Source organism: Microcaecilia unicolor, chromosome 1 (assembly GCF_901765095.1).
Source record: "Microcaecilia unicolor chromosome 1, aMicUni1.1, whole genome shotgun sequence".
NCBI lineage: Eukaryota > Metazoa > Chordata > Amphibia > Gymnophiona > Siphonopidae > Microcaecilia > Microcaecilia unicolor.
In genome coordinates, this window is record NC_044031.1 from 530248626 (window position 1) to 530392756 (window position 144131).

Here is a 144131-nt window from a genome sequence, read left to right on the forward strand (position 1 = left end):
GGGAGTGGAGTCAGATGGAAGACCTAGAGAATCCTCAGCAGAGAAAACTCCATGACCTCCATCCTCATCAGATCAGCCATCATCGGATAGGGCTAACAACTCAGAAACAGCAGCCCGAATCCGTGCCCGTCTCGACGTAGAGGTGCGGTGACCTCAATGACGGTGCCGAGAAGTTGACTCCCCAGGCGACTCCGGTGAAGCTTCTTCTACCAACGCCAATGGAGAATCAACTCAGGAGGCCGCCAACACCGATACCTGTGGTACCGGTGAAAGAGACCTCACCCCAGGCAAAAGGCTAGATGCCGCAGTAACCTCCGGCACCGATGGTACCGATACCTCTGGTGCAGCATGGTCTCCATGAAAGCAGGAAACAAAGCCTTGATTCGCTCATCCAGAGAAGCTGTCGAGAAAGGCTGCGGTGCCGGTGTGGGCGTCGGAGGCAGAATCTGCAGAGGCTGGGAAGCCGGTACCAGGCTGCCAGATGACCTGCACGTCGATACCTCCATGACAGAGGGAGAGCGACCCCCTCGGCACCGACGCTTCTCGGGTACCGAATGCCTCGATGACCCGGAGCTCCCGGTACCGTGTCAAGAAGGAGATCGATGACGGTGCTTCTTGGCCTTCGCCCAATGCCCCTCATCGAGACTCCTCGGTACCGGTGAGGAAGACGTAGAATCCACATGCTTCCTCGGGGCCGGGTCCGATAGAGATCGTCCGGGGGGGGGGGGGGAGGCGCCGAGGCGGGTAGAGACCCGCTCGATGCATCACTGCTCCCAGTGTGCATTGGTCTTTTGGCAGCCTGTACCCTGTCTCCTGATGCCGACGCTGCTCTCGGCGTCGATGATACCGACGCCACCGGTACCGACGTCGCCGCCGCCGAGGAACTGGACTCAAAAAGAGTTTTTCTCTGGGCCTCCCTGGAGATTAAAGTACGTCTCTTCATCCCGAGACAGAGCTTACATTTCTCCGTCAGATGGTCGGAAGGCACCAGGAGTGCGGATGGCACCAAGACTCGATGGTGTCAAACAAGAAGGACACAGAAAAAAAAGGGGGAAAACACCCGACCGAGCGACCTAAGAATGGTCGCAACGAAAAAGAAAGGAAACTTGAAAACGAACGGAAAAAATAATAAACCAAATGTATAAGGAATAAATTGTTTTTTAACAAGATGGAGTAAAAACTCCGATGAAGAAACTTAACTACGGACTTGAAGAAGACGCGAAGCGCGTGAAGCCAAAACTCCATGTCTCCTCAGATGTGGAAAGAAAGCAACTGAGGAGCGTGTCCGCGCGGTGAGCGGGAAGATGTGCGCGCGCATGCGCGATGTGACCGCTCGCGCGACAGAAAGTAGCTGGAGAATTTTAGATTTTGCTAGAAAATCCTCCGGGCCGACGTGACGTCACCCACACATGTGAGAATATCAACCTGCTTGTCCTCGGAGAAACAGAAAGTAATGTAATGTGTCCAGTAGTAGTTGCCATCTTGGAAAAGGGGAGTGGCTATGTTGTCACCTCCCATGACATCATCAAATAGGGGGTGGGGTTTGGGGCAGGATTATGCAAGGGGTTAGATTGAGAACAGGAGGTGGCATGTTGTCAAAAAGTTGAAGCCACTTAGGTTAGTCTACATTTCCCCTTCCCTTTGCAGCCATTGTTCTGTGTACACTCAAAAAAAGAAAAACCTATGAGCTGCTACATCCTCGTCGTTCTTTATTGTTGATAGCATTTTCATGTAATCTCACTTATATTTTCAAACATGCCAGCTTGTGCTGCATACGGATGTACACAGAGGAAGTATAACAACGGAATAACTTTTCATAGGTAGAGTAGTAATCCTATATAATAAAACGCACCTCCAACGTTCTGAAGCGAAGAAAGTGAAGCCTTCAAGCCTTGAAGCATTTGTGCGCTCTGTAAGGCTCCATCTCCTGAATTGACGTCACGTAGTTCCGGGTACATCAGCCGCAGCACTGACCCAACCGCAAGACAGCAGCACGAGGCCCCGCCCCTGCCACCCTCGCCGCAACACCATGCCCCCCTCAGGTCACCGCTGCCACCGCTCAACCCTCCACCCCCCCTTAGGTCGCCACCCTTCTCCCCCTCCAACCCCCTGAGGTCGCCCCTCCACCCCCCCAGGGTCGCCAACATTCCCCCCCTCCACCCCCCCCCCCCGAGTTCGCCACCCAGGCCCAAGAACTAATTAAAACAAAAATGCTTTTAAAAAGCAAACGTGGCACCGCCTCTCACATCACTGCCCCTAGAGTAGACCCCGGAAGAGCGCAGCGACGTGAGAGGAGCGGCTGCAGAGCCGACAGCCAATGCCTGATGGCTGCCTGCGGTGAGAGGCTGCTGAAAGAAAGAGGGGACATATTGGGAGGGGGTGCTGAGACCAGAGAGGGGGAGGGGGTCCTGAGAGGGGGAGGGGGTCGTGAGACCAGAGAGGAGGGGGTCCAGAGACCTGGGGGGGGGTCTGAGACCAGAGAGGAAAGGGGGGAGGGGTCCTGAGACCAGAGAGGGAGGGGGGGATGTATCTCTGTCACACACACTCTCTCTCACACACACACTCTCACAATCAGTGTCTTCCTCTCTCTGTCTCACACACTATCTGTCACATACTCAATGACTCACACTATATCACGTTCACTCTCTGTCACACAGTCACTCTCAAACACTCTCAATCTCATACAGTCTCGGTCTCACAGACAGTCTGTGTATCGCACACATACTCCCACACTGTCTCACACACACTCTCTCACAGACACACTCGCACCCACACTCACTCTCTCTGTGTCACACACATTCACTCTCTCTCACACAGTCACTCTCACACACACTCTCAAACATACACACTCCGAGGAAAACCTTGCTAGTGCCCGTTTCATTTGTGTCAGAAACGGGCCTTTTATACTAGTTGGTTATAAATCGTAATCCGTTTGTAATTTGGAGGAACACACTAGCATGTGTTATATTCGTGTAGAGATTTTTGTCTCCTGGTAAAGGGACACTAAAACAGACATCATGTTATGAGAATCAGGTACTCAACAACATTCAGAGTTTCTAACTTTTTTATTTACTTATTTATGGCAGTTATATCCCACATTAAACATAGGAGTGTGGTAGCCGTGTTAGTCCACTGTTGGTCAGCATTTTACAGGACCAGGACACTGTACCAGTGACTTCACAGTGAGAATCCTGAAAGGTAACTTTAAAACCATACAAGAACGTAAGACCTTTGAAGTCAGAATGATTGAATATTTTAACACCCAACAGAAAGGACTTAACAAGGATCTGGGGTTCCTAGCCCATTATAAACCATAAAGCTGTATGTCTCTGTTGATCACCCTCCCCTCACCTATCCACACCCATCCTGTTAGAATATCAATGATATGCTTTGATGTCCCCATGCATACTTCCTTCCCACCCTGTCAGACTGTCATAGTAATGCTTGAATGTTTTCACTTATATACACCGTCAGCTAGCACATTTGCTTATTTCCGATCTGAGGAAGAAGGGCAACCTTCGAAAGCTACTCAAGAAATGTATTAAGTTATGTCCAATAAAAAAGGTATCATCTTATTTTCTTTTCCATGTTTTATTTTGTTTGATTTCTATTGATAACCACCAGTTACAATAATGTTTGAAGCTGTTTTACTGATACTCAGTTTTGATTTCATGATATTTATATTGACATATGGGATGCTTTCAAATAAATTAAAAAAGCTGTCAAATAAGTAAAAATAAAAAAAAATCTTTTGTTCTCCACCTTTAAAGCACTGCCAATCCAACTGGAATAGATTTTGACTTTTTACAGATGGCCCACCATGGGCAGTCTATTATTTCTAATAATTCTTTTACTATTGCTTTCAATAGCGTTTGCTGCTGTTTTGGGTGTACTTGTAACTTCGCCTACTGCCTTCAACCCATATAATGGGCTAGAATAGATAGTCTCATACTGCCTTTTTTTCTCAATCAAACCTCCTTGGGTTAGGCAAAGGGATGGGGTTGGGGCAGGTCTACCTAAAAAAAAAAGCAGGGCAAGGGGTGTGGTTATGTAAAAGACTTGGGTGGGCAGTGCTTTGAGAGATCTCATTTGCTGATATCAAAGGGGGTGGGGTGTGGGCCTGGTTTGAGTCAAGTGGAGTGTGTCCTATACCGTGGCTTAAAATCTTTTTTTTTCTAGTGCTATGTGTGACTTGAGTAAAACGCTGGTGTTTACCAATACCAACAGGTCTACTGTAGACGAGATCTATGTTATCTCTGTTACCTATAGGTGCCCTTCCCTCACTGGCTAATAAAGGTGACTGAAAACAGTGTGTGGGGCCTAAGTAAAAAAAAAAAAAAAACACAACTTTTGTTTATTGGTCTAGTGTAGACAGGAAATCTACAGTATGCAATCTCTGTAAACCATAGCTGCCCATACATTGGCTACATGAACGAGACAGAAGCCAGAGATAATATTTTTGTTTTGATTTTCATACTTCATTGATTAGCAGGCAGTGAAATCCATGTACAATAGTAAAAAGATGATCAAGGTGCTGCGATTCTGCGAATCCCAGCCAATGTTGGGTCGAGTAATATCTACCGGGTCCTGCCCCCTTCTGACGCGACGTTCTCTTCTGTGGTGGGGGTGGCAGCAGCGACTGTAGACAGAGGAGCCAGCACTTGGGTCTTCTTGGCGCGACAAGTAGTACGCGCTGTGGTTACTTAAGCAGTTACAGTCAACTTAAGAACCGGATCCGTTTTTTTTTTTTAACTCGGATCCCGCCGATAGTCTACGCCAAAGCTCCTTGGTCTACTCTCTATAGTTTCTCTTCCCATCGCCAGCCAACGGCGAGCCTCAACGTCACTTCCTGCTATTTAAACCGCCTGCGGCGCCGCCATCGGCCAGCTTTATATGCTTATTGTTGGCGGCTTTTCCGTGGCTTCTCGCGCCGCTGGGATCCCGCCAGTCACAGACCCGCGAGCGGTACTGGAGGGGCCGCTGGCGGAAGCTATGGCGGAGGCGGTGAGCTCCAGCCGCCACGAAAAGAGCTTGGGGTTGCTCACCACCAAGTTTGTGACGCTGCTGCAGGAGGCGAAGAACGGCGTGCTGGACCTGAAGGCGGTGAGCTCTCCTCGGTCATTGCCTTTTGTGCCTCTCGTAACAAAAACAAGTAATATGCCTGCCTGCCTCTTAAGCATGTACAACCCACTGAGGAGAGGGTGCCCAGAGTACAGCGCGGGTGGAGTTAATAGCAGGCAGTGCTGGATGTAGTGAGGAGAAAGCCTTGATTGCGTTGTGGGGTAGGCGGTCGGGTAACTAGTACAGGTGTAATAACTTTGAGACGACATTATTACTACTACTACTACTTAACATTTCTAAAGCGCTACTAGGGTTACCCAGCGCTGTACAGGTTAACAAAAAGGACAGTCCCTGCTCAAAAGAGCTTACAATCTAATGGGCGAAGTGTCAAGTGGGGGCAGTGAGGGTTACCATATGGCTCCAGAAAAAGGAGGACGGATTGAGCCAGCCGGGTTTAAAGCAATGGAAGTAAAACCCGGCTGGCTCAATCCGCCCTCCTTTTTCTGGAGCCATATGGTAACCCACAGTCTAGATTTCCTGAATAGAGGTATGGTGTTTAGGTGCCGAAGGCGACATTGACGAGGTGGGCGTTGAGCTAGGCTTTGAAGATGGGCAGGGAGGGGGCCTGGCGTATAGGCTCATTATAAAGCAAATTATTGACCCTGCTAGAGTCAAATGTCTATTTAAAGGTGGGATCTAAACATTAGGACTTTGGTATAACTAGATTAAAAGAAAAGTTATAAAAAAAATTTTTGTTTATTCTTTTTGTCACTCCTTGTCACTTAACTCTCCATTGCCCCTGGTACAAAATAAGTACCTGAATATATGTAAACCGCTTTGAATGTAGTTGCAAAATCCTCAAAAATGTGATATATTAAGTCCCATTTCCCTTTTTTTAGAATTGAATTTTCTCTGCCCTGATTTGTACTGTTGAGTGATACCAAGTTTTCTCGGACGTGCAGTCGGCAGAAGCCAGGTTTCCTCATTGATTTTCTCTGATCGGTCGTGTTTTATGTTTCTACCTAAACCTGGAACATTTGCGGTCATAACGCTTGGCTTACTAGTTTTCTTTTTATAGAGCCTTGGAACACTAGATGAGAGTGCAGGTATATATTTTCAATAACTACAGGGTTCCTCTCAAGGATATTAGGAAGAATAATACTTTTAGGAGGAGGTCTACAAGCAGATCATGAAATGGTGGCATCTGTGGAGCAAGAAATGTTTGAATAAAGTTTTCTACCAGCTTATACATCCAGTGGGTTTAATGTGTTACCCATTATACAGAAAGGCTCAATAAGATTATCTTGCAATTTTTTTTGTTCAGGGTTTTACTAATTAAAAAAAATAGCTGTAGAAGTATTGCAGTTACAAACTTTGTTAGTATGCAAACCTAGCAAATTTGAAGGTAGGTAGCCTCCCTACGTCTGCTTTTAGTCTTTAGTTCTGCATCTGTTCTCTGAACTACTACTTGACATTTCAAAAGCGCTACTAGGGTTACGCAGCGCTGTACAGTTTAACATAGGACAGTCCCTGCTCAAGGAGCTTACAATCTAAAGGACAAATGTACAGTCAGTCAAATAGGGGCCATCAAATTGGGGCAGTCTAGATTTCCTGAATAGGTTAGGTGCTGAAGGCGACATTGAAGAGGTGGGCTTTGAGCAAGGATTTGAAGATGGGCAGGGAGAGGACTTGGCGTAAGGGCTCAGGAAGTTTATTCCAAGCATAGGGTGAGGTGAGGCAGGAAGGGCGGAGCCTGGAGTTGGCGGTGGTGGAGAAGGGTACTGAGAGGAGGGATTTGACCTGTGAACGGAGGTTACGGGTGGGAACGTAAGGGGAGATGAGGTTAGACTACTGCAGTTCTCTAGATGTACCCCAATCCCTCAACCATCCTGGTGATCATATCTATTTCACTATTTCGTTGCTCACTCCCAGATCTGTATTGGTGACAAACTTAAGCTAATTGTTCATTGTTACATGCTCCGTTTTTTGTATTTCTGCATCAGTTATTTCTCTTGTCTTTATTGTCACTGCTTTCTGAGTATATCCTATTGCCATATTCCCTGGTGCTCATTGGCTGCAGGTGTTGCAGGAATTAATACATGAATTTGTGATACTTCAGGAGTCAGACAGCACACACCAGTATGAGAGAGAAATCTTCTTTATTTGCCAGCAAACAAAGCAGGACATCAGTTCTAGCTCTCTTCTCTTCCTCTCAGCTCTCTGGGTCTTTCTCTCAGCTCTCTGGGTCTTTCTCTCAGCTCTCTGTGTCTTTGTCTCAGCTGCTTCTCTTCTTATGCTGTCTTCTCCTTCTTCTGTCTGTTCCTTCTGTCCTTCTCTTTCTTCTGAGCTCCTTCTGACGTAAACTGCTTCTGCTCCCACTTAAATAGGGTCCTAAGCCCTCCTCCTAGCCTAGCCCCCTTTACTCCCAATTGGTTAAGAAACTGATTGGCTACCTTGCCTCAACCAATCATTACTTTTGAAATATCAGTTACATAGGTTCCAGACATCCTAAACTGACCTGTGACCTGGGGCCCCTCATGCCAGACATTTGGTCTCCAGTCTCTTACATTTCTCATTATGATTGATGTCTCATCTATAGCTTAAACTGGATTCCCTTAGAGACTAAGAGGCCCCATCTAACATTGGTTATTCTCATATTCCTAATCAGCTTCATACTACCTACTAACTAAACTCTGGCATTCATTAAAGAGGTCAAAAGTCAGTCTTACTTAATAGCATACGGCTATGGTCTGTTATTACTTCCAGGACCATTTCTACATTTTACCTATAATTAATCAAGGAGAAGAGAGCTGACTAATTCTGACCTTTTTTCACCTTTCAGCTTCATACACAGAACTAGCTAAGACCATAGTTAATTCAAAACACATGTTGATCTCCTCACTGCAGCCTTAAACAGCAGACAAAGGATCATTTTAAAAGTAACACAGAGTTGAACAAACATCCTACACAGAATTATTAATTTACACAGAATACAACATATTCTAAAGTAAGCATTCTTATAAGACATATTCTAAATATCAGGAATATCTAGAATTATTTAGAATCTAACTATTTCCTTATAACAAAATCTACATATCAAGAACTTCTGAAATAGTATTTCAGCCTTTTAAACTTCAGCATGTCTGGCTCATTCCTTTGTTCATTCATAATAGTTTACAGCTGTGCCAGCATTTAGCAATCCATCCCTCACAAGGGTCTTTCTGACCTTTCTGACCCAGCCCGGCAAGACTTTCAAATAATATGAACCATCTGGCATACCTTCACTTCAGTTGCAAAGTAAAAAGTTAGAATTCTAACTTCAAGCTTTTAACAGAATTAACCCTTCATATGATTTCTTATATATATAATTATGCCATGGCTGCCTCATTCCCCCCTTTGAGACTAAAATCAGCTTATGCAGAGATAAGTCTCACATCTCAAACTCTGGAGACTATAGTGATCCTAATTAGGAATAGACTTGTGAATCACCATTACCCTACTTGTTAAGGTCCGACGGCATACTGCCGAAGCACATGAGGCCAGGAAACAAAACAAAAACCCTGCTAAAACTAAGACTATTAGGGAAATGAACAAGGGGCGTATCCAGGAGGTCAATGACCACCACCAGGAGGTAAGGTCTAATCCTCCTCGGTAATCCTCCACATTAAGGCTGGCCAACTGTAGGACTTTATCCATGGCATGCCTAACTACATGCGTCCTATTTATGACAATAGTACAGCACTCTGAAGAATTTAACACTGTGCAGAGACCACCCTGAGCTGCAAAGAGATAGTCAAGGCCCATACGGTTATATCTAGAAACTATACTTAATTCATTAATTTGATCCTGCAATGCATTGACTACCACGTTCAGCTCATGAATTAAAACATGGAGTAGGGATTGAAGTCTCCGGGTAGCCATACCTAGTTCAGTAATACCCGCTACCGGGCCTCCAATTGGAATCCAGGCCGTGGCAGAAAGGGCTACAAGTCTCTTTTTAGTCAGAGGATAAGTAGAATTAATATACTGGAGGGCTAATTCAATCGCCTCATCCTCTGTGGCAACGGAGGAGGGTAAGGACAAAGCCTCTCGCTTAGAGCGGTGCGGGGATAGTGGCTTAAGAGGAATAACTTTAGGAAAATAATTCAAGGTTACCAATACACAAAAATCATATGTGGAGGGAAGAATCATGTGGAGGACATTATCACAGAGCCAGTAATGACCAAGGAGAGGGCGACGAAAGTTCCCAATAAATGTAGGCACAGGATGGAGATTAGGATGCCCATAATGCGAGCCCCTATCCCAGGGGGAACGAAGAAGAAATGGAGACTTTGTACACCATAGGTGCCAATCCCCAATTGTAACAGACCGCTCATATGATGCAACCCCTTCATCCCCCGGGGACTTATGAAAGTAGAAAATAGGATGGGACACTATAGTCTTCTCAGTAGTATAGTTAGGAGCCAGATAATCACCTTGGTCATAATCTACAGGTATGGTAGTAGGGCACATAGGAGTACCTGGAGAAACTACCCACACAGGTTCCTCCTTCTCTGGGAGAACATTAGTATAGTTACAGGGAATGGGAAGAACAGTTGAGATGCTTCTTGTTAAACAAAACACTCCAGAAGCTGGATAGGGAGACGTAAAAACTGGCCTTAGAGAAGAGTCAGAGGGGGAAGTAGCATTATAAAAGGACCACCAAGTATAATCCTGGCTCCAAGGACCTGAACTCGAAAAGTAGGGAGGTATAAGAGCTGGGAGTTGCACAGGGACAGGAACAGCTGGGACATCTGTAGTATAAGGAGAAAATCGGGAACACACAATACAAGGGGAAGTAATCTTTGCCTGGCTAATTAGTTCCTGGACTGAGTGTAACCAAAGGTTGGAGCGAGTTGGGGTATTAGGAACAAGGAGGCAAGGAGTAGAAAACAACAAAAGCATCCAAACTACTAACATTTTCTTTCTTCCTAATCTAAAACAAATACAGCAAACTAATTAAGCAATAATATTTCAACAGTCTGTGCTAATCACAGATTACTCTAATATAGTGTTCTCAGTCTTTGAGTTCTTATACCAGTTGGGATAGACCCTCAACTGACAAGGATCAAGCTCTCAAATTCCAAGAAAGCCAGAATCCGGCAAGAAAGAGTCTCAGTATGAAGCCGAAGTTCAGCCGCTCCTGCAGTATGCAGTTGACCCTTCTTTTCAGCTAGTAGATTCTTTGGTTCGGGTCAGGCGCAACTTCAATGGCTCCGCTGGATCTCTTTCTGCTCTCCACTGTCTAGGCTCCGTCTGATCCGTGCTGGGCTCAGTCTGGTCAGCAGACTTAATTCGAGACCAATGGACCCATGGAGTTATCCCTGCGACCTTCACAGCTGCAGGGGTAGAAAGCAAAACAGTAAAAGGTCCTTTCCATCGGGGCCCCAAAGGCTGGAGCTTCCAGTCTTTCACCCAAACTCTATCCCCTGGCAGGAAGGAATGTACCTGAGCCTGGAAGGGGACAGGGTTTATTTCTCTCACATAAGACTGAAGCTCAGAAATTATCTTCCCCAAGAGGGCTACCTGCTCCTGCACCTGGGCAGACCCTAAAATCCCTATGTCTCCCTTAATTCCCTGTAAAATGGCTGGGGGCTTCCCATACACAATTTCAAAGGGAGAGAGGGCTGTTCCTTTAGTTGGGGTGCATCGGAGGCGGAAGAGGGCTAGTGGCAATGCCTGTGGCCATTTCAATTGGGTTTCCTGACAAATCTTTGCTAGGCTATTTTTCAAGGTTCTATTTGCTCGCTCAACCTGCCCTGAACTCTGGGGACGATAGGCACAATGCAATTTCCAGGTAATGCGCAATGCGCGGGACAGGGCCTGAAGTGTAGCTTCAACAAAGGCGGGACCATTATCTGAACCTATGGCAAGGGGCAGTCCATACCTGGGGATGACATCCCTAAGGAGAGCTCGAGCTACTTCTGTGGCTTTCTCAGTGACTGTAGGATATGCTTCCACCCACCCAGAAAAGGTACAGACCATGACTAAGAGGTATCGGAACCTACCACTCCTGGGCATTTCTGTGAAGTCTATAACTAGGGACTCAAAGGGTGTTAGTCCTCTAGACTGAACTCCTGGTGGAATACGGGGTCCCTGACGAGCATTATTCTGGGCACAGAGAGTACATCGGGCAGAGGCAGTGGCAACCAGACTATCCAATCCTTCCAGCACCACTACTCGACTGAGTAGGCGGGCTAGTGCTGTTTTCCCTAAGTGTGATAGGTCATGAGCTTGAGACACTACAGGCCAAGCTAGGTGGCGTGGCACCAGAACTCTGGTATCAGGGAGATGTAACCAGCCATCAGGTCTCCTTACTGCACCTTCTTCTTGAGCCCATTTCTCTTCCATTTGGGTATACATAGGTGTCCATTCTTGCAGTCGAATTTGGAACAGGGGGGTCACAGTACTTGCTGGGGGTCCTCGAGCAGCTTCCTTGGCCACCCGATCAGCATGGCGGTTCCCTCGGGCCACTGGAGTATCTATTCTTTGGTGTCCCCTGCAATGAATGACAGCTACCTTCTTAGGGGCCCACACAGCCTCTAGCAGCTGAAGTATTTCAGGTCCATACTTAACAGGTTGGCCTGCAGCATTTATGAGTCCCTTTTCCTTATACAAAGCTCCATGAGCATGTAGGGTTGTGAAAGCATACTTAGAATCAGTATAAATGTTGGTCACCAGTCCTGCTGCTAGCTCCAGAGCTCGTATGAGGGCCACAAGTTCTGCTTTCTGGGCTGAAGTTCCTTGGGGCAGGGCTCTTGCTTCTATCACCTTGTCCTCTGTCACCACAGCATAGCCTGCCAATCGCTTGGAGTTCTCCACATAACTGCTTCCATCTGTGAAATAAATTACATCTGGGTCCCTCCACGGAACATCTTTAAGATCTGGTCGACTGGAGTACACTTCATCCATAGTTTGGATACAGTCATGATCTGGTGGTCCCTCAGATGCTGGCAAAAGAGTGGCGGGATTAAATGTAGCCACTGTTTCCAGGTGTATCCGTGGATTCTCACACAAACTAGCTTGGTACTTAACCATACGGTTATTTGTAAACCAGTGGTTGCCCTTATACTCCATGAGGGTGAGAACTGCGTGGGGGACTTTAACAACCAGTTCTTGCCCCAAGGTCAACTTATCAGCTTCCTGGACCAGTAAGGCTGTTGCTGCAATGGCCCTCATGCAGGCTGGCCATCCTTTAGCCACTCCATCCAGCTGTTTAGACAGGTATGCAACAGGCCTCTGCCAGGATCCCATCATCTGGGTCAGCACACCCAGAGCAACCCCCTGTCTCTCATGGACATACAATGAGAAAGGTTTCTCCACATCAGGAAGGCCTAACGCAGGGGCTTGGAGTAGGGCTTTCTTTATGGCAATGAAGGATTGTTGAGCAGTAGGTCCCCATTCAAATGGTTCCTTTTCACCCCCCTTTGTGGCTTGGTAAAGGGGTTTCGCCATCAATGCAAAATTTGGAATCCAAATTCTGCAGAATCCGGCTGCTCCCAGAAATTCCCTAACTTCTCTTCTGGACTTGGGTTGGGGAATTGCAGCTACCGCTTGCTTCCTACTAGCATCCAGTCTCCGACTTCCCTGGGAAATGCAAAAACCCAGATACTTCACTTCTGACTGACAGAGTTGGGCCTTTGAGCGTGAGACCTTATAGCCTACATCCAAGAGTAGCTCCAGCAATTCCCTAGTAGCCTCAAAACACTCTTCCTGAGTCACTGCTGCAATCAGGAGGTCATCTACATACTGGAGTAAAACTCGCCTGGAAGGCTCAGATTTAAAAGTCTTAAGGTCTTGCCCTAGGGCTGTCCCAAAAATGGTGGGGGAATTCTTGAACCCCTGTGGCAGGCGGGTCCATGTATACTGAAGCTTCCTTCCTGTTACTGGGTTTTCCCATTGAAAGGCAAAAAGCAATTGACTGGCGGGGGCCACCCGAATACAAAAGAAGGCATCTTTTAGGTCTAGTGTCGTGAAATGGGTAGCTCCAGAAGGTATCAATCCTAGCAGGACATATGGATTAGGCACTACAGGGTGTAATGAGATAGTGGATTTGTTGACCACTCGTAAGTCTTGGACTGGCCGGTAGTCCTCAGTCCCTGGCTTCTGAACTGGCAATAGTGGCGTATTCCATGGAGACTGGCAAGGTCGAATAATTCCATGGGATAACAGACGATTCAAATGTGCTTGAATCCCTTCCAGAGCCTTTCTGGGAATTGGGTATTGGCGAAGATGGATTGGCCGGGCACTTGGAAGTAAGTCTACATGTACAGGAGGAATATTTCGGGCCAACCCTGGGGGATTATCTTCTGCCCATACCCCACTGACCTGAAAGCTGTCTGCCAGGGGTAGGTCAACTTGGCCATGCGACTGATGCAGCCGCCATTCTTCTTCAAGAGGGCAGCAGAAACTCAATATACCCTTAGGGCTGGATGTCGGGGGCCGAAAGGAGACTGAAGTCTGGCCATCAGAGTCAAAAGAAATTTGGGCCCTAAGCTTGGACAGCAGGTCTCGACCTAACAAAGGGATTGGACAGTCTGGCATATACAGGAATTCATGAGTGACTATGTGTGAGCCTAATTGGCATCTACGGGTTGTCAGGAAGGGCCTCCGGTTCTGCACCCCCGTGGCTCCCACCACTCGGACAGTTTTTCCAGACACAGGCGCTAATCGCTCCGTCACAACAGAATGTTCAGCTCCTGTATCAATCATGAATGGAATTGAGCGGCTCCCTATAGTTAGCTTGACCATAGGTTCCTGGGAGCCCAGTTTATAGGAACCCGGTCTGTCCTATTCGTCCCATTCTGCCATCTCGGCTATCCCGATGATGTCAGATTCAGGAGGCTCATATCTTCCCTCTCGAACTCGGCCTCGGCTTCCTCGATCTCCTGGTCCCCTTCTCAGTCCCTGGCGCCTCTGGGGGCATTCATCTTTCCAGTGCCCTCTTTCCTTACAATAGGCACACTGATCCCTCTCCAATCTTGGTCTGGGATTCTCCCCCCTTGGCCGGGATTGATTGAAGGAATCTCGGGCCCTGGCTGGTGGTCCGGGGTCCCACTTTGGCTTCCCATTAGCTAGAAGTCGACCTCGGTTAAGGGTGGAATTAGTAATGGCTGCCGCTAAAAGGTCGGCCTTCTTCTGCATCTTCCGGTCAGCCTCTCGGCGCACCTCCTGATCTCTATTAATGAAAACCTTGGTTGCGATCTCAATTAGCTGGGTGGTATTCATCCCTGCGAATCCCTCCTGACGCTGCAACTTCTTCCGGATATCTGGCATACTCTGGGCTACCAATGCGCTATTCACCATTCTCTGGTTTTCTTGGGCTTCAGGGTCAAATGGGGTGTATGTTCTGTAGGCTTCAATTAGTCGCTCTAGAAAGGCCCCAGGGGATTCAGTTGCCCCTTGGAGAATTTCAGAGACCTTTGCCAGATTAATGGGCCTCTTTATGCCTTTCCTCATACCTTCCAGTAAGTCCCGGCAATAGCCAGACAACAGTTCATAGTGCTGCCCATCATTTGGATCCCAATCTGGAGCTGCGCGAGGAAACCGAGCTCTAACCCATCCCTCTGGGTCCTGTGTCCTCTCGGGAACACGCTCTCGCGTGATGGCCTCAGCATTTTGCAAAATCTTCCGCCTCTCCTCAGTTGTGAAGAGGGTCAGGAGAAGTTGTTGACAATCAGTCCAGGTTGGGTTATGGGTGGCCATAATGCTAGTCACTAGGTCCACCACTGCCTGAGGCTTTTCAGTATAAGAGGGGTAATGCGTCTTCCAATTCAGGAGATCGGTGGTTGTGAAGGGTACATACTGGTAGGCCTGTGCCTGTATAACCTGACCCTGATTATTAGGATCCGGTCGAGTGGTAGTTACCTGACGAAGTGGCAGAACTCTCGAGGAAGTGGGAATGGAACCTGAGGTAGAGCTAGGAGCTACCCTCCTATCATGCTCAAAGGTGATTGCAGCAGGTCTAACCCATTCAGTGGAGGTGTGTTGAACCCCTGAGGGATGGGGAGGGGTACTCATAGACTGAGAGGTGGTCACAGGTGAGTCAGTCCATTGAAAGGGATGCCGGGCCCCTAATGAGTGGGTAGGGGTACTAGAGGGAGAGGCTGGGCTGTCAGGAGTTGAGGAGTCAGGGAGTGGAGCCCAAAGTGGGTCTTCGGAGGTTAACAGGGGAGGATTTGGCACAGAAGGGTAGAGGCCAGGTGAAAAGTCCAACCTAGGGTGTGGCAGGTTTGGCACAGGAGGGGAAGAACTATCCGGAGAAGCCTGTGCTGGAGAGGCTTGGGCTGGGCGGCGTGGATCTCTAGGGGTGGCACGGAACCCCAACAATGGGCCATAAGGTGGTGGCTCAAGATCTGAGGGATCATCAGAGAGTATGGGTTTCTCAGACAGGGTAGGGGCGGAAGCCACCGATTGGGTGGTAAGCTTCCTGGGGCTCTTTCCCTCTTCTAGTTTAGATTTTCTAATCTTTCTTTGAACACGGCCTAACATGAATTTTACTGGGGATCCCATATAAGTTTTCAACCAGGAGGGAGGGTCAGTCACAAGGCTGTCCCAGGAATCTATATAAGGGAGTTGTTCAGAATATTCTGATTCTCCTACTACTATGCTATAGACCTTCCGGATTACTTCAATATCTAAGCTGCCACTAGGGGGCCACCCCACTCCCATAGATGGCCACTCAACTTCACACAAGGTTCTTAAAATACTTGAGCTTAAAGTCTGTCCATAGTCATTAATTAAAAAGCCTTTTTTGAAATTTCTAAGCATACAATCTAGGGGGGTAACAATTTGTCTAGATGATGTCCCACCCATAATGCTTACAGTTACAACACACAAAAAGGGAGGGAATTTTTGAGAGTGCAGTAAGGGGTCCGCACTCTCGAGACACTAGGTAGACAGACAACAATCGCTTCCTTCCGTTGCTGACCAATTGAACTCGCGTTAATTGGAAATGCAGCTATAAGAAGTCCGCACTCAGTTAGCATTCACGCATCACACATTCCATACAGAAAATCCCACCCAACAATTTCAGATTTCTCAAATACAGATAAGCTCAAGCGTTTTCGCTTCTAGTCCCCGCGACTAGAAGGTACTAGGGCCTTGCTGAGAATTGATCAGATTCTCCTTCCTCAATTTTCTTGAGGGGCTGGTTTACAATTTCCTAGCTAGGATTACAATACAAAATACAGAATACATACCCGGCGAATGTTCTCCAGTCAGTTGGGTGCTGGGATTAATGCAGGATTCATCCCACCGCTGCCACCAAGAATTGTTGCAGGAATTAATACATGAATTTGTGATACTTCAGGAGTCAGACAGCACACACCAGTATGAGAGAGAAATCTTCTTTATTTGCCAGCAAACAAAGCAGGACATCAGTTCTAGCTCTCTTCTCTTCCTCTCAGCTCTCTGGGTCTTTCTCTCAGCTCTCTGTGTCTTTGTCTCAGCTGCTTCTCTTCTTATGCTGTCTTCTCCTTCTTCTGTCTGTTCCTTCTGTCCTTCTCTTTCTTCTGAGCTCCTTCTGACGTAAACTGCTTCTGCTCCCACTTAAATAGGGTCCTAAGCCCTCCTCCTAGCCTAGCCCCCTTTACTCCCAATTGGTTAAGAAACTGATTGGCTACCTTGCCTCAACCAATCATTACTTTTGAAATATCAGTTACATAGGTTCCAGACATCCTAAACTGACCTGTGACCTGGGGCCCCTCATGCCAGACATTTGGTCTCCAGTCTCTTACATTTCTCATTATGATTGATGTCTCATCTATAGCTTAAACTGGATTCCCTTAGAGACTAAGAGGCCCCATCTAACATTGGTTATTCTCATATTCCTAATCAGCTTCATACTACCTACTAACTAAACTCTGGCATTCATTAAAGAGGTCAAAAGTCAGTCTTACTTAATAGCATACGGCTATGGTCTGTTATTACTTCCAGGACCATTTCTACATTTTACCTATAATTAATCAAGGAGAAGAGAGCTGACTAATTCTGACCTTTTTTCACCTTTCAGCTTCATACACAGAACTAGCTAAGACCATAGTTAATTCAAAACACATGTTGATCTCCTCACTGCAGCCTTAAACAGCAGACAAAGGATCATTTTAAAAGTAACACAGAGTTGAACAAACATCCTACACAGAATTATTAATTTACACAGAATACAACATATTCTAAAGTAAGCATTCTTATAAGACATATTCTAAATATCAGGAATATCTAGAATTATTTAGAATCTAACTATTTCCTTATAACAAAATCTACATATTTCAGCCTTTTAAACTTCAGCATGTCTGGCTCATTCCTTTGTTCATTCATAATAGTTTACAGCTGTGCCAGCATTTAGCAATCCATCCCTCACAAGGGTCTTTCTGACCTTTCTGACCCAGCCCGGCAAGACTTTCAAATAATATGAACCATCTGGCATACCTTCACTTCAGTTGCAAAGTAAAAAGTTAGAATTCTAACTTCAAGCTTTTAACAGAATTAACCCTTCATATGATTTCTTATATATATAATTATGCCATGGCTGCCTCACAGGTACATGTCAGGTGCCACAAACTGCTTTAGCTTTCATGTTTTTTAGTCTGACCATGTGGTCCCCCTTCATCCTCAGAGAGGTGTGTTATCTTCTATAAATAAATCTTTTATGCACTACTATCTTAATGCCATCATGTGCTTTACTCACCATTCATGATCTCTTGTGCTGTTTCTGGCACATGAATGCATGGACTATGAGAGTAAAACACACTGAGGAGCAAAATGTAATTGGACAGCCAAGCTGTGGATTAAGAATGTTGTTTTTGTTTTTGAGTGAATAAATAGCTTAGTGATCAGAAGGTGGAACACAAGAAAAACCAGGGTTCAAATCTTGGTACTCCCACTTTACCTTCCACTGATTTATATAAACATAGGATTGGTGTGGAGGTGTAGCCTAACAGTTAAAGCAGTTGGCTAAGAAACAGGGAAGTTCTCCCACTGCTGCTCCTTGTGACCTGGGGTAAGTTATTTAATCTTCCATTGCCTCATGTACAGACTTACAGACTGATGATCCAAATTCCCTGCACTGTTCTGAAACGGAGCCCTAAAAATAGCACCAGAACAGCGCAGGGAATTCCCCAATGATCAGTGCTAATAACATTCTAATTTAGGTGTACTATTAGCGTTGATCATTGGGGGGAAAAGTGGGGGAGGAGCTCAGTCCTTTTGCACTTATTTGACAGCTCTGGGTGGACCTGTCAAACACAGGAGGTCCGTTGGACCCCGGACCCCCCAATTGTTGAGGCCCAGGTGGCCTAGTGCCCCTCCAAGCCCCCATACCCCCCCAAACAGCCCCACTGACACAAAAAAAAATTCTTGGTGGCCCAGTGGGTCACAAACCCAGCCACTTGCCCACCCTGGTGGTCTAGCTGCCCCCTGTACCTCCGTGTGATGGAGTAGTACTCCCTCCTCTTCCAGTGTTGCCTCCAAAATGGCGGTGCCCTGCCTGTTGCATCCTGAAAGAGGAGGGAGTGCTACTCAATACTGAAGGTGAGATCGCACCATGGAGCAATAGAAGAATCATAGTATTCTTGATCTTATTTACCTTTAACTCCTGGAAGCAATCTCAAAGAACCTATAAATATGCCATTAAATGTGCCAAAAAAGACTATTATACACACAAAATTACTACATTTGGCACTGATATTAAAAAACAATTCCAACTTATAAAAAATCTTTTAAACACAGATCAAGTGACAACCTCACCATCAAACCGTCCATCGGCTGACCAATTAGCAAAATACTTTAGTGACAAAATCACTAGTCTTCGCAATTCTCCGAGGACAAGCAGGCTGCTTGTTCTCACGACTGGGTGACGTCCGCGGCAGCCCCCACCAACCGGAAAAAAGCTTCGCGGGACGGTCGGCACGCAGGGCACGCCCACCGCGCATGCGCGGCCGTCTTCCCGCCCGTGCGCGACCGCTCCCGCCAGTTCCTTTTTTTCCTCGCCTGGAGAGAGTCGTGTGCCGCTCTCTCTGTTTCAGCCCCGGAAAAACCGTCGCGTTTACGCAAACCTCTTTATTTTCTTTTATATTTAATTTATCGCCACGCGCTCCACTTTTCTTTTCTTTAAAAAAAAAAAAAAAAAAAAAAAAAAGGAGCACGCGCTCCCATTTTCCCTCGCTTCCAGCGGGGACGTTGCGTTGCGGCCTGGTGGCCGCACGGTCGTTTTTCATTTTCGAGGTGTGATTTCCGCCACCATCGACGGCTTTAATTTCGCCGACGCGATTTTTCCGTCTATGTCCTCGAAGGTCCCGAGTGGATTTAAAAAGTGTGGTCGGTGCGGCCGGCCCATCTCGCAGACCGACACCCACGCTTGGTGCCTCCAGTGCCTCGGGCCGGAGCACAATTTCAAGTCGTGTCCCCTGTGTCTCGGTCTCCGGAAACGGACTCAGGTTGCGAGGCAAGTTCAACGGGACCGTATTTTTGGAACTTGCGCCGGCCCCTCGACGTCGACCTCGACGGCATCGGTATCGACGCCCGGTCCTTAGGTACCGGTATCGATGCCCGAGACATCGGCACCGATGGCATCGACCCCAGGAGAACAGGTCCCGTCGGCCCGCCGGTCCTCCGGTGAGGGTAGAGGTGAGAGGCCGCGTGGGCAGTCGGCCCCGGTCACTCCCTCAGCCCGTGGCCCACGGGACCGAACCCTGTCTGACCCGGTTCCTCGAGACCGAGGGGGATCGTCATCCTCCTTCTCCATGCCTCCCGGCGCCGGTGACGGGCATCGGAAGAAGGATAAGAAACGCCGTCACCGGTCGCCCTCGATGCACATCGGAGAGGAGTCGACGCCGAAGCGTCTCCATCGAGAGGAGAGATCCCCGTCGGTGATAGAGGTGCCGACGCAACAGGGTCCCGGCACCTCGGTGCAGTCTCCTGGCTCCCACCAGATCCGGGCACCGACACCCCTACCGGCCCCACCGCCTTTCTCGGCAGCGGGCCTGGACGAGTGCCTCAGAGCCATCCTTCCGGGGATCCTGGAAGGGCTGATGCGCCAGGCTGTGCCGGCGCCGGGGGTGCTTGCGCCCTCGGCGCCGATGACTGTGGCGCCGGCGAGCTCTAGCCCGGCGCCGGGGCCGTCGACACCGCCGCCACTTGCGGCGCCGGTCTCGACCGCCACGCAGGTGGTGTCCCCGTCGACGTCGATGGAGGGAGCTTCGTCCCCGCCGGCGCGGGAGTCCACCGCTCGACGACACCGAGGCCTCGGTGCCTCGACGTCGAGCCGGGCCCGGTTCAGGACTCAGCTACATGAGCTTATGTCCGATACCGAGGATGAGGCCTCGTGGGGGGAAGAGGAGGACCCTAGATATTTCTCCTCAGAGGAGTCTACGGGCCTTCCCTCGGACCCCACGCCTTCACCGGAGAGGAAGCTCTCACCTCCTGAGAGTCTCTCCTTTGCCTCCTTTGTGCGGGATATGTCTATCAGCATTCCCTTCCCCGTGGTCTCTGTGGAAGAGCCGAGGGCCGAGATGCTCGAGGTCCTCGACTATCCATCACCACCTAGAGAGTCCTCCACGGTGCCGCTGCACAATGTCCTTAAGGAGACGCTGCTTCGGAACTGGGTGCGACCATTAACTAACCCCACTATTCCCAAGAAAGCAGAGTCCCAGTACAGGATCCACTCTGACCCAGAGCTAATGCGGCCACAATTGCCCCATGACTCAGCGGTCGTGGATTCTGCTCTCAAGAGGGCACGGAGTTCGAGGGATACCGCCTCGGCGCCCCCGGGGCGGGAGTCTCGCACTCTGGACTCGTTTGGGAGGAAGGCCTACCAATCCTCCATGCTCGTGACCCGCATCCAATCATACCTGCTCTATATGAGCATCCACATGCGGACCTATGTGCATCAACTGGCGGACCTGGTCGAGAAGCTCCCGCCGGAGCAGTCCAGGCCTTATCAGGAGGTGGTCAGGCAGCTGAAGGCGTGCAGAAAGTTCCTGTCCAGGGGTATCTATGACACCTGTGACGTGGCATCTCGTGCTGCGGCCCAAGGTATAGTGATGCGCAGGCTCTCATGGCTGCGTGCCTCTGACCTGGTCAACCGCACCCAGCAGAGACTGGCCGACGTCCCTTGCCGGGGGGATAACATTTTTGGCGAGAAGGTCGAGCAGATGGTGGACCAACTGCATCAGCGGGAAACCGCTCTCGACAAGCTCTCCCACCGGGCGCCTTCAGCATCCACCTCCACAGGTGGACGTTTTTCCCGGGCCCGGCAGGCTGCACCCTATTCTTTTGCGAAGCGTAGGTACAACCAGCCGGCCCGAAGGCCTCGTCAGGCACAGGGACAGCCCCAGCGCGCTCGTTCTCGTCAACAGCGTGCGCCTAAGCAGCCCCCTGCGCCTCCACAGCAAAAGCCGGGGACGGGCTTTTGACTGGATCCACGGGAACATAGCCGCCCTACAAGTGTCCGTACCGGACGATCTGCCGGTCGGAGGGAGGTTAAAATTTTTTCACCAAAGGTGGCCTCTCATAACCTCCGACCAGTGGGTTCTCCAAATAGTGCGGTGCGGATACGCCCTGAATTTGGCCTCCCTGCCTCCAAATTGTCCTCCGGGAGCTCAGTCTTTCAGCTCCCATCACAAGCAGGTACTTGCAGAGGAACTCTCCGCCCTTCTCAGCGCCAATGCAGTCGAGCCCGTACCACCCGGGCAGGAAGGGCAGGGATTCTATTCCAGGTACTTCCTTGTGGAAAAGAAAACAGGGGGGATGCGTCCCATCCTAGACCTGAGAGGCCTGAACAAATTCCTGGTCAAAGAAAAGTTCAGGATGCTTTCCTTGGGCACCCTTCTGCCAATGATTCAGAAAAACGATTGGCTATGTTCCCTGGATTTAAAGGACGCATACACTCACATCCCGATACTGCCAGCTCACAGACAGTATCTCAGATTCCGCCTGGGCGCACGGCACTTTCAGTATTGTGTGCTGCCCTTTGGGCTCGCCTCTGCCCCACGAGTGTTTACAAAGTGCCTCGTGGTGGTGGCGGCATATCTACGCAAGCTGGGAGTGCACGTGTTCCCATATCTCGACGATTGGCTGGTCAAGAGCACCTCGGAGGCAGGAGCCCTCCGGTCCATGCAGTGCACTATTCAACTTCTGGAGCTGCTGGGGTTTGTGATAAATTACCCAAAGTCCCATCTCCAGCCTACTCAGTCTCTGGAATTCATAGGAGCGCTGCTGAATACCCAGACGGCTCAGGCCTACCTTCCCGAAGCGAGGGCTACCAATCTCTTGGCCCTGGCTTCGCAGACCAGAGCGTCTCAGCAGATCACAGCTCGGCAGATGTTGAGACTTCTGGGTCATATGGCCTCCACAATTCATGTGACTCCCATGGCTCGTCTTCACATGAGATCTGCTCAATGGACCCTAGCTTCCCAGTGGTTTCAAGCCACCGGGAATCTAGAAGATGTCATCCGCCTCTCCACCAGTTGCCGCACTTCACTGCTCTGGTGGACCATCCGGACCAATTTGACCCTGGGACGTCCATTCCAAATTCCGCAGCCCACGAAAGTGCTGACGACAGATGCATCTCGCCTGGGGTGGGGAGCCCATGTCGATGGGCTTCACACCCAGGGTCTGTGGTCCCTCCAGGAAAAGGATCTGCAGATCAACCTCCTGGAGCTCCGAGCGATCTGGAACGCACTGAAGGCTTTCAGAGATCGGCTGTCCTGCCAAATTATCCAAATTCGGACAGACAATCAGGTCGCAATGTATTACGTCAACAAGCAGGGGGGCACCGGATCTCGCCCCCTGTGTCAGGAGGCCGTCGGGATGTGGCGTTGGGCGTGTCGGTTCGGCATGCTCCTCCAAGCCACGTACCTGGCAGGCGTAAACAACAGTTTGGCCGACAGACTGAGCAGAGTATTGCAACCGCACGAGTGGTCGCTCCATGCCAGAGTGGTACGCAAGATCTTCCGAGCGTGGGGCACCCCCTCGGTGGACCTTTTCGCCTCTCAGACCAACCACAAGCTGCCTCTGTTCTGTTCCAGACTTCAGGCACACGGCAGGCTAGCGTCGGACGCCTTTCTCCTTCATTGGGGGACCGGCCTCCTGTATGCTTATCCTCCCATACCTTTGGTGCGGAAGACCTTACTGAAGCTCAAGCAAGACCGCGGCACCATGATTCTGATAGCGCCCTTTTGGCCCCGTCAGATCTGGTTCCCTCTTCTTCTGGAGTTGTCCTCAGAAGAACCGTGGAGATTGGAGTGTTTTCCGACTCTCATTTCGCAGAACGACGGAGCGTTGCTGCACCCCAACCTTCAATCCCTGGCTCTCACGGCCTGGATGTTGAGGGCGTAGACTTCGCTGCGTTGGGTCTGTCTGAGGGTGTCTCCCGGGTCTTGCTTGCCTCTAGGAAGGATTCCACTAAAAAGAGTTACTTTTTCAAGTGGAGGAGGTTTGTCGTTTGGTGTGAGAGCAAGGCCCTAGAACCTCGTTCTTGCCCTGCACAGAACCTGCTTGAATACCTTCTGCACTTATCAGAGTCTGGCCTCAAGACCAACTCAGTAAGGAATCACCTTAGTGCTATTAGTGCTTACCATTATCGTGTGGAAGGTAAAGCCATCTCTGGAGAGCCTTTAGTCGTTCGATTCATGAGAGGTTTGCTTTTGTCAAAGCCCCCTATCAAGCCTCCTACAGTGTCATGGGATCTCAACGTCGTCCTCACCCAGCTGATGAAACCTCCTTTTGAGCCACTGAATTCCTGCCATCTGAAGTACTTGACCTGGAAGGTCATTTTCTTGGTGGCAGTTACTTCAGCTCGTAGGGTCAGTGAGCTTCAAGCCCTGGTAGCTCATGCTCCGTATACCAAATTTCATCACAACAGAGTAGTGCTCCGCACCCACCCAAAGTTCCTGCCGAAGGTGGTGTCGGAGTTCCATCTTAACCAGTCAATTGTCTTGCCAACTTTCTTCCCCAGGCCGCATACCCGCCCTGCTGAACGTCAGTTGCACACATTGGACTGCAAGAGAGCATTGGCCTTCTACTTGGAGCGGACACAGCCCCACAGATAGTCCGCCCAATTGTTTGTTTCTTTCGACCCTAACAGGCTAGGGGTCGCTGTCGGGAAACGCACCATCTCCAATTGGCTAGCAGATTGCATTTCCTTCACTTACGCCCAGGCTGGGCTGGCTCTTGAGGGTCATGTCACGGCTCATAGTGTCAGAGCCATGGCAGCGTCAGTGGCCCACTTGAAGTCAGCCACTATTGAAGAGATTTGCAAGGCTGCGACGTGGTCATCTGTCCACACATTCACATCACATTACTGCCTCCAGCAGGATACCCGACGCGACAGTCGGTTCGGGCAGTCGGTGCTGCAGAATCTGTTTGGGGTGTAAATCCAACTCCACCCTCCAAGACCCGAATTTATTCTGGTCAGGCTGCACTCTCAGTTAGTTGTTCTTCGTAGGTCAATTTCTGTTGTACACTCGCCGTTGCGAGGTTCAATTGACCTGGGTTCTTGTTTTGAGTGAGCCTGAAAGCTAGGGATACCCCAGTCGTGAGAACAAGCAGCCTGCTTGTCCTCGGAGAAAGTGAATGATACATACCTGTAGCAGGTGTTTTCCGAGGACAGCAGGCTGATTGTTCTCACCTACCCTCCCTCCTCCCCTTTGGAGTTGTGTGTTTCATCTTTTGCTAGTCATTCAACTGGCGGGAGCGGTCGCGCACGGGCGGGAAGACGGCCGCGCATGCGCGGTGGGCGTGCCCTGCGTGCCGACCGTCCCGCGAAGCTTTTTTCCGGTTGGTGGGGGCCGCCGCGGACGTCACCCAGTCGTGAGAACAATCAGCCTGCTGTCCTTGGAGAACACCTGCTACAGGTATGTATCATTCACTATCAATTTCTCAAGGCAACATCACTGCAGACTCATTTCTTGACGAACTTCATCCCAGTATAGATGAAATACCAGCTGACCGATTTTGGTCTAACTTCACCCCCCTGAACACTGAAGAAGTAACCAAAACCATCTCCATACTCTCCAAGTCACAATGCCATCTAGACCCATGTCCAAATTACCTTTTAAGAGATTCCCCAACATGCTTCATCTTGGATCTCACCACTCACATAAACTTCCTGCTTCAACGAGGTTCCTTCCCTACCAATCATGGTAATATTTTATTAACACCTATACCAAACAAATCCAAAGAAATCTTCAAACGACGTTACCAACTACCGTCCAATTGCCGCCATTCCTCTAATCACTAAACTAATGGAGAATAGAGTGACCTCACAACTAAATGAATATATTCAGAAATTTTCTATCATTCATGAGTCACAATCAGGATTCCGATCTGCCCACAGCACAGAAACGGTCCTCCTTACTCTAATAACTAAAGTCAAACAGGAAATCGCAACTGGACACAAAATCCTCCTTTTGCAATTTGATTTGTCAAGCGCTTTTGACATGGTAGATCATAACATTCTTGCTAAACTTTTGGACAAACTTGGAATTGGAGGTAATATTATCAATTGGTTAAGAGACTTCATCACAACCAGGTCTTATCAAGTTAAGGGAACCACAAGTATATCATCCCCATGGTCGTCTGAATGTGGAGTACCACAGGGATCTCCTCTCCCCAGTACTCTTCAATATCATGAGGATCCCCTTGGCCAGATTATTAGCCAAACATGGCCTTAATCCCTTTATATATGCTGATGACGTCACCATTTTTATTCCCTTTAAATCAAATTTATCCGAAATCTCTGATAAAATCACTACTGGTATGTCCAACTTGATCTCGTGGGTCAATGCCTTTAAGATGAAATTAAATAAAGAAAATACTCAATGCCTAGTCCTCTCGTCTCAATACTCATCTCGCCCGGCCACCCTCAATACCCCAGATGTAATCATCCCCATCTCCAGTAGTTTAAAGATCCTTGGAGTTACAATAGATAGTCATCTATCCTTCGATAACCACGCTAAGCTGATCACAAAGAAAATGTTTAATATGATGTGGATCCTGAAGCGAGTGAAATCTTATCTTCCATTGAGCACTTTCCGGAACCTGGTTCAATCCACAGTTATCACTCAGGTTGATTATTACAACAGTGTTTTTCTTGGATGTAAATCCCAAGTCCTGAAAAGTCTCCAGACTGCCCAGAACACGGCAGCCAGACTTATATTTGGAAAGTCAAGATTTGAAAGCGCCTCACCCCTTCGAGAGAGGCTTCACTGGCTCCCCATCAAAGAGATAATATACTTCAAGGTCCATACAATTATCCATAAGATCATATCAGGAGAATCCCCCAGTTATATGAACAACCTGATTGACCTCCCAATTAGAAATAGAACAATGTCATCGCGAACATACCTCAATCTACACCTCCCAAACTGCAAAGGTGTCAAGTACAAAACATACTGTGCATCCAGTTTCTCCTTTCTGGGTAGTCAACTTTGGAATGCTCTCCCAAGACCCATCTGAGCTATTAATAACTATTTACCTTTCAGGAAAATGTTTTAAAGTCCCATTTTTTCAAGCAAGTTTACCCTAATGGACCAGCTTAATTCCACCAGATCACCTAAGATGTCGACGCTTACTCTGACCCCAATGTAATACTCAATCCCTCATCTTCTTCCCTCCATCCTTTACCATTTCCCTCCCATTCTCCTTCCCTTTCACCTATCATATCCTTGTCTACCTTCCCTATTCTAGTTCATTACGTTCTTTTCACATGTACTTTGTAATGCCTTTCATAATGTAAGTAGTTATGATCATCACAATTTATAATACTGTTCTTCCCTACATTTCCTTTACTGTATTCTTTACCATGTAAGATGCTTTCTTTTACTATGTAAGCCGCAGTGGACCTGCTGTATGTGGGAAAGAGCGGGATACAAATGTAATAAATAAATATCTTTACTATTAATTCCTAGCATCTTGTTTGCTTTTTTTGGCCGCTGCCACACATGGCACAAGATTTCAGGGAATGGTCTACAATGACCTCCAAGGTGGACCCTAGCATCAGGTAACTATGATTTGGGTTATTCTTCCCAATGTGTTATCACTTTGTATTTGGCCACATTAAATGCCATCTGTCCACATAAAATTTCATCTTCCATTTGGATGCTCAGTCTTCCAATTTCCTAAGCTCTTCCTGCAGTTTTTCCCAGTCCATATGTGTTTTAACAACCTTGAATAGTTTTGTGTCATCTGCAAATTTTAATCACCTCACTTGTTCCAATTTCCAGATCATTTATAAATGTTAAATAGCACCGGTCCCAGTACAGATCCCCGTGGCACTTCTCTAGTCACCCTCCTCCATTGTCCCATTAAACCATGTTTATTTATATGTTCCATAATTTTATTCTTTATAATAGTTTCCACTGTTTTACCCGGCACCAACGTCGGGTTTACAGGTCTGTAATTTCCCGGATTGCCCCTGGAACCCTTTAAAAAAAAAAAAAAAATCGTTATATTGGCCACCTTCCAATCTTCAGGTACTATGGATGATTTTATTTTAATTGTTTGTTTATTTTATAATACAACTCAGAGATGATATAGCAATTTGTAATATTATCTTCCACCGAAATCCCTAATAACATATGTTGAAATTTACTTAACACCTTCGACCTTAATAAGTAGGAAATTCAAGAATTACAGATCCAAGAAAAAGGAAATAAAATATTAATAATACATTTTTAAGATAATTAACACAGGAGTTTCTACTGACCCCGTTCATTCCCCCTAGCTATCACTCAGTGTGCATCTGTTGATTAACTTTCACATTCATTACTTCCTTAAAAACTAAAAATTCTTCTAATTGCTTAGGATCAAAAAATTGGAAAATTTTTTGACTGGAATAATATTTGGCATAAACAAGGAAACTTGAGAACGAAGTTGGCCCCAAGAGCCAAAGTTCTCTGACGCATAGCCAAAAAGGCCTTGCGCCTCTTCTGTGTCTCTCTAGACAAATCTGGGTAAATTCTTATTTTAGATCCTAAGAACAAAGAATCCAAGTGTCTGAAGAAAAGTTTCAAAATGGCATCTCGATCCATTTCAAAAGCAAACGACACCACCGCAGTAGTTCTTTGGGTAATAACTTCTAATGACGATTCCAAAAAGGATGTTAAGTTCATACCGTCTCCCATGTGTGATTGAGAAATACTATTTCCAACTTTATTCTGAATATAGTGCACGCGGACTATGGGAGGTAGTGATTCCCTTGGCATCCTCAGAACCTCATCCAAATATTTTTAAACCATTTCTACTGGTGATATCAATGAAGACCTTGATTGATTTTGGTTAGCCTCAAATTGTTTCTTGGATTGATTTTCCAAATATTCTATTCTACGTAAGGTAAAATTCCTTTCCTTAATTGAGACTTGACTCAATTTCTCCAGCTTATACAAATTTCTTTCAAGTTGTTTCACTCCATAAAACTGTTGGGTATTTATTTGCTCTTGATTTAAGACTGCCTCGGACAAAACCTTGATATCTGTAGTATTTTTTAAAGTCAAAGCTTGGAGGGAAGAATGAAAATTGAAACTCAAGTCCCAGAGTGACTGTAGTGTCACTACGTCTGGTTTACTTACAGACCCCAATGAAAGAACAGGAGGGGGGGGGGGGTTAAGGGTCTGGTTTAAATTAGAAGTTATCTTTGAGGAAAATTTTAAAGTTTGTTTTCCTACCAGATCACTCTCCACCACTTCATCTGGCATGGGCAGGTTCCCTCCCTGTATATTTGGCTCCTGTTTTGGAAGCTGAACTGCAGGCACTGCTTCCTTGCTTTCTCCTCCCGGCTGTGGGGGAGCCACACGCTCAACAGGGCTCAAAGAAACCCCATCTACACTGCCGGCCAATTCAGGACGGCACCGGTAGCGGGGGAACAGACTTGTCTGGGTCCTGCCTTTACCCCGAAGCGCTCCAAGGTCGATTGCTGGGCAAGGTGAGTACCAGCAGGGTTGAGGGACACTACCTTACTTTTCTTCTCCATTTCCCCATCTCGCAAGGGGTCCAGGAATCTTTCACAGCTCAAACTCAGAGTGCAAATCTGGGCATCCGGTGCAGGAACTCGCTACAGCACCATCTTGGATCCCACTATGGATGATTTTAATGAGAGGTTGCAGATCACTATCAGCAGATTAGCAATTCATGTTTGAGTTCTTTCAGTACACTTGGATGCATCCATCCAATCCAGGAGGTTTACTACTCTTTGATTTGGCTCAGTACTTCAGGTTCACTGAGATTTTTCATTTCCTCCATATCACCCTTGAAAATCATTTCTGGTACAGGCAGATTTCTTAAATATTCTTCCATAAAATCCTAAGCAAAGTATTAATTCAGTCTCTGTGCAATGGCAATGTCCTCCCTGAATGCCCCTTTTGCTCTTTCATGATCAAACAGTTCCATGGATTCTCTCACAGGTTTTCTGCTTCTGTTATACCTGAAAAAGGTGTTACTGTGCGTTTTTGCCTCTGTGGCAAGCTTCTCTTCATATTCTGTTTTACTCTATTTTATCAGTGCTTTGCATCTAACTTGCCAGTGTTTATGTTGCTTCTTATATTTTTTCATTTGGGTCCTTTTTTTTCCCTTTTTCCATTCTTTGAAGGATGCTCTTTTATCTCTAACAGCCTCTTTCACTTCACCTTTTAACCATGCTGGCTGTCGTTTTCTCTTATTTCCACCTTTGTAAATATATGGAATGCATCTGGTCTGGGCTTCCAAGATGGTATTTTTAAACAATATCCATGCGTGCAGCTGATCCTTTTAACTTCTTTTTAACCATTTTCCTCATTTTCTCGTAGTCGCTCTTATGAAAATTAAATGCTGCTACAGTAGATTTCCTTTGTAGCTTCACTGCAGATATTATCTCAAACTTGATTGCGTTATAGTTTCCTAACAGGCCCAACACTGTTATCTCTCATACTGTGCCCTGCATTCCACTAAGGACTAGATCTAAAATGGCTCCCCCTCTAGTCAGTTCCTGGACCAGTTACTTCAAGAAAGTCATTTTATTATGTCTAGGAATGTTACCTCCCTAGTGTTGTTTATTTATGCACATTTATATTCCACTTTTTTCCACATGTATGCAGACTCAAAGTGGCTTACAATGTACTGATAAGGCTATAGCCAGACCAGTTGTTATAAAATTACAATTACATGAAATAGGATAGAAGGAACAGTGTAAGAAGAAATAGGGAAAGGGTAAGGGAGTCTTAAAAAAAAAAAAAAAAAAAGGTCTATGGACATTTTATTAGGAAGGACTGTAGGTAATATGTGGAATTTCTGAAGTTGTCATTCAGAGATAGGCTGGTCTTAGGTAGATTCCAGATGCTGAGATGGTTCAGAGTGGCTTGAGCAACTATCGGCAAGGCAATCCGTGATGGGGAGCAGGTGTAATACCCATCCAGACCAGGAGAAATAAGCATGCCACGATTAGAACCGTTTAAGACAGGAAGAGATGTGAAGTGGCCGGACTGGCCATGTCGAAATAGCATGTTGCAATTGGTGTTGAAATCTGCTTCTTAACTGTCCACACCAGCTCCCTAAACGATTGATGCAGCAACCAGGAAACGTGGTTCAAAAGGCCCAACGGCGCTGCTTTGATGATCAATGGTTGGTGAACGGGCAGGAGCTAACAAGTGGCAGGCTGAGTACCAAGAGACAGAGACAAAGTGCAGAAGAAGCAGGGAGCAGGATATAACATTTATCCAGTCAATATTGGGTTAACTGAAATCATAAAGCTACTATCCAAAAAAAATCCCATCCCGCAGAAGTGATGAATGAGGCACTGGACCACTAAGGAAAACTTAAATCTAGACTTAAAATTGTGGAGAAAAAAGACCTCAATATAAGAGCCAGGTTCACAAGCCAACAATGCCACGTGACCCACTTGCAATCATCATTGGTCAAGAAAAAAAAAACTCCACGGATAAGAAAACTTTGTAATACAGTCTAGTGATCCTCAATCCAACACTTTAGTTATAGAACATGTCAATAGAGTGAGAAAAGTCTTATAATAGTGTCACCAGCCAAAATAAAAAATTGTGTGTTTCAGGAAAAAATATCAGCATTATCTGTCTAACTTCAGTTGTCCATTAACTGTACTTCCAAAGTTGCACCAACTTCTAGAATCCCAACAGGCATTCTGTGTAGCTGCTGCTGCTTCAGGGGTTGACTGGAGCACTCTGTCAACACTGCTATACTGTTATAGCTGTGTGAAGCTTAGAAGTTCACAAGGACAATGTGCATCCTTTTTACCCTGCTCTCTCCTTAAACACGCCTGGCTTTCACCATTGTTGAAACCTCTCTGGGGTTCCCTGAATGTCCTGTTTCAATAATATTCTTCAAGGATACTTCACACTGAACCATGTGCTCCTGGGCAACTGTCGCCTTCCATCCATTTTATTTTAAAATCTGCTCTATCTCCTTTTTGAAAGTTTTTATTGCCAGCAACCTGGTTCCATCCTGGTTAAGGTGGAGTCCATTCTTTCGGAACAGGCTGCCTTTTCCTAGAATGTTGTCCAGTGCCTAACAAATCTAAATTCCTCATCCCTTCGCCATCATCTCAACCACGCATTGAGACTTCAGAGCTCTGCTTCTTCTTGGGGCCTTCTTGTGGATCGGGGAGCTTTTCTGAAAATGCTATCCTGGAGGATCTGGATTTCAAACTTTCTATGTAAGAGCTTAAATTTGGCTTCCAAACACTCCCTTATTATTATTACATTTGTACCTCGCGCTTTCCCACATAATGCAGGCTCAATGCGGCTTACATAGTAATTTGAAATACAAAGTTAATAGAATTTTAATAAAACAGTAGTAAAACAATGTAAAGTTGGGCTTAGTAATGCATGATAAGTTGAGCTAGATAATATATGACTAGGATAAAAGAGGGTAGATAGGATAGTGTAATTTGGGAGAAAGGGTAAGGAGAGATGGAAAGAGAAGGATGGGAGGTTGGTATTTAAGTCAGAACGGAATTGGGGGTGGAAGTTGGCGAGATTAGGTTGGGGCATTTGGGTGGGCTTGCTTAAAGAGATGAGCTTTCAGCATTTTTCTAAAGGGCAAGAAGTCGTTTATTAATCGGATTGGTCTTGGTATAGCGTTCCAAAGCTGGCTGCCCAAAAAGGAGAAACTGGATGTGTAGTAGGTCTTGTACTTAATTCCTCTACAATTGGGAAGGTGTAGGTTAAGATAAGTTTGTGAAGAATTAGATCTGTTTCTAGCAGGGAGGTCGATCAATTCATTCACGTAGCCAGGGGATTCGCCGTGGATGATCTTGTGGGTCATTGTATTGATCTTAAAATTTATTCTTTCTTTGATGGGGAGCCAGTGAAGCTTTGCTCGAAGAGGTGATGGACTTTCGAATTTTAATTTGCCAAAAATAAGTCTGGCAGCCGTATTTTGGGCAGTTTGGAGTCTTTTCAGTATTTGGGTTTTGCATCCTAAAAAGACACTGTTGCAGTAGTCTGCGTGGGTAATAACAGTAGAGTGTATCAGGTTCCTGAAAGTGTTGAGTGGGAGATAAGGCTTCACTCGTTTCAATATCCACATCATATTAAACATTTTCTTCGTGGTGAGCTTAGCGTGGTTATCAAAAGATAAATGGCTGTCTATCGTTACGCCCAGTATTTTTAAGTTGTCAGATATGGGGAGTTTGACATCAGGGGTGTTGAGAGTAGTCGGGAGATAAGGGGAATATTGGGAAGAGAGAACCAGGCGCTGCGTTTTTTTCTATATTTAATTTCATTTTAAAAGCATTAGCCCAGGAGGTTAGAGTGGTAATGGCAGTATTGATTTTGTCGTGGATTTCAGATAGATTGAATTTAAAGGGGATATATATGGTGACGTCATCGGCATAAATGAAAGGATTTAGACCATGTTTGGTTAGTATTCTGGCCAAGGGGATCATCATAAGGTTGAAAAGTATTGGGGAGTGTGGAGATCCCTGTGGTACTCCACATTCTGATGACCATGGGGATGATAGATTTGTAGCTCCTTTGACTTGATAGGATCTGGTAGTAATGAAGTTATTAATCCAGTTGATAATGTTTCCACCGATCCCAAGTTTGTCCAAGAGTTTGGTAAGGATTGAATGGTCAACCATGTCAAAAACACTGGATAAGTCAAATTGTAAGAGGATGATGTTGTATCCGTTTGCTATTTCAAGTTTGAATTTAGATATTAAGGTTAGAAGAACCGTTTCAGTGCTGTGGGCAGGTCGGAAGCCCGACTGGGACTTGTGGAGGATGGAGAATTTCTGAATATATTCATTAAGTTGTGAGGTCACTCTGTTTTCCAATAATTTGGTGATTAGAGGTATGGATGCAATTGGACGGTAGTTGGTAACATCATTCACATTTTTCTATGTCGTGGGTACCCATATGTACCAAGACAGCTGACTATTCCTCAGCACTATCTAAAATTCTATCTAGGTGATGCATGAGGTTAGCCACTTTTGCACCAGGCGATCCACATGTCCACCAACCTTCCTGCTGTCTACATTCCTAATAATAGAATCACTAACTACAACAGCTGTCCTAACTCTTCCATCCTGGCAGAAGCTCCTAGGGACACATCCTCTATGTGAGAAGATATTACATCCTGGGGTGGGGAGTTCCTGACTACAGGATTACTTCATACTTCACCAAGGTGATGTTCTTCTTTAGGAGACCATCCACCTCCAAGGCAGCACAGGGGTTTGCTAGATTGGAGATGGGACTTTTCTACAACTTCTCTGTAGGCACCTTAGTAAAGAGGGACCTAGGGTAGTATGTGGACTAGTAATTCCTGGTTGTTTTGAAAGGCTAATTGATACGATTTTAGGAAAATGTGGATTTATTCCTATGTTCTTTTGTTTGCCTTAAATTATTTCTCTCCTCCCATTTGATGTTTGGTGGAAAGTACCTTATGTTTTGTCATTATTTCTTTGTTTGGAGTTTTCCTATTGTGTAATGACTTTTTATTAGTCTCATGTTTGTATGATCTTGTTTGAAATAGCAGCTATTTTTAGAGGCGTTTTTACTGTAACAGTCTCTTGCGGCAGAATTTGGAAGAGATCCCTATTCCTTTTTTTTTTTTTTTTTCTTAGTTTTACATTATAACATTCACAAAAGAACACAATAACAGAAATTATTAGAAATTAAATCATTTCAGAAATTAGCATACAGGAAAATATTCTCATTTTCATAGACCACTATCAGTGGGATCCAAGAATCAGAAATTAACTTACACAATATCATCTTAAATTTTAGAACAGAGGCTAAACCAACTATACAATCAAACAGCAGCATTATTCTAGTTAATTGCCCCAGAGGGATTTCTCAAACTTTCTTTAGCAATTACAAATTCTTGAAGTTTCATGGGGTCGGTAAAAAGAAAATTATTAGTCTCATAAGAAATTAAACATTTACATGGGAACTTAATAAAGAAAGATCCCCCTAGGGCTAAAACTCTTGCCCTAAAGGCCAGGAGTTTTTTCCTCCTTAACTGAGTTTCCCATGATAAATCAGGAAAAGTTTTAATCTGTCCCCCCATGAAATCTTCTTTCATATATTGAAAATATATATGTTGAACATTAATTTTATCCAGTTCAAAAGCGAAGGATACCAATAAAGTAGCTCTCTCTGTTATAACAGAGGATTCTAAGAGTTCTGTTACGTTTAAAGATTCTTCACCTACATTTGGTAATTGTTAGATCACCTTTTTTCCTTTTACATAATAAGCTTTTGTCACTGGTGGGTAATCATCATTTGTGAAAGTCAAAATTTGTGAGAAATATTTCTTAAACAGCTCCTTTGGGGAAATAAATGTTGAAACAGGAAAGTTCAAAAGTCGCAAATTATTCTTCCTGAGTTGATTCTCAAGGAACTCATATTTTCTAGTAACTACATTTCTTTCCTTAATTAGTGCTGCTGTTGTTTCTTTTGAAGATACCGTTTCAATTTCCAGTTTTTTAATAGCATCAGTGTTTCCCTCTACTTTGCTGGATAATTGTTGAAGATTATTTCTTAGTTCCTGAGTCTCTCCTTGAAGAGATTCAGAAATTTTTATTAAAGATGAGTCAAGCCTCTGAATGACATTCCAGAGCATGTCAATTGTAACTGAGGCCGGTTTTACCAAACCACAAATTCCCCCGGAAATACCTTCTCTGGGCTGCAACGGCGTCGAGGTAGATCTCAAACCCTCGATTGATGTTTCTCCAAAGAGAGATTCAGCGAGTAAGCCTCCTCCGAGCGCTTTAGGAAACAAGCCCACTTCGGACGTCCTCGAGCGATCGCTGCTTAAAGCAACACTGCATCCGGGTTGCAGCGGGGTTAGGCCTTGCGAAGGAGGACTGAGCGTCACTCCCTTGCTACTGCTGTGTGCGGATGTCTGCGCTATTGAGGTAAGAATTGGAGTCTCCGGCGCCCGGATCCCGTATGCCTCCAAAGTAGATTGGCGCGAGGTGGGGTTCCCAACCGCTCCCGAGGAGGCAGGGGTAGCGGTTTTTCCCTTTCTCTTGCCCATTTCACTGGGGACGCACCGCACTGCCAAACACACAGCGGAGGTACGGGAGCTCTCACGACGCACGTCTGTTCACCTGCGCCATCTTGGATCGAGAGATCCCTATTCCTATCAGTTTTTGTTGGGAATGGTGGCCATTTTTTCTGTGGAAACTGATTCTTTCATTGGGTACAGGAAGAATCGTGTTTTTGCGCCTTTCTGGATCAGGGACTGACATCCTTCCCTCCCTTCCCACCCCTCCCCCTTCCACTGTGCTGTAGGGAGGGTTCCACAATTATTTCAGGCACTCTTGGAGTTCCTTAGGCTGTCTCTGGAATCCAGGCCCCCTGCCATCAGTGGAGCATGTGAGTTGCCTCAGAGTCTGGCTGGAGCACAGAAGCCTCTTGAGGGGCCTTCTGGTTGTAGTCATTGTTGGGTATGATTTTCAAATCAAGTGGCTTGAAATCGTGATTTTAAAATCATTTTGTATGATGTTTGAACTTTATTTAGAGGAGTGTGGTAGTTGTGTTAGTCCACTCTTAAGGTTATCAATAGAAATCAAACAAAATAAAACATGGAAAAGAAAATAAGATGATACCTTTTTTTATTGGACATAATACATTTCTTGATTAGCTTTCGAAGTTTGCCCTTCTTCGTCAGATCGGAAATAAGCAAATGTGCTAGCTGACAGTGTATATAAGTGAAAACATTCAAGCATTACTATGACAGTCTGACAGTGTGGGAGGATGGAGGTGGGTAGGAGGTATGCATGGGGACATCAAAGCATATCATTGATATTCTAACAGAATGGGTGTGGAGATCCACAGAGACATACAGCTTTATGGTTTATAATGGGCTAGGAACCCCAGATCCTTGTTAAGTCCTTTCTGTTGGGTGTTAAAATATTCAATCATTCTGACTTCATAGGTCTTACATTCTTGTATGGTTTTAAAGTTACCTTTCAGTATTCTCACTGTGAAATCACTGGTACAGTGTCCTGGTTCTGTGAAGTGCTGTCCCACCGGGGTGGGGGCCCTACTGGCTGTATTGTTCGTGTGAAGTCTATGTAAATTGAATCTTGTCTTAAGCATCTGGCCAGTTTCTCCAATATAGCATCCTTCGTTACATTTTTTTTTACACTGAATGATATATACCACATTGGCAGATGAGCAAGTGAAAGATCCCTTTATGTTGAATATCTTTCCTTTGTGGATAACTGTAGGGTCCTGTGAAATATTTTGGCATAGTTTGCAACTGGATAAATTACAGGGACGTGTGCCCTTCTGTTCCTTTTCAGTCTGTGATGGAAGTTTACTTCTGATTAGCTTGTGTTTTAAGTTGGGTGGCTGTCGGAAGGCCAGTACTGGTGGGGATGGGAATATCTTTCAGTAATTCATCCTCCTAGAGTATAGGTTGTAGATCTCTTATGATTTTCCTCAGTTTTTCCAGCTCTGGATTGTATGTCACTACAAGGGGGATTCTGTCTGTGGATTTTTTTCTCCTTGTACTGTAGCAGATTCTCCCTGGGTGTTTTGAGGGAGGAGGCAATATTCTTGGAGATTATTTTGGGGTTGTAGCCTTTCTGTTTGAAGATGCGGTCAGGCTTTTAAGGTGTCTGTCTCTGTCCCCTGGGCCAGAGCAGATACGGTGGTATCTTGTGGCTTGGCTGTAAATGATGGATCTTTTTGTATGTGAAGGATGGACGCTGGAGTTGTGGAGGTAGCTGCATCTGTCTGTGGGTTTCTTGTATATAGATGTTTGTATACAGCCATCACTGATTGAGACCGTGGTGTCCAAAAAATTGACTTTTTCTGGGGAGTAGTCAATTTTGAATCTGATTGTAGGATGGTATGTATTGAAGGCAGAATAAGAACTCTAGATTGGCCTTGTTCTTGTTTATACAGATTTTTTTTGTGTTTGTGTGTCTCAATTAGTGGGGCAAAACTGTGAATTCGCTATTGCTGCCCAACCAGATATAATTTTTTTTTTTGCGAATGGTTAAGCACATTTTTCTTCTCATGTGAATGGTTGTGCCCTGATAGGATCTTAATTTAGTGCTGTCCTTGCTGGCTAGGTATTCTTTTGAGCCTCACTACTTATCTGTCCTTTTTGGTGAACTTTTTATCATTTGAACAGTTTCCTCTTTTTTTTTTTTTTTTTTTTAGTGGCACAAGTATTCTCCTTTTCATATGAATTGAGTGTGTGTGTGTGGGGGGGGGGGGGGGGGGGGGGGTTCTTCCTTTTTTCCAGAAGCCTTCCAGTGGGAGGATAAGGTATCACTCTGCCTAAACTTAATTTTGACAGGGCAGTCATCCATTACCTGGAGGTCACTAAATCCTTTTTGTAATTCAGATCATGTTTCTACCTTCTATGGAGGACAAAAAAAGGTATAAGCCTCACAGGTGTGCAACACCGAAAAAGCAAGCAGTGAAGCACAAAGAATCCAGTTGTTTAAAAATCAAACAAGTTTTTATTGGTAAGTTTGGTTCCGCTGGTTGTGAGGACTCAGCACAGCTGTGTTTCGGTAACAATGACTGTGTCAGTCTTTCAGCCTTTCCAGTAGAGCAGGGGTAGTAAGTAAGTTAATCTGATGAATAGCACTATTAAGTTTGCTTATTTGGTCTATAAGTTAAGGGTGGGTTCGGATATTGTTCCTTTGTTATTATTGAGGAAAGATTCTCATGGGCTTCTGCCTTTAATGTATTCCATAACTGGTGGGAGTTTAGAGGAGGGTGTTGTGCCTTCAGGTTGGAAGTGGTCGGCTGTCTGTCCAGTCCTGAAGGACACTACCAAGGATTCAAGGGAGGTAGTTAATTACAGGCCTATTTTGAATTTTTGCTGTTTAGCAAAACATGCGGAGAAGCTGGTACTGCCCCAACTAGTAGATTATGTAGAGGCAGCAAAGGCCCTTAGCCCATACCAATCAGGGTTTAGATTAGGTCTGATCCTTTTGCTCTTGAACAGCAGGGCACAGGGGATGAGGCAAAGTTGCTTCCATAGCGTCCCACAGATCAATCTAGAGACTTGTGGGTTATGTCCCTCTACCAGCAGGTGGAGATAGAGAACTTCAGATGTTTACTATATGTGGTCATGTGCAGTCACCTTAACTTCAGTATGCTCTCTATCTATTGGGCAATGGGAAGTTGTTTCCTTTGCTTTGGAGCTCCAACCAGGGAGATTCCTTCCAGCTGAGTTTGGGCGTCATAAGAGTCTAGGGTGTTTACGATTCAACTTTTCACAATGGTAACCTTGCAGTGTGTAATAGTTCTGTCTGGTGGGGAGAGTTTCTAGCCTCCCTGGACCTCAAGGAAACGTACTTTCATATTCCCAGTGCTCCTTGCTGCAGAGGGATCTTAGCGATTTATGACCATGTTACCAAAGACATTTTTGCAAGGTCATGGTGGTAGTGGCAGCTTTCCTTCATGAGGATGGATTGCAGGTTCATCCATACCTTGTGACTGGCTGATTTGCGACTCTATCAAGAGACTCTGCAAATTTCATACAAGATAACTACTCGTTTTCAGTCCTTAGGATTGGTAATCAGTGTCACCAAGAGTCAGTTGTTTCCAGCACAAATCTTGGCTTATCGGGGAGTGCTGTTCCATATAGGCTTGGGAAGTCCTTTCTTCCTTTTGCTCCTTAGCAATGTGCCAACACAAGTCAGGTTTTACTTTCCCTACCAGGTCCAGGATATGGGAATATATTCAAGTTATGGGCACAAGGTTCTCTTTCTTGGACATTCCCCTATGGGCCTGATTCCGTAGCAGACCACTTCGGGGGTTCCTTCTCTGCTTTGGTCCCCATCTCTATGGTTCCCTTCAAGCCAACTTAGTCTCAATGGGTGATTTCAACACATCTTTCCGCTGATATTTCAGAAGTTCTCTCTCCCTGGAGGTGGCAATCTGCAGCTTGTAGGCTGCTAGGGTGTGCCATAGCTGGTGGCAACAGATTTCAGATCTCTTCCAGAAGGCAGACAGTCGACCGCCTCCTCACTTGCCAGGTCGACTTAAGTCGAGGCCGACTTAGTTGCCAATTTTCTTCTATGATTTTTTTCGGGCATCAAATAAGCAGATGTTTTTGGCAGTCACATCCTGTCGTTTGATGTGGTTGCGCTGCTGGGCGGTGAATTCATCTTCTAACAGCAGCAGGTTCAGCTCCCTTATCAGGGCAAGCTATTATTTGAGGACTCCATGAAGTTGGTGGAGGATCTGGGTGACTAATAGACTCAGTGTCTTCCTGAGGACATGTCTACAAGTTCTTTTCGGTCGGGTCAGGCTCCCCCTTATCTTTACGACACCAGGACTATCGTCCGGGGCAGTCTAGTTTTCTTTAACAATCCAGTCCAGGCAGGTTCTCAGAACACCCAACTTCATCCATTTGAGATCCTCTGGATTTCTACTTGTGACGGGGGCGCACAGTCCTGTCTTTTTTGCATATAGTGGTTTCTGCCTTCCATCCCATCCCTGTCTCGACAACTGGTTAATCTGAGCGGTGTCTGAGCAGGAGAATCAGTTGGCCACCGATAGGGTCCTTGTGCTTTTGCAATCTCTGGGTTGGGTGATCCATTTTACCAAGAGTCACCTGGTGCCAACTCAGTCCTTGGAATATCTGGGAGTGTTCCTGTCAGAAGGCTTAAGCTGTTCTCGCAAGTGTGCAGCCTGTTGCAGTTGTTCAGCTCTCGAGTCTGGGATTATTTTCAAATTTTGGGCTCGATGGTGGCCATGCTCGAGGTGGTATGGTGGGCAAGTGTGCATATTCGTCCCTTACAGCACTCCCTCCTGAGTTGGTGGCTGCCAATGTTCGAGGAGTATCTGTGCCACTTTCCATGGTTGGCCTGAGCAAGGCACAGCATGGCTTGGTGGCTTTGTGACTCCAACTTGCACAGTGGGTTGTAGTAGTGACAGATGCCAGTCTCTCGGGTTGGGGAACCCATTGTCTCCTCTGGTACGTAGAGGGGTGCTGGACTGCATTGGAAGCGGTGTGGTCCATCAATTGACTGGAGCTGAGAGCAGTAGTGAATGCTTTGCAGTGCCTATTGGAGGGCAAAGCTGTCTGTGTTCTTTCAGAAAACACAACAGTGGTTGCCTATATCAATTGGCAGGGAGGCACACAGGTTTTGCCTCTGGCAGCTGAAGAACTCCGTCTTCTGGTGTGTGTGCTGTGTCTGTTGGCGCACATTCTGGGGCAGCGCAGCATCCAGGCAGATTTTCTCAGTTGGACTCCGCGGAATGGGAGTTGTCCGCAGAGGCGTTCTTCTGATTTGTCTGCATTCGGAGATACTGGAGATCGATCTGATGGCTACCCAAGAGAACGCCAAAGTGCTCAAATTCTTCAGCAGAAGAAAAAAAATTGGGGTCTGCAGGCGTAGACGCTCTGCTTTAGCTGTGGCCGGAGTCGGAGCTCCTGTATGTCTTTCCTCTGTGGCCCTTAATAAGGGTGAGTCTTGCACAGGAGTGCGCATCACAGGGGTCCAGTCGTGCTGGTGGCTCTGGATTGGCCCTGTGGGCCATAGTATTCAGATCTGGTTCGTCTTCTGGAGGATCCACCTTTGCATCTTCCGATGACCCCGGATTTTCTGCATCAGGGTCCGGTCCAGATGGAAGATTCCTCCACTTTGGTCTTATGACTTGGCTCTTGAGTGGTCCAGATTGAGAAAAAAGGGATATTTGGACGCTGTGAGAGCTACGTTACTTCAGGCTAGAAAGCATTCCACCATGACGGCTTATGCTCGGGTGTGGCGGATCTTTGCAGAGCTGTGTGCTATGCACTAGGGGTCTCGCTTTACAGCATTGGTTTCTCAGATGTTGGCCTTCTTGCAAGGTGGGCTGCAGAAGGCCTATAATTCTCTCCGGGTTCAGGTGGCTGCCCTCGTGTGTTACAGAGGACGCATGGCTAGTGCTCCACTGGTGGCGCATCCAGATGTGATTTGGTTTCTGCGGGGGGGAGACTCGTCATCTTCGTCTTCCACTTCGTCGCCCATGTCCTGCTTGGTGTCTGAACCTGGTGCTTCAGGTTATAAAGCGGGCATAGTTCGAGCCATTACACAGGCCATCTGAGAGAGATCTAATGCTGAAAACAGTGTTTCTGGTGGCCATTGCTTCACTCATCGGGTCTCCCAGATTCAGGCTTTGTCATGTCAGGACCTATTTCTTCAGTTTTCGGAAGTGGGCATCACACTTCATACTGTCCCATCCTTTTTGCCAAAGGTTATTTCTGCCTTTCAATCAGCCACTTTTTCTGCCTTCATGTCGACAGGAGGATTATCCAGCGACCCTTTGCTTATTGGATGTTTGGAGAGCTGTTCTCTGCTATTTGCAGATGTCGAATGACTTGGTGTTCAGATTATCTTTTTGTGCTGCTCTCGGGGGCTTGAAGGGGCGATGCTGCTTCTAAGGCGACTATTGCTCGCTGGCTTAAGGAAGCCATTGTTTCGGCATAGATTTTGCACGGTCGGGCTCTGCCGGCTGCTCTGCGTTCTCCACGAGGGCTCAGGAGACCTCTTGGGCAGAAACATCGGTTCTCCTGTTGCAGATTTGTTGGGCAGCTACCTTGGTGTCCCGACATACTTTTTCAAAAGCATTACCGAGTAGATGTGCTTGCGTGGGCAGATTCGCGTTTTGGATTAGCGGTTTTGTCCTGGTGGCGGCGGCGGCTTCCCACCCTAAGTAGAGTTGCAGGCACTAAGGAAGGTAAAATTATGTCTTACCTGATGATGATTTTCTTTCGTTTAGTCGCAGCAGATGAATCCAGGATCCCTCCCTATGGGCCACCGCACATTCCGACTCCCTAGAGATTCCTTTTCCATTTGGGGACCTTTGGTTGCCTTTTGCTCTTTTTCAGGTGCAGATGATAAAGAAATTAAGGAAACAACAATACAAAGACAGAAAACTCCAAGAAAAGGAGTTCTGGAACGATTTAGTTCTTCCTGACTATGTTCTTACGGTTAGCGACTTTGGTTCTGTTTGCAGTTGCTGAGTTGCACCTTTCGGTTGTGAGAGGTTTACATTTCTTGTTTTCCCTTTCTACTGCTTTCGGATGAGGCATATACTAACTGATGGGAGGGGCTTGACTGTCTGGTATTGCTGCCTTCAGTTTGATTATCTCTATCTGCACCTGCTGGTAGACAGATACAACCCACCAGTTGCTGGATTCATCTGCTGCCACTAAAGGAAAGAAAATGATCAGGTAAGATATAATTTTACTTTGAGGCCCTGATGACTGCTTGTGTATAAAATAGTCCAGATTAAACCGTTAAGTTGTATTCCTGTGCTCCCACTCTACAATGAGATGGAAGTAATAATAGTATCTGAATATTCCATTTTTGGATCATCAAAGGCTTTTAACAATGATTTTTAAGAATTTTATATTTGAATTACCATATATTTTTATATTTTTCAGGCTGCTGATACTCTTGCAGTGAGACAAAAAAGGAGGATTTATGACATCACCAATGTTTTGGAAGGAATTGAATTAATTGAAAAAAAGTCAAAAAACAGTGTCCAGTGGAAGTAAGCTTATTAAATTTCATAAGAACATGTTTAGCTTCCTTCCATTCCCCCCTCCCCCCTTACCATTTTAGGATAGGCTGGCAATAATAAAGATGTGGTTGTCTGGGCACTTATTATAATGGTTTTGATTTTTTTCTTTTTTAATCTTAAATATGTGTGTGTGTGTATTTATCAACCTAATGGCCTAGTTGCATCACATTGCAGACAACCAGATGAAGGAATCTGTCAAATTCACTACTTTAAGAAGAGGAAATTCTTGTTACTGCTTTTAACACCTAGTGTCTGGCTTAAAATGAATATTTTCAACAGACGTTACTTGTCTTATGTAAGTTGTGATCGCGTCTCTGTTTATGATATTTACATTTCTTTCCAGTGTATTAACACCCAGTACTAATGCTTTCATGGCCTCATTTTTTTTTAATACCTTGTCTAGTGTTTTCAAAGCCATTTGATTCTTACATTTTTAATCCTGCAGGCATACAGATTAGAAGATGGACCTACTACTACATCCTACTTACGTCGTATTTATTGTCACTTGTTTGTCATGGTTTAAACGTCTTGTCAGGAGTAATCTGCAGTGAAAACAAAACCGTACTGCTTTTTAACATTTATAAATGATCTAGAGATGGGAGTAACTAGTGAGGTAATTAAATTTGCTGATGATACAAAGTTATTCAAAGTTGTTAAATTGCAAGAGGATTGTGAAAAATTACGAGAGGATCTTATAAGATTTGGAGACTGCGCATCCAAATGGCAGCTAACATTTAATGTGAGCAAGTGGAAAGTGATGCATGTGGGAAAGAGGAACCTGAACTATAGCTACGTGATGCAAGGTTCCATTTTAGAAGTCACCGATCAGGAAAGGGATCTAGGTGAGTAAGGTCCCTCCATATCGTTTGTCAAATTTGACAGGTGCCATGCCCACATTTGGGTCCCAGCCGATCAGAAATGAGGACATGCCCAAGCCACACCCACTCCCCCACCCTGCCCCTTGGATGATGTCACCTAATATGACTTGACCTAGCCGAAGCCCCATCTTTTGCATAGCCTGCCCCTAAAACCTTCCCCCTTTTTGCATAGACTCGACCTAAACCCCATCCTTTTTGGTGATGTCTCAAGGAAATGATGTCATAGCCATGCCCCTTTTTGAAGATGGCAGCCACCACTGTATGCATCACTTCACTTCCTGTTTCCACTACTAGCCGCCATCTTAAGTGGGTTATGTGACAGGAAGTGAAGTCAAAAACCCCCAACACTGCCCCCTACAGCCTCTATGGAATTTAGTCACGCATGTGCACCTTGACATTTTTTTTTTCTCACAGAAAGAAAAGACATTTTTGTCTTCTTTTTCTTATCAATGTTTTCTTTCAAAAGGATACTTGTTTACTTTTTGAAGCTGTTTCTTCACTTTTTTCTCACTGGAAAGAAAACGGGCATTTTGTTTTCTTTCAAAAGGATGGAAGAACTGGCCCCTCTCCTGTTTTCAAGAGAGATCGTGCCCTAAATGGCTGAAATGAGACAGAAAAATGCCAGAGGGGGGGGGATTGCTTTTGTAAGAGCTGAGCTGGTTTTCTTTAGCCACTTTGTAAGGCAGAGCGCCACTGCTTTCTGTTTGTGCCTCCCCCCTCCTAGCTAGCAGCAAAACTTACAGAGAGAATCACAGCTCTGTCGTAAAACAGAGGAACTTAAAAGTTACAGACAAGCCAACTTTTTTTCTTTTCAACGCTTTTATTGTAAATGAAAAAAGTGGAATGGCAGATTAAATGCTTTTCTATGGAGTTGTTTTGCCCCCTTGGCAGCTCGAAAGGAAAAAAAAAGTTTTTGCGTTTTTTCACAATGATTCTGTGAGATCAATTGCTGCCACCCCTCCCCTTCCCCCCCCAGCTAGCAGCAAAAATTACATCGTAATCTCAGCTCTGTTTCAAAAAGGACAGGCCCTCCTTCTCTCTAGCCACCCACTTCAACAGGCCCCCCTCCTTCTCTTGAGCCATCCACCCGTAGCTCCCTCTTCCTTCTCTCTAGCCACCCCCTCCTTTTTTCGTCATCCACCCACAGCTCCCTCCTCCTCTCTAGCTATCCCCCAACAGGCCCTCCTTTTTCTCTCTAGCCATCCCCCAACAGGCCTTCCTCCTTCTTCTCTCTAGCTGTCCACCCACAGAAAGAAAATAGGCATTTGTTTTCTTTCAAAAAGGATACAACCAGCAGGAGGAGGCAAAGAACACTGATTTTCAGTGAGATTACTAATATAAGGATCGGTGTTACTCTGAGAGGTCCAGTTCCTTGGGCTGGGGTCCCAGGTTGGCCAACTCTGCAGTTTTCACTCTTGGGGTCAGACCATGGACCTTCACCTGATGAGTTTGTGTAGGACGTTGCTCTGTGCCAGGGTTGGCCTATAGGTCTCCCTTGCTGGGCTCGGAATGAAGAAGTGAGGGTCCCATAGGATCCCTGTCAAGGGGAGGGGGGCGGTAAGTTAAGGGAACTTGCCTTTTTCTCCCTGTCTGTGTGGTCTCTGTTGCTTCTCCTTTGTTGTCCGCAGTCAGGCTCTGTTGGTCTGTGCGCCTTCCCCATAGTGGGGCTCCATGGGTGTGAAAAAAAATGAACAGGTCTGCCAGCAGGAGCTTGAGCCTGTGGGTTCAAGATCTCTTTAATAACTGGCTGGTCAGCAGTGGCTCAAGGAGGTGTGCATGGATAGACTCAGGCAGGCCAGGTGAAGTGCAGTAAGGCTTATCACAGCTTGCAGGCATGAGGCCTGACCATGATGGAGCATGGCAGGTGCTGTAGCATCTGTGGGGAGCATCAGATATGTTCTATGGCCAACTAATTCTGCGTAACATGTGATGGGGAATTGGTGAGGCAGGTAGCAGTGGTGAAAATTGTGGTAGATGGCCCAGGCTTGTGAAATAGCTCCCTATGTGGCTCATTTTCAAAAGAGAAAAAGTCCAAAAAGTGGCATAAATCTGCATTTGGATACAAAAATAAGCCTCAAAAAATTGCCCTAAATGACCAGATGACCACTGGAGGGAATCGGGGATTACTTCCCCCCCCCCCCCCCCCCCCCCCTTCCAAAACAAAAAAAAAAAAATGAGATTAAAAACATTACTTACCAGCCTGTGTGCCAGCCTCAGATGTTATACTTTGGCCATTAGAGCAGCATGCAGGTCCCTGGAGTAGTCTAGTGGTGAGTACAGTGCCTTCAGATAGGTGGACCCAGGCCCATACCTCCTCCTGCCTATTACATGTGATAGAAACTGTGAGCCCTCCAAAACTCACCAGAAACCTACTGTAACCACATATAGGTGCTCCTTCACCCATAAGGGCTATTGTAGTGGGTTTTGGGTGGGTTTCAGGAGGCTGAGCAGGCAAGGGAGCAACGGTGAGATGTGTGCCCTGGTGCCATTTTTTTTTTAAGTCCACTGCAGTACCCCATTGCTCTCCTGGGATGTCTGTGTGGCCAGTCTACTAAGAATGCTGACTCCTATATCCCAATGGCTTGATTTTGTGCGTTTTTCACTTGGACTTTTTCTTTTTTTTTTCGATGGACCAAATAAATAAATGCACAGAGCACAAAAACATCTACCAAATAGCCATTTTTGAAAAAAAAGAAAAAGATAGTTTTTCTGTTTTGAAAATGGGTATATTCCTCACTTGAATTTTGGACGTTTTTAGCAAAATGTCCAAAGTTGGACTTAAGACTTCATATTGAGAATGCCCCGCCACACCTCTTAAGTTGCAGAATCTTTTTGCTGTGGTACTTGATAAAAATTAATTATTTGACATAGTAACATAGTAGATGACGGCAGAAAAAGACCTGCGCGGTCCATCCAGTCTGCCCAACAAGATAAACTCACATGTGCTACTTTTTGTGTATACCTTACCTTGATTTGTACCTGTCCTTTTCCGGGCACAGACCGTATAAGTCTACCCAGCACTATCCCCACCTCCCAACCACCAGCCCCACCTCCCACCACCGGTTCTGGCACAGACCGTATAAGTCTGCCCAGCACTATCCCCGCCTCCAAACCACCAGTCCCGCCTCCCACCATCGGCTCTGGCACAGACCGTATAAGTCTGCCCAGCACCATCTCCGTCTCCCGCCACCGGCTTTGCTACCCAATCTCGTCTAAGCTCCTTAGGATCCATTCCTTCTGAGCAGAATACAGTGCACACAATCCTGGTAAAATCAATTTAGGCCCCTGTTTACTAAGCTGTGCTGTAGGCATGCAAACATTTTAGTGCACTCTAAAAATGAGCATGCTCTGTTAGCAACACCCATTATATTCCTGTGGGTGTGTCTATCAGCGCACACTAATGTTTAGCGTGCCGACAGCTCAGCTTAGTAAACAGAGCCCGTAGTAAACAAAAATGCAAAACTTCAACATCCTCAAAGCAGTTACTTGTAGGAAACGTACTACACACATTAAGGATTTGTTCATTACTACCTTCAGCATTCTTTTGGAGATGAAATCTGTGGGCTTCCCCTTGGTACTACTGTAATCCAGAAAATCCCCAAATTATCTATTACAAAAACCCTATGAAATCTGAATTTAATGTTTTGTTTTGTTTTTTTCCCAATCAAAAACAGAAAAATAAAGTGAAGAAAAAGACCTTGGTCAAAAAGGAGCTCTTAATATACCTAGCAAAACTGACCTTAAATATCTCATAATAATCATTAGCCAAAAAACTCCACCACATATAACTGAAAAATCAGTCAAAATCCAGATCAACCATAATGTTCTTACAAAATTCAAAAAGTTATTATATGATGCACATTTCTGATCCCAGACTCTGCCATCCCTCTGTTCAATTTTCCTAGGCTTAAATACTTTATATGCTCATATGTAAATACACTTATCTTTGTGGAAGCCATCAACACTTTTGAGGGGCTTTTGAGTTGCGCTTATGTGTTCAGCGTCATTCCCTGAAGCAACTCTTTCTTTTTTTAAATTTACATTTCAATGTGACATCCAAAATAAATTGAATTAAGGATATCAATACAGGAAAAAAACAAATATCTAAGGAAAATTTAAAGCTATAAAGTTCGCTATTGGAGGAGGCAAAATTGCCAAAGTCCAGAGGAAAGTGGATTAAAGAGTTTAAAAAAAAAACCCAGCCATATTTAAATGTCAAAATTAATAACGGCACAGAATTATGGAGGTGGCTCTCATTAACAGCAGAACCCTTTTCTTCCATGAAAAACTGCAATTGGGAAGCATCCTAAAATATGTATTTATGATTTTATTTACTTATATCCCACATTTATCTAAAAATTAATTTTGGTTCAATGTAGCTTACATTTAATAATACTCAAGTTAAATGACACATTTGCAAGGATATCTTAGTTGACACTGTGCCCTTATATTGATAACTTGTTGACGAAGGGAAAGGAATTGCCTATGTCTAGATTGAGTAGACCTTGCTACATTAGGAAAAATCAAAACTTTTTTACCAAGAAAGTTCAAATCTTTAGTATTTAAAATAAAGTCGCAATAAGGCTTCCTTATCCTGGTTGAAAACAAAAGTCACTAACAAGGTTAGTTTCACCACAACCTCCTCTTGTGATTTCTCCAATATGCACCTATCTCATGGTACATCCACCATAGATGATTCTCTAACCGGGATTGACTGCTTTTTAGAAATAGGTATATAATTCTGTGCAGTGGAGGTAAACCCTCTGGAGAATATTTAAACACCTCCTACAGATATTTATTTAAAAAAAACCAAAAACTTCCTTAGGTGTTGGTCAAAAGCTGAGGAAAATTCAACAGGCGCAAAGTTAATTGTTATTTTTAAAGTTCTCCAATTTCCACTGGTATAAAATACAATCTTGTACTAAAGTACCTTGAGATTGTTTAATCTGTTGAACTTGGCCTGTAATCTCCTTGATCTTCTCATCCTGGTCTTTCACAGTATTCTCAGTTTGGATCCTGACTGCATTGACACCTACAGTTGGTAACACAGTGGCACATACCTTATGAATAGAGTCTGATGCAGTCCAAATGGTCTAAAGACTGCCGATGGTTTAACCAGGGAAGGAATAGCCAGTCCTTTCCCAAAATCATCCACCAGTCCTCTTGGTGTAGCCAGGGCCCTCTGCTTGGTTACCTGATGGTAAAATCCCTGAAGTAGAGGGCAACCTCTGTCATCTTAAGTGAAGCTACATGCAGTGGTACCAATCCCACTGCTTGCAGCATCTCAGATATTGCCATTAATCGAGGAGCAGGAGGAACAGCTGGGCTGACCGTAGTGTCGTTCTTCAATGCAAGGCTCTTCCATCACACCCTGCATAGCGGATTGGCCCAAAGTGACATTCTGGCATAAAAACTGAGAAATCTCTGTCTGATGAAGGGGGAAATGAGTGAGTTGGAAGGCGCTTTGGCACAGGAAATTGAAGGTAAAAGCCCCAGAGAGCTAAGAAAAAAGAAACCAGATGGTGCTCAGTTGGCAACATCCTTACTGGTAGCCATCTTGCCTCCTGAAGCAGTTGCTTTAGTGAAACAGAGAACCCTTGTCGGAGCTTGAGGACCATCGTTCTGCCTCTTCAAAAGTATTGGCTTCTACAAAGAGAGGTGTATTTACATATGAGCATATAAAGTATTTAAACCTATGAAAATTGAACAGAGTTTGGGATCAGTGATGTGTTTCAGAATATAGCTTTTTGAATTTTGTAAGAACACAATGGTTAATCTGGATTTTGACTGATTTTTATGAGTTGTATGTAGAAACATAGAAAAATCTAGGCAAATAAAGACCATATGGCCTATCCAGTCTGTTCGTCCATGCCATCTCTTCTCCCTATCATTCCCTTAGAGATCTTATGTACTTGTCCCAAGCTTTCTTGAAATCGTGTACTGTTGGTCTCCACCCACTTCCACTGGAGACTGTTCCACGAATTCTCCACCCTTTCCATGAAGTAGTACTTCCTCAGGTTACTTCTGAGTCTGTCCCCTTTCACCTTCATCTTATGTCCCCTCATTCCAGAGCTTCCTTTCAATTGAAAGAGACTGACCTCCTGTGTATTTATGCCACATAGGTATTTAAATGTATCGCACCTCCTCTCTTTCAAAGTATACATTTTGAGATCTTTAAGTCTGTTCTCATATGCTTTGACAAAGATCACTGACCATTTTTGTAGCCATCCTTTGGACCTACTCTATCCAATTATCTTTTTGAAGGTGTGGTCTCCAGAATTGTACACAGTTCTTCTAAATGAGGTCTCCCCAGAGTTTTTTTTAATTTTTTTTTTTATACAGGGGCATCACCACCTTTTTCCTACTTGCCTTTCCCATCCCTATGCACTGAAGCATCCTAGCTTTTGCAGTCAATTTTCAGTCACCTTTTCTACATGTTTGGCCACCTTAAGATAATCACATACGATTACATCCAAGTTCCACTCCTCTTTTGTGCACAAAAGTTGTTCACCCGCTAAACTGTACCATTCCCTTTTAAGTATTAAATCTAAGTTGCCAAATTCCAGACCATTTCTCTAGCCTCGCTAAGTCCTTCCTCATGTTATCCACACCATCAGGGGTGTCTACCCTATTTCAGATGTTGGTATTATCCGCAGAACAGCAAACCTTACCAGACAGACCTTCAGCAATATTATTAAAAAGAATCGGTCCAAGAACTGAACCTTGTGGCACATCACTGGTAACATTTTTTCCTCAGAATGAGCTTTATTTACCACTACCCTCAGACGCCTTTCACTCAACCAGTTCTAAACCCAGTCAGTCATTTTACAGCCTGTACCAAAGGCACTCAGTTTATTAGTCGCCTATGCAGAACCGTGTCAGAGCTTTGCTAGATGTGATGTATTTAGAGGTTAGCACTCTCCCGCAATCTCTCGTGGAGATTTTTGGTCGATGATTATTGTGAATTATTTAAAGTCTGTTTTGGCTGTGTATGTGAAAAGCTCCGTTTGAACTGTGATCTTTTTCCACTGTTTTCTAATTTTGTCTTTTTTTTTCTGTTTTTGATTTAAATTTTCAGATCAGATTTCATAAGGTCTTTATAGTATATATTTTTGCGATTTTTTTTTTTTTTTTCCTGGATGTTGTGTGTCCAATTTTTTTTTTTTTAGATACTGCTGTACAGACTTCTCAAACACACTCCTAGCAGCTAGAGTCCCATCATTGACTCCAGGAAGGAAGGCACTTTTTTTTTTGGTCTTTCTGGTTCTCAGCAGTTCTAAACAAGAACCCCAAGAAATCTCCCAAATACTACTGAATGCATCTAACACAAGGGAAAACAAGGATTACTGAAAGCAAGGAGCTCAGCAGGAGGCTGGGAAACCTGAGGCATTGGCAAGTAAGGCTAAAGCCTGAACCAAACGCAGGTCTGGACAAGAAAACAAAACTGAAACGGCAGGGAGCAAGCCCGTGTGTGGGGCAGAATTACCCAAACCTGCCTTGGGCTGGTGATTGCTGGGCCATTCAGGAAACAACAAACTAAGATTACCAGAAGTACAGGATATAGCTAGGAATGGGTTGAGTAGAGCCAGAGTCTCAAGAGATATAATAGTTCTTGGAAGGCAGGCATGTGCTGTCCAATCCAAGGGTCACTGGTTCAAGGCTGGCTCATATCTGACCTATTTTAATAATACTATGGGGGGAAAAAGTACACATGAATAAAAACCTAACATTTCTGGCGGTTTGGGGTTGCAAATTATTATATGAAATGAGATGGAAAATGTTTCCATTTCCTATGTTTCAAATGAATGTATGAACATAAGCTAGGACATCTTTAAACCTTCAGAACACAGCATCATAAAGCTATTTTATGAATGTTTATTGCTTGAATAATTTAAATAACTAAAATTACAGTGTAATTTATTATGACTTCAGTTGTTTTACTAATTAACAAATGTATTTGCTTTTGTTGGTTTTTTTTTTTCTCTGGTTTGGTTTTATACTATTTGTGTTAATTACCAAGAAGAGGAACTATGGGGTCCAGCATCTGTGAACTTGGAGTTCTTGAAATAGCAAAATGATTTTTTTTATTTTTTTTATTTTAGAGGTGTAGGTGCTGGCTGTAATACTAAGGAGGTCATAGAAAAACTGAGACATCTTAAAGCAGAAATTGAAGAGCTGGAATTAAAGGAAAAAGAACTTGATCAGCAAAAATTATGGCTTCAGCAAAGCATCAAAAATGTTATGGATGACTCTGTCAACAATAGATATCCTTTTTTCCTGAAACATACATGCAGGATTGCAGTGTTATATTTTAGAAACTGTTAATGCGTTCACTGGAAGTTTTCAGATATATGAATATGCAGTAGTTAAACTAATTGAAGTGCCATAATTGTTTTTAGTTCAAATATATAAAGTTGTACATAGACCTTTTTTAATTTTAAGTATTTTCAAATTTTTACAGACTTAGCAAGAAGGAGAATTAAGTCCACATAAATGAGGAGAAAGGAGAATAACTCTAAAACATAAATAAAAATAAGCAAGAAATCAGCAACAAACATTGCACTTCTGACACCAATTCTAACTAACCCCCATCTGACAAAAAGAAAGGAAACACTAACTTATTCATTTCGGTTCCTTATCTAACAAAGATTCTAATTTAGTAGGGTCAAGGAAAATAAAATTTTTTATCAGAAAGTTTTACTAGGCACTCGGAAACTTTAAAAAAAAAAATTGTCCCTATGGCAAGCACCGTTGACTTCATCTGAATTTCCTACGAGCAGCTGGACCCAATATATTGGTAGTGCCCTCATTCTGGTTGACCTGAGTATCTATCTTAGGCAAATAATATGAAGAAATAATAATTTAATCAAATTCAGTTAACATCAATAATTCCTTAAGATATTGCCGAAACGTATCTTTGGTTCTAAGTAGGGGCATACAAGGAAATTTTCGCAAGCTTTTACTTTTCATTTGGTTCTGCATGGCCAGGGCCGGTCTTACCAATTGTGGGGCCCTGTGCAGACCAGTCCGGCGGGCCCCTCCATCCCACCTAGCCCCACCCTTTGTTGACAAGATGTGTTTTAAACATTTTTTTTTTTAATTTCAGATAAAGACAAATCAAGCAAAACTTGTACAGAAAAACTAATTCAAATATGCACAATGCTATCATAGGAAACCTTTGGGTTTAGAAAGCAAAATCATGTGCATGTAAGGACTGGATAAATTACTTAAAACAAATCCCCTTAATATGTAATACTTGGTTACAATAATGAAACTGTGATTGAATATTCATATAGCAAGCAGCCTGAGCCAACAGATTTATTTTCCACTGAACATAATTAACTTTGTATGAACTTGGCTTTTAATAGTGTGCTGAACTGGACAATGTTGGCACATTTAGACAGAATCTGGACAGTTCTGCACAAAGGAAACCCTTCCCTCATTAATCAATATCTTCTCTGTGAAATAGTAATTAAAAAAAAAAAAAAAGGCTAGTGCAATTTTATAATATACCACTGCATTCCACAAAGCAAAAGGAGCAAGTTCCCACATGCCATCTTTTTTTCTTTTGATGTAGGCATAGGAAAATAAAATTTTAAATGCTCCCCGGTTTCAATCTAATTTGTGTTTAATGTGGGATAAAATGCCATAAGTAAGTAGGTAGAAACTCTGAATGTTGAGCACCTAATTCTCGAAACATGTCTGTTTAGTGGCCCTTTACTAGGAGAAAAAAATTCTCTGCATGAATATAATACTAGGGTATCCCTTTAACCAGCCCCTCCAAATGAGACAATACCTTGATGATTTTTTTTTTTTTTTAACAGTATCTTCCCCTCCCTGCCCCTTTAACCAGGCCTTCCAAATGACACAGATATTACCTTGATTTTTTTTTTGTTTAATTTTTTTTTAAAAACAGTATCCTGCCCTCCCTGTCCGTGTGGATCTTTCCTGCTCCGAAGGCTTCGCTAGACTACCAGGGTGGCTTCAGGTATGTGCCAGGAGGGGAGGCAAGGAGTCAGATCGCGGTAATGGCGGGGAGCGGGAGGGAGTGCTGCAGGGCCCCTGGAGGCGTGGGGCCCTGTTCGACTGCCCCTGCCTAAGACCAGCCCTGTGCATGGCCTCCAATTGCTTATGGAGAGCCAAACTATATTTAATCCCTGAAGTCCTTACAGGTTGCAAAGGCCTGCATTTTTAGTCTCCACCAAGTGCAATTGTTCTTCCATCTTGTCTAATTTAGTTTCAATTTCACCAACATGTTGCACTACCTGGGAAGAAAATTCACAGAATTGAGTCACTGGTTTCTTTAAGAGAACTTCATGCACTATCTTTCTCATAGAGGGGCATAATCGAAAGGGGCGCCCACGTTTTCCTGAGGATGTCCTCGCAGGATGTCCCGGTGAAGGGGCAGGGAAACTCGTATTATCGAAACAAGATAAGCGTCCATCTTTCGTTTTGATAATACGGTCGGGGACGCCCAAATCGCAAAATTTAGGTTGACCTTAGAAATGGTCGTCCTTAGAGATGGTCGTCCCCGATTTTTGGCCATAATGGAAACCAAGGACGCCCATCTCAAAAACGACCAAATCCAAGCCATTGGTCATGGGGGGAGCCAGCATTCGTAGTGCACTGGTCCCCCTGACATGCCAGGACACCAACCGGGCACCCTAGGGGGCACTGTAGTGGACTTCACAAATTGCTCCCAGGTGCATAGCTCCCTTACCTTGTGTGCTGAGCCCCCTAGTTTTCTAACTTCTGAAGATGAATCTGTCTAACCATGATCAGAGCACAAACAGTAGAAGTCTGCACAGTTCTGGCTTTGCTTCCTGATCTCCACTAAGCTACTTTGGATCCATTCCTTCTAAGCAGGATTCCTTTGTTTATCCCACGCTTTTTTGAATTTACCGTTTTCATCACCACCACTTCCCATGGGAGGGCATTCCAGGTATCTACCACCCTCCATGAAAAATTACTTCCTGACATTATTGCTGAGTCTGCCCCCATTCAACCACAATTCATGTCATCTCGTTAGTGTCTTCCCGTCTCTGGAAAAGATTTGTTTGAGGATTAATGCCTTTCAAATATTTGAACGTCTGTATCATATCACTCCTGCTTCTCCTTTCCTCCAGGGTATACGTGTTCAGGTCAGTAAGTCTCAACTCGTACGTCCTGCAATGCAAATTCGATATTTTGGAGGGGGGGGGGGGGACTTGTTAATCAAAACAAAGTTTCTAAAAATTTTGAAGTGTTTTGGCATTATATGTAGAAGGTTAAAAATGAATGTTATTGGTAGGCATTAAGCACCGAGTGTTGTATGGCCTATGTAGCTTGATGCTTTCCTTCTTCTTTTTGTTGAATGTTTATCCTGTTAATAAAGACTTCATGCAAATAAAAAATTCCATCATTTGTCGCTTTTCTCTGAACCGCTTCGTCTTTTTACATCCTTAGCAAGATACCTCCTCCAAAACTGAACACAATACTCTTAAGTGGGGCATCAGCACCTTTCTTCTACTGGTTATACCCCTCTCTACACAACCTAGCATCCTTCTGGTGACGGCCACTGCCTTGTCACATTGCGTATTCACCTTCAGATCCTCGGACACCATCACCCCAGGGTCCCTCTCCTAAGATGAGTTTACCATTCTCTCCCTTCCTATCTGGTATATCTCTTTTGAATTTGTGCACCTCAAGTGCATCACTCTGCACTTGGCATTAAATTTTATAACTACCAATCTTTACAGAAACCAAAAAATCATAAACTTTTTTTTTTTTTTTATAAATGTTTTGTAATACTATCATCTATTGTTAATATTATAATAGTGCTCAGATAAATGCATTATACCAAACGTGGTTCAGGATCATTCTCCTCCATAACACTCCTCCACCATCATCATACTGTGTCCATCCTACCTGCCTAAAATCACTGAATCTTAAAAGGTGACAATCATACAAGTGTGAGCATTACTTATCTGCAAAGATGACACTCCTCGGATGGAATATGCTTTTAAACAGTGCTAATGTAGAGAAGGATCCTGCTCTCTTGTATATCCGCTATGTCGATAAAACCTAATCAGTATATAAGTGCTTCAAATTTAACTTCACCACACAGTTGATAATCTTAGTCTTGTACTCCGTTGTCACTCCAGTCTCATTTTTTGTTGCCTGTTTTCTCTCATTCTGTCTTCGCTCTGCGCTGTTGTTTGTTCTCAAGTATTCAGGCGATTGGCCTGTTTTGAACACTCTAATTTTTTCAAAATTTTGCTTTGTCCACTTTCAGTTCCTCAAGTTATTTATAAACACTTTCTTCAGTGAGCAGTGCAATATCCTCTCCATTCTCAGAAACTCCTTTAGCAGACAACCGTGATCCTTCTCCAGGATTTTCTTCCACATATCCATTCTCAGCATCTTTGTCTACCAATTCCATTCCTATCTTTTCTCCTTTCCCCAATATATCTGAAAAAGTTCTTATCAACTCTTAACATCAAGGCCTCCATCTGTTATGAGATTTTATCTCCAAAATAAAAAGATGTATATAAAAAAGTAAAAATACATAAATATATATTAAAAAAAAAAAAAAATATATATATATATATATATATATATATATATATAATATAAGTGCAAATAAACATAGAAAAACGGCATGTCCTGACTTACCACTGAAATTGCAGAACTCTTAAACGATAATAAGTCTTCTGTATATTCAACTGAATGACAGTGTTCAAAAAGTGAACTTAAAGGGAGTTGGTTGAACAAACAAGCGTGCGTGCGTCGGAAGTAGACAGAAGGCAAAAAAACAGGTGTCATCTCACAATTATCAGTGAGCCTCTCAATAGCATAAAGCCAGTACTAAAAAACAGAGCACAGATCTTAAAATAAAACAAGATCAAAATAAATGATAGCACTTATTATACAAATTGCTAAGTGACTTATGTAGCACTGCCAAATCCTTGTGCAATGCAAAGATCGCTGATAGAGTAGTGATAGTATCAGGTTGAACGGTGCGTAAAGAATTGGCATCGAAAACCAAAAGTGTTTTGAATGTGTATGTGTTAGTGATACATACATTGTAAATCATATCTTACCAAATCTATGGTTAGGCGTTTATAGAGGAAAAGAAGTTGCAGTTATTCAAATTGGAGAGAGTAAAAAGGCTTGACTGTTTGATTCCGAGTATAGCCCAGATTATCCTGCCTTTCAGCCTTGTTTTGCTATTGGTATCTAAATTAAAAGCTGTTTAAAATTTGAAGCTTTTCAATTTCATTTTAAATAAAGAACAGGGTTCAAATTATAAATAGTGAGGTAAGTGATTCTGCAATGTTGGGCCAGTTACACTGAAGATGGTCATGAATGGATTGTAATGAATACAGTATGTTGAAAGAGGATGACCATTACATTTTGATGTGATGAATATAACAGTCTGGATGATGTGTATGGTATGAGATCTAAAGAGAGGTAGAAATTACAGAGAAAAGAATTTTATAGAATAGTATTTTAAAATTGATTCTGTATAATAGAGCAATGTTTTTCAATGAGTTAGATGATCCACTTCTTTGTGCTTTTTATAAGTTTTATTGCAGTACTTTGTAGAAATTGTAATCGCTGCAGCTATGTACATCAAATCACGTCCCAAGCATACTCGAGTTTAAATGTGGCTTACAATAAATAAAACGACAGGCAAGTTTAATCATTGATGGCCAATTACAATCTAACACACTCCATCAATGGGTGGAAACCTCTGAGTGTTCACAGTCTTTTGCAAAATACCGAGTAGTCAGGCTGACCCTTGATTGCCATTGGCAGTGAGTTCCACCACTTAGCACCTTGGTATGTAAAGTCTTTGGAGTGAACTGACTTATGCACACTCATGTAAATCTGGAAGATGAAGTCTAAAGTAGTCCTTAGAACCAGAGGTTATATTGCATAGGGGAATAGTTAAGGGCTGCCTGTAATCTGGTGTCATGCTATATAATATTTGAAAGACAACAACACAAAATTTAAAGATAATCCTGGCTTTAATGGTCAGCCAGTGCAGCTTGCATAATAGAGTGACTCTATGAAAACACAATACGTTGAGGACAAGCCTAGCTGCTGTATTTTGGGCTGTTCGCAGCTGTTTTAGGACACCCTCCTTACATGCAGCATAGATAGAATTGCAGGAATTGAATTGAGATAAAACCAATGACTGAACTAGCAGCAAACGATGTCAGACAAGCAATATGATCTGATTCACCTCAGCTTCCAAAGAGATCTGAAGGAATTTTTCACTACCAAGGAAACCTGAGGCTTGAATGTGAGTTGACTATCAATTAATACACCCAGTATCGTAAGCGTATTATCAGTAGTAAAATTATTATATACAGTATAGTTGAAGGAGTCACAAGAAATTTAGTCATCTCTATTTAACTTAAATTTAAATTTGGAAGCCCAGGATTCCAGCAGATGAAGACCGAGCCTAATCTAAGGTACAATTTCTGGAAGACCAGTCTTGAAAGGGATTATAGATTGTGACATTGTCTGCATAAATGAAAGTGCAGAACCCCGCTGCCTACAGTCTTTAACCTAATGTAGCCATCATAACATTGAACAAGATTGGAGATAGCGGCGAGCTCTGTAGCACTCTGCTGTCAGGAGACCAGGATAGTGAGAGAACCTGACAACTTCACCTGGTACAATCTCTAGATTTTAGGAAACCGTGGAACCATTGGTGAACCTTCCCACACAGTCTAAATTGGTCCAACAAGCCTAAAAGCAACTCGTGATCAACGAGGTCAAAGGCACTTGACATATTAAATTGCATCTCTAAAAATGTAAAGCCTAGACTGATTGCTTTCCTAAAATCAGATAAGGTGGTCAAGACTCTCGGTACTATAACAAGATCTAAAGCCTGACTGGGATTTATGCAAGAGGGAGAAAGAGGAAAGGTGATTCATAAGCTGAGTATCAACCATTCTCTCCATTACCTTAGCCAGCACTGGGATAGAAGCTACAGGCTTGTAGTTGATAATGTCTCCTAATGAAGCCGAGGTGCTCTTAGGGATTGGGGTAAGTATTATGTAATCTTTCCCCTGAGGAAAAGCGCCCTGAGTTGGTATAAATGAGATGTGAGCTTGATGAAGGTCAATGAATCCTGTCGGTGTGGTTTTTAATAAATAACTCTAACAAGCATCCAGAATGGAATGTGAGGAAGAATACTTCTTGAGAGAGGATCTGACAGTCTCATGAGTGGGTAGCAGAAAGGAGGATCACAGCTGCCATACCAGCATCCAGACTAGGGCTGCTTGATGCAAGGTTAAGTTTTACAGCCCCCCCCCCCCCCCCCCCCAATTTTAGTTACTTTTGTTGGAAGCACGTGGCTAATTGATTAGCAGAGGGAGTGGCTTCAGTTAATAAATTTTTGGTCGACAGAAGCCTATTAAGAAGGTTAAAGAGATGGATATTTAAATGGTTGTAACCAAGTTGCTCTTTATAGTAGAGGGTTTTAGCTTCTACATTCTTCCTTACAATCCCTGATAGCCTTCCTCCAAAGCATTTTGTTCTTGTCAGATTTATGTTTGAACCACTTTCTCTCTCATTTTTTACACTGCCTCTTCAGGAGTAGAATATCTTGGTTGTTCCAGGGTGACACCCTGTGAGTGAGTTTGGGCAAAACTCTGATGGGAGCCATACTGTCCAGGGTAGAACTACATAACTCATCCCACTTACACAAGAAATCCTTGCTGTCTGTGTCTAGAAGCTGAACTATCAAAGATTCCAGACCAGAATTTTACAGGATCAATTCTGCCTCTGGATGTAAAAGGCGAGGTGACATAGACTGAAAAGATCTAGTAGCTTCTTTCCAGTAAAGAGTGAATTAAAGAGTCTTATGGGCTGACCAAGGGACATGACACTGGGATGGGTCACCCAGGTAGAAATTCTCCATATATACAGTTTTATAAAGTAGCAGATCTAGCAGATGACCTTTAATATGGGAGGATTGGAAATATGGCAGAAAGAATTGCCAGGAGGTGAGAAAATCAAGTAAACTGTCTTTAACATCTCTAGGGTTATCAAGATGCAAATGAATATCACCTACTAATAAAACATTAGCAAGACTGATCACGTGATGCTGTGAAGTCAAGCAATACATTCGCCTGACTAGCTCCAAGGTCCTCCCCACAATTTTCTTAGTATTTTGTTACTTATGAGTTCATTAGATCTTTCCCTGAACTGGTAGCAAATACATGGACAAGTTTGTAGAATGACCGACTAAAATTATGTCCTCAAAACTGGTTTGTACCGATCACACTAGAGGCAAACAGAATGAAGACAAAATAGCGGTGCCAGTTGCGGTTTCTCAATTTACCCCAGCAGCCTTCTCGGATCTGCAACAAGTGGTCGAACAGGCACTGGGACCACGTTTGGAGAATCTTTTGGTACAGAGTACTAAGCGTACTACCGAATTGCAGATGTGTGTGTCTGATCTGGAGGATGGTGCGACGGGATGGCTGTAGAGGTAAAAGCACTTCAAGAGTTGGTGCGAGCTCAAGCAGCGAAACGTGAAGACTTGGGAAACTGGTCCTGCCACGACAGTGTTCGGTTTTGGAGCATCCCAGACTGGGATACCATCTTTTAATGGAATTGGAAAGCTGACTGGAAAATATGCTTTCCCTGCAAGAAGGCACCTGGAAAGGGTGCGTCGCATTGGCAGATGTCAGAAAGGAGATGTTCACCCACGCATTTTTATTGCTAAATTTCACAACTATTTGCACAAAAATGAAACTTTTAAACAATATAAAGCAAAGCAGAACTCTGTGACCTATGATGGAGTGCTGGTCAGATTATTCCACATCGCTACAAGAAAAAGTAAGAAGTTTTATCCCTGTATTCCTTTTTATCCAAACGGGGCATCTACTTTGTTTCTTTATCTGGCTATATTAATTCTTTACCATAATGGCACCTGGACTGTGTATGAGAATTTGGTGGAAGCATGTGACTTTGTGGACATGCTTAAGGATTCTTGCAGTGAGGGGACCTGAACTATTTGGATCTTTACAGCTGTGTACCTTTTTGCGTTTGTGGAGGATCTGCAAAGTGGATTTCACGGGGTCCTCCACCATCTGTTGGTTCTGCACTTGGGTTTTATTTTTAATGTGCTGAAGAATGCTGGACTTACACTAACTTTGATTTTTATTGCAGCGTCCAAAGAGGTAGACTGTTTCTACAGTTTGATCCTTCCTGGGGGATCTAGTTGACTTTGGCCATAATGCATTCACAGTATAGTTTTCTAACTTGTTGATGTGGAAAGGGGGAGGCCAATTTGATATTTTATTGGCATAATTTACATGTGTTGCAGGGAAACCTTGGTTAGCATCGGCTTTGTGATCAGTTGCGCCTAGTGCGTTAGGGGATATGGTGTTAGCATGGATGTTTCTCTGGTTTTGGAGTTTTGGGGGAGGGGTGGTTGGGGGGGTGGGAAGGGGTAAGAGGTTAAGGGTTTTATATTACTGTGTTGAATGCATATTCTGTTCATTTTATGTTTGAATTCTTTGGTTATGGTTGATATGAAGATTTTCATTGTTTATTTATTTATTATCCTGTACGGCATACCTTATGCCCACTCTTAAGGTACTTGAGATACAGATGTACACATTGGGGTGAAGGCTGGGCACCCTGTGTGCTTCAGAGCTGTTGCTGGGTTACCTTTACATCTTTAGTTTTCCTGCAACGTGGGTAGTGCATCACCTAATAAGGTAAAAGTGATGTCCTAGATTGTTTCTGGGGTCACTTCACCTGTTCAGCACAGTAACAACCACAGTGTGGCTATTGCATGCCTGCTGGAGACCAAGTTGACAGACTGAGCATCAGAAGTTGGGTGGGTGGGGGATATATACTTCTTATAGGCGAGTGGGAGTAGCAATATTGATAGGAAAATCTTTACTATGCAGGGTGGAACAGATTCTTAAGGATGAGTATGGCCAATACCTTATGCTTAAAATTACTCTTATTTATTTATTTATTACATTTTTCCACCACGACCAATGTCTTTTACTTACTTGTGGTATGCACTCCTAATCAATATGAAAATTGTTTTTTTGCCTTTGCTCTTGGTGGGAGATTACAGCCAGGTCATGGACCCACTGGTGGACTGGTCTTTGGGGTCTGGAGGTGATCTAACCCGGTTAGACTGGGGTGTACCCTATTTGTGTGCATTATTAGGCCTTGTTGATGCCTGGAGGCTCCTACACCCCATGGAGCAGGACTACGTGCTGGAGCATAGAAAGCATCTGGCCGGGGGGCATGCGACTCTTTTGACATAGTGTCCAGACTCTTCGCCATGGGTGTGGGGATGTACAGATGCTCATGGCTGCATATCTCTATACTATATATTTTTATTTTATTTATTTAATTTTATTTTTGTTACATTTGTACCCCGCGCTTTCCCACTCATAGCAGGTTCAATGTGGCTTACAATTATATACAGGTACTTATTTGTACCTGGGGCAATGGAGAGTTAAGTGACTTGCCCAGAGTCACAAGGAGCTGCCTGTGCCTGCAGTGGGAATCGAACCCAGTTCCCCAGCACCAAAGTCTACCATGCTAACCCCTAGGCCACTCCATTTCATATATACTGTACTATATTACACTACTACTACTACTACTTAGCATTTCTATAGCGCTGCCAGGGTTACGCAGCGCTGTACAAGTTTAGACAAGGGGAAGGACAGTCCCTGCTCAAGCGAGCTTACAATCTAAAGGTAATAAGCTATGTAGTCAGTGTAGGTATCTGGAATGGGGAAGGTGGTTAGGCGCCAAAAGCAAGGGAGAAGAGATGGGCCTTGAGTAAGGACTTGAAAATGGGCAGGGAGGGCGCACGGCGTATGGTCTCAGGAAGTCTGTTCCAGGCATAAGGTGAGGCGAGGCAGAAGGGGCGAAGTCTGGAGTTAGCGGTGGTGGAGAAGGGTACAGATAGGAGTGATTTGTCCTGAGAGCGGAGGTTACGGGTGGGAACATAGGGGGAGAGGAGGGTAGAGAGGTAATTGGGGGCTGCAGATTGAGTGCACTTGAAGGTCAATAGGAGAAGCTTGAATTGTATACGGTAGTGGATCGGGAGCCAGTGAAGCGACTTGAGGAGAGGGGTGATATGAGAGTATCGGTTCATACTGTAGATAAGACGTGCGGTGGAGTTTTGGACAGATTGAAGGGGGGATAGGTGGCTAAGCGGGAGGCCAGTGAGGAGAAGGTTGCAATAGTCAAGACGAGAGGTAACGAGTGAGTGGACGAGAGTTCGGGTGGTCTGTTCAGAAAGAAATGGGCGAATTTTGCTAATATTATAGAGGAAGAAGCGACAGGTCTTAGCTGTCTGCTGGATATGGGCAGAGAAGGAGAGGGAGGAGTCGAAAATGACTCCAAGATTGCGGGCTGAAGAGACGGGGAGGATGAGGGCATTGTCAACAGAGACGGAAAGTGGGGGAAGAGGAGAAGAGGGTTTGGGTGGGAAGACAAGGAGCTCAGTCTTAGCCATGTTCAGTTTCAGATGCCGGTTGGACATCCAGGCAGCGATGTCGGAGAGGCAGGCCGAAACTTTGGCCTGGGTTTCGACTGTGATGTCGGGAGTGGAGAGGTAAAGCTGGGTGTCATCAGCATAGAGATGGTACTGGAATCCATGTGATGAGATCAAGGATCCCAGGGAAGAGGTGTATATCGAGAAAAGAAGCGGTCCAAGGACAGATCCTTGAGGGACCCCAACAGAGAGCGGGACGGGGTGGAAGAAGAGCCATTAGAAAATACTCTGAAGGTGCGATGGGAAAGATACGAGGAGAACCAGGAAAGGACGGAGCCTTGGAATCCAAATGAGGACAGTGTGTCAAGAAGTAACTTATGATTGACGGTGTCAAAGGCGGCAGATAGGTCGAGGAGGATGAGTATGGAATAGTGACCTTTGGATTTGGCAAGGAACAGGTCATTGCAGACTTTAGAGAGTGCTGTTTCTGTTGAGTGTAGTGGGCGAAAGCCGGATTGAAGCGGGTCGAGGACGGCCTGAGAGGAGAAGAATTCAAGGCAGCGGCTGTGGACAGCACGTTCAAGTAATTTGGAGAGGAAGGGTAGAAGAGAGCTGGGATGGTAGTTGGAGGGACAGGTGGGGTCAAGCGATGCTTTTTTGAGAAGTGGTATGATTACAGCGTGCTTGAAGGTGTCAGGGAACGTAGCAGTGGAGAGAGAGAGGTTGAGGATGTGACAGATTGAGGGGTTAATTGTAGGAGAGATGTTGGTAGGAATGGGATCAGAGGAACAGGTGGTGCACTTAGAGGAAGAAAGAAGGCGAGCAGTTTCCTCTTCGGTGATCTGAGGGAAGGAGGAGAAGGAGGCCAGGTTAGGTTGGTTGAGGGAGTGGGTTAAGAAGCCACAGGGAGGAGAAGGCTTGGAAGTGAATTCAAGGTTTATCTTCTGTACTTTATCGCGGAAGTAGTCAGCTAGTGTTTGAGGAGAGAGTGAGGGGGGGGGTGGGAGCGGAGGGTACTTTAAGTAGGGAGTTGAGGGTGGCGAAGAGGCGACGAGGGTTGGAGCCAAGAGAATTGGTTAATTGAGAATAATATACAGAGCTTATATCCCGCAATAACCCAGAAGAGCTTGATATGGTTTATGAAATCAGTAAAACTGAACAATTTTTCCAGGAATATTCAAATTAAAAATAAAACACTTCAAAACTCAGATTTCATAGGACAGCTTGAAAAAAACAAAACAGATTTCTTAAAACCTTATAATTATCCAATCTACGTATATTTGCTGTCAGGGCATTCTAACATTTTGTGGCTTGATAAGAAAAGAGTCTGTTAAAGATAGTTTTATAACAAGACATTTTTTGGACTAGCATAAAACAGCAATAGCGGAAGTCTCTCAGGCCACTATGTCTTTGTGTAAAAGTAACAAGTTTAGATAAATACTACAAGGACACACCATGTATGATAAAGACCATGGTGCAAAGTATGAAGGTGATTCAGGCTTTGATTGGAAGCCAGTGTAGTTCTTTTACCAGAGGTGAAGCTGACTCAAACCACAAATGGCCTTAAATCAAATGAGCATCCATATTCTGCAATGTCTGAAGCTTTTTCAGTAGGCCCTCGATTAACCCCAACAAAGTAGCATTACCTAGACCTAGAACCAACAGTTTAGGAGAGATTGGCAGATGTTCTTTCTTGCGGTGGAATTCTGTTTGGAAATAAGGTAGAAGAGGCTTATGTTGCCTTTATAAATAGGTTTAACATAAGGTGCATTTTTAGAGTTCTTGCATAGGCGAACTGTTATAAAATAAGGTCCTAAGTAGCTAGTTAGGGATCTGATAGCTTTGCTAAGCTAGTAAATATTATATGGCATGACACCGGATTATATGCAACCCTAACTATCCCCTTATGCAATATAACCTCTGATTCTAGGGACTACCTTAGACATCTTTCACATTGCAGGAGAGTGTGTGTTATAAGTCTGTTCACTCTGCTGGCTTTAGATACCATGGTGCTAAGTGGTGGAATTCGCCAATGGCAATCAAGGGTCATCCTGATTACTTGGTATTTTGCAAAAGAATGAACTCTCTCCTCTTTGAGAGGTTTCTATCCATTGATGGAATATCTTAGATTACAACTGGCCATCAATGGTCTGTATTTGATATTTTGTTTATGGCCTTTTCTATTTATTTGCTGTTAGCCACGTTGAACTTGAGTATGTTTGGGATAATGTGGGGTATAAATGTCAAATATTCAGATGCAAGCATGTGTGTTCATGTTAATACATGCTTTCTCCTTTTAAAACATGTTAACCTAGTAAAAGTATTCCCTTTGGTCAACTATTTGGGGTTTTTTTTTAAATTTTATTTTTCTGGAGGCTGATGAAACATTGTTGTATGCATACATTTGTTCTGAATACCTTCAACATTTAAGATTACAACTTTGGGAAATGGTTCCCAGAATAAGTATACTAAAGTTAATGTACAATCATTTTATGTTAGTTTTGTATTTAATTTTGTCTTATGACTATCTCAGTTTTTGTCCTTAATATGCCTACATTTTCATATGTTAGTCATGAAGACATATGCAGTTGCTTTAAGGGTAAGTTTAATTTTTCTTTTGTATAATATGGTAGTTGAATAGATATCATATACCATTCAATATACTGTAGATAAGTCAACATTCTAGAATTAGAATTCATTCTGGAATTTTTTTACATTTTGGACCTCAAAGTAGTAAGGTCACGTGGAGGGACATTTTGGAAAGGGACGTCCTTGCAAAACGGCGGGCGGGGAAACCTGTATTTTCGAAACAAGATGGACATCCATCTTTCATTTCGAAAATAGTCACAGATGTCCAAGTCCTTAAATTTGGACAGCTCTAGACATGGACAATTTGATTTTCAGCAGCTTTCAAAACCAAAGACGTCCATGTCAAAAACATCCTAATGCAAGCCATTTGGGCATGGGAGGAGCCAGCATTTGTAGTGCACTGGTCCCCCTGACATGCCAGGACACCAACCAGGTACCCTAGGGGGCACTGCAGTGGACTTCATAAATTGCTTCCAAGTACGTAGCTCCCTTACCTTGTGTGCTGAGCCCTCCTTCCCCCCCCCCCAAAAAAAAAAAAAAAACCTACTACCCACAACTGTACAGCACTACCATAGCCCTTATGGGTGAAGGGGGGCACCTAGATGTGGGTACAGTGGGTTTGTGGTTGGTTTTGGAGGGCTCACTGTTTCCTCCACAAATAATTTTTGTAAAGGTGGAAGAGATTGTTTTGGATATTTAAAGATCTCTTTTAGAAATTTAATAAACATATCTCTGGGGGAAATATATTTAGTCTGAGGAAAATTCAATATACACAGATTTAAAATCTTCATTAAATTCTCCAAGTTTTCAATTTTTCGATGTATTACTAAGCGGTCTCCTGCTATTTGAGATTGTTGTTCTTGTACTTTAACCAAATTTGATTCCAATGAAGTTTGTTTAGTAGAAATAATTTCAATCTTTTCTTTAATGTCTTTTACTTGCGTAGAATTATTCAATGAAACTGTAATAAAAGAAGCACAAACCTTATGCAGGGCCTCAAGAGCTGACCAGATAGATTCCAATGATATTTCCTGGGGTCTCACCAGGGGCTGAATCGCCGAGGCACACAGAGAAATTTCCTCTTGCAAACCAACGGTTTGAATCCTTTTCGCTGCTGCCTCTCCCGATGCCATTCCTGGTGAAAACTGATTCCCTTCCACCGAACTCAAGATGGTCTCCTCTGCCACTTCCTCCGGTGAGGTCTGCCGCCCCTTTGAGTTGCAGCTTGCATTGGCGCTTGGCACTACAGCCCTGTCTGGCTATGGCGGTGGGGAGGTAGCTGGTCCTAATGGGCTGAGCAAGATTTCGCTCTCCTGACCGGGGCTCTTCCTTGCCCTGGTAGCGGAAACACCCGTTGGGGTCGACACCAAAAATGAGGAGATGGACGTTTGTCCCGAAGAGGGGGCCACTAGCTTCAGGAGGGGAGGTCTCTTGGGCTTACCCTTCCTCTTCGGCATGCTCATTATTGAGGAAAAGGTATTCTGGCATCCATCTAACGGTTGTTAGAATACGCTTCTGAAAGAAAGTTCTTTTGGTTTGTTTGATTGCGTATTTGTACTTGCGGTGAGACTGTTTCCAAGCTGTGAATGTGAAGATACTTTTTGACTTTAACCAAGCTCTTTCCACTTTCCTAGTTTGGAGTTTTAGGGCTTTCAGGTCTTGAGTGAACCAAGCTTTAGATTTGTGACTGCAGGCAGATTTGAGTTGCAAAGGAGCCAGGTCATCTAAGATGCATTGACATCTGCTAACCCAACGCGCAAGGTAATCAAAGGAGTCTGCGTTCGGTTGCCAGTCACACCCATAATTTTGTTTCCAAAAAGATGCCGGGTTGACTTCCCCTCGTGAAAGAATAGAGGAAGGCTCATCAGGAAGTGGCTGGCTAGACTTCCACCAGTTGATCGTAAAACTCAACTTGTAGTGGTCTGTCCATGGGGCAGCAGACCATTTTATATTAGACAAAGGACAGTATCGTTGAGGAACTTATAAGTAAGGAGATCAAGAGTGTGACCTTTTATGTGTGTCGGATGCATATCGGGATATTGAAGATCCAGCAGTTGGAGGAAACTTAGGCACTGACAAGCATGGCTTAATTAACAAATTTACAATTTTAAACAATTGCTTATGAGATGTTGCAGAGTCAATTAGCGAGTTGTAATAATCACGTTTAGCCTGTAAAATTCTAGCATTATAACTTCCTACAGTTCTCCTTCCTTTCTTAATAACCAAATCCTGGACTTTAGACCACTGATGTTCCAAAGACAATGTTGCTGTTTCAGAGCTAAAAGATTAGAATTATACCAGGGGGCATTAGATATGGGAAAACAAGCTTTGGCTTTAACAGGAGCTATTTGATCAAGCACAGTGATTGCAGTATCTTTCCAATTTCAAATTTAAATTGACTACTCACCCCCTTCCTCAAGGCTAGGAATTAAGAAGCTCCAAAATATGCCAGGATCAATCTTTCCCCTGGAAACACACTATTTCCTGCCCATAAAAGTTGATCTAGCATGGGTGCAGTTCTTCCAATTTAAAGAAAATTCTTAAAAGAAATGGTCTAACCATATAATTGGAGTGCACGCTGAATTAGTTATCTTATCTAAACCACCACCCCTAAAAGCCAATAAATCTATCCGAGGGCCCATCAAATGCGACTGAACAGCGTTATAAAGTTTCAAACCACCCAGTCTAAGAATTCTCCGACTGAGATTACAAAGGAGAGTTAATATCGCCCAATAAAATACATGATCAAACTGGATGATATGAACTGGTGGTTGCCCAGTTCCCAGCATGTCTGTGGGACTAAAATATTTGATTTTGTGACTACAAATACTTTCAGTCCTAGGAAACTTTCCTCCAGGTACTAGACATATGCCAGTATTTTTACAGTAGGTAGTACCACTAAGGTACCTTTTCACTTACTGCCTTTGGCTCCTAGCCACTACCCATTTGTCCTCCTCCCTGTTCCTCTTTACCCTATAATTCCCTTGCCCGTAACGTCTTGTCTGTCTGTTTTACCTAGATTGTAAGCTTTTTGAGCAGGGACTGTCTCTCTGTCAATTGTTCAGCGCTGCGTGCGTCTGGTAGCGCTGTATAAATGCTGATAGTAGTAGTAGTACAGGGACTTTTTTCTATGGCCCAAGTTTTTCCTTATGTTATGTGTTCAATATGATTCGCACCTTTTATACAATGTGTGGTGATACTTTGTTTTATTATTTTATATCCTAAAGGGCATAAATCTAACACTAAAGGATCATTCTCCACTCTTAGTCACGTTTCTACAAAAAATGCAAGTCCTGGTTGAGTTTCAGCCATCCAGTCTTTGATCACCTCTACCTTATTACAAACAGATCTTGCGTGAAAGAATTTGGAAGGGCCTGTTACACGTGTGTGCAGCTTCTGCTTTGTGATGTTGCACAAGACCACCTCAGTCTGTTTTTTTCTGAAGCTGGTAAGATATACAGGCTCTCTAAATTGTTGAGAAAATCCTTGTTCTCTACTGTTGCATGTGAACCTATTTGTCCTTCTAGTTAGGTTTTTCAGGCCTTTTTTTTGTTTGTTTGTTTTTCAAACACTAGAGCTTTCTGCCTTTCTCCTTTTGTGAGCTTGGTGACCTACCAGGGCTTACGTTTTCAAAATCAAGTTTGATTTCATAGTTGCTGGTTTTTTGTGGTCTCACCCTCCCCCCTCCTAAAAATAAAAAAAGCCCCAAGCAGCTTAAAAATGCTAACAGTACAATATGTATCTGCACCAGATATGGTTTTACAATTGATTGGTACTTCTAGTACTTTGGGCCCCCAATGCCATTTCTCCACCAGTGTCATGGTATCTCAACGTCGTCCTCACCCAGCTGATGAAAGCTCCTTTTGAGCCACTGAATTCCTGCCATCTGAAGTATTTAGCCTGGAAGGTTGTTTTCTTGGTGGCTATTACTTCAGCTCATAGGGTCAGTGAGCTTAAGGCCTTAGTAGTGGGTATACCTTATACTAAGTTTCATCACAACAGAGTATTCCTCTGCACACACTCTTAAGTTCTTAACCAAAGGTGGTGTCGGAGTTCCATCTGAATCAGTCAATTATCTTGCCAGCATTCTTTTTCTGACCTCATACCCACCCTGGTGAAAGCAGTTTGCACACCTCAGATTTCAAGAGAGTATTGGCCTACTACATGGAGCGGACAAGGCTCCACAGACAATCCACCCAGCTTTTTGTTTCTTTTGATTCCAACAGGATGGGGGGTCGCCATCGGGAAACATACCATTTCAATTTAGCTGGCAGATTGCTTTTCCTTCACTTATGCCCATGCTGGTCTGCCCTTGGAAGGCCATGTCATGGCTCATAATGTCAGAGCCGTGGCTGCATCGATAGCTCATGAGGTCAGCCTCCTTTGAAGAAATTTGCAAGGCTACGATGTGGTCTTCAGTCCACACATTCACATCACACTACTGCCTCGAGTAGGATACCCAACGCAGTCAATTTTTTAGAATCTGTTTGGGGTCTAGAATCCAACTCTACCCTCCTAGGCGCATTTTATTCTGCTCTGGGCTACACCCTCATTCAGATTGTATATAGTTATAGGTTAACCTATATTATGTCCTCGCCATTGTGAGGCTCAATTAATCAATATTTGTTGTTTTGGGTGAGCCTGGATGCTAGGGATTTCCCACTTGTGAGAAGATAGAAGCTTGCTTATCCTCACAATCCCATCCACCTCCCCTTGGAGTTGTCGTCTTGGTTATTTTTACTTTACTGTTAAACTTGAGGGGTGTTGGAGCACGGCTTGTGGTACATAAAACTCTATTTTTAGCTTTGGCAAAATGCCGAACTGGGCAATACAGATCGGCATCACCCACTTGTGAGAATATGAAGCCTGCTGTCCTTGGAGAATACCTGCTACAGGTAAGTATCTTCACTTTTTCTTAATTTCTGATTGTTTTCAGAAAAAGAAATGAAGACCCATTGCGACTAAAACAAGTTTTGATACTGGCAAGTTGATTGAGCTTTTCATATATATTTATCTCCCTGTTTTTTTTCTGTTGAATACAATCTGTGACTAAGGAATCCAATCTGCAGGGCCTTGTATCTTTCTTGTCCTTGTAGAAAACAGGTTACCTGTAGCAGGTGTTCTTTGGGAACAACAAGATATAAGTTTTCACATATTTGCCCCTTTGCGCTGTCTCCTGATCAAGCTTTTATAAAGGTTGTGGAGGTCTCGTGTGACAAATGCATATGTCAGAAGCTCTTTCAAACATTTCCAGAACTTTTCTACCAGCAAAGGCTTTTCGCCATGTGGGCTCCATTGAGTGATGACATAAATCTGTATGCTGCTGTTCAAAGAGAACACTTCTCTTTGAATAGCAGCATACAGATTTATGTAGTCACTTGTTTTTGTGTTTAAGTAATTTTAAATTAACTTTTTCTTTTGCACTGATGGTTAATGTGGTGTGGTGGATTCAAGACTGAACCTATAAATTGTAGAACAAAGCTTTGTAATAGCTTAGATGTAATTGTTCTATACAATAACTACCAGTGACATAGACTAGAATACTCCAGAAACAATTTAAGTATGGCTCTGATAAAAGTTGTACTTATTAATCCAAGGAAAATGGCAAAAGAAACCTGTGTGTGAATGTAAGTCACCAATATACTCTGCATCTACTACTACTTTCAGGAACAATGAGCCACATAAGGAAAGACTGATCACTGTTTGAGAGAATGGTGTTCTTTCGTGCTGTTTATTTCCATTAAAATCAAGTAGAGGAGGTAGCTAAATTCTGCCTCTGAAATATGTTGGCTGAGTTGTGTGTAGAAGCTTTCTATATGGATATAATATCCAATTTGGATATAATACAGGGCTAATGGCTGTCTTAGTAATGTGTGAACTCTCTTCTAACAGAAGTAAACAAAAATAATTTAATTCTTCACTAGGAGATACACTTCTAGCAATCCAGGCACCTTCTGGTACACAACTAGAGGTACCAATTCCTGAACTGGTATGTAAGAATCATTGTTTACCTTCCTCTTGGGAAACGTCAGCTGATTGGGATAGGTTTTCCATTTTAGGAAATAGAAGATAATGAGTAGAACTGGTGTATTTATGAAACTGGCTAGACTGAGAAAATTTGAATTAGTACATTATATTCTCCAAGGCAAGCAGGATTACGAGTCCTAACAGCATGGATAATGTCACCAACAGAGCCCATGGGGAAAAGCTTCTCCAGCTTAGTAAGTACAGCATGCTGTTGCTGTTGCTTCACCTTGCATGCATGCTTGTTGCAAGAGACCACCTTGGTCTTAGTCTTGCTATGTAGCCAGTCAGATGAGAGGGGGTGGGGAGGTCTATGGGCCTCTCAGTGCAAAAATGCTAGTTAGTGTGCATGAGGAGTTACTTCTGGTGGAATTCTGCACAACTGTGCAATGCAGAATTTGCACAGAATTCCCCATCTCCACAGACTGTGCATAATTCTACATTTCCCATTCAGAATTCTGTGTGATGCAGCACCTGACTGGTTGACTCAGCTTCCCTCGTTTCTTCTCTCCTTTTTGTGCCGAAGAAGGGAGGTGCTTGGCTGCACATCGAGACACTTCCCCCCCCCCCCCCTGCTGTCTTGGTCCCCAGCTGTTCCTTTAAGTTGCAGGGCCTGCACGGCTCAAAGGAACAGTTGGGCCCAGAACGGCAGAGGAGGAGGAAACAGCTCGATGTGTGGCTATGCAATTCCTCCTCTGGCCACATCATTGGGAGGGGGACAGTGGTCTTGGTCAGCATCAGGAAGGTGTCTTCCCTTGTAAGTGCAAATGAAGTGGAACTGTTCTACTAGGGGAAAGAGGGCAGAAATTTTACAAGTATTTCTTGATCACCAAAAAGATGGGGGTTGGGGGGATTCTGTCCATCTTAGATCTAAGGGCACCAAAAAGGTTTCTAGTAAGAGAAAAGTTCAGGATGGTTTTCTTGGGGCACCCTAATTCCTTTTCTTCAAAAGGGAGACTGGTTGTGCTCTTTAGAATAAAGGACACCTACATCAACCTAGAGAGCGCCCAGTCACAGGAAGTATTTCACATTTGTTAAAGGAAAACAGTACTACCAGCATCGCATACTGCCTTTTGACCTTGTGTTAATTCCTTAGGTATTCATAAAATGTCTTGCAGCTGTTGCAGCATATCAACACAGATGGAAGGGGTGGAGGTGGGAAGAATGCACGTTTTTTCTGTTTGGATGATTAGCTGGTAAAGAGCACATCTTAAGAAGTGGAAGGATCAATATGCGTAGCCATCTGGGTTTTGGAGTTACTAGGGTTTGTTGCAAACTACCACAAATGGCGGTGAACGTTCAAGTATCCTGGATAGGAGAAGGAGGAGGGAGATGGACATACTGATAATTTTTGTTCTACTGTAAGGAATTTTCATTGAGGCATTAATACTTTTAGTTCTTATTCTATTCAGGTCTGTACATTTTTTATTCTTATCCAATTTTTGTTCTTAAAAAAAAAATGTTCTAGTTCTCCAGAATCAATGACCTAAAATTCTCGTTCTTATTCTTAATGCTTGGAATCAGGTTCAGAAATTTAACTTTTATCTTTAATTGTGTGGGTATCTTTGATAATATTGGTAATATCGTGGAAAGGTTCATGTGTATGTAACCAAGGTTTAGGAAAGCCATAATTGTTTTGTATTTTTCATGCCTGTCTACAGGGCCAAAATGGACAAAAGAAATACCAGATTACTCTAAGGAGCCGTTCAGGACCCATCCATGTGCTCCTGATTAATAAAGACTCAAATTCCTCCTTGCCAGTGGTGTTTCCAGTTCCTCCACCTGATGACTTAACTCAGTCTCCGTCTCAACCAGCAACTCCACAGAAGTTGACAACAGGTCAGCAGCATGCATCTTTTGAAGATACCCCTGCTGCTGATACATCCTCTGGTGAGTTCTGTATTCTTAACTGCTTACAAGTAAACTGTTTTACAATTATTTGCAACCTAAAACAAGCTGTGTTTTGGTTGAAAGGACATAGGTGATCGTCTCTTGGGAAAGGTGACTAAAGTGTCAGATCCAAAATGTAGAATGGCCAATTTTTCATGTCATAGGTCCATAATATGAAAAAGTTACATGTTTGAACTACTGTCACTTTTTTTGTTTCACATAAGAGTGGGGTTTGGACTATTGTATTCCAAATTGTTTGCTCTAACAGAATTCATTAAAACATCATTTCTGTTTCTGGAGGCTTTAGTCACCTTTGCCTAGGTATGGTTACATATATTTCATTACAATTTTGCTCAAGTTGAAATCTAATGAGCTGGTGCTTTATTCCACCTGATTACAAATTACTATAATCCAAAGTTCCTGTTATAGTGGCCTGTAGCACTGAGCCCAAATGCTCTTTAGAAGTTTGTGCATAGATATCAAATAATGTGCATTTAATCAGAAAACTGTTTCCAACAAGCCCCTGCTTATTAAATTCAGTGGGTACTTGGACCCCCAGGATTTTTATTTGTAATTAAGCATTCTTGTTCCCTAAAACACTGTTTAATCACTCTGGACCTACAATACTTCATTTTTATGAGGGCTTTTAACAGCAGTCTGACCTGTCCACTGATACAGATAAATTCCCTAGTTTTTCTTCCTGATCGTTAAAATCATCCTTAGTACCTAAAGATTGGAGGGTGGCCAATGTGATGCCCAATTTTAAAAAGGGTTCTAGGGGTGAGCTGGGAAATTAGACTGGTAAGCCTGACATCAGTGCTGGGCAAAATAGTGGAAGCTATTATAAAGGATAAAATTACGGAACACACAGACAAACATGGTTTAATGGGACCGAGTCAGCATGGGTTCAGCCAAGGGAAGTTTTGCCTCACCAATTTGCTTCATTTCTTTCAAGGCATGAATAAACATGTGGATAAAGGTGAGCCAGTTGATGTAGTGTATCTAGAGTTTCAGAAAGCTTTTGATTTAAGTTCTTCATGAGAGACTCCTGAGAAAATTAAAGTCATGGGATAGGAGGCAATGTTCTGGTGTGGATTAGGAATTTGTTGTTGGACAGAAAACAGAGGGTAGGGTTAAATGGTCATTTCTCTGAGCTAGATGGACCATTGGTCTGACCCAGTATGTCTACTTAAAAAGAAAAAAAAAATATATATATATATCTGCTACTTTGCATAAAGCTGCAAATGATCTGCATATGCTTGGTACTAATGGCAGGTAAAATATTGAGCAATAGGGACAGTGGAGGGTCTTGTGGAATAGGCATTTGATCACTTAGTTTCACCTGCTGCACTGTCTGACAAATAAGATACAAACCCTTTAAAATACTTCATCCCGTCCCACAAACACATAACCAATTAGACAAACACTGATATTTTTCCCTTATCTAGAGTTAAATACAGCTGTCTGGTCCAAAGAAATAAATGCATTGAGTATAAATAGGTATGGGTACATAGGAATAGAAAGAGAGAGAGACCTATTTCCAACATTTTTTAGCTGTGTTGACCCCTTATGAACTATTGAGGCTACCTGTTAAAGTGAAATCCTTGGTTGTCATCCCACTTTTATCTCATTTTGTTGTTGTCCGTGGGGTGTCTAGAGTTCTCCGCCTTTTGGCGGATTTCTTTCCTAAAGTGAAACTGTTTCCATATACTTTGGTTTTATAATATAGCTCAGTGATTGACACTACCGCATCCCCCCTTGCCCTTCGTATTGTGTTCAAGGTTCACAAAAGAGGAAACGGGCTTTGAGTGACAGTTGGAATTGTTCTAATCTATGGATCTCTTTTTATGGCTGAAGCTCCAGCAGAATCTATAACACCACATCTGAAAACTGCCTCATTTCAAAATCAAGGACCAAATCCTACACAACCAACTGAGCTGTATCCTATTCTACATACCCCCTGGTAATTGGAAATCGACTCAGACTTCATGGACTTCATCTCAAACACATGCATAGCTAACCCCAATACTTCTAATAGGAGATATTAACCTACATTTAGATGAGCAGAGAACTAACTGCTCCAAAGAATGTGACAGATTCCTCCAAATATGGGTCTTCCAACGACCACCTCTGTCTTCAACCCACAACAAAGTACACACCATGGACCTACTAGCCTACAGGTTCTCACAGGAGAATGGCTTTAGACTATAGAACCCAAGATGGACAAAGTTCCTTGGTCTGATCACTTCAAGCTAAACATGACTCTCTACTGGAAAGAACACAAAAATCACCTAATATAATCACGAAAACCATACAAATCATGTGGAAAGATAGACCCAACAAAATTTTGGACCACCATATACGAAGTTCAATGGTCGCCAACAACTAGCACAGAAGGATTCCTACTAGAATGGGACAAAATATGCACGCACATACTGGACACAATAGCCTCTCTGAAAACAAAAACAGGACAGAGGCACAAATCAATACCATGGTACAATGAAGAACTAAAAATGGTTAAAACCCACTGCAGAAGACTAGAACGGAAAATAAAAATGATACAGAAATGCATGGCGAGAAGCACGAAATAGGTACAAGACCAAAATTAGACAGGCCAAAATAAAATATTACAAAGAACACATAGGTGCAGATTACAAAGAAACTATACAAAACTTATAATTTAATAAACACCAAACCAACGAAGAGCCCCTATCAGTGGCCTAGTGGTTAGGGTGGTGGACTTTGGTCCTGGGGAACTGAGGAACTGAGTTCGATTCCCGGCACAGGCAGCTCCTTGTGACTCTGGGCAAGTCACTTAACCCTCCATTGCCCCATGTAAGCCGCATTGAGCCTGCCATGAGTGGGAAAGCGCGGGGTACAAATGTAACAATCAATCAGCAAATGAACTCGCCAAGTTCTTTGAAGAAAGATCCTCAACCTCAAAAAGAGCCTAACACATAATGCCACAAATCTCGAAGCACTCATAGATGAACTTGATCACCCCCCAGAAGAAGCACCTGTGGGCAGGACATGGACCACCTTCACACAACCCACATCCGAGATGGTAGCACAAGCGTTAAAAGAAATTCTCTTCCGCCCATTGTCTGATAGACATATGCCCAAATCATCTGCGAAAAACAGCACCCGATCGATTAATAGACCAACTCACCTCCCATCTGAATTAACATGTTTTAGGAAGGACGTTTCCCACATGAGAAAGGCAACCTAATGCTCACACCTATCCTGAAGGACACCAAAAAAATGTAAAGATGCCTCAAACTACAGACCAATTGCATCCACCCCATTAAATAGAAAAATAATGGAAGGTATAGTGGCCAACCGACTACATTGACAAACACTCCATACTACATGATTTGCAGTTAGGCTTCAGACTACAACACAGCACTGAAATAGTACTAATTACACTTTTGGCCAACGTCAAAAGGGAACTTACAACTGGAAAAATCATTCTTCTACTACAGTTTGACATGTCGAGCGCATTTGACATGGTTTACCACCAAGTCCTCAAAAGAGTACTCGATAAAATTGGTATCATGGGGAAAGTCCTCGACTGGTTCCTAGGCTTCCTTACAACTAGATCCTATCAAGTGAAGACAAATTCCTCCCTCTTCTTTCCCTGGCAAGCGGATTGCAGAGTCCCCTAGGGCTTGCCACTCTCACCAACGCTATTCAACCTGATGATGGCCCCTCTTGCTCAGACACCATCCAAAAAAGGCTTCAACCCTCTTATATACGCAGATACTGTATCAATGTACATCCCATTCAAAAAGAATTTTCAAGAAATCGCAACCAGGATAATGGATGGCATAAACATTATGGAATCATGGGCAGAGACAATCAAGCTCAAACTGAACAGAGAAAAAACTCACTGCCTGATACTCGCATCACCACACACTACGCAAAACTGTTCACTTCCCAAACATTACCGTCATGGGCATATACCTTCCAATAACTGACAATCTAAAATTCTAGGAGTTGCCATCGAACGCAATCTATCCTTCAGTAAACAAATCTCAAACACCACACAAAATGTTCCAAACCTTGTGGAAACTAAAATGCATAAAAAAACTACTTCCCAAGAAATGTATTCCGCTCACTAGTCCAATCCATTGTCTTCTCACATTCCGATTACTGCAATGGAATTTATGCTGGCTGCAAGGATCAGCTATTAAAGAAAATGCAGATGGCACAAAACACAGCCACAAGACTAATATTCGGATAAATTGATTTGAAATAGCAAAACTGATACTCCAAAACCTACACTGGCTACCCATCAAATCCCGTTTATCATTCAAGATATGCTCATTGGCCTACAGAATAATTTTCAGCTTAGCAACAAAATATATGTCAAACCTAATAGAACTACCTGTATGAAATGCAGTTGAGGGCACAAGAACCTACCCTCACCCTATACTTCCCTAAATGCCAAGGAATAAAACATAAATCTTCATACTCGACCAATTTCAAGTACATATGCCCCAAGACTTGGAACACATTACCAAAAGACCTAAACGATTATATAACCTTTTGGAAACACCTGAAAGCCAACCTCTTCAGAAACGTTTTCTTTAATGAACCCACACATTTTGCCTGAACAACAACCAACACACCCAGATGCATGACCACTAATAGACTATGAACAAAGCTCCCGACTATTGCAAACAGCGCTGTAACTGATCTACTTGAAGTACTCTGTAACTACCGATCCAACTTAAAGGCCTAATCTTTGCAACACAACCAAACTAAAGCACGTAATGGACATAATACAACTCTTCCATTCTTCGATTCCCTAATGTGGCTGTACCACATGAACTTGATTTTACCACATCATCACCCTGTATTTGTTCACTCCGGAACCTGCAAAGGCCTCTCCGGTACTATGTAAGCCACATTGAACCAACAACTAGATTGGAAAATGTGGGGTACAAATGCAGAAATAAATAAATGCTTGACTGCAGTGGTGTAGGCAGAAGGCAGTTTTTGCGTGGACCAATGGGTAGGTTGGGTATGCGGAGTCTTTCCTGCAGAGGAGCAGTCTTGAACCATGCATATAAGCGAATCTTGCAGTTATCAGTGTGCGCTAAACCGAAGTTTGTCCCCATAGAAATTGATGGTGCCAAAAACGGGACCGAAGTACGGCATGCAATTAAACAGAGCATGCGCTTATCCGACGTGCACTTAAATGGCGTGCACTGTATGTATGTGTGTATATATATAAATATGTGTATGTATGTGTGTATGTATGTATATATATATATATATATATATATATATATATAAATATATATATATACACACATTCATACATACAAGTGGAACCAAGCCCGTTTTGTCAACAATGAAACAGGCCCTAGGGAAGGCTCTCGTGTAAACGTTTTTTTCTCTCTCCTCCTGCCCTCCCCTCCATGTCCAGCGATTCTTCCTTCCCATCCTATGTCCATCAATTCTCCTCTGACCTGCCCTGCCCTGCCCTCCCCTCCATGTCCAGCGATTTGTACCTGAACATTCGCTGTCTGGCTTCTGTTCCATTCATAACATCTCCTGACGTCAGCTCGCCTCCAGCGTTCCTTTCTCTCTCACTGTTCCGCCCTCCTCTGATGTCATTACGTGTTTATGCAAGGGCGGGACAGTGAGAGGGAAGGGAACGCTGGAGGCTTGCTGACATCAGGAGATGTTACGAAGCCAGCCAGCCAGAGAACGTTGGAGGTACAAATTATATATATATATATATATATATATATATATATATATATATATATATATATATATATATATCTAAACCACCCAAGTGCTTCAAAAACACCTCTCTCACGACCTTACCTATCACCTTTCCATTTAAATCCTCATCTACCTTCAGCTTATTACAGACTGTATTTAAGATCATGTAATGACTATATCATAATAACACTCTGTAAGCCACATTGAGCCTGCAAAAAGGTGGGATAATGTGGGGTACAAATGCAATATATATATATATATATATATATATATATATATATATAATATAATTTATTTTTATCTTTTACTATTTTTCTGTTACTTTGATGGCCAAATTTCTGGAACTTGGGGGGGGTCACATGATGATCACAGCTCTTCCCATAAGTCGAGGGCTCACTGTATAAGAGCACCTACAGCTTCCAGAGGGTGGCCAAGAACAGTCATTGCAAAGATTCTAAAGTTTGCTGATAATGCTCCAAGATAATAGCGCATTCTCCGAGGACAAGCAGGTCTATTATTCTTGCATGTGGGTAACGCCGCATTGTCCAGTCTGGAGCTTATATCAAGTTGAAAAGAGCTTTGTGGAGTGAGAGACTTACTCTACTGCGAATGCGTGAGTGCCTTCTCACCTGCCAAGAGATCGTGGGACTGCCAGTTCTCTTTTTACCATGGTGGGGCGTGGACACCCTTTTACCTCTGCTCCTCATAGCCCAGTTTGGATAGAGCTTTTTTTGAGTGCTTTTTGGTGTGTTTTTGCAGTGGTTTTTTCTTGTTCCTTTGTTTAGGTTCTCCTTTTTCCCTTCCTTTATTTTTTTTAGTTATTTTTTTGCTGCTTTTAAGTTTCTTTTCTTTTTCTTTGTCTCTAGGCTGCATTTAGGCCTTGACTTTGGTTGGGTTCTCCCTTTATTTTTTTTCTCTGGTGCTTTGCCTCTTTTTCGGCACCATCGAGTTGTTTGATTTGGCCTTGGAAGTTTTTCCTTCCATGTCCATGAAGGTTCCCGGTGGCTTTAAGCACTGTTCCCGGTGCAGTAGGGGTAAGGACACCCATTCTTGGTGTCTTCAGTGTTTGGGGCCTGATCCTAGCCCTTACAACTGTGTCCTATGTTTTCACATGAAGAAAAGGACTTAGTTGGCAAGAGAGGCTCAACGAGAGAAGATTTTTGGAGCCCTGTCCGAACCTTCGATGTCAGTGTCAGGTGTTGCATCTGCATTGGAAGCATCGGTCCTTATGGCTGCTAGACCTTGTAGACACTGGGAGCAATTGTGCATCGAGTGGATCTCCATCTGGCTCAGTGCCGACTGCTGTGCAGGGCCCCCAGGACCAATCTGCATTGGACCCGAGGTGACGGGAGGATTGAACACTTCCTCGGCACTGAGGAGCCTCAATGATAGCTTTGGGCTAAGGCCAAGAAGTATTGGCATCGATCCCTCTTGATACACGGTGCAGGAAGCTCCGGGGGTGCCAAGGGATTCAGCACCTGAGGAGCATTGGTACTGGGAGGACCGCTCCCCCTCCATACAAAAGGTGCTGGTGCAGTGATCTCCATGCAGCCAGGAACAGCCTCCCATCTTGACCCCGACAAGATGTTCTCATGCAGAATTGGGCGTACCCTCTGTTCCCGGTACTCCACCCAAAAATTGACGACCATGTACCGGATGCACCTGGCTTTGATAAGCTTCAGCCCCTCATTGTTCCTTGGTGGTTAAATCTGATCTCAAAAGGGCCAAGAGTTCTAGAGACTATGCTTCAGCGCCCCTGCACCTTTTCAACAACAGTATAAACGAGGGCCGAATTTACGAGATAAACTAGTACATACAGTTCACACTATCAATGATTCCCCTTCACAACTTGTGATTGGTCATAAGTCTTGCGGCCACTGTCAGTTTTGTGCACAAACTATTCAGGGCACTCAGTGGACTTCTCCGAGATCACCTCAAAAAGTGTATCAATACAGAACTAATACGACCTGTGAATCTATGTATGTTGTCTATGGGATAATATGCCCCTGCCATAAATGGTATGTTGCACGCACAAAGAGACAGATTAAACTCCGTCTTACAGAACATAAAAGTAGATTACACAGGCAAGTACTATCTGCCCCGTTAGTAACGCATTGCGTTGAAAAAGATCATCAATTTACTCAACTGAAGTGGCTAATTATTGACTAAGTGATTTGTTCTATCAGAGGAAGTGATATGGATCAAATTTTAAACAGAAAAGAGCAGTATTGGATTTTTGAATTGGGAACGATGGCTCCTAACAGATTGAATGATTTGATTGAATGGAATACACTCATTTAATCCAGCGGGTAGTTATTTTATTTGTTACGATTTGCACCTGTTTTGATGATGACATTTCCTGCCGGGGAGCATTTAAATATCCTCAGTTTTAGAAGCATGAGAAGAATTACGGAGGAGAGGCGCTCTTTCATATTTTTGGAAGAGAGTACAAATTATTATACACAAGAGTTCCTGAAGAAGCATTTCGAAACCCTGCAGAGTTGGACTCGTTATGATTTTATTCTAAAGCAAATGAAAGGATAGGTCGAAAAGACAGATTGGGGTTCCACGGAACCAGCCTTGTAGGATTTTGAGGTGGTGAAGCTTCTAAAGTGCTGGTAAAAGATACAAAATAAAAATTCTTTCCAGTTGGACTATGACATACAGATAATTGTGGCCACTGCCAGCAATGGAGATATATTTGCTGATAAGCACGGCTAGCTTTGATAGATGGCTGTCAAGGACTGTGTCCACTGAGGATCCTCTGGACCATGTGAACGTTAAGTGCCTGTTTCTTTGATTAAACATACTTATGATAGTATAGATTTGAGAGTATTTAGATTATAGAGCCTAGAATAGAAAGATTAGAGCACATTTTTTATTTTTGGATGTGCAGGAGGTTTTATTGGAGAAAGTGATAGGATTAATTTATTCAGTTCTGAGATTTGTGAGGTGTAAACTCACACATGTAATAGCATCTTATTGGAACACGGGTTTTTTTTTTTTTTTTTTGAAAAATTAAAAAAAAATACACCTAAGAGAAGTTCTATGATCGAGAAATTCGTCCACCCTTAGAGGCGTCATATCGTGATGCCTCGTTTTGGGTGAATTTACAACTCTGAGAACCTCTCTAACCTAAAAAAATTATTTTACTTTGTTGTATCACCCAGAACTGTACTAGGCTTTTTCCAAGGACAAGCAGGCTGCTTGTTCTCACGACAGGGTTGACGTCCACGGCAGCCCCCACTAACTGGGAAAAAAACTTCGCTGGCGGTCCTGCACGCAGGGCACGCCCACCGCGCATGCGCGGCCGTCTTCCCGCCCGTGCGCGACCATTCCTCTCAGTTTTTTTTTCTGTTCCGTGCTAGAGAGAGACGTGTTCCGTCTCTCTCTTTGTCAGCCCCGGAAACCGGATTGCGGCCTAGCTGCGGTTTTTCTTTGATACCCTCGCTTGGTAGACTGGCCTCCTGTATGCTTATCCTCCCATACCTTTGGTGGGGAAGACCTTGCTGAAGCTCAAGCAAGACCACGGCACCATGATTCTGATAGCGCCTTTTTGGCCCTGTCAGATCTGGTTCCCTCTACTTCTGGAGTTGTCCTCCGAAGAACCGTGGAGATTGGAGTGTTTTCCGACTCTCATTTCGCAGAACGACGGTGCACTTCTGAATCCCAACTTCAGTCTCTGGCTCTCACGGCCTGGATGTTGAGGGCGTAGATTTTGCTTCGTTGGGTTTGTCTGAGGGTGTCTCCCGTGTCTTGCTGGCCTCTAGAAAGGATTCCACTAAAAAGAGTTACTTTTTCAAGTGGAGGAGGTTTGTCGTCTGGTGTGAGAGCAAGGCCCTAGAACCTCGTTCTTGCCCTGCACAGAACCTGCTTGAATATCTTCTGCACTTATCAGAGTCTGGTCTCAAGACCAACTCAGTAAGGAATCACCTTAGTGCGATTAGTGCTTACCATTATCATGTAGAGGGTAAAGCCATCTCTGGAGAGCCTTTAGTCGTTCGATTCATGAGAGGCTTGCTTTTGTCAAGGCTCCCTGTCAAGCCTCCTGCAGTGTCATGGGATCTCAACGTCGTCCTCACTCAGCTGATGAAACCTCCTTTTGAGCCACTGAATTCTTGCCATCTGAAGTACTTGACCTGGAAGGTCATTTTCTTGGTGGCAGTTACTTCAGCTTGTAGAGTCAGTGAGCTTCAAGCCCTGGTAGCTCATGCTCCTTATACCAAATTTCATCATAACAGAGTAGTACTCCGCACTCACCCTAAGTTCCTGCCAAAGGTGGTGTCGGAGTTCCATCTTAACCAGTCAATTGTCTTGCCAACATTCTTCTCAAAACCGCATACCCGCCCTGCTGAATGTCAGTTGCACACATTGGACTGCAAGCGAGAGTTGGCCTTCTATCTGGAGCGGACACAGCTCCACAGACAGTCCGCCCAGTTGTTTATTTCTTTCGACCCCAATAGGAAGGGGGTCGCTGTTGGGAAACGCACCATCTCCAATTGGCTAGCAGATTGCATTTCCTTCACTTACGCCCAGGCTGGGCTGGCTCGTGAGGGTCATGTCACGGCTCATAGTGTTAGAGCCATGGCTGCGTTGGTGGCCCACTTGAAGTCAGCCACTATTGAAGAGATTTGCATGGCTGTGACGTGGTCATCTGTCCACACATTCACATCACATTACTGCCTCCAGCAGGATACCCGATGCGACAGTTGGTTCGGGCAGTCGTTGCTGCAGAATCTGTTTGGGGTTTGAATCCAACTCCACCCTCCAGGACCCGTTTTTATTCTGTTCAGGCTGCACACTCAGTTAGTTGTTCTTCGTAGTCAATTTCTGTTATGCCCTCGCCGTTGCGAGGTTCAATTGACCTGGGTTCTTGTTTTGAGTGAGCCTGAGAGCTAGGGATACCCCAGTCGTGAGAACAAGCAGCCTGCTTGTCCTCGGAGAAAGCAAATGATACATACAGTGGTGGAAATAAGTATTTGATCCCTTGCTGATTTTGTAAGTTTGCCCACTGACAAAGACATGAGCAGCCCATAATTGAAGGGTAGGTTATTGGTAACAGTGAGAGATAGCACATCACAAATTAAATCCGGAAAATCACATTGTGGAAAGTATATGAATTTATTTGCATTCTGCAGAGGGAAATAAGTATTTAATCCCTCTGGCAAACAAGACCTAATACTTGGTGGCAAAACCCTTGTTGGCAAGCACAGCGGTCAGACGTCTTCTGTAGTTGATGATGAGGTTTGCACACATGTCAGGAGGAATTTTGGTCCACTCCTCTTTGCAGATCATCTCTAAATCATTAAGAGTTCTGGGCTGTCGCTTGGCAACTCGCAGCTTCAGCTCCCTCCATAAGTTTTCAATGGGATTAAGGTCTGGTGACTGGCTAGGCCACTCCATGACCCTAATGTGCTTCTTCCTGAGCCACTCCTTTGTTGCCTTGGCTGTATGTTTTGGGTCATTGTCGTGCTGGAAGACCCAGCCACGACCCATTTTTAAGGCCCTGGCGGAGGGAAGGAGGTTGTCACTCAGAATTGTACGGTACATGGCCCCATCCATTCTCCCATTGATGCGGTGAAGTAGTCCTGTGCCCTTAGCAGAGAAACACCCCCAAAACATAACATTTCCACCTCCATGCTTGACAGTGGGGACGGTGTTCTTTGGGTCATAGGCAGCATTTCTCTTCCTCCAAACACGGCGAGTTGAGTTCATGCCAAAGAGCTCAATTTTTGTCTCATCTGACCACAACACCTTCTCCCAATCACTCTCGGCATCATCCAGGTGTTCACTGGCAAACTTCAGACGGGCCGTCACATGTGCCTTCCGGAGCAGGGGGACCTTGCGGGCACTGCAGGATTGCAATCCGTTATGTCGTAATGTGTTACCAATGGTTTTCGTGGTGACAGTGGTCCCAGCTGCCTTGAGATCATTGACAAGTTCCCCCCTTGTAGTTGTAGGCTGATTTCTAACCTTCCTCATGATCAAGGATACCCCACGAGGTGAGATTTTGCGTGGAGCCCCAGATCTTTGTCGATTGACAGTCATTTTGTACTTCTTCCATTTTCTTACTATGGCACCAACAGTTGTCTCCTTCTCGCCCAGCGTCTTACTGATGGTTTTGTAGCCCATTCCAGCCTTGTGCAGGTGTATGATCTTGTCCCTGACATCCTTAGACAGCTCCTTGCTCTTGGCCATTTTGTAGAGGTTAGAGTCTGACTGATTCACTGAGTCTGTAGACAGGTGTCTTTCATACAGGTGACCATTGCCGACAGCTGTCTGTCATGCAGGTAACGAGTTGATTTGGAGCATCTACCTGGTCTGTAGGGGCCAGATCTCTTACTGGTTGGTGGGGGATCAAATACTTATTTCCCTCTGCAGAATGCAAATAAATTCATATACTTTCCACAATGTGATTTTCCGGATTTAATTTGTGATGTGCTATCTCTCACTGTTACCAATAACCTACCCTTCAATTATGGGCTGCTCATGTCTTTGTCAGTGGGCAAACTTACAAAATCAGCAAGGGATCAAATACTTATTTCCACCACTGTACCTGTAGCAGGTGTTCTCCGAGGACAGCAGGCTGATTGTTCTCTACCCTCCCTCCTCCCCTTTGGAGTTGCGTTTTACTCATTCCTTTGCTTGTCATTCAACTGAGCGGGAACGGTCGCGCACGGGCAGGAAGACGGCCGCACGTGCGCGGTGGGTGTGCCCTGCGTGCGGGACCGCCCGCGAAGTTTTTTTACGGTTGGTGGGGGCTGCCATGGACGTCAACCTAGTCGTGAGAACAATCAGCCTGCTGTCCTCGGAGAACACCTGCTACAGGTATGTATCATTCGCTAATCCTTTTACTTATTCATCTCCTAGTTAGTTTTCTCTGGTATTATACCATCAGTTTTATTTTTTCCAGAGATTTAATTGGGAATAATTTTGACCATTTGGTATACTCGCAGATTAGGCAAGTGATAAATGGACAATTGTCAGGTACTTTACTTTACTTCAGCAATGTTTTCTTTAGATTTCTTTTTCCCTTTTCCAATTACCAAATACAACTAAAAGACCGAATTACATTCAAAATCTCCACCCTGGTTCATAAAATTATTCATGGCGAGACCCCGATATATATGTCAGACCTCCATAGATCTACCAGCAAGGAATTCAAAAAGTTCATCACACACATTCTTGAGCCTCCATTACCCCAATTGTAAAGGACTTAAATATAAATCAATATATGCGTCTAGCTTCTCCTACATCTGCACGCAACTTTGGAACGTACTACCGAATGCCATAAAAACAACGCACGATATAGTAGCCTTCTAGAAATTACTAAAGACTAACCTGTTCAAATAAACTTATCAAAAGGATCCTACATAAAGGCCTGATATCAAATCAATACCAGAATAAGTTAACACTAAACTATTTTTATTTGGTTACTTTAAACATTTTGTCATTATTGAATGTTGTTCATTACCCTTGATCTCAAATACCTGAAATGAATTATATACCTTCTAATTTATTTTATATTTTCTGTACTTTAGTTGCAATAATATTCTGTACTTCTCATTCCGGAAATGGTGGTCGCCATTACGGTATATTGTAAGCCACATTGAGCCTGCAAAGAGGTGGGACAATGTGGGGATACAAATACAGAAATAAATAAATAAAAACATACACAAGTTGTAGATGGGAATGATGAGGGTTGGTTTACTGTATGATCATTTTATAGTGCTGCTGGCTGTACATAGCGCTTCAGTGAAAAGTTTACAGTCAAGTGGGTAAGGCAGTGGGAGATATTGACATGTCCAAAGCTATATAGTGTCAGTAGCAGAAGTGTGAATTAAACCTGCTTTCTCTGGTTCTGAACCCATTGCTGTAACCACTGAGTTACTTCTTCCTCTCCCTCTCTCTCTGTTTCTCTTACGTTTTTAGTTTCTTACCTTCATTAGAGATTACCAGTAGTGTTTCTAAACCTAACCCTATTATCTCATCAAGAAAAGCATAAAATCATTCCCATTAGTTTTTGTACTGTAAAATTAAGCCAACAGAAAGATACTTAAATCCTGAAAAAACAATTTAGATGTTTTAAAATTCTGTGAATTACTCCAGTGAGCGGAGTATTTAAGTTAGATATTTGGAAATTCCTCAAATGTGATGGCGGCAGCTATGATTTCAGTTTGGTTTGATTCTACTTGATTTGGCCCTTCTGGAAGCAAAAGAATCATGTTATTTGTTTTGTTTGGACTAAAGTCCAGAACTCTAATTTGTTTCTTTTCCCTGTGCCAACTGGGCAGGAGGTGGCTGTTGGGGCATTTTGTATATTTTCACATTGGTTAATATTACAAAACTGATTTTTTAATTTTTTAGAATGTTTCCTAAAATGTAGCTTATTTCCTTGCCATCCATTGTAAATTTGTTGATCATAACGTAGAAGCTTTTTACTATATAGTTAGTCTTTATATTGCTCCTAGTTTGCAGAGAGTATTTCTGTAACCTGGAGTTATTTTCTTTTGTAGACTCTGTTTTGCAACAGAATACATCTCCAGCAACCTGTTACTCAAGCCCAACAGATCCAGTGGTATGTGATGCTCTTGCTACAGATATAAAGCAGACTGGCTTGAGAGATCATTCATCGGTTCTTCCACTAGATGCCAATACTACTAAAACAAGCTCATTGGATGTAGGAAATATGGAAGAACCAGGGGGTAAGAAATAATCTTAGTTTGTATTTTAGTTCTTTGAGTGTGGTTCACGGTAATGGTTGCATGTGCTTCAAGTTGACAATCAATGGAACACTGTGTTACCAGGGTATAAATTATATCACAATGATAGAATGGATTAAATTGGAGGGGAGGTTGCTCTGTATGTTATGAGTCAAACAAAATAAGGACTCTATGAAACAGCAATGTGGAATCCTTATGGATAGAAATTTCATGTGTGAAGGGAAAGCATGTAGGGCTATACTACCAACAGGCAGGCCAGAATGATCAGAAAGATGAAGATATTTTTACAGAAAATAGAAAAGCTCGCAAATTTGGCAACAGTATAATAATGGGTGATGTCAGTTACCCCAATATTGACTGGTTAAATGCCACATTAGGGAGGTAAAATTTTGTAATACAAATTTGTAGTTTAATATGCAAATGTACCACATAATTGCTACAGAATTCTGAAAACTACCACAGAAACTTGAAATGTCCACCACAGGAAACTGGGAGCTGTGGCAATAGTTAACTTTTTTTCTTTAATTTAAAAAAGGAAATAGACCAGCCAAGAGTACTGGTAATGTATTTCATTTAATAATCAGCCAAGTATGAGAGAACTGCAACTCTTTTTGCTCATTTTACTCTGAGAATTATCAATCATGTCTGGCATGGCTGAAGAAACATAACCTAGATACACCAGCAGCTGTACAAGACTTAAAAATTGGAAAAAAAAAAAAAGTTAAGTTTTACTTACAAGTATGTACTTTGTTCTTTTCATAGGACTTATTAGTGATGACCTCATTGATGAACTAATGTCTTCTGATGGTATGTTATCAACCCTTCTCTCCTGTTAGAGGGCAAATACTGACTTTGTAGTTTTTCATAACTTTGCGAATAAAAATGTAAGTAATACTGATAATGGGAGTGAGTGTTCTACTTTTTTTTTTTTTTTTTTTTGCTATTCCATTAATGGTATAGTAGAGCTGTTAATTGTGATGTGCTTAAAACAGTACCACATGTGGGAATCATAAAGAAATCAATTCGTGTAATTACTAGTATTCTAGAACAAAAGAATAGCCATTCTGGGTCCATCTAGCCCAATAGTTTGCTTCCAACAGTGGCCAATTCAGGTCACAAGTACCTGACAGAAACCCAGTGAGTAGCAGCATTCCATGTGCGTAACTCCTAAGCATGCTCATGACCTACCCATGCCTCTTCCAGGTCCACAGCCCCATTGCAGTTGCACACTATGGAAATTGCACAACCAGTTTATAGAATACTAAGGTCAGTTACATGCGTAATTGCCACAGAGCCAATTTAGCACTAACACAATAATTGGCAATTGTTGATAAAGCCAGTTAGCATCTAATAAGTTAGGTGTGTAACTGACCTTATTCTATACATTGTGTGCACAACTCAAGTGACATGATAGATGAGCTCCCAAAACCAGTTTAGACACATGTAGATGGATTTCACACCCATGGTATGAGATCCGCTTGGGAACAGCTTTATCAGATAAATGTCATGAAGCTCAGGGTGGTGTGGAATGCTCTAAAGTCTTTCAGAGATCAGCTATCCAAAAAAGTTGTCCTAGTTCAGACAGACCAGGTAGCCATGTACTATATGAACAAACAGAGAGGAACAGGATCATACCTTCTGGGTTGGAGACTACCAGAATGTGGGAATAGGCCATCTCTCAAGGGATATCCATCAGGGCCACATATCTGGAAAGCAAGAACAACATTCTGGTAGAAAAACAGAGATGTCCTACTTCACCATGAGTAGTCCTTGGATGACATTGTTACCCACAAGATGCTTTGAGAATGGGGCACACCCTCAGTTGCCACTCTGTTCAACAAGAAAATTCCTCAATTCTATTCCAAAAAAGGGACACACATCAAACTAACCTCTGATACCTTTCTCCTTCATTGGGGAGAGGATGTTCTATATGCATATTCTCTGATTCCTGTATTAGCAAAAACTCTTCTGAAGCTCAAACAAGACCAGGGAACCATGATTCTCATCATCCCATAGTGTGCGAGGTAGGTCTGATTCCCTCTTGTGTTGGAACTCTCCTTCAGAAGCTCTATGAGACTGGAATGTTTTTTGATACTGATCACGCAGTATTAGGGAATGTTGTACATCCCAACATTGAATCCCTGGCCTTGACAGAAGTTAGCAGAGCTTCTGTGAACTTGCCTGACAGTGCTTTTCAGATCTTGTTGGCTTCCAAAGAGGTTTCTGCTTTAAGATTTAACTGTTTTACTTAGAAATTGTCACGGTACAGACGAGCACCAAAATATCTCTGAAACACAATTTAAAATAAAAACCATCTATAGTAGAAAACAGGCTACAAGAGCATGAGACACTACAAGCTTTGAAACACGGAAAAATCAACTGTAGCCCTTCATTGTAAGAAAAATACGATTAGACTTGAGGACAGAAAAATCTTGGATAAAGTACCAAGAAATGCAGTCCAAGACTAAGAAAACGTGGCAGAAAGATGCAGAAATATTTCCCATTATTTTTGGTGCCATGGGCTTGATTAAAAAGAACTTCCAAGCACACCTGGATAAGACGTCTATACATGTACATCTTATGAACTTGAGAAAGAAGCTGTCTGCGCAATGCTTTGGAATGCTCTACCAAGATCCATCCGAACAATCAATGGCCTTTTGCCCTTCAGGAAAGCACTGAAGACCCATCTCTTCAAGATAGCCTACCCTAGCGATTCAACCTAATCTAAAGCCTGCCCACATGATTCTTATTGACAATTGTTATACATTGACCATGTTTCCCATTATCCTTATTGCTATCCCATATCCATTCCTCTCCTTCTTCCTACACCTACATTCTAACGCTCATTTCCTTCTGCACACAATTCCTCCTATGTTCAGTTTACTTATCCATTAACCCCATTAATATTGCGTTTATTCTTTTTTACGACTTTGTAATTCTTCATATTGTTACTATGTAAGCCGCATTGAGCCTGCCATGTGTGGGAAAGCGCAGGGTAAAAATGTAATAAATAAAATAAATTAGTGGCAAAGAAGAATCAAAGGCAATAAAGATAGCAAGACACCCTAATAACTTCAGTGGAGACAAGGGGCTCATCTTAAATCATGGCCATCGTTCATCCAAAACAAATTTAGCACAAAAAGAACTGGTGTCAAGAAAAAACATTGTCTTCTTCCTCCCAAAGTTTTAAAATACGACCTACAGAAATTCCTCCCCCCTCCAGAGTCAGAACTGTCCCAGTGAATTTCCAGCTTCATTCCCACCAGAATTTAAAATTGTGACCAACAGACTTACCTACCAAAATCTCCTTCCTTCCCGAGGAAACCACTCACCTCAAATCCCAGCCAGTCAGGTTTAATAACCCATTATATATATAAAGACAAACTGCAGAAGTGACAGCATACCCTATAGAAAGCCATAGCACAATGGCTGAAACATCGGTTCTACTTACTCAGATGCGGCAAGACCCAGACAACTGCAACAATCAGATAAGTTTTTAGTGTTTTCCTAAATTTTTAATTTAACATCCACTGATAATGAATTCCAGACTAAGGTCACGATATGGAAATGAAAAGTGTGGATGTTTATAATGGACTTACTGATGGGAAAAGAAAGCTTTAATCAGTTTTTCAAACGCAAAAACTTATGATCCGATGGAAATGAAACCATGGACCAACAAAGTGGAGAGGCCCCACCATATACTATGCCAAAAATCATTGTGCAGAGCTTAAAATTTACACAAGCTTCAATGAGCAACCATTGAAGATTTTTCAAACTTCTTTGTTTGAAATGCAGTGGTGTTTTGCAGTAGCTGTTGATCTTATGGAACATCCTGCTTTACAATATTCTGACTAATTACAAGAGAATATACTACTAATGAGAAATGATTGAAAGTTAGATGGTGTCTGATCTTTTGAAGTTGTCTTATTTATTATTATTTATTGCATTTGTATCCCACATTTTCCCACCTATTTGCAGGCTCAATGTGGCTTACATAGATCTGTTATTGCATTGCCATAACAGGGAAGAAATACAATTGGTGTTGCAAAGAGATAAAAGAAAACAAGAGGATCTGGTTATACAGCTGTGCAGTGAGACATTCTGAATAAAGGAGTGTAAGGGTTGTGTTCAGTAATTATGGGTTCTCGTGGTAGGCTTTGTTAAAGAGAGAGGTTTTCAGAGCTTTGCGGAAGCTATTTAATTCGTTGATCGTTTTCAAGTGAGTTGGTAGTGCATTCCACATCTTCGTACTCATGTAGGAAAAGCAGGACGCATGTGTTAGTTTGTATTTGACCCCTTTACAGCTGGAAAGTGTAGGTTGAGAGAGGTGCGGGAAGATCATTTAGCATTTCTGGGTGGAAGGTATACGAGGTCTAGCATGTAGGTCGGGGCATCTTCATGAATGATTTTATGAACCATCGTGCATATTTATTTATTTATATCATTTATACCCCGCCTTTTGCCGCAGTTTTGCAGCCTCAAAGCGGCTTACAATGAACCATTAAAATAAATGCAATGAGAACTGAGAGGGAAGAAGGAACAGAGAGATAAAGGAAGGGAATATAAATACAATCTTAAACCAAATAAATAGGTAGGCAGGGTGATAGAGGGCAAGCTGTTAGGGAAGGGAATATGTCCAAATGTCTTCAGATTGGTTGGCTTCCTGCAGTGGAGTCACTGGGAGAGCCAGCAGGGTAGGCTTTTCGGAATAACATGGTCTTCAGTGATTTCCCGAATGTCGGATGATCTGCAATGGTTTTGATGGACCTTGGTAAAGAGTTCCAAAACTGAGTCCCAAGGAAAGAGAAGGAGGTGGCGTATGCCGTTTTGTACTTGACTCCAGTGCAGTTTGGATAGTGGAGGGTAAGATACAAGTGGGCGAGACGGGACGCATTCCGGAGCGGTAGGGAGATGAGAGCCATCATATAGGCAGGTACTTTGCCGTAAAGGATTTGGTGTACTAGAGAGCAAACGTTGAAGGTGATATGTTCTGTGACAGGGAGCCAATGTAAGTTTTGTCGAAGGGGCGTGGTAGGCTCGAACTTGGAAGTACCACAAACCAATCTTGCCGCTGTGTTTTGGGCAGTCTGCAGCGTCTTAAGCAGTTGCTGTTTATATCCGGCATACACTCCGTTACAGTAGTTCAGGTGGCATAGTACGATGGATTGTATGAGGCTCCTGAAGACCTCTTGAGGGAAAAATGGTTTTATTCTTGTTAGTTTCCACAGCGAGAAGAACATCTTCTTTGTGGTGGTGTGAACGTGTTGCTCGCGAGACAGTGAGCGGTCAAGGGTGACTCCCAAAATTTTGAGGCTATCTAATATGGGGAGGCTTAAGGTGGAGGTAACTAGTGTGGGAGGCCTATACTTGTTGTGCTGAGAAGTTAATAGTAGGCAGTGGGTTTTGTCAGTATTCAGTTTGAGCTTGAAAGAAGATGCCCAAAAGTACATTGTAGTTAAACAACGGTCCACTTCTCTTGAGATCTTTGACAAGTCGGTTTTGAAGGGAATGTAGATAGTAATGTCATCAGCATAAATATGCGGGTTAAATCCTAGGTTACTTAAGGTCTTGGCCAGTGGAATCATCATAATATTGAAGAGAGTAGGCGACAGTGGAGAGCCTTGAGGGACACCACAGGTAACTATCCACGATTTCGAGAGAACTGAGTTGGCGATTACCTGGTAGGTTCTGGCAGAAAGGAAGCCCTTGATCCAGTTATGAACATGACCATAAATTCCTAAGCTATCGAGGAGGTTCAGCAGTATGTCTTGATCAACCATGTCAAAAGCACTCGACATATCGAACTGTAATAACAGAAGACTTTTCCCGCGGGCTATCTCTTGCCGAAAGCTGTTGAGTAAGGTAATGAGCACGGTTTCAGTGCTGTGGTGCGAACGAAACCCAGACTGAGATTCATGGAATATGGAAAACTGGTCAAGGAAGTCTGTAAGTTGTTTCGTCACCATGCTTTCCATTATTTTTACAAAAGAGGTATTGAGGCAATAGGGTGATAATTAGTAAGATCACTAATATCTTGAACATGGTACACTCTTTCAGTGGGAGCCAGTGTAGGTTCTTTCTTAGGGGTTTTGCACTTTCATATTTTGTTTTTCCAAATATGAGTCTGGCTGCGGTATTCTGGGCCGTCTGGAGTTTTTTGATGGTCTGTTCTTTGCAGCCAGCGTGGAGTGAGTTGCAATAGTCCAGGTGACTTAGTACCAGGGATTGTACCAGGTTTCGAAAGATGGCCCTTGGGAAGAAAGGTTTTACTCTCTTGAGTATCCACATGGAGTGGAGCATTTTCTTCGTTGTATTCTTCACGTGGTTTTCAAGTGTGAGATTTCGGTCAATGGTGACTCCCAAAATTTTCAGACTGTTTGAGATGGGGAGGGAAAAGTTAGGGGTGGTTATGGTGGTGAATTTATTTGTGTTATGTTGTGAGGTTAGTAAAAGACATTGTGTTTTTTCTGCATTGAGTTTTAGCTGGAATGCATCCGCCCAGGAGTGCATGATTTGGAAGCTTTGGTTGATTTCTTTGGTAATTTCCTTTAGGTCTTGTTTGAATGGGCTATAGATTGTGACATCGTCTGCATATATGTATGGATTAAGGTTTTGATTGTCTAATAGCTTGGCTAGTGGTATCATCATTAGGTTAAAGAGGGTTGGTGAGAGGGGGGATCCTTGGGGGACTCCGCATTCAGGTGTCCATGGGTCTGATATCGCCGTGTTAGTTGTTACTTGGTATGATCTAGTTGTTAGGAATTCTCTAAACCAATTAAGAACATTACCTCCAACTCCATAGTATTCCAGGATATGTAGTAATATTCCGTGGTTGACCATGTCGAAGGCGCTGGACATGTCAAATTGTAGAAGTATGTTATTGCCAGTTGCAATTGTTTGTTTAAATTTGTTCATTAGGGTTACTAGTACTGTTTCTGTGCTATAGTTCGATCGAAATCCTGATTGATATTCGTGCAAGATTGAGTATTTATTTTTACTAAGTAAGTTAATATGTTGTTCAAAAGTTAGTGTTGTATCCAGAACTACTCCTAATACTTTCAATGTTGATTCAATTGGTAAGATAGTATTTGTAAGCTTCAGCTTTCCATTGGGTAAGAATGAAGTGGGAGTACCCAGTCATGACATTTTTCTTATCAATATTTAATTTTAAGCAATAATAAGTGGCCCAAGCATTAACTTGTATCATTACGTTTGTACTGTATTTAGCGGATTAAAATCTTTATGTAACACTGGAATAAGCAGAATGATGTCAAACACACGTTTAAAGGCTGACATGCAGATGTGATACGGAAGACACTAACACACTGTGACAAAACAGTGGGTATTAAGTCTGTAAATTGTATCCAATCCAGCTTTCGCCCCCTACACTCGACAGAAACGGCACTATCTAAAGTCTGCAATGACCTGTTCCTTGCCAAATCCAAAGGTCACTACTCCATCCTCATCCTCCTCGACCTATCCGCTGCTTTTGACACGGTCAATCATGATTTACTTCTTGCCACACTGTCCTCATTTGGGTTCCAGGGCTCTGTCCTCTCCTGGTTCTCCTCTTATTTCTCCCACCGTACCTTCAGAGTACACTCTCATGGTTCTTCCTCCACCCCCATCCCGCTGTCTGTTGGAGTTCCTCAGGGATCTGTCCTTGGACCCCTTCTTTTTTCAATCTACACCTCTTCCCTGGGCTCCCTGATCTCATCTCATGGTTTCCAATATCATCTTTATGCTGACGACACCCAGCTTTCTCTCCACGCCAGACATCACTGCCGAAACCCAGGCCAAAGTATCGGCCTGCTTATCAGACATTGCTGCCTGGATGTCCAACCGCCACCTGAAACTGAACATGTCCAAGACCGAGCTTATTGTCTTCCTACCCAAACCCACTTCCCCTCTCCCTCCACTCTCTATATCAGTTGATAACACCCTCATCGTCCCCGTCTCATTTGCCCGCAACCTCGGAGTCATCTTCGACTCCTCCCTCTCCTTCTTTGCGCATATCCAGCAGATAGCCAAGACCTATCGCTTCTTCCTCTATAACATTAGCAAAATTCGCCCTTTCCTCTCTGAGCACACCACCCAAACTCTCGTCCACTCTCTCATTACCTCTCGCCTTGACTACTGCAACCTACTCCTCGCTGGCCTCCCACTTAGCCATCTATCCCCCCTTCAGTCCGTTCAGAACTCTGCTACACGTCTTATCTTCCGCCTTGACCGATATACTCATATCACCCTTCTCCTCAAGTCACTTCACTGGCTTCCGATCAGGTACCGCATACAGTTCAAGCTTCTCCTACTAACCTACAAATGCACTCGATCTGCAGCCCCTCCTTACCTCTCTACCCTCATCTCCCCTTACGCTCCTACCCGTAACCTCCGCTCTCAAGACAAGTCCCTCCTGTCAGTACCCTTCTCCACCAGAAACTCCAGGCTCCGCCCTTTCTGCCTCGCCTCACCCCATGCTTGGAATAAACTCCCTGAGCCCATATGCCAGGCCCCCTCCCTGCCCATCTTCAAATCCTTGCTCAAAGCCCACCTCTTCAATGTCGCCTTCGTCACCTAACCACTACACCTCTATTCAGGAAATCTTGACTGCCCCAACTTGACATTTCATCCTTTAGATTGTAAGCTCCTTTGAGCAGGGACTGTCCTTTGTTAAACTGTACAGCGCTGCGTAACCCTAGTAGCGCTCTAGAAATGTTTAGTAGTAGTAGTAGTAGTAATAATATTTCTTTGTGTATTTCTCTAGGTTGGCCAGCAGGTGGTGCATGTTTAGGTTTAAAACTGTTACAGAGAAATGACCGTTCCTTCTTTTTAGTTGGCACACAGATAGATAGAAGAAATGCCTGTAGGGATGTAACCAGCTGTTTTTGAAACTTGTTCTGGGTTCTGATTGGCTCAGGAGCATATTTCATTTGGATTGTACTGGCTTTTGCCCCAGTCTTAGCCAGGGAGAAGAGAGAGAGAGATCTCTTTGCTGAGGCTCGGTGAACAGTTATATGTCCTGATCTTCCCAGGTACATTTTAGAAAGTAAACAAATGCTTAGTGTTACAATTGATCCATATTTCAGTTTCCTGTTGTTGTTTGCTGATTGCACATTTTAAGACAATAAACAATTTAGTTTGTTGCCTCTGCCTTTCTGGACTGATGCAGAATCCTGGTGGTTTGCATGTTGGGTCTATGAGTGCTTTTTGGGAACTGTGGATCCATAGGGAATGTGGCTCCAGTAACCTAGAAATCACTGGGGATAATTTGAGAGCGCGAGACTCACCCAGAGGCTGCTGGGACCCAGTCGGTGGGAGAAGGGTGCTAGTGTAGAGCACAAGCAGCAGGTTTAGGTGGACCTGAGCTGTGCTGGGGATAGATCCTCTAAGTAGCCACGGGGTAACCCCAGGCAAGTGGCTAGGCATTTCATGACACATACCCATTGGCACGTTGAATAATATCAGGGACAGAGGTGAACCCTCTGGAATCCCACAGATCAATCTTCAGGGTTCATTAAGAGTTCTGCCAGTGACAGAAACCCTGAAACCATCTGAGAACTTGCCCAGTGATCCCTATCTCACTTAGTAATCCTAAAAGCAACAGATTGTCCACTATATCAAAAGCAACTGAGAGATCAAACTACAAAATTATAGCCTGGCAACCTTTATTTAATACATTTCTAGCATCTTGTAAGAGATCTAGCAAAGTCAGTGCTTGAGCCTTTTCTTAAACTGAGTTGGAAATAATTATCATGATGCTCTAAATATGCTGTAAGTTGGTTTGCAACCAAAGCTTCTCTTAACAAAAATAACTATCTTTGCAATTGGTCTATAGTTCCCCTTTTATCCCTAATGGGTTTTAAGAAATGGAGTTGCATAAAAATTCTAAAGCAGGTGATTTTAATAAATATATAGGACACAAATCCAATTTTGAGAGCAGCTGGAGGCAGCAGAAATGCCAGGGCAGTGCAAGGCATTATCAGAGTCTTTTGGTGACTGTGCAGAGTTGGTGGACTTGCCTTTGGGGTGCCCCTTCCTCTATTGTAGCTTCTTGCTTTGAAAAAAAATAGTAAAGAAACAAAGGAGAAGGTGATAGGGCTAACCTGCGGCTTATCTGGTGGGGTCTTGTACCGTCTATGCAGGCAGAGGAGAGCTCTACCAGTATCCTGTGGTATAGTTTAGTAGCATCTCAGGCAGCATAGCTGGATTTAAACAGGGCTTAGAAGTTCCTGGAGGAAAAGTCTATAAACAATTATTAGCAGTATTGGGAAAGTTACAATTTACCTCTACATATAAGCACTAAAGAATTGATCTACTCTTTGGTATTCTGTTAGATATTTGTGACTAGGACTGGCCACCGTTGAAGCCAGGATTCAGGGATTGATGAATCTTTGGTTTCATTCTTTGCCTTTTATTCTAAATGTTAGAGTTGAAACAGTTGTGTGTGGAAGAATGGGCTAGAATTCTTTAAGGGCATTTTGAGAGATTGATGCAACACACAATTTTAAGTAAAGGTTTCTTTTATTGCTGCTCAAGGAGCTTATTGATTGAAAGGGTTCATATACTTTTTCACAGAGGGATACTGTTGAATTTTTGTTGCATAATTTAAACAATTTCAGTTTTAAAAAATTCTGCTAAAATAGACCAAAACTTAGCATTGTATAGAGTCCGAAAAATCTTTTAATATTTATTGAGTTGTGATTGATAAATGAACAGAAACTGCTTTGAACAGAGATTTATACACATGATAATGTGTTTTCTTCCCTTGCAGTTTTTCCTCTTCTGAGGTTATCCCCTACACCGGGAGATGAGTACAACTTTAATCTGGATGACAGTGAAGGAATTTGTGATCTTTTTGATGTGCAGATACTAAACTATTAGATTCTGGACATGCATTTGGACAGTCTTATCTACCTCTAATACACTGGACTTCGACTTCTTTGTAACCTAAGTATTTAAATATAGTGATTGTGTGATTTCTAGTTCACTGATAGTAGGATTTTTTGTACATTTTGTTTCCTTATGATTGCCCTTCCTAAAATGTTCTGGCCTCCCACAAGAAAGAACTTTGATCTCTGATGGGACATAGAGAGAGAGAATGTAGCTTTTCTGGCATTGCCAGAGGAATATGGTGCCTTGGACTGAATGCAAGATAGCATCCATTGATAAGGACTGGGGGCTGTCAACCATGAAGAAATTCTTATGAATGGATTGTGTATTTCAGCTCTACAGTGTTATATACACATTTTATGTGTATTACCTTTGTTTTATAACATTACTCTACTTCCCCAGACACACGTTTTATTTTTTTAAGGACCATTTTTGATTTAAAATCTACAAGACAAAATAGCATACAATGGACAATCATGATGGGCGTGAGCCTAATTCAGTTGTCTGTTTAGTCTAGACTCTTTTCTACAGTTGTGAACAGTGTTGTTAATTATTGGACAGTTGTGATAGTCAAGTAATCTTACCAAAACATCAATGAGGAAAACAACAAACTATGTCAAGCACAGGGCTTGATATGTGTCAAAAAAGGAGTCCCTATCAGGTTTATTTTCGAAAGAGAAGGATGCCCATCTTTTGACACAAATCAGAAGATAGGCATCCTTCTCACAAGGTCGTCCAAATCGGTATAATCGAAAGCCGATTTTGGACGTCCCCAACTGCTTTCCGTCGTGGGGATGGCCAAAGTTCACGGGGGGGCTTAGCGAAGGCGGGACTTGGGTGTGCCTAACACATGGACGTCCTGGTCTTGTTTTTCTTACGACTAAGGCACAAAAATGGCCGAACTGACCAGATGACCACCAGAGAGAATCTGGAATGACCTCCCCTAGTGGTCACTAACCACCTTCCAAAAAAATATTTTGTGCCAGCCTCAAATGTCATACTCATGTCCATCACAGCAGTATGTAGGTCCCTGGAGCAGTTTTAGTGGGTGCAGTGCACTTCAGGCAAGTGGACCCAGATCCATCCCCCCCTACCTGCTACACTTGTGCTGGTAAATGTGAGCCTTCCAAAACCCAATGTACCCACATCTAGGTGCCCCCTTTCACCTGTAAGGGTTATGGTAGTGGTGTACAGTAGTGGGTTTTGGGGGAGTTTTAGGGGGCTCAGCACACAAGGTAAGGGAGCTATCTACCTGGGAGCAATTTATGAAGTCCACTTCAGTGCCCCCTAGGGTGCCTGGTTGGTGTCCTGGCATGTCAGGGGGACCAGTGCACTACGAATGCTGGCTCGTCCCATGACCAAAGGGCTTGCATTTGGTCGTTTCTGAGATGGGTGTCCTTGGTTTCCATTATCTCCGAAAATCAGAAACGACCATCTCTTAAGTACGACCTAAATTTCAAGATTTGGGCTTCCCCGACTGTATTATCGAAACGAAAGATGGACGTCCATCTTGTTTTGATAATACGGGTTTTCCTGCCCCTCCATCAGGACGTTTTGCAAGGGTGTCCTCAGCAAAACTTGGGCGTCCCTTTCGATTATGCCCCTCTATGTCAACCTACAGTTAGCTATATTATTAACATAAAAATATGTACACAGTTTGCATAAGGAAAAAAGATATGGTTGTAGGTGAGGTAGCAAGATTGTACACAACCAATTCCCTTCCTATAAAACTATATCCAACCCATACCATCCATAATGTAAACTGCACTGAACCCTGAACAAGGGGATGTTAGCAGTATATAAGATCTGAAGTGAACTGAACAGCTGCAAAATGTCTCTGGTTCAATTGCCACCTACAACAAACAAAACCTTTAATTTTTATATACAACTTTTTTTTTACATTTAATAATTTTCTATATAAAGATATATTTTACTTTTTTTTTTTTTTTTTTTTTTAACAAATAGGTTGTTAACTTTGACCCGGTATTATAACTACGTTCAGCAGCATATAATTTGCCTTGCTAATGTAATCTCCACTTCTGTGCTAACATTCCTCCACTTATATCACTTATGTGCTTAGGGACATGAGAATTAGAGCCTCACCAAATTCATGACTGCAACTTGTGGATTCAGGAGAAAATGAAACCTGCCTGGCCCCACTGCACACAGCCTCCCTACCGCCGCATTCACCTGTCAGCCACCTCCCTCCCCAAGCGCCCTGGAGCTCTAGTGGCTGGACCAAGGCAAGAGACTAATTCATAGTCGCTCTTGCCCTGGCCATCTCCGTTGCTAAAATGGCCATGACCTTCAATGGTAGAGGTTGTCTCAGTGGCCATTGTGGCAGTGAAAGCAATTGAATCACTCTTGCCCCTATTTAGCCACTAGACCAGCAAGGTGCCTAAAGTAGGCTGGGGGGGGGGGGGGGGGGGGGGGGGTGGAGTTTCAACTGATAATGTCCTGGTATTTTCTAATGGAACCTGGATTTTGGATTGGTTTTTGTGCTGAAACTGAAATTCCGTCGCTCTCAACTGAGAGTGAATGCATATTACCTCTAAAACTAGCATGTGTCCATGGTCCATCTTTATATGGAGTGGAGCCTAGTGGTTAGGGTGGTGGACTTTGGTCCTGGGGAACTGAGTTCGGTTCCCACTTCAGGCACAGGCAGCTCCTTGTGACTCTGGGCAAGTCACTTAACCCTCCATTTCCCCAGGCACAAATAAGTACCTGTATACAATATGTAAGCTGCATTGAGCCTGCCATGAGTGGGAAAGCGCGGGGTACAAATGTAACAAAAAATAAAATAATGATGAACATAGGTCCTCAGCTCCTTGTGACTCTGGGCAAGTTCACTTAACCCTCCGTTGCCCCAGGTACAAATAAGTACCTGTATATAATATGTACAATGCTTTGAATGTAGTTGCAAAAACCACAGGCAGTATATCAAGTCCCATTCTCTTCCCCCCCCCCCCCCCCCTTATTTCACAGGGTGCACATTTTTAAAAGTTTTTATAACTGCCACTCAGTCCCTAAGCAAACAGGTGTTCTACATCTGTTTTTAATATTAAACATGGTACTGTGATAGAGGAAAGTGACTCCTAATCTTACTCCATGAATGAAGTTCCCATTATCATAGCAGCATGGAGACAAAGGCTAACTTACACTGTAATTCTGGATTGTTAAAAGTAATACCCAACAAAAACTATGCAATCAAATTTCTATTTCTTGGATTATTTAATACATAAAAAAAAAGCCTCCACCGCTTGCCCCCTTTAAGGAAAGCAGTGGCATAAATAGAAACTTATTCTCATTCAGAATGTTGACACCACCTTAGGTCTGTAAAATAAAGTAGTAGTTCCCAACTGTAGCATTGAGCAACACCTGACTGGTGGTGGTTCTTTTTTTTGAGGATGTCCTCAGTGAGTATGCACTAGAGGTTTGTATATACTGCACTGACAATCTCAAGTTCAATCGCAGTGGCAATCCAGAAAACCAAGTGTGCCTTCAAGACTGAGGGGCCATAGTTACTAATGGTGCATTACTAATTAGTGTGCGGTATTTTACCCAAGTCTCATTTTATGCAGTGAGGCCTAGTTACTAATAATGACTTTTACTAAGCTTATCACAACTTAAGATGGCTTACTGCAGAACGCATTCAGGCATCATGTGGTAAGTTCAAAATCAGAATGCCAATAATAATCTGTAATTTTTTTGTTGTTGTTGGAAGGGGTGTCTCATCAGTTAACACAGCCATATTACCGCACAGTACCTGTGTGAGCCCTCACCGCCTACAAAATATGTGCCTGTAAGTGCTCAAGTGGTAATTTTTTTTTAATGGCCATGCGCTAAAGGCAACATTAATGCATAGCCATCAATAGAAACTGTCATTTTCTGGCTGCAGGAAAACCTGCACAAGGGTGCATTAAGGCCACTTTTTACTGCAGCTTAGTAAAAGGAACCCCGTGAGCATTAACCATATTAATGCATGCAACGCCAGTACTGTACTCTATAGGCATGAGTTGCGAGACGCTTTGCAGTTGAAATGCATTAAGGGATATTTGTGATAACTTCTTTGTGGGGGAAGAGAGGATAGTGAAAAAAAAAAAAAAGTCGAGTACTAATTCACAGTAGTAGTAACCCAATCTGGCCAATGGATTTACTGTTCTGTCCATTAGGAATTAGTGTCTGAGAGAAGCCTCAAGCATTTTTGATGTATTCTAACATATTCTGTTAACAGAGAAGTAACAAAGTTTTTTTTTCGTATTTTAGATGGCGGCGCCTACTGCTGCAACAGCATCTAAAATGGATTACTATTTTATTTTCTGGAATGTCTTCCTTGTTTTTTCTGTATTTTGTTTACTTAGCACTAAAGGTTAAAAAAAAAGGTACAAGTTCATACATTTCTTGACTAGTGCTGAGGATCTAATTCTGGTCAATTGAGGAAGCTCCTGAAGAAATGTATGAAGTTCCATTTAAAAGGATAGCATCTTGTGTTTTTAATATTTATTTCTGTGCATTCGTGTGGATTAACAAGACAACCCCACTACTACTTCATTGCCTACTAAGATGCTTTCCTCCAGTTCAGAAAAAAACTAATATTATTCAGAGGACTATTGCTGAAACTAGCTCAATTTTTATATGCATCTCCATTGGTAGCACAATTAGACACGTGCAGAATGTCCGGCTGCTTCTCAACAAATAGTACTCTTTTGTTTTTATGTTATGGAAATTGGCCGTGGCACATTTTTCCTCTGTGCTTTATATTCATATTTCTCTTGGTACCTTGCCCTTACCTGAAAGTGTTCTGGGAAACTGAAATGTCCACTTTCCTTGTACCTGTTCTTTTTTCATTAGTATGCTTTATTATACCTGTGAGCTCTTTTTTTTTTTTTTTTTTTTTGAAAGGATAAGTTTGAGGGTATCCTTTTAGCATTAAGGCTTTAAATTATAATGAGAGAGAGTGATTCTCTTTTTAAAACATTTTAAAGATCTTATTACCACTGGATGCACATATGTACATGGACTATGATGCTACTAGCTGTGGCTAGAAAGAATCAGAAGTATAGACCTACCAAAGATGGTATTTCAAGTCCCATTTCTCTTTCATGCATATGTGTGTGTTTACACATTTTTACATGTGACTTGCAAAATTAGTGCATTTGGTTTTAAGGCTTTTTTGGTTTAGGTTTTGTGCAGTAATGCCTGCAAGAACCTAAAAAGTGAAAGCCCTTAACAAATTGTTTGGAAATTAGCAATCTTAGAAAAATTTAAAAAATGGTATAGCATGCATGTTATAACCATTTTATTTTTACATAGACTCACAATTGGCACACGTTCTATCCAAGTTGGTGTGACAACAGTCTCTGTAAGCTAAAGTCCCATTTGCCTTGTGGGGTTAAAGCAAATAGATGGGAAAATGCTTCATAGCACTTTGTATGATTTTAATATGATCCAGGCTGCATTCTGTCACTTGACAATCCCTACTGTAACTGATTTCAATTTTAATTTGCTGAACCTTCACTGCCACAAAGGTGAAATTAGGCCTTACCTGCTAATTTTCTTTCCTCTAGACCCTCCAGACCGGTCAAGACGCTTGGGTTATGCTCGCCTACCAGCAGAGGGAGACTGAGAACACAAACTTGAAACTATGTACTTATAACCTGTGCCTAGCCATCTATAGCCAGTATACACTTAGCAAAGCAGAGAATAAAAACACAACTCTGAAACTAGAAACCCCTGTACCTGGAAAACCCAAGGACAAGTACCAACAGTGTGCTGAAAACAGACGAGACGTCACAGCGTCCCGCTCTGTAATGTCTTAGAGTCAAAGAATTCTCTCTGACCACACAAACCTTAAGGAATAGTCCTAGCAGAACACGGCTCAAAATACTGCTATCCATATATACTGCTCAAAATACTGCTATGCAAAGACCCGGCTGAGGAATACTTCTGCGAAAAGAACGGACGGCTGAATACTTCTGCGAAAAGAACGGGCGGGCTCTTGACCGGTCTGGAGGGTCTAGAGGAAAGAAAATTAGCAGGTAAGGCCTAATTTCACCTTCCTCATCAACCCTCCAGACCGGTCAAGACGCTTGGGACGTACCAAAGCAGTATCCCAACTAAGGGCGGGACCCTCGTAAAGCAGAAGACAACACCGCCGCTCCAAACCGAGCATCTTCTTTCGCCTGAACATCAAGTCTGTAATGCTTCACGAAGGAATGGATAGAGGACCACGCCGCAGCCCTGCAAATCTCTTGCGGCGGAATAAAACTACTCTCCGCCCATGAAGCAGCTACTCCCCGCGTAGAATGTGCCTTGAGTAAAGAGGGCACCGGCCGACGCTTCAACAAATAAGCCGAAGCAATAGTCTCCTTCAACCATCTAGCCAGAGTGGCCTTGGAAGCAGCTTCTCCTCTCTTGGGACCTCCAAACAAAACAAACAACCTGTCCGAGGATCGAAAATCTTGTGTTCTGCTCAAATAGGACCGCAACACGCGCCGCACATCCAACTTAGCTAAACGACGCTGCGTGGAATCCCCGGTACGATCACCCAACACTGGCAACGAAATCCCCTGATTGACATGAAAGGAAGACACCACCTTAGGAACAAAGGAAGGAACCGTGCGTAAAGTCACTTTCTCTTTGGCAAAGGACAGAAAAGGCTCTCTGCAAGATAAAGCCTGAAGTTCCGAAATCCTACGTGCCGAAGAAACAGCCACCAAAAAGACTGTCTTTAAAGTAAGATCCTTACACGTAATGGAAGGCAAAGGTTCAAACGGAGGCGCCACCAGAGCCTCCAAGACCAGATTTAAATCCCAAGGCGGAACCACCGGACGGCAAGGCGGCCGAAGCAACTTCACTGCCTTCAAGAACCGCCCCACGTCCGGAGAAGCCGCCAAGGATACTCCCCGAACCTTACCTCTAAAACAAGACAATGCTGCAACCTGCACCTTCAGAGAGGAAAGCGAAAGCCCTCTGTCCAAACCATCCTGAAGAAAATCCAACACCTCAACCGCTGACACGCGCAATGGGGCATAGCCCCGCTCTTGACACCAATTCTCGAAAATGCGCCACACCCGCACATATGCCAAGGAAGTAGACCTCTTACGGGACTGCAACATCGTAGCAATCACCCTGGCCGAGAAACCCTTATGTCTTAAACGGTGCCTTTCAAGAGCCAGGCCGTAAGCAAGAATGGAGAGGGGTCGGCCATCTCGATCGGCCCCTGCACCAATCTCACCCGAGGCCCCAGGGGAATCGGATCCTGCACCAGCAACCGCATCATATCTCCGTACCACGGACGCCGGGGCCAATTGGGCGCTATCAGGACTACTAATCCCGCGTGACGACCGATCCGCTGAACCACACGGCCTACCAGCGGCCACGGCGGGAACACGTAGAGCAACTGCTGAGTCGGCCACGGAAGGACCAACGCGTCGATGCCCTCGGCTCGAGAATCTCTTCGACGACTGAAAAAGCGAGGGACCTGCGCATTGGCGGACGACGCCATGAGATCCAACACCGGCCGACCCCACTGCACCACTATCCGCTCGAACACGGAGGGGTGGAGAGCCCACTCTCCGGGATCCAACGTGTGCCTGCTTAGATAATCCGCGCTCACGTTGTCCACCCCTGCCACGTGTCCCGCCGAGAGACTCTGCAGATGTGCCTCTGCCCACACCAGCAACTCTGCCGCCTCTAGTGCTAACCCGGGACTCTTCGTTCCTCCCTGTCGATTCACATATGCCACGGCTGTGGCATTGTCGGACAGAACCCTGACAGCCTTGCCGACTAACAGACAGTGAAAGGACCGAAGAGCCATCCGAATTGCACGTGTCTCCAGACGATTGATGGACCAACACGCCCCCTCCACTGTCCAACGTCCCTGGGCCACCTGTCCCAGACAATGCGCTCCCCAGCCTGACAGACTCGCATCCGTGGTCATCACCACCCACTGAGGAGCGGCCAACGGCATGCCCTTCACTAGGTTCGGAGAATGGAGCCACCAGCTGAGACTGCGACGCACAACCTCCGACAGAGCGAGCCTCTCCTCCAGATCCTGAAGCTGAGGGGACCAACGAGACAACAAAGCACCCTGCAGCTGCCTCATATGCGCTCTGGCCCAAGGAACTACCTCTATCGATGCGGCCATCAGACCCAACACTTGAAGATACTCCCGCGCCGACGGCGCCCTCTGGACTCGGAAAAGACGGATCTGAGCCTGCAGCTTGGACATGCGAGAGGGAGTCAAGAACACCCGGCCTCTCTTCGTGTCGAACCGGACTCCCAGATACTCGAGAGACTGCGACGGCACTAGGTGACTCTTGGCCAGATTGACAACCCAGCCCAGAGATTGCAAAAAGGACACCACCCGACCGGTGACCTCCTCGCTCTCCGCCTTTGATTTGGCCCGAATCAACCAGTCGTCTAGGTACGGGTGCACCAAAATGCCCTGCAAGCGAAGAGCTGCTGCCACCACGACCATCACCTTGGAGAAGGTGCGAGGAGCGGTGGCCAGTCCAAAGGGAAGCGCGCAAAACTGAAAATGTCTCCCCAGCACCACAAAGCGAAGAAAACGCTGATGCGCCTCCAGGATGGGAATGTGCAAGTAAGCTTCCGTCAGATCTAGAGAAGTCAGAAATTCCCCTTCCTGAACCGCTACAATGACTGAGCGTAACGTCTCCATCCGAAAGGAAGGAACCTTTAGGGCTGCATTGACCTTCTTGAGATCCAAAATGGGACGAAAAGCGTCCTCTTTTTTGGGTACCACGAAGTATATGGAATAACATCCCCTTCCTCTCTCTGCTGGAGGAACAGGGACTACAGCCCCTAAAGCTATCAGACGTGACAGAGTATCGCGGACCGCTCTCGCCTTGCGCCTTGAATGACAGGGAGATACTAGGAAGAAGTCGGACAGAGGCCTGTCGAATTCCAGCGCGTACCCGTCTCGGATTATCTGCAGCACCCACTGGTCTGACGTGATCTGGACCCACCTCTGGTAAAACAAGCGTAAGCGAGCCCCCACGCGAACCAGAGACTGGGCCCCCAAACCATCATTGAGAAGGACGGGACGCACCGGACGCTCCCAAAGAGGAACCTCGCCCTCCACGACGGCCACCGCGAAAGGACTGAGTTCTCTGAAAGAAACGACCCCTAGTCCCACCAGAATACCTACCCGGCCGATACCGCCTTGCTTCCTGAAAACGACCGCGACCCGCGGAACCTCTAGAAGCCTTAGGGCGAAGTTCCGGAAGCCGAGGAACCTTGGCATCAGTAAGACCTCTTACCAACTTATCCAACTCTTCACCAAACAGCAAAGAGCCTTTAAACGGGAGCGAACACAGCTTGGCCTTGGACGCAGCATCCGCCATCCAGCCTCGCAACCACAGGGCCCGACGAGCTGCCACCGCTAGAGACATGTTCTTCGCCGAGGCCCGCAACAAATCATACAGTGCATCCGCCAAAAAGGAGGAACCCAACTCCAACTTAGCCAGATCTTGAGTCAAAGAGCCTCTGTCCCCTGGCGGGCTATCTAAGAGCCGTTCCGCCCAGCGGAAACAAGCCCGCGCCACCAGCCCTCCACAGACCGACGCCTGTAACGCCAGGGCCGACAAATCAAAACTGCGCTTCAGGAAAGTTTCCAATTTCCTGTCCTGAGGGTCTCGCAACGCAGCCCCTCCGTCCACCGGAATCGCCGTGGCCTTAGTCACTGCCGTAACCACGGCATCCACGGTCGGGGGCTTGAGCGAATCTCTATCTTCCTGCGGCAGGGGATAAAGCTTAGCCATGGCCCGAGCCACTTTACACGGCGCCTCCGGCGCCTGCCACTCCTGAGTAATCATTTCCCTCAGATCCGCATTCATAGGGAAAGAACAAGACACCCGTCTGATCCCCTTAACCAATGGATCCTGCTTTCCGGCCTCTAACGGAGCTGCCGCCGGATCAAATTTGAGGGTCGCAGCCACCTGATCAATAAGATCCGACAATTCATCTCGCTGAAAAATGCGCACCACCGAGGGATCCTCCCCAGGCAGCGCAAGCTCCTTATCATATCCAGCCAACGACCCCTCCTCCTCTTCTAGGAGGCTAAAGTCGCCCTCCGAATCCGGGGGGGAAAAACCTTCAAAATCCTCAGACCACTCTACACGTGGTCTCTTCGCGCCAGCCCCCCCCGTTCCAAGGCTAAGGGGCTCCGCTCGGGACGGCCCTGTCTGCCAAGCCTGATATAAACTCCAAATGAAATCCGGGGGAAACCCGCTCCTACCTGAGGCATCACCCCCCGAAGGCGCTGGAAATTGGCTGCCCGGCAGTCCTCCGACTCTCCCAGGCCCGTGTAGCGCCGAATCCAAAATGGCGGCGGTTCCCGCCAAAATCGGAACCGCCGCAGGGCCGCTATTCAAAGGCGCCGTAACCTCCGAGACGCTAGCCGCGGGAACCTCCGCCGCCAACACCGGCGGAACGGAGGATTGAGGCTTAGGTTCCCCACAAAACCGGCAAACGCTCCCCACCGCGTCGACGCCCCGACGCGCACATGACCGGCACCTCAGCGGTTTCCCTGACATTAGCGCAAGCCCAGCCGACCGCCAAACAAGAGCCCCGATTGTAAAAGTCAAGAAACTCACCCGAGCAGGAAAGTCAGCGCCTTACTCACTGCTGAACAGCTCCGAGGCTCCGGAGTGCAGCTCCAATAGCTCTCACCCGTTTGGGTCTGACTTTTTTTTTTTTTTTTTTTTTTTTTTAAACTTTAATGCAGCCCTTTCATTTGAGCCTTGCTGCTGCTAAAACAATTCGGCACTCAAGGCTGCAGTATACAAACTGCAGCCGAGGCACAAAGCTGCCCAAACGGAGAGCCAGACCGGGGGAGGGACCCGGCCACCCGGGTGTGACACCCCAAAGGGGACAATGACGGGCCCCAGCGGACCCGCAACCCCTAGCACACCAAAGTCTTCCAGGCACAGGGGATCCACCAGAAATAGCCCAGAAACAAAGGAAAACTCTGAAAATTAACTCAAAAACCTATCCAGATCGGGCAAGCTGCACAGGCTGCCTGTCTACCCTCTGCTGAGACTGAGAAAATACTGGCTATAGATGGCTAGGCACAGGTTATAAGTACATAGTTTCAAGTTTGTGTTCTCAGTCTCCCTCTGCTGGTAGGCGAGCATAACCCAAGCGTCTTGACCGGTCTGGAGGGTTGATGAGGAAGCTAGTATTTCTTTAGTCCACCTATAATTATATCACTGCCACTTTTAAAGGCAAAATGGGTTAGGATAGATGTTTCCATATATACATTGTGAAGTGCCTTCTGTTTTAGCACTTTAAGTTCCTCATATTTTGCTGATTTCAGACATTCTGCTTTCATATATATATATAGTTTGTGTAGTTTATAGTAAGATGTGCCAACACCTTTACTTGTAAATTTCACCAGATTTTATTTTTCTTTTATTAAACCTGTACAAAGTATTACCTAAATAGTCGTTTTATTTCTGGTATACATTCATTTATGGGGTAGGAGAGAGAATTTTAAATAAAGCTGGCTTGATTTAACCCAACAACTTGTGGTGGGGTTTTTTTTTTTTTTGCAGTCACTACTGTTCATCTTGTCATTTTGTTCCTCACTTAAATTGCAGTTGTTCCATGTTCACAATTGAGAAAACAAAGTTGTGGCATCATCGATGTTTGGTGGTTCATCTTCAGGCTGCTTTGGATGCTGAAGGAAAAAGTTTACAGGGCAGTTAAATTTCATGCACTTTTGTGTATATAAACAAACCTGAACTTACTGCAGCGATGTTGTAGTTACTAAAATTTAAACAAATGCCAAAAAAAGGTTTTTTTTCCCCTTTCGTTAATGTTTTCATTTGACTTGCACATATATATACATAAAAATATAACAGTAGGAATTAAGCCTCTATCTGAATCCCCATTAGTAAAAATGTTCTCCTTAAGGAAGAGGTAGATTTTCAATCCAAGGTGCTGCAACTGTCAAGTTTTTAGTTTAGGTAAAACCAGTGAACTTCTATTACATACAGAAGTGTAGATGAAGTGACATAGGAAAATGAGGGAGAGAGGTTCTAGAAGCCAAATGTAAGCTCTCAGAAAGCTCAAATCCAGAACCTCCAGGGTAGCATTTTCTGAAGTGCTTATCCGTTCCACGCGCAGGGCCCAAGAGACAGGCAGAGCTCCGGAGTCTCAATGCGTGGCTGAGATGATGGTGCAGGGAGGAGGGTTTTAGATTTGTTAGGAACTGGGCAACATTCTGGGGAAGGGGGAGCCTATTCCGAAAGGATGGGCTCCACCTTAACCAGGGTGGGACCAGGCTGCTGGCATTGGCATTTAAAAAGGAGACAGCAGCTTTTAAACTAGAAACGGTGGGGGGGAGGCCGACAAAGGTATCACCACAACAGGGAAGATAGTTTACCTACGTCAGAGGAGGGCGGGCCCAGGAAGAAAGAAGGGACGTCTGAGAAGGCCTGACTCGCCGATCAGCTGTTCTTGCCCGTGCTGCAGAGGTGAGAGGCGCTGCACGGGCCGGTAAGGCAAAGGGGGGGTCGTTGGAGGGGAGGAGCGGCAGCCACGACCAAAGGGGGGGTGGGGCACAGGACTGGAGCATGGCGGGAGGCGGAGCTAGTGTGGGAGAAGACACAGGAAGGGAGGAGGGCCGGCTCGGGGCTGGGGCTGCTAAAATTTGAGTTTTTTCGTGCGGGGGGGGTGGGGGTGGGAAACGGAGACCTCGGGCGGGGGGGGGGCAAAGACGGCCATACAGGACGCTTCTCGAGCGCCTTTGCCCCCTCCCGATTTTTTTTTTTTTCTTCTTTTGGTGCTGAGGGAGAGGGGAGCAGCAGCGACCTGGGGCGTCAATAAAGGACGCCCCTGACGCGCGTTTTCGCCCCCCTAGTTATTTTTTTAAATACATTTCACTTTTAAACTTGTAACTGACAGACCTCTCGTTAGATTTCCTGCCTATTTCCTGCGTAAAGGCAATCGGAAAAGGTTAGTGTATCTCGTTTCTATGGGGGTTTTACACTAATTGCTCATCTCCATTCCGTTTTCGTTAGCTGCTAGCTTCCACTGTAAAAGCCCTTTGATGCATGCAACGGATCAAAATTTCCTCGTTGGAGGGTCATTAAAGGCTCATTAAGCTTTAGTGCATCTGCCTCTACATTCAAAGCGGTTTACATTATATACAGGTACTTATTTGTACCTGGGACAATGCAGGGTTAAGTGACTTGCCCAGAGTCACAAGGAGCTGCAGTGAGAATTGAACTCAGTTCCCCAGGATCAAAGTCCGCTGCACTAACCACTAGGCTACTCCACGGATAAGGATAATGATAGGAGTGTACTATTGTCCGCCTGACCAGGATGAACAGACGAATTTAGAAATGTTATCAGAAATTAGGGAAGCAAACAAACTGGGCAACACAATAATAATGGGTGATTTCAATTACCCCGATATTGTCTGGGTAAATGTAACATCAGGGCACGCTAGGGAGCTAAAATTTCTTGACGAAATCAAGGACTCCTTTATGGAGCAGCTGGTACAGGAGCCGACGAGAGAAGGGAAAATTCTAGACCTAGTCCTTAGTGGAGCTGGAGCCGCTTGATAAGTGATCATAATATGATATTAGCTTTGAAGTAAGTATACACAGGAAATCTAATACGTTAGCGTTTAACTTTAAAAAAGGGGACTATGATAAAATGAGAAGAACAGTGAAAAAAAAACTTAGAGGAGTGTCTTCGAGGGTCAAAAATTTACATTGGGCATGGATGCTGTTCAAAAACACCATCCTGGAAGCCCAGGCCAAATATATTCCGTGTATTAAAAAAGGAGGGAGGAAGGAAGACCAAACTACAGCCGGCATGGTTAAAAAGTAAGGTGAAGGAAGCTATTAGAGAAAATCCTTCAGAAAATGGAAGAAGGAACCAACTGAAAATAATAACAGCATAAGGAATGTCAAGTCAATGCAAAGCGCTGATAAGTAAGGCAAAGAGGGACTTTGAAAAAAAGATTGTGCTGGAGGCAAAAACAGTAAAAAAAACAAAAAAAAATTTAGGTCCATTTAAAAGCAGGAAGCCGGCAAAAGAATCAGTTAGACCACTGATGACCAAGGTATAAAAGAGGCAATCTGGGAAGACAAAGCTGTAGCGGAGAGATTAAATGAATTCTTTGCTTCAGTCTTCACCGAGGAAGATTTGGGAGAGATGCCGGTGCCAGAAAAGGTATTCAAAGCTGACAAGTCAGAGAAACTGAATGAAATATCTATAGACCTAGAGGATGTAATAGGGCAATTTGACAAATTGAAGAGTAGCAAATTTCCTAGACCGGATGGTATTCATCCCAGAGTACTGATAGAACTGAAAAATTAACTTGCGGAACTGTTGTTAGTAATATGTAATTTATCCTTAAAATAGTGTGTGGTACCAGAAGATTGGAGGGTGGCCAATGTAACGCCGATTTTTAAAAAAGGTTCCAGGGGAGATCTGGGAAATTATAGACCGGTGAGTCTTACGTCGGTGCCGGGCAAAACTTTTGTTAAAATATGGAACCCTGATATTGTTGACTTTTCTTTACCTAGCCAGGATTTGTATTGTCATTTTCTTGTGGCTTGGACTATCAGTAAACTGCTTCTTCAAAAATAAAAAAAGACAAATAGGAGGAAATATTTTTTCACCCAAAGAACAGTTTAGCTCTGGAACTCGCTACTGAAGGATGTGGTAACAGCAGTTAGCGTATCTGGGTTTTGGACAAGTTCCTGGAGGAAGAGTCCATAATCTGTTATTGAGATGGACATGGGGAAAGCCACTGCTTGCCCCGGGATTGGTAGCATGGAATATTGCTACTAATTGGGTTTCTTCCAGGTACTTGTGACCTGGATTGGCCACTGTTTGAAACAGGATACTGGGCTAGATGGTCTGACCCAGTATGGTTATTCTTAGGTTCTTATGTATGCAACAAGGAAGACAGGAGTAGATAGCACTACTTAAAAGTGTATAGGCCAAGCATTTCTGTTCAATTAAAAAAAAAAAAATCACTTTTGCTATTTAACTGATGGTAAGTACTGAAACATGGGAATTAGTTTGCTGCCGCTCCCCCCTCCCCCATTTTTAATCCAAGTGCAAAGTGCATTAGATGGTTACTTTATCCTATGTTCTTTCCAATTAGCTGATTTTCATTCTACATTTTATATACCATTAAAAAAAAAAAAAAAATGATTACCTGGTGTCTCAGCTGAGATTCAGATGCCATTTTTTGTGAGAGGTGTTTGACTTCATTCTGAACTCTTGCAAAGGCTTTATTAACTCTGCTAACATTCTCATCATTTACCAAATTTATCTGTAAAAAAAAAAGCAAGAATAGTTCTGGTATACGATTTGTAGGGAATGCAAATAAATGCAGAGGTAGCCACATCAGTTTTGCCTATCCAGTATGTTAGTTCTGTATTTGACATATGCAAAGATTTATCAAGGTTAACTTATTTGGATACAAAAAAATAAAGCTAATAAAATGTACAATACAAAATATTCTTATATTCTGCAAAAACCACCAAGTTCAATGCAGATTACAGATGTACAAGAAATCCAGCCAATCCCTGGAGAATTACAAAACCGAAAAAACCCATTTCCTATAATTGAGTAATAATTAACAATTTCCTAAATAATAAAAAAAAATGTCCTATATAGGCAGTAGCTGGTAATAGTTGTAACTTGAGCTGGTAAAGAATTCCAAGTATAAGCGCTAAAAATGGAAAGTTTGACGAAAATAATCAACAGGTAACTTTTGGGTTTGAATATCGCAACAATAAAATAATTTCTAGATACCCCTGTCCTTCACAAATTAAATCCAACATATAAAAAGGTGCATTCCAATATAAAAAATCATTGTAACACATGTAAAACTTTTATATAAATATATAAACAAGGCAGAAACAACCCAGGCACTTCCTGGCCTAGTGCCTAAAGGTCTGCCGTGTGCCTGCTGCTACCTGAGCTCAAGAGCTGACAACTACAATGGGAGGCTCGTAACTGAGAAGCACTGTACTTTGCTCCAGTTATGAGAGGCTCCAACAGAGCTCTATGCTGCCGCTGTAGAAAACTATCCCTGAAAAGAACTGCCATAAACAAAGATTGCCCTGCCTGTCCCAAAGAGCTGGAAGGAAAAGAAATCTAAAAGAGGCTAGCAAGAGTAGAAGTGGGGAAGAAGACAAAGGCCCCATGGAGAAATATTTTGTTGTAGCTCCTAAAATCTGTTTGGTGGCCAAGTTTTTAAAAACTTTTTCCATCCCTGTGAGTAACACCAAAAGATGGCACAGAAAGACCACAAGGTTATTTAGTTCAAGGGTCACAAAATTATGAGCTATGAAGATAACTTTTCAAGCCCACCATACTTTTTCTCCTGGGGACCTGATTTAGACAACAGGTCAATACAATCAGATCTTATTAACCCATTAGTGCCCATATGGGAACAGTGGGCACTAATGGGTTAACCATGTTACCCAATAATCTGGTTCAAGGAGAAAAGAAAGGAATGGAATTGCAAGACTGAAAGATACTGAGAACGGCTATGTGAAGAGTAATGAGGATAAAGCGAACGTGTTAAACAATTACTTCTCTTCTGTGTTCACAGAAGAAAATCCTGGAAGAGGACCACAGTAGGTTGCAGAAGAAATATCTGGGAATGGAGTGGATACTGTGTCATTCACAGAGGAAAGCATTTATAAACAGCTTGAGAATCTGAAGGTGGACAAAGCTAAGGGGCTGGATGGGATACATCCTGGCAGGCCCTCTTAATTTATTTAATAGATCTTTAGAGACGGGAAAGGTTCTGCTGGATTGGAGAAGAGTGAATGTGGTCCCTCTTCACAAAAGCGGAGACTGGGAAGAAGTGGTAAACTACAGACCGGTAAGTCTCACATCGGTAGTAGGAAAAATAATGGATTCGCTGTTGAAAGGATAGTTAACTTTCTAGAAGCCAACAGATTACAGGATCCGAGACAACATGGCTTTACCAAAGGAAAATCCTGCCAAACGAATCTCTGACTTGACTGGGTGACCAAAGAACTGGACCAAAGAAGGACATGCGGTAGATGTAATTTACATGCTTTTCTGCAAAGCCTTTGATACTGTCCCTCACTGAATACTTGTGAATAAACTGAGAGGGCTGAACATAAGACCCAAAATTGTAAACTGGACAGGAAATTGGCTGACCAACAGGTGACAAGAGGGTGGTGGTAAACAGAATCCGCTCGGAGGACAGGAAGCTGAGTAGTGGAGTGCCTCAGGGGTTGGTGCCGGGGCTGATACTGTTTAATATGTTTGAGAGATATTGCTGAAGGGTTAGAAGGAAAGGTTTGCCTTTTAGCAGATGACACGAAGATTTCCAATACAGTGCAGAAATGCAAAAGAGATACCAGATAGAAGGGGAGTGACTGGTAAGCTCGACTCAGGAGAGGAACCCTGGGGGGGGGGTGATGTCCGAGGATATGAAAGTGAAGAAACACTGTGACAAGGCGGTGGTCATAGAGACTTACTGAACTAAACATGTATATCCTAGAGGAAAGAAGAAACAGGGGTGATATAATACAGATGTTCGAATATTTGAAAGGTATTAATCTGCAAACAAATCTTTTTCAGAGAAGGGAAGGCGGTAGAACTAGAGGACATGAACTGAGGTTTGGGGGGGGGGGGGGCAGACTCAAGAATACTGTCAGGAAGTATTTTTTCACGGCGAGGGTGGTAGATACTTGGCATGCACTCCCACGGGAGGTGGTGGAGAGGAAAAAGGTAACGGGAATTCAAAACTGTGTGGGATAAACACAAAGGAATCCTGTTTAGAAGGAATGGATCCACAGAAGCTTAGCAGAGGTTGGGTGGCAACACCAGTAATTGAGAAGCAAAGACAATGCTGGGCAGACTTGAAGGTAGTATTAAATAGTAATAAAAACCAACGGGACTAGGATAGCATTTAGAAATAGCAATTAAATTTGAGCGTGGGTGGAGAATGTCACAGAAACCAAAAGAGCTGTGACTGCATAGATTCTAAATAGAATGCTGGATCTAAGGACTGCCAAAACAGTGCTATCCAGAAGAAAGTGAAACACTTGCTAACAATATGGAAAAAATGTTGTGAAGTAAAAAACAACTTGTTGCAACTATCCGAATAACAACTAATAAAGCGTATAAAAAGACCGTCAAAATCTTACCTTAAGTTTAGAAAAACAGTTATCAATGGTCAGTAGATTGTTTCCTGAAGAGTAGCGGTTTAGTCCGCAGACTGTGGAAGGCACCAAAAATAACCACCTATTTAAATGAGTGTGCTAGCTACATAGAAAGCTTACAGAATAGACATACCTTAGGCATATGTAAAAGGAAGTCGTACCAACTCATCAAAATGTACCAATTCTAATGAGCCTTAGGCATATGTAATAGAAAAAAGGAACAAGAAAATAAAATACAGGTGAAAGGGAAAGGTGAACACACCAGCTCATACATACAGTGGTGTGCTGGAGTTGGCTCGCACGAGCTGGTTGTTACATTTTCTGAAAATCTGCGAGCCAGTTGTTGTGCCAGATCAGCTGGGGCAGGAGCATAGGACGGAGGATCGCTCCTGCCCCAAGGCTGGCGCAACCTAGTAAGTGCAGTAAACATGGCAGGGGGGAGCCAACCTCTGGAGGGCACCACAAGCCACGCTTACCAGCAGCTCACAGTTCCAGCCCCTAGTCCCCATCTGCTCGCCCTCAGCTCAGACAGCCCCCTTTTTGTTCTTGCCACCCTGCGTCTCTTTTACCTCAAAGTGGCAACGTGACCGCGTCAGTTAAAGAAGCAAGCTGCCAGCTCGGGCCTTCCCTGTGTCCTGCCCTCCTCTGGTGTAATTTCCTGTTTCCACAAGAGCAGGACACAGTGTGGGAAGGCCTGAGCCAGCAGCCTGCTTCCTTCACTGATGCAGTCATGCTGCTGCTTTGAGGTAAGAGATGCAGGGTGGCAAGAACAAAAAGGGGGCTGTCGTAGGAACTCGAACTAGCAGAAGCAGCTGAGAAAGGGGCTAAGGCTGGAACTTGGGGGCTGAAAAGGGCAGGGGACAGAGGAGAATTGCTGGACATGGATGAGAGGGGAGGGCAGGGCAAAGAGGAGAATTGCTGGACATGGATGGAGAGGAGAGCAGGGGATAGAAAATTACTGGACACGAATGGCGAGGAGAGCAGGGGATGGAGAAGAATTCCTGGACATGGATGAATGGAGGGGAGGGCAAGGGAGAAAGGAGAATTGCTGGACATGGATGGAGAAGAGAGCAGAAGATAGAGAATTGCTGGACACGGATGGAGTGGAGAGCAGGAGATGGAGAATTCCTGGACACGGATGGATGGAGGGGAGGGCAAGGGAGAGAAGTGAACTGCTGGACACGGATGGATGGAAGGAGGGCAGAGAGAATTGCTGGACATGGATGGACAGATGAGCAGGGGAGAGAATTGCTGGACATAGATGGAGGGGAGGGCAGGGGCGAGAGAATTGCTGGACAATGATGGAGGGGAGGGCGGGGAGAAAAGAGAATTGCTGGACATGGATGGAAAGGACAGCAGGAGAGAGAGCAAAACTGCTGGACACTGATGGTGGAAGGGGCAGGGGAGAGAGGAGAATTGCTGGACATGGATGGAGGGGAGGACAGGGAGAGAGGAGAATTGCTGGACATTGATGGTTGGCGGGGAGAAAAGAGAATTGCTGGACATGGATGGATGGAGGAGAGGGGAGAAAGAACTGCTGAACATGGATGGAAAGAACAGCAGGGGAGAGAGGAAAACTGCTGGACATGGATGGATGGAAGGGGCAGGGAAGAGAGGAGAATTGATGGACATGGAGGGCAGGGAGAGAGAATTATTGCTGGACATGGAGGGGAGGAAGGAGATGCACATGGATAAGTACATAAGTATTGCCATACTGGGAAAGACCAAAGGTCCATCAAGCCCAGCATCCTGTTTCCAACAGTGGCCAATCCAGGTCACAAATACCTGGCAAGATCTCCAAAAAGTACAAAACATTTTATACTGCTTATCCCAGAAATAGTGGATTTTCCCCAAGTCCATTTAATAATGGTTATGGACTTTTCCCTTAGGAAGCCGTCCAAACCTTTTTTAAACTCTGCTAACTGCCTTTACCACATTCTCTGGCAACGAATTCCAGAGTTTAATTACACGTTGAGTGAAGAAAAATTTTCTCCGATTCGTTTTAAATTTACTACATTGTAGCTTCATCCTAGTATTTTTGGAAAGCGTAAACAGACGCTTCACATCTACCCGTTCAACTTCACTCATTATTTTATAGACCTCTATCATATCTCCCCTCAGCCGCCTTTTCTACAAGCTGAAGAGCCCTAGCCGCTTTAGCCTTTCCTCATAGGGAAGTCATCCCATCCCCTTTATCATTTTCGTCACCCTTCTCTGCACCTGGAGGGGAGAAAGGAGATATGCTGGACATGGATGAGAGGGAAGAGAGAGGAAGGAGATGCACATGAATTGAGAGAGGAGAAATGCTGGACGTGGACGGAGGGAAGGGAGAAGGAGATGCACATGGAGGGGACGTGAAAAATGTTGGACATGGATGCAAGGGATGGGAGAGAGGAGAAATGCTAGCCATGGATAGAGGGAAGAGTAAAGAAGATGCACATGGATGGAGATGAGGGAAAGGGAAGAGGAGAAAAACTGCACATGGATAGAGAAAATAGGAAAAAGCTGGATCCACGCTATACCTCATCCAGTCAAGTCTGCGGAGGACCCAGCTTTTATTTATGGATGTAAGGCAAGAAATGAAGAAGAAAGGAAGAAAGTAAAGAATATTGCTGAAGGGCTGTCTAGTAAGGTTTGCCTCTTTGCGGATGATACATAATCTGCAATAGGGTGGACACCCTGATGGTGAGGATAACATGAGGAAGGACTTAGTGAAGGTAGAGAAATGGTCTGAAATTTGGCAGCTTAGACTTTAATACTATAAAATGCAGGGTTATGTATTTGGGCTGCAAAATCCTGAGGGAATGGTACAGTTTAGAGGGCGAAGAACTATTGTGCATGAAAGAGGTGTGATCGTGATGATCTTAAGGTGCCCAAACAGGTAGAAAAGGTGATGGCGAAAGCTAGAAAGATTTTTGGGTGCATAGGGAGAGGAATGGCAAGTAGGAAAAAAGTGGTGATGATGTCCCTGTATAAGACCCTGGTGAGACCACATTAGAATACTCTGTACAATTCTGGAGCCCGTACCTTTAAAAAGATATAAACAGGATGGAGTTGGTCCAGAGGGTGGCTACTAAAATAGTAAGTGGCCTTCGTCATAAAGCGTATAGGGATAGACTTAAAGATCTCAATATGTATACTTTGGAAGAAAGGTGGGAGAGGGGAGATATGATTGAGACATTTAAATACCTATGTGTGATGAATGCACAACAAGCGAGTTTTTCAACTGAAAAGAAGCTCTAGAATGAGAGGGCATAGGATGAGGGAATAGCCTCAGAAGTAACCCGAGGAAATACTTCTTCACAGAAAGGGTGGTGAATTCATGGAACAGCATCCTGGTGGAAGTGGTGGAGATGAAGTGTCTGAATTCAAGAGAATTTGGGACAGGTTCATCGGATCTCAAAGGGAGTGATAGGGAAAGTAGACTGGATAGGCCATATGGAGGCGTATTTTCAAAGCACTTACTTACAAAGTTACGTGATAACCTATGGAATTTTGTAAGTCTAAGTGCTTAGAAAATGAACTCCTTGGTCTTTATCTGCCTACATTTTTCTAATGTTTTATGTTTACTCTAAACTCCTTCAAACTGGCCCTCATTCCGGTTTTATAATACCCCCCTCTATTTTCTGCATAGGCTTGTTGGCTTCTGGAACAAGTATTCTATTTTCTTCCAGCACCAAACAATTCTTCAGGTTTGAAATGTACATTCCCCTGATTCCTTCAATGCTGTTTCAGTCTCATGAGAAAGTTACTCAGTTTGGGAAGCACGTGGTTCAAACTTATCCCCCCACCCCCTGTTAACTAGGACGTGCAGCAATGCAGACACAGCCCATTCAAAGTAAATGGGCTGTGTCAGAACTAGCACACCGGCAGCCACGAGTGCGGCTTTGTAAACATGGGGGTTAGAGAGCTATATGAGACAGGTGGGAAAAAAAAGAACAACTTGTATATGCAGTGCCAGCAACAAGGGTCAACTGTCCCTCCACCTCCTCTTCTGGAAGCTTTCCTAAATTTCACTCGTGTTCAAATATAAACAGAGATGACCGTGAAACTGCCATTAAAAGAAACCAGGCAGCTGCAAAATGCAACACGTGAATTCCATACAACTGGGAGCTGTTAACTCCAATCCTCAGGACCTCTTATTTGGGTTTAGTCTAGAAAGTGATCAACATATTTATAACAAATAAAAGAGACAATACAGTGCTGAAGAAACTATTCTGGAACTAACCTTCTTAAGGTTTGTCAAAACTGGCTTGGCTTTATTTTTGGGTTTTGGCTTCTTGCTAGCGACATGGAATACGTTTTTCTGCTTCTGCCCTTTTGACTTGTTTTTAGCCATTGCCTATTTAATACAAGTAAAGAAAAGTTAAGATTTCCAGAAATAATCATATACTTGTTCAAATCAGACTTATAAATAACAGTGAAGAAAATACTGACACTAATCATCTGATCACTATACCGCCTCTGAGCGACACTCTGGCTTACACTCACTTGTGAGGTTTAACCTCTTCACGCCATCACTGCAATGGGGTGAAGCTTACCCAATAATTCTCACACAACTAGTTGTTAATTCAGCAACTTCTCTTTATTTTTTCTTTACTTCAAATGACAGTCAATAACATAGCAGAAGCAGTGCACAAATAGCTTACTAAAACATAAGAAAAAGATTAGAAATGGGAAGAGCTAGCAGTCACCTGGAATCCCAAGTGCCCACCAGACTCTCCCCCCAGGGGCCAAGGTATTCTCTCATTTTATAGGTTTTTCACCCAGCTATCACTTCCCTCTTATCTGCCTATCTGTTCTTTCCACCTATCATCTCTCACCTAGTCTTCATCCCTCCCGTGTTCCAGAATAATCTTTCCCGCTTTTTATCCTGTCCAGCTATAATTTGTTGCTCTAAAATCCTAACATTCCAGAGTCAGTTAGCTCCTGGTACCTTCCCTTATCTCCTTAAAACACAAGCTAAGGATGCTGTAGCAATATTGAGCTGATGTTAAAGCACATATCTCCATGCAGGCTTCTTTTATGGCAATTCATATGTCTGAAGAGCTTATAATATCACTATTTTTGCCATGGTCAAAGTGCACTGAACTCCCATACATTCTCATCAGCACTGCCACACAGTTCATACACACTTGGTGTAAATGCTTTTAAACTATGTGACAGGTCTAGGCAGTCCCTCTATGCAGTTATTCTTTTTAGTTATTTGTCTAGGCCATTGGCCTGCTCTGGCCTACCTTCCTGACAGTAACATCACCTAGAAGAAAATTTTCCCAAGTGACAGTGGTTCAGTTTGCTTGATGCTTGCCACCTTTCTCCCTATGTTATTCCTTTTACTTATTTGTAAGGTCCTTAGTCAACTGTAGTAAGGGATACAAAACCTGACCCATCCCATAGCATTCCTCACAGAGCTTCCTTGAAACTAAGGGCCAGATGATCATCAGTGGAAGAAGTCCTCTCTCTTCCTCCTACATAGATCTTGCCTTTTTCAGAGGAAAACAGCAGCAGTGCGGTGCCATATTTGAACCATGCCAAGCTGCTTTACAGTGTCTCATGCAGTTCAAAGTGTCAGGATGAATAAATGAAACGGTTGGGGGGTGGGGGGGGGATGTGAGGTGTGAAAGTGTAAGAGAACTGGAGATGCTGTAGGGAAGTGCTATTCACTCTGTGCTCAAGGACCACCAATAGGTCAGGATATCCCTAATAAATATGCAAGAGAGATCTCAATACTCTAGAAGACATGCAAATCTCTCTCATGCATATTCATTAGACATATCCTAAAACTCTGACTCATTCGTAGCCCTTAAGGATTAGGAGTAAAGATCAAGGAAGTGTTAATGCCCCTGTACATGTCATCCGTGAAGCTCCACTTTGAGTTTTGGAGGCAGTATCTTACTAAGGACATAAAATGACTAGAGGCAGCTCAGGGAAAGGTGACAAAAATGGTATGGGCATGAAAAAACCTGACGATCTAAATATGTATACCCTAGAGGAAAGGAGGGATACGAGAGATATGATGCAGATGTTTAAATACTCAAAAGGTATTAATATACAAATTTTTCCAGAGACAGCAAGGAGGTAAAACTAGAGGACATAAATACTGTGGTTGCAGGATGGAAGACCTAGGAGTAATATCAGGAAATTCTTTTTCATGGAGAGGGTGGTGGATGGCTGAAATAGCTTCCCCGATGGTAGTGAAACAAAAAAGCGAAGATACTTACCTGTAGCAAGTATTCTCTGAGGACAGTAGGCTTCATATTCTCACAAGTGGGCAACACCAATCCACGTCGCCCGGTCCGGCATTTTGCCAAAGCTAAAAATAGAGCTTTGGCCTTCCCACCCATCGAGCGAATAGGGTCTTCTCAGTTTAATACTAAAGCAAAAAATAAAGTAAAAATAACCAAAGAGACAACTAAAAGGGGAGGTGGGCGGGACTGTGAGAACATAAAGCCTGCTATCCTCAGAGAATACCTGCTACAGGTAAATATCTCTGCTTTCTCCGAGGACAAGCAGGCTTCTATCTTCTCACAAGCAAGGAATCCCTAGCATCCCTATTCGTATGCTTCTTGATTTTGTCAGCGACCTTCTGAACCTTCTCTCCAAAAAGGTTATCCCCCGGCAAGGGGCATCTGCCAACCACTGCTGAACACAATGTTCCAAGTCAGAAACACGCAGCCATGAGAGAGTCTGCGCATTGCTATACCTTGAGCAGAAATCCTAGATACCATATCAAAAGTGTCGTAAGTGCCCCTGGCCAAGAATTTTCGACATGCCTTCTGCTGCTTGACCAACTGGTGAAAAGGCTCGGCCTGCTCCAGAGGGAGTGTACCCACCAAGTCCAACAGCTGTCGCAACAAGTTTCACTTGTAGATGCTCGTGAAGAGATGGTCGGATTGTATACGGAAGATGAGCATTGAAGCCTGGTACATCTTCGTCCCAAAAAATCCAGGGTTCTAGCTTCTCTGCCTGGGGGCGCCAAGGCATAGTCCTTAGTACTCCTGGCTCTCGAGAGCGGACGCCAGCACCATGGAATTGTGAGATAACTGAGGCCTGACAAAACCAGGTTCACTGTGGATCCGATACTGGGTGTCAATCTTCTTGAGCATGACAGGGACCAACAGAGGGGTAGTCACAACCTCCTTAGGAGGTTGTGTAGTCCAGGATCTTGAGCATCTTAGCCCTGGGCTCATCCTCCACGTCACCTCAAGGTCGGGTCCAACAATGGAAGATGACGGGGGACCTGCACAGCAGGAGGCCTCGAGACAGGTGGAGACCCACTCAACACCTCACTGCTCCCACTAAGGGTCCTGAAGCAGCCAAGCTTACCAACGTTCCAGATACCAGTGTGATGCTCGTCAATGCTGATGGCGAGGAACCGGACTTGACTCCAAAAATTCTCTCTCGTTGAGTCTCTCAGGAAACATGGGTCCTGTTCTTCATGCGAAGAGAACACAGCAGGGCTATGGTCAGGCCCAGGACACTGTAGACACCAAGAATGGGAGGACTTTTCCCAAGATAGTCCGAGTGCACTGAGTACAGTACTTGGAGCCACTGGAAGACTTCGTGCACATGGACAGGAAAACCTCGTTGGCTAAATTAAAATGACTCGATGGTGCCTAAAAAAGGGGCAAGGCACTGAAAAACAAAAGGGAAAATCCCGACAAGTCAGGGCCTAAATATGGGCCGATGACAATGGAAAAAAGAAGAAAACCCGGGCAAAATGAAACTAAGGAAAATAAAGGATTGGTTTAAAAAGACCCAAAAAAAGAAGCCACAAGAAAAAGGAGAAAAATAATCTGAAAGGTATTTAAAAGCTCTAAAGAACTGGTCAAGTGAGGAGAGGACAAAAAAAGTGCACCTTCTCCTCATGTGGATAAAAGAGAACTTAGGAGACCACGTTCATGCGACAGGCGGGAAGATGCTCACGCTCCACAAAGCTCTATTTTTAGCTTTGGCAAAATGCTGGACCGGGTGCTGTGGATCGTCACCCACTTGAGAGACGATAGAAGCTTGCTTGTCCTCGGAGAGTAGCAAAATTCAAAAATGTGTGGGATAGGCTGGAGTGGTGCTTAAAGATAGCTACTCCAAATTTGGGTAGTAAGGCCAGTACTAGCTAGACTTCTAGGTTTTATGTCCCAAAAATGGCAAAGACAAGTCAGGATGAACTGGGGTGGGATTTGATGGCAACTCCAGTAATTGAGAATCAATGCCAGTGCTGGGCAGACTACATTTTGTTCCAAAAAATGACAAAAGAAAAGGTCAGGATAAGCTGGAGAGGTGTTTGATGGCAACTCCAGTAGTTGAAAAGTAAGGCCAATACCAGGCAGACTTCTACAGTCTGAGTCCTGAATAAGGCAAGACAAATCAGGATAGGCTGGAATTGGTTTTGACAGGTATATCACATTTACATCATCTGGTATGAGTTCTATGCATCCCTATTGGCATGGTGGTATGATATGGTGGAATCATTTAGAACTGCCTAGATGTGATAAGCATGGTAAATTGCCCTAATTATGATGATGTTCAATCATGAAGGAATGTATCCTGCACAGAGTAGCAATGTGTCTGTGGCCACCTTTTTGGACAGACTGGATGGACCATGCAGATTTTTATCTGTTGTAATTTACTGTTACTGTCTGGCATGTGAGAGATGCAACGTCACTTGGGGAAATCCAAGATGCTGTGGAGTGTCAGTCATTCCTTCACCCATCTTCCTTCCTCAATCCAGGATCCCAATTCTACTGTCTACCCCTAGATTCACCTTATCCTTCCCTCTTGCTGCACCCTCTCTCACCCCACTTTTCATCTCCTATCCCTCTGCACTTCTTGTCTGTAATCCCTTTTCCTTCCTCTCCCTATCCCGATTGTTTCCCCATGCCTACCTTCCCAGCACAGACTTTAAGATCCCTGCCCCCCCCCCCAAAAGCACCAAATTACACACATATGTTAGTAAATGACATTTTATGAAAGTAAAATGGTGTGACTAATATCCGAATAAGTACATAAGTACATAAGTAGTGCCATACTGGGAAAGACCAAAGGTCCATCTAGCCCAGCATCCTGTCACCGACAGTGGCCAATCCAGGTCAAGGGCACCTGGCATGCTCCCCAAACGTAAAAACATTCCAGACAAGTTATACCTAAAAATGCGGAATTTTTCCAAGTCCATTTAATAGCGGTCTATGGACTTGTCCTTTAGGAATCTATCTAACCCCTTTTTAAACTCCGTCAAGCTAACCGCCCGTACCACGTTCTCCGGAAACGAATTCCAGAGTCTAATTACACGTTGGGTGAAGAAAAATTTTCTCCGATTCGTTTTAAATTTACCACACTGTAGCTTCAACTCATGCCCTCTAGTCCTAGTATTTTTGGATAGCGTGAACAGTCGCTTCACATCTACCCGATCCATTCCACTCATTATTTTATACACTTCTATCATATCTCCCCTCAGCCGTCTCTTCTCCAAGCAACAGGAGTTGGAGTAGGAGAATCTACATATTAGTTATACATACTTTATTCCTGCAACACATTTTCCTTTGCTTACTGTCTTTTACCAACTTTTTGCCATTTGTCCTTCCTTCTCCCTTTTCTTTACCATCCTCTTCCACCCCAAAATTTTTCTCCCAGTTTAACCTACCCTCAGCCCTGGCTCCTTCACCCTACTAACCTGCAGCCAGCTCTAGTAGAATTTTAACTTACAAAAGTAACTTAAAATAAAATATGGAGCAATAATAGTACTGCCAGATGCCTAAAGTGTTACACAATGGCAGTATTCAGGTATAATAAGTAGTCCCTTCCTCAAAGAGCTTACAATTTAAATGGTATCTGAGGTAATGGCTTAGTTTTCAGCACTGCCTTCATCTAATTCGGATCCTGCGCCACAGATGAAGGGGAGTGATTTTTCTTTTAACATCCACGTACTATTTTTCTTATAAAATCCCCAGATTTGCACAGATAGTACAGACTCATTATGCCTTTACGAACTAGAACCATTACTATAGAATATGATACGGAGCTTTTAAGTCGCAAAGACACCAAGTCACAGGCGACCCTCACAGGCCCAGCACCCCTCCGACCAAGGACCCCCCTCCCTTCCCCATGGTCTGCTAACTCTTCCCCTCTCCTCGGTCTAGCACGACTCCCCCTCTCCGCGATCCGGCACCTCTCCCTCAAATACCCCCAACCCATGGAACTCATACCAGATATTGCCCACCAACAATCCTGCAGCTTTCCTTCTCCTCTCCGGTGCCCTGTTCTATACGAAACAACTTCCCAATCCCTCCCTCCCTCTCCCTTCCTCTGAGCGTGTGCGTTCCGCCGCATTGCCGGAAACAGGAAGTTCGGTCACAGTAAGCAGACTCAGCAGAGAGGAGGGCTGAGAACGGGACCAACCGCCTTTGATGAACAGAAGATAGGATGACGTCAAACGTTGAAGCCAATCAGGTTAATTATCGCCCTTTCCCTCTCTGCGTAGCCGTCATCCCCATTCACTCAAAACAAAGCAATCAGGTCTATGAGCTTGCTCTATCCACGTTGTTGTTCTTTACTGTTGGTAGCATTTTTATTTGATCTCACTTTTATTTTTAAACATGCCGGCTTGTGCAGCATTCGGATTTACTCAGTGGAAATATTGGTTTCATCTGGAGCCATATGGTAACCCTACGTGTTAGTCCACTCTTAAAGGTAATCAATAGAAATCAAACAAAATTAAAACATGGAAAAGAAAATAAGATGATAGATTTTTTATTGGACATAATACATTTCTTGATTAGCTTTCGAAGGTTGCCCTTCTTTGTCAGGGCAGAAATAAGCAAATGTGGTAGCTGACAGTGTATATAACAGTCTCTCATAGACAGTCTAGCAGGGTGGGTAGGAGATGTGTATGGGGACTTCAAAGCATTCCATATAGTCTAGCAGGATGTTTGTGGGGAGGGGAGGGGAGGGTGATAAGCAGAGAAATACAACTTTATGGTTTATAATGGGCTAGAAAACCCAGATCCTTGTTAAGTCCTGTCTGTTGGGTGTCAAAATATTCAATCATTCTGACTTCAAAGGTTTTACATTCCTGTATTGTTTTAAAGTTACCTTTCAGTATTCTCACTGTTAAATCACTGGTACAGTGTCCTGGTTCTGTGAAGTGCTGTCCCACTGGGGTGGGGGCCCTACTGGCTGTATTGTACATGTGATGTCTATGTAAATTGAATCTTGTCTTAAGCATCTGGCCTGTTTCTCCAATATAGCAACCTTCGTTACATTTTTTACACTGAATGATATATACCACATTGGAAGATGAGCAGAGTAGTAATTAGTTCTAAATTATAAATCATTGTGTTATTTGGAGGGGCTGGTTGTAGGGACTCCCTGTATTCGTACAGAGATTTTTTCACATAGTAAAGAGCCATCAAAACAGACATCATGTACTTAACAATCAGACAGACTTACTGTTTATAAGTACAATTTAAAAAAATATATTAATTAGGTTGAAACCTGGGAGCATTTAACATCTTTTTTTCCTGTGCCTACATCAAAAGAAAAAGATGGCATGTGGGAACTTTCTCCTTTTGTTCTGTGGATTGCAGAAGTATATTATAAAAATGCACTTGCCTTTTTTATTCCTACTATTTCATAGAGAGGTATTGAATAATGAGGGGTGAGCTTCCTTCATGCAGACGTTCTGTCGAGTCAATCTAAATGTGCCAACATTGTCCAGTTTAGCACACTATTAGCCACCCAGTTCATTCAAAGTTAAATATGTGCAATGGAAAATAAATCTGTTGGCTCAGGCTGCTTGCTATGTGAATATTCCATCACTGTTTCATTATTGCTACCAAGAGGGGCATAATCGAACGGGGCACCCAAGTTTTCCTGAGCCGCGAAGGGGCGGGGAAACCTGTATTATCGAAACAAGATGAGTGTCCATCTTTCGTTTCGATAATACGGTCGGGGACACCCAAATCTCCACATTCAGGACGACCTTAGAGATGGTTGTCCCTAGAGATGGTGGTCCCCGATTTTCGGAGATAATGGAAACCGAGGACACCCATATCAGAAAGTACCAAATCCAAGCCATTTGGTCGTGGGAGGAGCCAGCATTCGTAGTGCACTGGTCCCCCTGACATGCCAGGACACTAACTGGGCACCCTAGGGAGCACTGCAGTGGACTTCAGAAACAGCTCCCAGGTGCAAAGCTCCCTTACCTTGTGTGCTGAGCCCCCCAAAACCCCCTACCCACAACTGTACACTACTACCATAGCCCTTAGGGATGAAGGGGGGCACCTAGATGTGGGTACAGTGGGTTTTGGAGGGCTCACATTTACCACCATAAGTTTAACAGGTAGGGGGGGATCGGCCTGGATCCGCCTGCCTGAAGTGCACTGCAGTACCCACTAAAACTGCTCCAGGGACCTGTATACTGCTGTCATGGAGCTGGGTATGATATTTGAGGTTGGCGTAGAGGCTGGAAAAAATATTTAAAAAAAAATGTTAGGGTGGGAGGGGGGTCAGTGACCACTGGGGGAGTAGGGGGAAGTCATCCCCGATTCCCTCCGGTGGTCATCTGGTCATTTAGGGCACATTTTTGTGGCTTGGTCGTAAAAAAAAAGGACCAAGTAAAGTCAGCCAAATGTTCGTCAGGGACACCCTTCTTTTTTCCATTATTGGCCGAGGACGCCCATGTGTTAAGTACGCCCCAGTCCCATTTTCGCTATGCTTCCGACACACCCCCGGGAACTTTGGTCGTCCCCGCAACGGAAAGCAGTTGAGGACGCTCAAAATCGGCTTTCGAGTATGCCGATTTGGGCGACCCTGGGAGAAGGACGCCCATCTCTCGATTTGTGTCGAAAGATGGGTGCCCTTCTCCTTCAAAAATAAGCCTGCAAGTGTTACATATTAAGAGTATTTTCTTTAAACTTTGTTTTAATTTGTCTATCCAGTCCTTACATGCACATGGTTTTGTTTTTTTAAACCTAAAAGTGAATCCTAAGGGTGATTGAACAATTAGGTATAAACTGTGTTGTTTCTGACTTTACTTATTTTGGACTGCTTTGTGTCCTGCTGATCTGTACATCTGCTGTCAGGAATTCTGGAAGATGGAAATGAGAAAATAAAAATTAAGTTTTGGATGTACTCTGTAGAAGCCGTTGTTTACTTTTGCAGTATGTATATGGATGCCTGTTCTGATGTATGCATGTGATAATATTTGAATAACTGTCTATGGCTATCATTTCTAAACATGCAGCATCATTAAAGGACAGACTTTTAAATGTCCAGTGGATAGTGTTCACAATGAGCTCCTTTTAGTATTGACCAGATAGAGATAAGATTTTTCAGTTTTGGCACAGTATAAGTCATCACAAGAACAAAATATAAGAAAACCAATGGATCGCGTTAGGGACTTGCAGCCCATTTAATTATGTTTAAACAAAAGAGAGAGGCATGAAATAAAATATTTATTTTGATTTTGATTTATTTATTTGAATTTTGCTCATACCCTTCTCAGTAGTAGCGCAACATGTTCAAAATAGAATAATCCATTTGTGTATCTAAAATGTAAGCTTCTACAAAATAGATGAAGTGAAGATGTGATTCCACGTGCCCCAATGAAAGGAGAGTTTAATTTTACTTCCATTTAATCTAAATATATTTTTCATCTTTATAGCACCAGGCTTCCCAAGGCAGATTACAACAACAGTTAAGATGAACCCATCAGGAAACAGGATATTCTCACTGAAATTTGGCCATCTGTATTGTCTAGAGCAGTGTAGAAAAATGAGCACAAAATACATAGTTTATAACTGCTTTTTATACCAGCTACAGTAATTTTTAAAGCTGTTTTAGTGATATTCAATTTTTATTTCATGATATTTATATTTACATATGGGAAGCTTTCAAAATAAATTAAAAACCTGTCAAAAAAGTAATAAAAAACCCAAACCTTTTCTCCTCCAGCTTTTAAGGCACTGCCTATCCAACTGGAACAGCTTTAGACTTTGTACAGAATGGACCACACATAGACAGTCCTTTATTTCTAATAATCTTTGGCTTCTATTTTCAATAGTATTTGCTATTGTTTTGGGTGAACAAAAATGGCGGCAATCTCCGCCTACTGCCAGCAAGCTCTGCCTACTGGCTTTAGCCCATATAATGGGCTATATAGGCTCACTACTTATACCTGTAGCAGAGGTTTTTTTGCAAATGAGGGAAAAAGTCTCAACTGCTACGGCTATTTTTACACATTAGTATTCATTGTATAGCCCGTAGAAAAAGTCATCACTGACTCAAAAAACCCTCCATTATTTGTTTTTTTTCTTCTATTTTTGTTTCAATTTTTAATTACAATGTCCTTAATATTCAATCATGTGAGTGTCTTTTTAAGACTTAAAAAAGCTATTCAACCTATCAAAAAAACATAGAACTGATTCACTTATCTTGCCAAATATTGCCAAATATTTTTTTTTTCTCAATGCTGTGCCAATTTCCTCTTGATAATGCGCTAGATCCAATTTCTGCTAGGTAATGCACTGGTTCCTACGGTCCCGTTTTGAATATCTTCATCAGGGAACCTGCTCTCTCCTAGACTGCAGCGCCGTGAACACTTTATAATCAATGTGACATAATTCTCGGTGTAAAAATAGCCGTAGCAGTTGAGACTTTTTCCCTCATTTGCAAAAAAACCTCTGCTACAGGTGTAATTAGATTATCTAGCAAATTAGCAGTGTATCTGGTGTTGGAATTCCTATATAGGCTCACCCCATCTCCTATTCAGAAGCTACAGCACTCATAGGTTGGACAGTACTGTTATGCTTCCTCCTGTAAACCTAAAGCGGGGGTGGCACTATTGATAGATGCAGCAACTGATAAAAGTTCCGGAAGGCAAATATGTTATAATAGATTGACTTCTTGATAATTTAGCAGTAACTACGGTATCTGTATATCACCAAATGACACCCCCAAGTCCTTCGTTCACACTCTACTCTCAGTACTGGCAAAAATCTCAGGTACATATAAGATCTTATTGGGAGATTTTAATGCCACCCTAGACCTACAGATGGATTCTTCTGCATTCACACAAAGATGGAAACCTAGGTCTGATAATGGGTTAGAGGTATTTCTCAATAGTTTAGGTCTAACTGGTATGTGGAGTCTCTTACATCCACAGGAAAGAGACATTGGCCTAGTGGTTAGGGTGGTGGACTTTGGTCCTGAGGAACTGAGTTCAATTCCCACTTCAGGCACAGGCAGCTCCTTGTGACTCTGGGCAAGTCACTTAACCCTCCATTGCCCCATGTAAGCCACATTGAGCCTGCCATGAGTGGGAAAGCATGGGGTACAAATGTAACAAAAAAAACATTACTCATATTTCAGAAGTTCATAACACATGGAGGTGTATTTTCAAAGCACTTAGACTTAGAAAGTTCCATAGGTTACTATGAGGGGCTTTTTTGATATGAAATCTAAGTCCGATTTCAGACATTTTGCTCAGAACGTCCAGAATCTGAATTGAAAATATAGCCATTTTCGAAATAGCAAAACATCTATCTTTTTTTTCAAAAATGGGCACATGCTAGATGTTTTTGTGCTCTCTGCATTTATCTTTTTGGTCCATTTAAAAAAAAAAAAAAGTCCAAGTGCAAAATACACAAAATCAAGCCATTGGGATGTAGGAGGAATGGATCCTCAGAAGCTTAGCCAAAATTGGGAGGCGGAGCAGGTGGGGGAAGAGAGGTTGGTAGTTGGGAGGCGAGGATAGTGGAGGGCAGACTGATACGGTCTGTGCCAGAGCCGGAGATGGGAGGCGGGACTGGTGGTTGGGAGGCGGGAAATACTGCTGGGCAGACTTGTACGGTCTGTGCCCTGAAAAAGGCAGGTACAAATCAAGGTAAGGTATACACATATGAGTTTATCTTGTTGGGCAGACTGGATGGACCGTACAGGTCTTTTTCTGCCATCATCTACTATGTTACTATGTTACCATCCAGCTTATAATTGAAAAAGAAAAACGCCTATATTGCGACCCAAATCGGGAGATAGACGTTTATCTCACAAAAATGAATAAAGCGGTATAATCGAAAGCCGAATTTGGACGTTTTCAACTGCACTCCGTCGCGGATGCGGACAAAGTTGATGGGGGCGTGTTGAAGGCGTGGTGAAGGCGGAACTGGGGCGTGGTTATCGGGCGATCAGAGATGGGCGCCTTTCGCCGATAATGGAAGAAAAATATGCGTTTTTAGCGAGAATTTAGGGCACTTTTCCTGGACCCTGTTTTTCCACGAATAAGGCCCCAAAAGTGCCCTAAATGACCAGATGACCACTGGAGGGAATCGGGGATGACCTCCCCTGACTCCCCCAGTGGTCACAAACCCCCTCCCACCACAAAATATGCCGTTTCACAACTTTTTATTTTCACCCTCAAATGTCATACCCACCTCCCTGGCAGCAGTATGCAGGTCACTGGAGCAGTTATTAGGGGGTGCAGTGGACTTCAGGCAGGTGGACCCAGGCCCATTCCCCCCCCCCCACCTGTTACACTTGTGCTGGTAAATGGGAGCCCTCCAAACCGCCCCAAAACCCACTGTACCCACATGTAGGTGCCCCCCTTCACACCTTAGGGCTATAGTAATGGTGTAGACTTGTGGGCAGTGGGTTTTGAGGGGGATTTGGGGGGCTCAACACCCAAGGGTGCTTGCACCTGGGAGCTCTTTTACCTTTTTTTTTGTTTTTGTAAAAGTGCCCCCTAGGGTGCCCGGTTGGTGTCCTGGCATGTGAGGGGGACCAGTGCACTACGACTCCTGGCCCCTCCCACGAACAAATGCCTTGGATTTATTCGTTTTTGAGCTGGGCGCTTTCATTTTCCATTATCACTGAAAAACAAAAACGCCCAGCTCACAAATTGTCGAATAAAACATGGACGTCTATTTTTTTCGAAAATACGGTTTCGGTCCGCCCCTTCACGGACCCGTTCTCGGAGATAAACGCCCATGGAGATAGATGTTTTTGTTCAATTATGCCCCTCCATGTATTCTTAGTAGACTGGCCACACAGACATCCCAAGAGAGCTATGGGGCACCCTAGCGGCACTGCTGTGGTCTTCATATAAAAACTCCCAGGTACTTATCTCACTATTGCTCCCTTATCTTGTCTGCTGAACCCTCCAAAACCTACCACCCCCCCCCCCCCAACTATATACCACTACAATAGCCCTTATGGGTGAAGGGGTAAAAGCAGTTTTTAAAAATGCGGCAGTGGCAGCAATCCAGTGTTGTTGCTTGCTCCCCAATCATCCATTCCAAGGGCTGATCCCATATCCCGGGGATCCCCTATTCCAAGTTCTGATCCTATTCATTTGCACAGGTGGGGTTGGTGTGAGCTCCTGGAGCAGCAAAATGTTAGTGACTTTTCCCAGAAGCTGGGACTCTGGCCGGGGAAACTTTCCCTCCTTTCACTGAGTGGGCAGGCCCGACTGCTGCAAGAATGTATTCAGGCATTGCATATGGCCATTTACATTTTCCTCATTGAAGAAGAGGGACTGTAGACTTTGCAGCTCGTTTATTGTGCCCCTGATTTTGTTTCGGGGGGGGAGGGGGGGGTTAGGAGTGTGATATGAAAATCCAGCACTGGCTGTGAGGTTCCAGGATCTCACCACAATGAGCTTTTTGGGTTTGATGCCGACTTTCTGCACGTCTCTTATTTTGATCTTTCACATTTGATATTTGGAATTTATAGTAACTCAGAAGCTCCAGAGGCTAAAGTGGGTATTATTCTTTTCAAGAGAATAGTTTATCAAGACATATTATTTTATACTAGTCTGATTGTGTTTTACATTTTATTTACTGAACTGCAGCTTTATAGGGACTGATCAGCCTACCCCCAAAATCAGAAGCTTCTCAAAATATAAAAAGGTTCAGAACTGCTGATCTTGGCACTTGGTAATATAATTTTTTACAAGTATGTGGTCATTTTTGCTCACATGTAACCCAATTACTGAGAAGAGATGGAAGTTGGGAAGCAGAACCCAACTTTACTTTGTATCTCCCTTTTGTTTCCTTCCTTGCCCTCTACAGATCTGGAGACTAATGGAGTATTTCCTTTGTAATATGATTTTTCTTTTGGTATGTTTTATAAGTTATTTTCCCTTAAGGCTTGTTCTAATAGTTTAAACTTCAATAAACATAAAATTTAAAAAAATAATAAATTCTTTTCTTTCACTTCCACCAAGAGTTTTGGAGATTTTTGAGGCTTCCAGGAGATCTTCTATTAGGTAATCATATTGGGTCAAATGGAAAACATTCACTATATAGTGCTCACAGCACTCCTATCATTTTACTACATGTCTGATTTCTGTTTTGCTGGGTTATCTTCTCACCTATCAGACTTTGGTTTACAAACAACTTCAATACAACTTCATTTATCAGCTATTTCTGGCTTTCACCATCCTTTAATTTCCATATTTATGAAGACGCTATTGAATACTAGACCTACTCTTTGACTACCACCTCCCCCATGGGACCTCAATTTTGTTTTGATACAACAAACTAAAGGCCCATTTGAACCTTTAGTTCAAACATCCTTACAACACCTCACCTGGAAAGTTTTCTTTGTTGTTGCCATCACCTCAGCCAGGCAAGTGAGTGAATTACAAGCTCTTGTACATCATTATCAATTTTTTCCCAATCCTATTGCTCTTGGGAACACATCCTACGTTCTTACCCAAGGTGGTCTCAGACTTCCACCTTAATCAGACCACTGCTCTTTCTGTTTTCTTTCCGAAAACACATTCTCAACCAGCAGAAGCCACTCTACACATATTGGACTGTAAATGAGCTCTGCTATACTATGTCAAGTTACACAACCCTGCTGGGAAGAATCTTAGCTTTTTGCTCCTATAACTCTTAACAACCCAGGACTTGCAGTCTCTTTACCCTTTCCCTTTTTCCTTCTAACCCTGTTCCTTCTATCCTATCTAATTTAATTGTATTTGTATATCCACTGGTCTGGCAACAGCCTTATCAGTACATTGTAAGCCACTTTGAGCCTGCAAAAATGTGGGGAAAAGTGGGGTATAAATGTGCTAAATAAATAAACAGACACTATTCCATTGGGTAGCAGACTCTACTGATTTTTGGTATAGGCAGGGTGGAGAGTCTTGTCCAGGTCGGATCTCTGTGTATAGATTACTTTCCAAGTCTGTAATTCAGTTCAATTCAGGTCTTTTATAACCAGGGCTTTTTTTGAGGGGGTACTTGGGGGTACTGAGTACCGGCACCTTTTCCATTGTCTGCTAAAATTGACCCATGGTCCTCAAGTTTTAATGAAAGAGCTCAGGCTCTACACACCAATTCTGCCTTGTCATAGATTCTGTGACTAGTTGTAGGTGGCCTGGCTATTGTGGGGTGGGCCCCTCAGTATCACCCCACCCCTGAAGGACAGCCTGGCATTTGAGTACCGACACCTTTTTTGCTGGACAAAATGCTATGCTATAACACTAAAATCCCCTTTTCAGGGTTTGGTGCGGTTTACATAACTTAAGCTAAAAGGTTACAATGATATGGGAGTGTTGATGATGGAAGTAGTGGGAGGATGGTTCATAGGCGTACAGGTACACCGTGATAAGGAATGAGAAGTGCGGTGGGGGATTCAGGTTGTGGACTTTAGTGCGATTTACTTCAGACACACCTTGCTTTTGGACATTTACAAGGCAGCGATGTGGTCTTCTACTCATACTTTTATCAATTACTACTCATTGGAGGTATCTTCCCATAAAGACAGTATTATTGGACAATCAGTATTTCAGAATCTTTTGCCTGAGGACTGCCATCCTTTTCTTCTTATTTATTTAGATTTTGCTCACACCTTTTTCAATAGTAGCTCAAGGTGAGTTACATTCAGGTATTCTGGATATTTCTCTGTCCCAGTAAGGCTCATAATCTAAGTTTGTACCTGAAGCAATGGAGAGTTAAGTGACTTGCCCAAGATCACAAGGAGCAGCAGCAGGATTTAAACCGGCCACCTCTGGATTGTAAGACCGGTGCCCTAACCACTAGGCCACTCCTCCACTCTGTTTTTACTTTTCTCACTGGATCTCTGTAAGAACAGTCTAGCAGCTCTCAGCTTTGGAATCACTCAATTGTTTGGCTCAGATCCCCCTGCTTGTCCATGAAGAAAGCTAGCTGCTTACCTGTACTGTGGGTTCTCCATGAATAGCAGGAGAATGAAGCCCTATAATTGCACCTGCTAGCCTCACTCTCAGACCTTCATCTTGGATGTTTACTGAGCTGAGCTGGATCCAGTCAGCAGCATGGGAACCCCGAGAGCCCACGCAGGTGCGCCTGAGCTCTTTTGGGACAGCTTCACTATCTGGCACATGGCAACACAGGATCACATAATTTGGCTCTTCCCCTGCTGTCCACAGAGAACCCACATTACAGGTATGCAACTAGCTATTCGGATAAGGGTAGTGCAATCCATTCTACATCTATATTCAGTGTCACTCACCACCTAGATAGTGGTGCTGAATATCCACAGATTCAAACACTGACCACGGGATTTAAATATCAGGCCACAAGTGTTTAAAAAAAACTGGGCAACACGATTGGTGGTACCTCCACAAGAGAACACTGTGCAACTATATACCTTGGCTTCTTTAAATTTCAACATGCAGTATGTTTTTATCGGAAGAAAAACTAAAGCATGGAAATATGTTAGAAATGGAAAATTGAGATTTTTATGTGACTCATAGCTGCCCAGATAGTACATTACATCACTATTGATTACCACTGAGGTTCTTCAATGAAGTGTTCAGAGACAAGTGAGAATTGGATTGGTGTTGTATCTGATATTTTAGACAAATGAACTATAATAATTGTTTTTCACTTTTATGAACCAAATGGGTCATCTCTAGAAGGAAGAAAAAGGAGCTCTCATATAAGCAAATAAATGGGAAAATGAGAAGCGAGGCATCAAATAAATAATAATCAAGCTGCTGACCACAATAAAGATATATCATATGTGAAGCAGAGCTAAAGAAATAGATACACTCTGTTGACTTTTAATTGTCTGCATATACCAGACCAAAGGATAAATTATGCACAAACTAGACTTGAAAGCAATAAAGAGGATGCTTGGAAAGGTCATTTTTATCACATACACAAAAAAGAAATCTTGAGATGAAGACTGGAAATAAATTGTACTAAATGTGAGCTCTCTTCTAGCGCTAGCCATGTCTTTAATGAGAAAGTTTGGGCCAGATTTAGATTTTGGGCAAAAAAGTGGTAAAAGCTTTCAAGGGAGTTTGCTTGTACAATTTTGAAACTATACCTCTGGTCCAGGGAGTTTTAACTTCCTATAATTTCAGTAAAGAGGAAAAAAATCTAAATAAAGTATATGGTGGAATTCCAAGATGGCAGCCTAGAGAGAGAATGTATTTGGTAGTTCTGAGTGATTCTCTGTTTCTTCACCTTTTTTCTGTTGCTCTTGAGTTTCTTATGGGAAAGAGGAAGAGGAGTGTCAGAATGGGATCCTACCCATTTCAGAAGCCTCCATTAGTTGGTAGAACACTGTTCTTGAACTGGTTCATCATCCTTCAACACAAACACTGGAGAGATCTGCTGAGAAAGAGAGAACGGGAACTTCCTCCACTCTGGACATTGATGTACTGTTTCTCTGAGCTCCAGTGGTCAGACCTTCTCTGTTGCACAGCATGGGTTGATAATCTTCTCAGGGTGCAGTGGGTAAAATAGCAGCTTGGAAGGAAGTACAGCACTTATTGTAGGGTGTATTCAAGTGAATCAGCTGGTTCATTGAGTACATAGTAGTATTTGGCTCCCCCAGTAGAGGAGACAATGGGAGGCACTTTGAGGGACCAGGAAGAGTAGGAAAGCTTTGCACAAGAGCTGCTGCAGTCTTAGCACTGGAGGTATTGTCTCCAATGCTACTCTTTCTCTGGACAGCAGTTAATCAGCAGTTGCTTCAATTGAGAAGATTATTTATTTCTTAGCCACTATTACTTTGGATATTCATGCTAAAATTAAGGCTATAGACTTGTACTACCAAACCACAGGTATAGATGTAGGTAGCTACCAAATTGTAAATGCGCCAAATATCTGGGTCAAAGAGAAGTTTACTTTAGAGCCATACACAGGTGTTGCCTTAAAGGCTTTTCCTCTGTTCTTCTCATAGCTCTCCATAGTAAAGAGACAGTGCATTTGATCAAGATGCACTGCCAATCTGTCTGTGTTAAGTTTGCATCGTTCACATTTTATGATGTACAGGCTGCTCCTGAACAATGAACAAATACATAAACAGACGAGAAGCCCTGAGCTTTGGAATCAACCAGTGGTGTGTATGACTCATTCCTGCTTGTCAACAGAAAAAAGCACTGTTATTCACCTTTTTACCAATGATTTATATCATTTTTGACCAGGAGATCTTTCTACTTATAATGGAATGGAATGTCATCACAATTAAGGAGTTACACTTGTGGGGTACTTGCTGCCCATGCTTTTCAACATCTATATCTTATCGTTGGTGCCTGTAATTTGTAGTCGTTCAATTTATTAGCACCTTGTACAGATGATGTTCAGTTGTACTTGGATGAGTGAGGATCAAGAAGAATGTTTGTCTTAAAAGGGTAGCTGCCTGGTTATATGAACTTAAATGGTTGTTGAATCATGCAAAAACAGAATTGTAGGTTTAAAGAAAGAAGCAGGAATTACGATATCCAGTACAGTTGATGAGAGGGGCGTTGAAGGCTAAACAAGTGATATTGAGCCGGGATTATTGATCGACGATGATGTTACCCTTACATTTCAAATATCAGTGGTGATTTGTCCAGCATTATATAAGCCTTTGACAACTGAGATGACTGTAGCCATATACCGCAACATTTTGTATCAGAATTTGCCTCTTTACTTTACTTTGACACTTATACCCCACATATACCTCTGGAGTTCAATGTGACTTACAAAAACTGGTCAGAAAGACAAAGGGGCCCTTTTACTAAGCCACGTAAATGTCTACACATGGCCAATGCACGCCAACATGGAATCACCACCCAGCTACTGTGTGGTTCTTGTGGTAATTTCATTTTTGGCATGCATCTGATACGCGCATCCAAAAAATAAATTTTATTTTCAGACGTGCGTATCAGACGCACGCCAAGTGGCATTTGACATGTGTAGGTCATTACTGGCCAGTTACCGCATGAGTCTTTACCACTAGGTCAATGGCTGGTGGTAAGGTCGCAGACCCAAAATGGATACGCAGCAATTTTGATTTTGCCACACGTCCATTTTCAGCAAAAATTTTAAAAAGGCCTTTTTCACAGGCGCACTGAAAAATGGGTCAGCGCATGACCAAAACCCACGCCTACACTACCGCAAGCCATTTTACGCGTATCTTAGTAAAAGGACCCCAAAGTAAATAATATATAGTACAAAAAAACAGATAGACAACAGTATCAAAAAAATTAAAATATTATTCACATTTAACTACTAAATGTATTTTAAAGTTAAAATATCTTTATTGATTTTAATAATATAAATGAACAAAGATAGCATATAAGAAAAAAAACTGTCTTCTAATGTTTTCTTATTTTTTACTAGTATGCTTCATCATTATCATGTAACTCAAAACCCTCTGTAATACCAAATGTCTACTCTCTTCTTGTATCCACTATTCATGATGTATTGTAAGCCACATTGAGCCTGCAAAGAGGTGGGATAATGTGGGATACAAATGCAACAAATAATAATAATAATCAATAAACAGTCATATGAGCTGGTATTAATGGCAAACATCTGTACACTGCTAATATCATATAACTGTTAATTCAGCACTGGGAAATAAGGAGAAAGGAGGTAGGGAACATGGATACAATCTGGATAATAAAATAAAAATAAATCAAGAAGAAAGTAGAATAATGTTACAAAAGTAATCTAGGTGACATTATAAAAATCATTCAAGGGATCCCAAGTTTTATGAAAGTTGGCTAAAGAATAATTGTGTTCATACAAATAGAAGCCCATCAAAAAAAAAAGTGACTAGTTTATGGTTTTTCCAATTATGGAAGACAGTGGAGATAGCAATAGATAACAGTATATCAAATAACTTCTGGTGTCATTCCGATATAATGCTTTGTAAACAAGCAGAACGGAAAATAATGATTTTATATGAAAGGTGAGTCTTAATTTGAATGATTTCACCAATCTTGTCACAAACTTCCGCCAAAAGGAACATAATTCAGGGCATGAGAAAAAGATGTGTTACTTTTAACTAAAATTTTCTTATATAAAAGAGATTTCAAAATCTTCAGCCTAGTTTCCTGTGGAAGAGAATTCCACCATTTTGCAGACTGATAAAAAAAACCCAGTAGAATGAATAGATTTATACATCAACTTTGAACATGAAGGAAAGTGCAGCTTCAGATAATCCCGTGCACCAAAGGAGACATTACAAGCTGGTAAGTCAATAAGGTCAAACATGTATTCTGGAGCAAGACCATACAATATCTGATAAGTTAAAACACATGACTTTAAAAATGGTATGAGCCTCTACTGGTAACCAATGCAATTTAAAAATAAGAGGGGTAACATGCTCATAGTTAGAAACACCAAAGATCAATCTGGCAGCAGTGTTTTGGACTAATTGTAAATTATCCAACATCTCCCTTTTACAACCCAAATAAACAATGTTACAATAATCAATAGATGACTTTGAGGGGCATAATCGAACGTCGCCGGTGAAATAGGTCGCCGGCGATCTATTTTGGCGGCGGTGCAACAGCTGGCCGGAACCATATTTTCGAAAAAGATGGCCGGCCATCTTTTTTTTTTCGATAATACGGTTTAGCCCGGCCAAATGCCAGAGTTCGCCTGGTTTGAGATGGCTGATTTTATTTTTCAGCGATAATGGAAAAAAATGCCGGCCATCTCAAACCCGGCGAAATCCAAGGCATTTGGTCATGGGAGGAGCCAGCATTTGTAGTGCACTGGTCCCCCTGACATGACAGGACAGCAACCGGGCACCCTAGGGGGCACTTCTAAAATTGTTTAAAAAATACACAAATAGCTCCCAGGTGCATAGCTCCCTTACCTTGGGTGCTGAGCCCCACAAATCCCCCCCCCCCAAACCCACTCCCCACAACTCTACACCATTACCATAGCCCTTATGGGTGAAGGGGGGCACCTACATGTGGGTACAGTGGGTTTTTTTTTGGGGGGGGGGGGTTGGAGGGCTCAACACTTAGCACCACAAGTGTAACAGGTAGGGGGGGATGGACCTGGGTCTGCCTGCCTGAAGTGCACTACACCCATTAAAAACTGCTAAAATTTAGGCACACCCATTTAAGCTACTTAAAACAGGCCTAAATACCTGCACCTATCTTAGGCCCAGATCGAGTGTATTCTATAACAGTGCACATAATTTTTTGAAAAACCCACAACCCACCCATTCAACGCCAATGGCCATGCCCTCTTTTTGACTGCATGCATTAGAATTTACATGCTTAGAAAGTTGTAAATTCTAATCAAAACCAATTAGTGACGCTAATTGGTTAAGTCTCAATTATCAGTGCTGATTGGCTTGTTAATCAATTAAGTTGTGCATGCAATTTGGCCATGTGGCCAAATTAGTTTCAGAACTTAAGGTGTCATTTATAGAATTTGGGGGATAGCATCAGGGTGGTCAATAAAGCTTTTCAGTGTCTTTATCGGATAATGCTGCACCATACTTCCTGAGCCGGTACGTCAAGCTCCATCTCTGGCCGTCTTCAAATCTAAGCTAAAAGCCCACCTTTTTGATGCTGCTTTTAACTCCTAACCCTTACTCACTTGTTCAGTATCCATGTTTTATCATTCCCACCTTAGTAATTCCCTTATCTCTTACTTGTCCTGTTTGTCTGTCTTAATTAGATTGTAAGCTCTGTCGAGCAGGGACTGTCTCTTCATGTTCAAGTGTACAGTGCTGCGTACATCTAGTAGCATTATAGAAATGATAAGTAGTAGTAGAAAATCAGTGAACACTGTAAACTCTCTGATGAAATGTGCAGATAGTATTAAAACCTCCCAAAGGGCTGAACTGCTAACCACTTATTCCACTCTCTAGATAGATAGGTAGGAGAATGCCTCAGTGTTACTGTATGTCAATGAGCACTCGATGGTAACTTACACTGATCACTTTTCATATAGAGCCCCATAAGGCTTCTATGATTACCACAGTAGTTTACTCCATATCCTTGGGATAATCCAATGGAGAGCATTAGCAAATTTCAATACCAGCTCAATGTGTCCAACCATGTGAAATAAAAATTGTGCCACTTCAAAATTATTATTACTGTGTTTATTTACTACTTGCGTATCTTTTGTAGGGCAAGTTACAGAAGACATTCATAGCAAGTAGAACACACACAAAGAAAGCATTATTACATCAACCAAAACAAAATCATAACAATCCAAAGAGCAACGTCAAAGCTACAAACGCAAGGCTCTTCAGTTGTACATCTCAAGTTTTTTTCTTTAATTGCTAATCTACTTCACTTTATCAGTTTACCATGTGATTTTATAGATCCAAGCATTGAACAGTGGAGTTTTATCAGAAAACAGACCTTGACATTAAGGTGAAAT

The 144131-nt window shown here is 43.5% G+C and overlaps 2 protein-coding genes across 2 annotated transcripts; one reads left to right on the plus strand and one right to left on the minus strand.

Moving 5' to 3' along the window:
* The first annotated feature begins 4598 nt into the window (after positions 1-4598).
* Positions 4599-99992, plus strand: E2F5 (E2F transcription factor 5). The gene is made up of 9 exons (XM_030216101.1): positions 4599-5103; positions 42958-43067; positions 52078-52239; positions 66011-66054; positions 71969-72033; positions 73730-73958; positions 88214-88402; positions 89183-89227; positions 99192-99992. The coding sequence occupies exons 1-9, from the start codon at positions 4894-4896 to the stop codon at positions 99299-99301; spliced, it is 1164 nt and encodes a 387-aa protein (XP_030071961.1). The 5' UTR covers positions 4599-4893; the 3' UTR covers positions 99302-99992.
* Positions 99993-110711: 10719 nt separating this feature from the next.
* On the minus strand, positions 110712-127819 carry RBIS (ribosomal biogenesis factor). Its single transcript, XM_030216113.1, has 4 exons — positions 127716-127819; positions 121745-121858; positions 114519-114635; positions 110712-111014 (listed from the first exon to the last, which is right to left on the minus strand). The coding sequence occupies exons 2-4, from the start codon at positions 121853-121855 to the stop codon at positions 110946-110948; spliced, it is 297 nt and encodes a 98-aa protein (XP_030071973.1). The 5' UTR covers positions 121856-121858; positions 127716-127819; the 3' UTR covers positions 110712-110945.
* Between the last annotated feature and the right edge of the window lie 16312 nt (positions 127820-144131).

Coding starts and splice junctions, on each gene's coding strand:
- E2F5 (XM_030216101.1), top strand. CDS start 4,894: ATGCTTATTGTTGGCGGCTTTTCCGTGGCTTCTCGCGCCGCTGGGATC. Junction 52,240..66,010: donor GATGACTCTGTCAACAATAG/ATATCCTTTTTT, acceptor TAATATGCCTAC/ATTTTCATATGTTAGTCATG. Junction 72,034..73,729: donor AGGTACCAATTCCTGAACTG/GTATGTAAGAAT, acceptor GCCTGTCTACAG/GGCCAAAATGGACAAAAGAA.
- RBIS (XM_030216113.1), bottom strand. CDS start 121,855: ATGGCTAAAAACAAGTCAAAAGGGCAGAAGCAGAAAAACGTATTCCAT. Junction 114,636..121,744: donor TTTTGACAAACCTTAAGAAG/GTTAGTTCCAGA, acceptor TTTTTTTTACAG/ATAAATTTGGTAAATGATGA. Junction 111,015..114,518: donor AATCTCAGCTGAGACACCAG/GTAATCATTTTT, acceptor TTTTTCCTTCAG/CATCCAAAGCAGCCTGAAGA.